The 109068-nt window shown below is 43.6% G+C and overlaps 1 protein-coding gene and 2 pseudogenes across 3 annotated transcripts; all 3 read left to right on the top strand.

The window, feature by feature from the left end:
* The first annotated feature begins 16052 nt into the window (after nucleotides 1-16052).
* RAB7A (RAB7A, member RAS oncogene family) lies at nucleotides 16053-91053 on the top strand. Of its 3 annotated transcripts, XM_073901731.1 has the most exons (7): nucleotides 16053-16276; nucleotides 31678-31798; nucleotides 73454-73514; nucleotides 75268-75394; nucleotides 84952-85170; nucleotides 86926-87054; nucleotides 90923-91053. In XM_073901731.1, the coding sequence occupies exons 3-7, from the start codon at nucleotides 73462-73464 to the stop codon at nucleotides 91016-91018; spliced, it is 624 nt and encodes a 207-aa protein (XP_073757832.1). In that variant the 5' UTR covers nucleotides 16053-16276; nucleotides 31678-31798; nucleotides 73454-73461; the 3' UTR covers nucleotides 91019-91053. The 3 variants fall into 3 exon arrangements, with proteins under 3 accessions (XP_073757832.1, XP_025741522.1, XP_073757833.1); XM_025885737.2 differs by lacking the exon at nucleotides 31678-31798; XM_073901732.1 differs by lacking the exons at nucleotides 16053-16276; nucleotides 31678-31798 and adding an exon at nucleotides 57529-57592.
* On the top strand, nucleotides 39741-42846 carry LOC141374255 (large ribosomal subunit protein uL24-like; annotated as a pseudogene).
* Nucleotides 79212-80319, top strand: LOC112834266 (ATP synthase subunit s, mitochondrial pseudogene; annotated as a pseudogene).
* Nucleotides 91054-109068: the final 18015 nt, after the last annotated feature.

The raw sequence follows: 109068 nt of genomic DNA, 5'->3' as shown, positions 1-109068 counted from the left end.
AAGCAGGGGGAGTGGGAGAGGGCGAAGCAGGCTTCCCGCTGAGCAGGAAGCCCAATGCAGGGCTCGATCCCAGGACCCTGGGATCATGACCTGAGCCGAAGGCAGTCGCTTAATGACTGAGCCACCCAGGTGCCCCAACAACCCCCAGTGATTCTCATCTGGAATTGACGCCCTTGTATAATCCCTTCCCTTTTGTGTAGGCCAGATTTAGTGACTCACCGGTAACAAACAACATAGCTGAAATGGTGGAATGTCACTTTTCATATTACATTATAAAAAGATTGTGTCTTCCATACCAGAGACTCTCCAGCTCTCTTCCTCTCACTTCATTCCTCACTCTGGAGAAGCCAGCTGCCATATCATGAACAGCGCTATGGAGATCCCATGTAGTGAGGAACTAATGACTGCAGACAGAAGCCAATGCAAATCCAGGGCCTGCCAACAGCCAGAAAGTCAGCTTCAAAGAGGACACCCCCACCCAAGTCAAGCCTTGAGATGACTACAGTTTCAGCCATCCCATCAACTGCAGCCTTTTGAGAGCATCTGAGCCAGATGTACCCAACTAGATTATTCCTGGATTTCTGACCCACAGAAACTGTGAAATAATAAATTCTTGTTTTAGCTGCTGAGTTTTGAGGTAATTTTGATATTTTCTAAAGTTAACTAATACAGTATGTTATATCAAACATAGACAAAAAACCATAAATGATATATACCATATATTATATTGCTGGTTATCTCTAGGTAGTGTGATTTTTGATGCCTTATTTTCCTATTCACAGATTCCTAGTTTTTTTTTAAATATTCAGTAATGAACATATTGTTTACATAATGAGGGGAGAAAAGAAAAGTGATAGCTACTTTAAGTATGCCTAGGGACTATTTGATAACATATGAAATGCATTTAAGACAATATTAGGTAAAATAAATAATATAAAAATTATATGTATACTATATTACTATTATTACATAAAAATTCCTTTTGTATTTGGATAAGGACCAGAAAGGAAAACTCAAAACAGTTAATCCTAGGGGTGCCTGGCTGGCTCAGTTGGTAAAGCATGCAACTTGATCTTGGGGTCATGAGTTTGAGCCCCACACAATCTTCCAGCAAAATAGAATTAAGCAACAGTTAATTCTTTGGAATCTCCCTTTGAATATCAAATTAATTGTTATTATTATGTTTCATTATTGAGTTCCACTTGGCTGGAACATTGAAAATGAAGAAAAATGACCTTGGCAGACCTTGGAGAAGCAGAGTAGAGGCTAGGCCCTGGGAGGAGAGTGGAATGGTGGTTCTGTATGGGATGCAGAGGTCACAGGTTAGAGTAGAAGGAAGGATGAACCCAAGAGAAGAATAGGAGGCCAGATGGGTAGACCCTGGTGCCTGGTTAACAGGAGGCAGAGACATGGCCAAAATAATTGTCCCACACTAGACATAGTTTCCAAAGACCCCTGAGAAGGGAAATTGATCTACTCTCTCACAGTGCCAGTGTTATTAATATCAGGTTATTTGAAAGCTCTACATAATTGTTTGTGTTCTATTTGCCTCATTTCCCCCAAGAGTGGATTAGAGACCTGGCCCTTTCAGGATATTCACCAATGCACACAGTGGGAGAAGAATATATAAATAGTGTGATAGTGGTCATTAGTATTCAAATTCTCCTCCTTTCAGGGACATAGTGAGATCACGCTTCCTGGTCTCATTGAAGTTAGGGCATGGCCATGTGACAGACTTTGTCTAAGAAAACACGAATGGAAGCAAAATATTTCACATCTGGGTGGGGGGCAGAGCATAGTTTCCATAGTTTCCATATCATGACATAGCAACACGTGATATGCCAGGAGGTAGAGGCTGGCTCCATCAGCCCAGGTTCCTAAATGAGGACAAGTTGGGGCAAGACATACCATTAAAAAACACACAGAGTCTGTAGTGGTGGATACACAAACCTAGACAGGGGATCAAATTGTATGGAACTTGGTACACACACATACATACACCCAAATGAATACAAGTAAAACCGAGGAACTTTGGATAAGATCGACGTCTGCATCCTCAAAGTAATTTACTACAGCTTTGCAAAATGTCACCATTGAGGAAAATTGAGCAAAGTATACAAGTCATCTCTCTGTATTATTCCTTATAACTGCATGTGAATCTACAATTCACAGCAAAATAAGTGATAAAATTATTCTTTTTCAGTTACTTTCCAATCTTTCTGATTACCTAAAGTAGAAATTATAAATATGATAGCAATGTGTCATTTACACTTCTCTGACACTTGCAAATATCCCTTTTGAACAAAGAGCAGCCTTCATTCTCAAAGTCTTCGGCAGACAATACCTAGTTATAACTCAACAACGTTTAATTATGCTTATTTTGAGAGTTATCTTTACATGTTGAGAGAGACTCATTTTCACCTTATAATGGTGATAGAAAGTTTTCCTTTAAAAAATAAGTTTAAAAAAATTTTTTTAAAGATTTTATTTATTTATTTGAGAGAGAGAGAATGAGAGATAGCACGAGAGGGAAGAGGGTCAGAGGGAGAAGCAGACTCACCGCCGAGCAGGGAGCCCGATGTGGGACTCGATCCCGGGACTCCAGGATCATGACCTGAGCCGAAGGCAGTCGCTTAACCAACTGAGCCACCCAGGCGCCCAGTTTAAAAATTTTTTAAATCAGCTCCCTTTCTGTAAAGAGCAGTATTGATAGTGCGGACTGTCAAAAATAATGAAGGTGGTATGCAGACAATGGAATTTGAGCACCACCCCCCCATCAAGCTCCCAGCTCAGCAGGGTGTCTATTTCTCTTTCTCCCTCTGCCCCCTGCTCTTGCTCTCTTCCTTTCTCTCTAACTGAAATAAATAAGTAAAACCTTAAAAAAAAAAAAGAAATTCTCTTCAAAGGGATCTACTAATGCCATGCAATTCCAGTCAATATTTTAGCAGAATTTTTTATAGAAATTGACAAGTTGATTCTAAAATTTATGTGGAGATCCAAAGGGCCAGCAATAGCCAAGACAATTCAGGAGAGGAAGAAGAAAGTTGGAGGACTTATGCTACCAGATATCAGAACTTATAATGTAAGTATAGTAATTAATACAATGTAGTATTGGCATAAAGATAGGCAAACAGATCAGTGGAACAGGATAGAGTCTAGAAATAAACCCATAAATATACAGTCATCTGATTTATGAGAAAGGTGGGGAAATATGAGAGCAGTGGGGAAATATGGTTTCTTTTTTTTTAAAGATTTTATTTATTTATTTGAGAGAGAGAATGAGAGATAGAGAGCACGAGAGGGAATAGGGTCAGAGGGAGAAGCAGACTCCCCACCGAGCAGGGAGCCCAATGCGGGACTCGATCCTGGGACTCCAGGATCATGACCTGAGCCGAAGGCAGTCGCTTAACACACTGAGCCACCCAGGCGCCCTGGTCTTTTTTTTTTAATAAAGATTTATTTATTTATTTTAGAGAGAGAGCGGCGGGGGAGGGGCAGAGGGAGAGAAAGAGAGAATCCTGAAGCGGACTCCTCGCTGAGCGAAGAGCCCAACATGGGGCTCAATCCCCTCAGGACCGTAAGATCACGACCTGAGCCGAAACCAAGAGTCAGCCGCCCAACTAACTGAGCCACCCAGGCATCCCAAGAAGGTCTTTTTAATAGGGTCATGGCTGCTTTTGTGGCTATGCTCACTGACTCCGGACATCATCTGTGGGGCCTGCATTTCCATACAGGGCACATGTGAGTTATGTGCAGAACCCCGTGGGGCCTTCCCATAGCTCAAAACCATAAGGGAGATCTGACTCAGGCTTGAACTATTTCTATCCCTCAGCTCTGCTGAGGAAATACCCCCAATCCTCTTAAGGATCCCCCCTTCCTTCACTAACTTTCCTGGGTGAGGAGCCAAAAAAGGGGTGTGGTCTCCAGTCTCAACACTGGGCCCAATAATCTTTACCTCCTGGTGTTCATTTCCTTCTGTAGTTTCCTCTCACACTGAATCAAAGCTGAACTGTATGGCTAGTAGAATTCTGTAGAGGTGATGGTGTATGACTTCTGAAGCTTGGACATATCACACATTACAGCTTCTACCTTGGTCCTTTGGGTTGTTTTCTCAGGAAGGGGTCAGCTGCCATGTCATAAGGACAATCAAACAGCCCTATGGAATGGCCCATGTGGAACGAAACCCAATTTGTCAAGTACCAGTTTACCATGTGAGTGAACCACGTTAGAAGCGGATTCTCTAGCCCCATGCAAGACTTCAGTTGATTCTAGCATCTAGCTTTGTGTCTTTAAGCTGAGGTCCAAGACATCATGGAGTAGAGATAAATCATGCACGCTGTGCTCCATTTGAATTCCTCGTCCCTGGAAATCATGAGATGATAAATCACTATTGGTTCATGGCACTAAGTTTTGCAGCAATAGGTAGCTAACACAGTGGCTCAAGCCTGAAGCCCTTCTGGATCAAACCCTTGACTCTGGGAAACTCCTGCACATTAGCCCGACCCACGAGGATTCCTTGGCAGCTCTCCTGCAACCTCCACTTGTTCTTAGGTCCCTCTCCTTTCCCTGTCCAGGGAGACAGAGGGGAGGATCAGTATATCTGCTATCTAATGAGGGGTTCCACTGGGAAATGAGATGCTCATCAATCTTGCTTTTAGCCCCCCACCCCAGCTTTAAGAGTAAGTATCATAGAACCCCCTCGCCTTGGCAATGGTGGGGAAGGGGGAAAGCCCAGATCTCCCCAGTGGACCCTGGGCCAATGAGGATTCCCTGTCTCACCTCTTCCCACACTTTTGTTCATTGGGGGTGGGGGAGGAGGGTGAGTGACTGTGGTCAGGCCAGTCCTGCCACTTCTCTGTATACTTCTGGGGCAGTGCCTGTTCTTGCCCCAGTCTTAGGAGACAACCTTAATCATCCTTAAATGTGAGATCCTCAACTCTGTCCTCAATCTTGTATCTCGACTGTCAATACCAGGAAAACAGGAAAAGGCCCCCTCAACATCTAGATCAAAGGCATTCACACCTATCATGACCCGCTCCTTCTTCTTAGGTTCCCTTCCTGCTCCTGCTTCCTTCCCTCTAACTCTGTTCTCTAGGAACACTGAACCATCAGCAGTTTCTGGAATGAGTTATGACATGCTCTCTCTTTTCTCCATACCTCCGCACATAGTCGTCCCTCTGTTGGCAGTAACCTCCTTCTACCTTTGCCCCGCAGATTCTTTCTTACCCTTCATGAGTCACCTCAGCACTGCCTCCTGTGGGACCCATGACCACTCTCTCTCCCAGGCTACATCAGGTGTCTTCTCTCCTGGGCCATCTTCATGCCCTTGCTTCCTTTATGTAGTGTTTATCGTGCTGTATTTGTGGCAGGGGCAGAAAGCTGTCCACTGCAGTTTATTCTTCCACTTCTATAGCAAACAGCTGTTGCTGGAAGGCAACTGCCTAACCCGGGTCCCTCATTTCTTTTTTCTTTTTTTAAAGATTTTATTTATTTATTTGACACAGAGAGAGAGAGAGATAGTGAGAGAGGGAACACGAGCAGGGGGAGTGGGAGAGGGAGAAGCAGGCTTCCCATGGAGCAGGGAGCCCGATGTGGGGCTCAATCCCAGGACCCCAGGATCACGACCTGAGCCGAAGGCAGACACTTAACCACTGAGCCACCCAGGCGCCTCTCGGGTCCCTCGTTTCTCACTCCTCTTGCATCTAGAGATGATATGGAGGAAATGTTACAAGGTCACAAGGTTAGAAGATAAAGAATAACTGGGAAATAACATTTGACACGGTGATCCAAGAGGGCCTGAGTTGAGACTCATGGCAGGAAGGATCCAGCTGTGTCAAGATCGTCAGAATGGGGGAGAGGGGGAGCTCTTGAGACATCTCTTTGTTTTCCTCTGCTTTTATTTTTTGTTTATTTTTTAAGTAGGCTCTACACCCAACTAAGAAGGGCAATGGTGGAGCAAGTCTGATGTATTTGAGAACAGCAAGAAGGCCAGTGTGGCAGGAGTGGACTGACTGATCAGGCGAAAAAGGGAGACTGGCTGGGGGCAGGGTCTTTTGCCACCCTGCTTCCTTGCTTTGTTTTTCTCCATCACACTTACTCCATCTAATACACTACATATTTCACTTATTTATATGATTTATTTTCTGGGGCTGCCATTAGAACATAAGTTCCACGAGGGCAGGGGTTTTGTCTAATTTGTTCACTGCTCTCTCTCCAGGGCTCAGAACAGTGCCTGCCACACAGTAAGCTCTCAAACCTAGGCTTGTTGCATGAATAAATCCAAGAAAAAGAGACAAAGACCAAATGATGTAGGGCCACGAAGACCACGGTAGTAGGGCCATTCCAGGCAAAGGGGACCAGAGGCACCCATAGGGATGGACATGTGTTGGTAAAGACAGGACAAAGCACTCACAGCACTGTCAGGATGGAGTTGGAGGAGGGCGTCAATCCACACTGTAGAAAGATTGATTGACTGGGTGGAAGCAGGGCTCCCTGGTCCCTGTGGGGCTAGTTCATCTGAAGTGCAAAGCCTGAAACAGTCAGGGGCAGGTGGTCCAGTGAAGTGGAGCCAGGGGAGACATCACCCACATGAAAGAACACAGATGGAGCCAGCAACCATGAGGAGATAGCAGCCCTGTCTCCCAGTGCCCTTAACTCAGTGAGGCAGGGGCCAACCCTGGGACTCAACCTCCTGTCTTCTGGGGTGACTGTGGTGACCCACTGGCTCTGGCATTACCACTTTGCCCTTTGTAAGGTCTTTTGACCTTCTCGTCCATCCTAGGCTGTCAGTGGGGTGGGAACTCTTACCTCATTCCACAGAAGAGGAAACAGGCTGAGTTTTCCTCAGGACTCTTGGATGTAAGTGACAGAAATCTAACTTAAACTGCCTTATCTTGGCTTGGCTCTTAGAAAGCGGTGCCTGAGACCAAGCCTAACATGCTGTCACTTTATTATGGAGTTCAGTACCCAGGCAGCAAGAGTGAAAAAGAGAGGTGAGGAAAAGACAGGGGGAAGAGAAAAGAAACATGAGGTTGTCACACTATTATCACACTGGTCACAGTCTCAGCAGACACAGCTTGTTGCTGGGTCTCACCAGGGCTGCTAGACCCATATAGGACACCCAGGTAAATTTGAATTCCAGATGAACACAAACAATGTTTTAGGCCAAGTGTTTTTATTTGCTAATTCTGACAACTTTAGTCCCATGAGATATCTCCAGAAAGGGATTTGGAACCGTCCACTGGGGAAAGGTAAAAGCAGAGACTTGACTTCTCAGCTCCTCCTCAAATTCTGAGTCTCATTGGGGATGTTCACTCCCCCACATCTCTGGGCTGTATTCCCAGACTTTTCTGAGCAGTCACTAGAAGAGTCACCAAAGCCTCTGTGAGTCCATTTAACAGGACTTGGGACCAGAAGCTGCCGCAGCTCCTGCTGAGACCAGCCCCTGGTGCAGCTGTGACTTTCCCTTAAGCAAGTGGTGAAGGCTGGAGGGTGGAGTGGGGATGGGGTTAGGGAAATGGGGGAGGGACAGGGGCAGGTGGATTCAAGCATCACTGGATACAAGTGCCCAGATTTTAACCCTAAGTTGTGTCCCTCACCATCTCTTTGTTTTCCTCTGCTTTTATTTTTTGTTTATTTTTTAAGTAGGCTCTACACCCAACATGGGGCTCAAACTCACAACCCCGAGATCAAGAGTTCCATGCTCTACTGACTGAGCCAGCCAGGAGCCCCTGTTTTCCTCTGTTTTTTATTTAGCTTTACTCTTGGGTAGGCTTTGCCCTCAAGGTGACAAGAAGTCCCCCAGCAATTCTAGACACGTCTTATTCTTTCTCCACAGAGAAAAGGTCTTCTTTCTCCCAATATAACTGCCTTCCTCCACCCTAAAAAAGAACCAGACTTGAGAGTTACTGGCCTTGATTGCCCTGGAACTGGTTGAGTGCCTGTCCCTGAAAGGGTTACTGTGGGCAGAGAGCTGCAGTATAGCCTTGTGAGTAGGAAGGCTCTGGAATGTAGCCCATGGCTAGTTATGGGAAGAGGAAGAGGACTCAGTATGATGTGAGTTGTCTTTTTGTGGGTGCACCCCTGCCTACATATAGACACACACAACTGGGACCTCATGGAGCACAGGAACTGTGGCTGGTTCATCTCTGTGTCCTAGGGTTGTCCTGGAAACTGAGGACTGATTTGTTTGGGATGAATCAATGAATGAATGAATGGATCTTTGTTTTCTTCACCATATCTAGCAGAAAAATGCCTGAAGCTACCACCCCAGATTTATATCACCCAGCAACTGATATGTACCTTCAGTCTTTCTCCTGCATATGATAGAGCACTTGATAAATCACTTTCACATCTGATTCTCACGATATCTCAGAGTTGGGGTTATTAACACCATTTTAGAATGAAGAAATTGAGGCCTAGATTGCTCAAGTGAGTTGCTCAAAGGTGCAGGAGCTTAGACTGGGGGAGTACCAAGAAGGGAAGACTAGAGTGGGCATGGAGGGACAGCCAGCCAGTGACTCCTGGATTAGTAAAAACTGCCAAGGAAGGAACCCCTGAGCAAAACTGGCCATGTTTAAATAGCAAACCCCAGAGTACTTCAAAAATCATGCAAAGCTGTATTAGAGAGAATAATGCAACAGTTCACTCTGTTTTGAATGTTTCAGTTGTGTGGTGAGGTTTGGCAATGCCTATTGGGGTGCTGGGGACAATTAGGCAGATCAGAACAAGTGCTGGCCCTTGAGGAGCCCCCCAGTCTAGATGAGGAGCAGAGGGAGAAGCAGACCTCAAGTAAGCAGTGTCGTGGGGCTGTGACAGGGGCCTACCAGGGCCATGGCTTTCCTGTGGGAACAGAAGAAAAGAGAGTGATGGCCAGAAAAGGCCCTGCAGTGCAAGTGACCTGTGAAGGGAGACACATCTCACACATAGACACACACATGCACACACTTTCTGCCTAAACTTCCATGGGCTTCATCACACATAGTATATATTTCAAAGGTCTTACCATGAACCATGAAACCCCATATGACTTGCTCTGCCCATTTCTCCCACCTCACTTCTTTGCACGTTCTCCCTTCCTTACTCTGCTCCAACCACACTGGCCTCTTTTCTGTTCCTTGAGCAGGATACCTTGTTTCTTCACAAAGCTTTCTCCCTTTCCGTTCCATCTGCCTATGACATTTTCTGCTCAGGTAATGTCAAGAGGCGGGCTCCCCCCTTGTCAACAGGAGTCTGCCCAAATGTCACCTCCTCAGGGAGTCTTTCTTACCACCTGTGTCTAATACCACCTTTCCTCCAACTTCCATCTCTGTTCCATATACCATCTTATCATCTGCATCCCATTCATCACTTTATGGATTTCTTTTTTTTAATTTAAATATCTGATAGATAATATAATCTCATGCTTAAAACTTAAAGATAGGGCGCCTGGGTGGCTCAGTTGGTTAAGCGACTGCCTTCGGCTCAGGTCATGATCCTGGAGTCCTGGGATCGAGTCCCACATCGGGCTCCCTGCTAGGCAGGGAGTCTGCTTCTCCCTCTGACCCTCTTCCCTCTCGTGCTCTCTATCTCTCATTCTCTCTCTCTCAAATAAATAACTAAAATCTTAAAAAAAAAAAACTTAAAGATAATATAAAGGACATGCACTGAAAATCTAGTTCTCACCTTTATCCCATTCATGAGGTATGGTGGCTTTGTAGTACAACTAAGCTGGAACTACATTTCCCAGAATCTTCTTCTCTATATGGATCTGTATTCACATTGGTCAGAAGAGACATTTGCATGAGATTTGGAAGGCAAAAATGAAAGAGCAGTTATACTGTTTATACTCTGAAAATCATGCAGGGCACCTGCCACTGGGGCAGCTCCTGGTGTCACCGGTCTGCTGGTCTTGTTGGCTTGAGGCAACTCCCAGACCCACACCTCCTCCAGCCCCCATCAAATCTCCCCCTTCAGTTTTTTTGAATCCTGGGCCAGGTATGTGTGCAGCTTTGTGGTGAAAGACACCAGGTTCTGCTGCAGGTCACCCACACATGGCACTGAAGTTAGATGTGAGAAAAGACAAACATGGCTTCCATTTGGTTTGTGTATTCTAGTTATCTTTATGGGGTCCAGTGTGCCATTGTCCTCCTCCACATCTAGCTTTTCTTCCTGATTGCTGGTCTACCTGACCTATGGTGACCAATGTTGGGTCCAACACTGAACTCAGAAACAATAGCCTGTGTAAACTTTTTTAACAACTCCAACAAATTGTGTAGGTCTAATCCCTACCATTAACTTCTTATTCTAACTGCTCTGATTAAATCTTAATTGATATACCAGTTAATCACATTTTTTATTTGCTGAAGTATGTTATTTTTCTACCTTCACTCTTCCCCCCTCTCCAAAAAAGGAACATATGGTATATACAATTCTGTATCTTGCTTTGTCACTTAATAATATCTCTTCGAGATATTTCCGTATCAATATATGGAGAATTCTCTCATTCTTTTTTATAGTTGCATAGTATTCCTTTGACTGGATGTATTGTAGCTTATTTAACCAGTTCCCCTTTGATGGAAATTTAAGTGAAATTTTGTGTGTGTTTGTTTGTGGGGGGATGCTACTTATGTGTTGTTTACCACACAAAGTAGTAAAGATCTTGAGAGGCCTTGCTTTTCTCATGTTCTTAGCATGTAACAATGCTTAGCACATAAGAGAGTCTCAGTAAATAGCTTATTGAAAGAATGAAACACTCCTAGACTTTTTTCATGGGTTATCTTGTTCATACCCATCACTACTCTCCAATCTTTATTGTCAGCCCAGGCTACGTTGAGGGAACCAGATTGCTAACTGCCCCCTCTCTGCCTCAACCTCCTCCACATCTCCAATTACGTGTCCCACAGAGGTCCTCTGAGTCAGTATTTCTGGAACTGAACTCCTCACTCCTAACCTCACTTTAACCTCCTTTGAACCTTCCAGGCTCCAATCTTCTCTCTCTCCCTCTGACCTCACGAGCTCAATCAGATAGTATCAGGTCCCATCCATGTCCCACTGATGTGACAAACTTCCTCAAGTGAGTTTTCTGCACAGATCAGTAAGTCACAATTCCAGACATTCCCTGCCCACCCAGCCTCACATGCAGTCCCAGCTTGGACTTTCTCCTCTCTTGTTTGCAGCAGGACACCAATTTAGTGGGAGACTCTTAAAACAGCTGTCATCATGTCATTCCCTTAACCAACAACTCTGAAATCTGTCTTCCCCAACCCAAACCTGTTGTACCAAAGGTTTTTTGTATAACTGTTCCCTTCCCCTTCATTTTCTATAGGCCCTATTCTGGTTATCTATTGCTATATAACAAAGCAGCCCAAAACATAGCAGCTTAAAACAAGAATTTATTAGCATCTCTTGGTTCTGTAGGTTGGCTGGGCTCAACTGGGCAGGTCTCACTTGGAGTCTCTTGTATGACTACAGTAAACTTTTAGTTGGGGCTACAGTCATTTGAAATTTAACATGGCTGGACATCCCAAATGGTGCAGTTACATGGCTGGCAATTAATGCTGACTGCTTACTGGGGGCTCAGGTGGGGCGGTTGATAAGAACACCTGTAATGGTTTGGGCTTCTCAAAGTGTGGAGCCTGCTGTCTGAGGAGAAGCTTCTACTGCCTGAGCATTTCAAGACTTCTGGGTGAAAACTGTAAAGCTTCTTATGATCACTTCTGCTACATCCTACTGGCTAAATAAGTCAGGAAGTTCAACCCAAATTCAAAAGGAAGGGAAGTAGATTCCACATCTCAAAGGAGGAGTAAAGAATTTACCACCATCTTTAATCTACTGTAGTCCACCTTCTGGACACAAATTATTTACATTCCTTCCATGTGCAAAATATATTCACCTCCTCCCAAGGACCCTTAAAGTCTCATCCCAAAACATCACTGGCTCATAATGGATCTTATCATATAAATCGGGTCCAGGTACAGAGTAGGCATGATTCCTCAAGAAGAGCTTCTTGAGTACTATTCTTCTTTATCTGAAGACCTGTAAGCTATAGACAGGTTTTCTGCTCTCCAGAAACCAACAGAGTTGACAGGCTTGAGATAACCAAAGCAGACACCTTTTTTTTTTTCCTTTTTAAACTTATTTATTTATTTGAAGTTGGGGAAGAGCAGAGGGAGACAGGGAGAGAGAGTCCCAAGCCAACTGCCTGCTGAGGGGCCCGATCTCACAACCCTGAGAGCACAACCTGAGCTGAAACCAAGAGTCAGATGCTTAACCAACTGCACCACCCAGGTGCCCCCAGAGCAGACACTTCTGTTCAAAAAAGGGAAAAACAGGAGTCACATAGCTACCACTGGGCCATAGCAATTCTGAAATCCAGTTAGGCACACATTGCCAGCTCTTTGATTAGGGTACAATCCTGCTCCCTGGGAATGATTCTCTGTAGCTCTTGATTCTACCCTCTTGGCTCATTGGTTTCTTCTAAGTCATCCTTTCTTTTCCATAAGAAACAGCCCATGTTGGGGCACCTGGGTGGCTCCGTTGGTTGTCTATCTTCAGGTCAGGTCATGATCCCAAGCTCCTGGGATTGAGCCCTGAGTCAGGCTCCCTGCTCAGCGGGGAGTCTGCTTCTCCCTCTGCCCCTCCCCCCTGCTTGAGCTCTCTCTCTCTCTCTTTCTCTCTCTCTCTCTCAAATAAATAAAATACTTAAAAAAAATAAATGGCCCATGTTTACATCTGAATAGCCTTCTCAGTCAACTTCTTAGAAGGCAGGGGCTTTGCCTTTTCAGGTGTTCTCTAATTGCTTCTTTATCTTCAAACCTAGCATTTTGTATGGCTGCAGAATGGGGTGGAATTTCCATAATTAATCACCTTTGAGACTATTTCCAATTTCCATTCCCCTGAATACTCTGCACATGGTACTCACTGAGCACCTATTGTGCCCCAGCACTGTTCTAGGGATCAGGGATACAGCAATGAGTGAAATAGACAAAAATGCCTGTCCTTATGGAACTGCCATTCTAGTGGGAGAGACAGGCAATAAAAGTAAACAATATAAAGAAACAAAAAAAAAAATGCCTGAGTGGCTCAGTCAGTTAAGCTTCTGACTCCTGGTTTCAGCTCAGGTCATGATCTCGTGGTTATAGGATCGAGCCTGGCATCCGGCTTCACGCTCAGTGGGGAGTCTGCTTGAAGATTCTCTCCCTCTGCCCTTCCCCTCACTCTCTTTCTCTCTCTCTCTCTCAAATAAATAAATCTTAAAAAAAAAAAAGCAGTAAGGAAAATAGCAAGTGGTGTTTTGTGACTAAGTGTTGATAGGAAAAGGAACTTTCATTTTAAATAAGAAAGGCCATTCTCACTGAGAAGATGACATTTAAGTCAAAACCTGAGAAAGTGAGGGAGTGGTCATACAGGTATCTGGGGAAAGAACTTTCCAGACAGAAAGAAATGCAACTGTAAAGGCCTGAGTTAAATTTGTGCCTTCTCTTTTCATAAACTGGTATAGTTTGAGCAGACTGATCTGAGGGGATATTAGAATGAGATGAGGTCAGAGAGGTATTTGGGAGTCAAAGCTTTTAGTTTTAGTCTGATTTATGGGAAGAGTCTGAGCAGGAGAATGACGGTTTGACATTTTGATAGAATTACTCTGGCTGCTGTGCTAAGAAATGATAAGGAGAGACGTGGGAGCAGGAAACCAAGATTTTTTTGCACTACTCCAGGGGAGAAATGATGGAGGTTCAGACCAGGTGGTAATGGCAGAGATAGTAAGAGGTAGTCACATTCTGAATATCTTTTGAAGGCTATGGATGAGGGGCACAAGAGAGAGGGGAGTTAAATTCATTTTCCAGGACTGCTGTAACACATCACCACAGGCTTAAAACAACAGAAATGTAGTCTCTCGTACAACTCAAATAGAAAATTCAAAATCAACCCCCCCCCCTTTTTTAGTCTTTTTAAGCTTCTGGTGTCTGTCAGCATTCTTTGGTTTGTGGCTACTCACTCAAATCTCTGACTCCATCTTCACAGGGACTTCCTTTCTCTGTGTGTTTGTACTCTGTGACTCTGTGTGTATCTTCTAAAGACACTTGTCATTGGATGTAGGACCCACCTGGATAATCCAGGATGCTCTCATCTCAAGATCCTTAATTACATTTGCAAATACCCTTTTTCCAAATCAGGTCACATCCACAGGGTCCAGGATGTAGGCTTATCTTTTTGCCAGTCACTATTCAACCCGCTACAGGAGACAAGAATGATTCCAAAGTTTTTTGAAGTGAGCAACTGAAAGAGTGAAGTTTTCATGAACCAAGACAGGAAAAGACTATGAGAAGAGCATGTTGTTGAAGATGGAGATAAAGTTCCAAGTTGATCTTAATGTGTTTAGATGGGGCGGGTCTTTGATAGGGTGTCCCACCCTCTTAAGAGCTTTACAGTGTGCCACTTTATTGCCTCACCTTTGACAGTAAGCTCAGGGAGTCTTGAGCTGTTGTCACCAGCTGGACTCCAAAGCCTGACCTTTATCCCTACCTGCTTGTTGTACTCATTGACCTTCGTCCCACAATTTTCCTTAGGCTCTTCTTTCTAGCTTATCTTTTAACTCAGGCAAAAGACCTGAGGGGCATAACATTCCCTGATGGAAACCAAAATACCCCTCAATCGGGGCACCTGGGTGGCTCAGTTAGTTAAGCGTCTGCGTTCGGCCCAGGTCATGATCTCCGGGTCCTGGGATAGAGCTGCATCAGGCTGTCTGCTCAGCTGGGAGCCCTGCTTATCCCTCTCCCTCTGCCTGCCACTCTGCCAACTTGTGTGCACTCTCTCTCTGTCAAATAAATACAATCTCTAAAAAACAAACAAACAAACAATACTCCTCAAGCAATAACAACTGCCCAGACCACCCAGACCAGTTTGAACTTAACCCCCTACTCACACCTATGCAGATGGACCATGGAGTGGCCCACAGAGTGACCAAGACTTACCTCTACCTCATTGTAACTGTAAAATCTCCACCCAAGGAAGAGCACAAGCCTCATATACATAACATAGAGTGTATGTATAGGCATGTTTCCTTAAGGCACATGCACCTCCCTTTGCTCACCTCTACATAAGATGACAAGGCTCCCTTATCTAAATATTCATCCTAACCCTAAATAAAAGGAATCCATTTGCCTTTGCTCCGTAAGCCACGGATTTGGAAGTTATTCCCAGCGATCTCCTTATTTGCTGGCAAATAAAGTTTACTTTGTGAGACAACTCCACCTGGTGCACCTGTGACTCACTAAGGAGCAACCTCATGTTAGTTGGGTTACACTGGTTTTCCATTTTCTTGGACCAGAAGAAATGTCCTGGTAATGTCTATCACTCCGTTACACAATTGGTACATCTATTTTCAGTCGACTAAATCATGCACATTGACGTCCAACCTCCCTTGGTTCACATCTCACTCTACTACTTACTGTGTGAGCTAGGTCAAACTCACCTGTAGCAGGTCTCTGTTCCCTGTTCCCAAAATGGTGAAAATAATCTTTCCTTAAGTGATTAAAGTAAGGACAAATGGAGATGATCCAAAGGTGTAGTACAAGGGCATGGTACGCGCTCAATAAATATGGGTACCCTTCCTCAACACAATGTAAGTCTGTCAAATAACCACTCTTTTAGCTCCCACTACTCAGAGACCTCTCCCTGAGAAAGCCTGTTTCTAGAGCATGCATGCTTTGTTGATCCTGAAGAGCTCAGAGCACACAGTAGGGCTACTTAGTTGACTGATCAGTGCCTTCTGCAGAGGGACACTACTGGAAGAGCCAGTTTACTCTCGTCCTCTCTTCCCTGTCATTCCTCATTCCGGGGGGAACGCGGGAGCGGGGGAAGTGGGGGTGATGGCTGAGACAGCGGTTTGCGGATTCAACATGGCGCCGTCCTTCTCATTGTACGAGCCTCAAAGATGGCAACGACCAATTGGGGGCAGACATGTTTGTACCACGTGATCTAGGCTCAGCCCAGAAGCGGCCGGAACGTGTCGCAAGATTGAGGCGGGGCTCCTCCCCCGCACTCTTGGCGTCGAGAGTCTCGTGACAGGTACTTCCGCTCGGGGCGGCGGCGGTGGCGGAAGTGGGAGCGGAGCCGGAGTCTTGGCCATAAAGCCCGAGGCGGCGGCAGCGGCGGCGTTGAAGGCTTGGGGAGTGCCGAGGAGTCAGCTGGAGCCGTAACTTGAACTTCTCCTCAGCCCCTGTCCTCCCTTGTACTTCCTTCTCGGTGGGAGCCCTAGCGACGCGTCCGGCCCGGAGCCTCCAGCGGAGCGGCCGCGGTAAGCAGCGGGCCCAGCCTGGCCGGTGGCCTGGCCCCATCCCCCTCCTCAGCTCCTCGTTCGCCTGGGCCTCGCGTCGTCCGTACCTTGGGCAGGCTCTGGGCCCAGCGCAAGCCTCGCGGGAAAACCCAGCGTCGCTCAGGGCCCAAGAGCAGGCCCGGACCGCACCCGGCCGGGAGATTGGGGGGAGGTCAGAGGTCGCCGGGTGTGAGCTCTGGCCGGGTTGCCGACCTCGGGCGGGCGATCCCAGACGCCGTGCTTCCTGGTAGCATCGAGACCCGGAGTGTCTCCTGATTTGGGTGGTCTCTGGACACTGGGGGCCTGCGCCGCGACGGGACGCGCTATTGGGCTGAGTGCCTTGGAGCAGCGAGCCGGAGTGTGTCGGAGCCGACCGCGCCCGCTGCCTTGTCTGAGGACGCTGTCCCGGGCGCCGCCGACCGCGCGGGCCTTGCTAACAGGCTCCCACGGCTGAGCCACGTTCCCATCTGTGTCTTCAGTTGAACAGCCTGACCCTGTTAAGTGAGAGAGGTTTCCTGACGGCAACTGAGTCAAGGCAGTGAGTCAGGTCACGTGCATTGGGCTCGCCCCAAGCACTTGTATACACTTGAGACGCTTCTGGCTCTGGGAGACGGGGAGCTTTTTGTCCTAAGTATGTTGTGGTAAATCCCGAAGGAAGTTTTCAAACTTGTTGGGGGAAAGTTGGTGGTTGGCTGTAGAGCTGTGTTTGGACTCCACCGCGTCGGGGACCTCTTACGACCTTAAATCAAAGCTTGATGCCTAGTGGTTCGTAAAAGTGGAAAATTGAGAATAATAATAGCAAACATTTGAGCGCTGGTTGTGTTCTGGGCAGCGCGGCAAAAACTTTTGCACAGATTTTTATGTTTAATGCTCAGAACAGCCCTCATGTACCATTATTGTCAAAGAACGGAGAGGTTAAGTTGTTGGTCCAGGGTCACACAGCTAGTAAGTTAAGGAGCGAAGATTCAAGCCCAGGCAATCAGACTCCAGAGTACTGTACTCAGTCTCTGGGTTTTACTGCTTTCCGATGCTCCTGAAGTTTGTGATCTATCTTTTGCCACCTGCTATCTCCCTCTCTCTGCCTCCTTTGTTTCTAGTGATGCCATTTGAAAGCCTCTTCTGGTTCTACCTTACAGCTACCTTAGTTCTACCCTAAAATCGTAAGATACTCCATTTGCGGTTGTGACTTTTAACACAGGTTTTTGTAGTGTAGTGCCAGTATTAGAAGCTCTACAGTTTTAGCAAAGTGCTTAAATGGGGTCTGAAAAATTTTGTTATGTAAATGTTTTGTCAAACGAATTAATTCTGGCAATCCTGCCATGTGAACCTTAAAACCTTAGTACATGGGTATCTAGCCAGTTGGTTCTTTCCTGTTGAAAATACTCTGTCTTCTCTTTGGATTCCAAAAGAACAGGCTCTTGTCTCTTCCTTGTGACTTAAGCAGCTGATTAGCCGCATGACTTCTCATCCATGGATTAATAGAGTCTATTAGTGTGTTTCTCTTCAGACTTTGGAGAGTTTGCTCAGATTTGAGTCTTAAGAACTGGAAGGTGAATTGTGAGTACTTCTGAAGATACTGTCCAAGCCAAAGCTTAGTCCTCCCAACCCTGTTGTATTCTATTTTTTTTAACTCTGCTACCTAAAAATATGATGTATTTAAGTGAGTAATAAGTATGGTAGTCTTAAATTAAATAATGTTTAAATTTAGAGAGTAATGATGAGCACCTTTTCATTCATTGAGATGTTTTGAGTATTAGGCATTACTGGTTATTGACTCAGGGAGATCGGTGTGGTTATTGCCCTACCTAAAGGAATTTAAAAATGATGTGTGATCATGGCCAGGAATTCTGTTGTGGAAATGGCTTGGTGGTAGAACCTGAGGCTTTTGGAAAGAGGAGTTGTTTGTCATCTCTGCAAGTGAATCCATAGTAGGCAGTCTGGTATTCTGGCCAACTTGAAGCCTTTGTTAATCATAACAGCATTTGTATGGTTTGCTCTTGAGAGTATAGAAGATAATGTTACAGTTTCAAATTGATCATGTCTTTGGAAGAGAAGCCTTCAACACTAAACTTGTTTTTCCTTTTGCTCTAGTGGCATTTTGTTGTTCACTTGAGGGAGTTCATGTCATTGCTATTTGATACTGCAAATGTTTGCTGTTGCACTGCTCTTTGAGCAAAGGCACATTTGGCATGCTGGATTTTTTTTTTCTTTAGCTGATGAAGAAAGTTTAATATAGTGCCCACCAGTTACAGTTTACTAAATAAAGCCCTATGCCACCCCATCTCCTGCAACCGCCCTGGCTCCCCTTCTTTAAAAGGAAATGTGAGGGGCGCCTGGGTGGCTCAGTTGGTTAAGCGACTGCCTTCGGGTCAGGTCATGATCCTGCAGTCCCCGGATCGAGTCCCACATCGGGCTCCCTGCTCAGCAGGGAGTCTGCTTCTCTGACCCTCTTCCCTCTCGTGCTCTCTATCTCATTCTCTCTCTCTCAAATAAATAAAATCTTTAAAAAAAAAAAAAGGAAATGTGAGTTTTGTGTTTGTGGTAGAACTGCATGAGTAAACAAACAGAAGGGTGGAATGTAGGAGAAAGCACTCTAAAAATAGTTTTGTTAGTATATATCTCCAGGTAATTGTTAGTGATCACTTGGGCATTTGATTGTTTTATTATGTTTTGTTTGTGCCTACCAGGCCTAAGCCCCCAAATCCCATAAAAAGAGCATTGCTTTATAATAATGTATGGCTTTGAATCTGATTCCTGACCCTACCGCCAAGTGAAGCAAAAAGGTTTTGGTTGTTTGATTAGCTTCTAATAAATCTCCAAAGAGAATTGCGCTAATATCATTTCTACCCTTATATTGGTATTAGCCTTTCTGTGCAAAGGTGTAGCAAACCCAGACCACACTCTTGTGATAGTCTTCTATGCACTGCTCCTTTCTGAGATTTGACATAAATATGTACTATTATTCCTATGGTAAAATTGTTTAACTCTGCATCTGTGCAATTCAACAAATAAGGCCAAGGATTTGACTAGATACTAGACTAGGAGTTACCACAGGCAAGGTTTCCTGGGGAAGTAAGGAGGAGGAGTCCTCCTGAGTAAGGCTAAACGGTGGTTTCCCTTGGTACTGCTGTCATCCTCCGAAGGAGACTGAAGCCCTAGAAATGAGCACCACCCTCCCCAAACGCCTGCGGCTGCTGGCTTTCTGCTGACTCTTATCTCCCATGTAAGGTTGCCATTGTATTCTCTGTCATCCATTCCTGTGTCACCAAACATTTATCTGTTAATGCCATCTAATAGATCTCTGTGCTTCTATGTCTGCAGTTTGCTGCAGACACATTTTACAACGTGTTGATCTCTTCAGTTATTTGTTCTAATGTGTTGATTTCTTCAGTTATTCTCACATCTTCCTTCTATTTCTGCCTTTTCCTAAACACAGAAAAATAGTTTGCATTAATGTTTTAAAACTTCTTAATGGTGATCGTGGTCAGTGTGATTTGTGAATCAAAGGTAAAAGTGATGTGTGGTGGATGAAATCAGAACAGGCTTTTTAGCAGTGCCTCTGACTAGTTTCAATTTTAGTACTCAGGCTGTGATTTCAAAAACAAATTTAAGAATAGCTACTTGCAAAATGTCTCTGTGGGGGAGGAAGAAAGCTTGGGAGTTAGTTCCAGTGGTGACATACAGTGTTGGCCTTGCTCATTTGCCTGAGGATGCAGTACTTAATGCAGGGGACCTCAAGCCTCTCCTGGGCAGTCTGTTTTGGTGACGTCATCACTGCCGTGGAGATAAGTTTTTGTTGTCCATTTCCTGGTCGACTTGGACTGCTTGCGTTGGGGCAGAGCAAATCTGAGGAAGCAATTAAGGGAGGCCTGGGGACCTGGTCAGTGTTAGGAATTCTGTAACTTCACTTGGCTCTCAAATGAACTTGCTTGTGTGACTGCTGTCAGACACGGTGAAGGAGCTTCTCTGTTCTCTCTGACCCTTCAAGATGGCTTGTGCTAGTTGCTTACTGGCTTTCCTGGAGTTACCTAGCTCAGTTCAGTAATCCTTTAAAAATTACATTGTGATCTAAATAGTTACATCGTTGGTTTCTAATTTTTGCATGCAGTTTTAACTAAAAGTTTATTTCCATTTGATGGACTTTTAATTTGGGTAATTGAGAATGCGTGATAAAGCCAATACGAATTAACTTTTTTATTTTTATTTTATTTATTTTATTTATCTATTTGACACAGAGAGAGCAAGAGAGGGGGCACAAGAAGGGGGAGAGGGAGAAGCAGGCTTCCCCCCGAGCAGGGAGCCCGATGTGGGGCTCGATCCCAGGACCCTGGGATCATGACCTGAGCCGAAGGCAGACGCTTAACAACTGAGGCACCCAGGCGCCCCCGAATTAACCTTTTTAAAAACCCAGTTGTAATAGCACAGACTTTATAAAAAGTAGTGCCCCTTACCTATAGTATTTAGTCAGTCTACCAACAGTGCTCTATGTACTTACAGATCTGAGGACCCCGGAAATAACTCTAGGTCATCCGGACTGCCCACAGGTTCACAGCCACTCTTAAATCCTGTGACCTCTGCCATTCAGTTGACGGTTGCTAAAGAGTATTAACATTTTGTAGAAACCTTCTTACATGATATTTGTCTTTAAATACTTTTTAGTGTTTGTATAGTGCTTACCATTTACATAGGATTTCATTTGGTCTTCCCAACATCTCTGTATGCTGAGAGGGTAGCCTTTTCTGTTTTTCTGCATGAGATAGTTCTGGGTCCTCAGGTGGTCCAGCTGCCAGAATATTAATCTATGTCTGCTGAAACACATAGGTGTTTTGTTTTGTTTCTTTTTTAAGATTTTATTTATTTATTTAAAAGAGAGACATAGCGAGAGAGGGAACACAAGCAGGGGGAGTGGGAGAGGGAGAAGCAGGCTTCCTGCGGAGCAGGGAGCCTGATGCGGGGCTTGATCCCAGGACCCTGGGATCATGACCTGAGCCGAAGGCAGACGCTTAATGACTGAGCCACCCAGGCGCCCCAACACATAGCTATTTCTGATGCACCACCCTTTCTGATTGTACATGATGCCTTAAAGATCTCAGCGTTTGACTCCTTGTAAAAAATGTATTTTTCTTCCACTACCGTTTATTTATTTTAAAGTTTTGTTTTTTGTTTTATCTCTACGCGGAACATGGGGCTCAACCTCACAACCCCAAGATCAAGAGTCACATGCTCTTCCAACTGAGCCAGCCAGACCCCCCCCCTTTTTATTTAAAATGACATTTCTCGGAGCACCTGGGTCGCTCAGTCGGTTAAGCGGCCGATTCTTGATTTCCGGCTCAGGTCATGATTTTGGGGTCCTGGGATAGAGCCCCATTTCGGGCTCCTCGCTTAGGGAGTCTGCTCTAGGATTTTCTTCCTCTCCACTCCTCCTGCTTGCCCCACATGCATGCACTCGCTTCCTCTCTCTCAAATAAAAAATCTTAAAAAAAATAAAATGACATTTATCTTTTGCTGGTTATTAAACGTCAGTTCTTTTTTTTTTTAAGCTATGTTTTTTTTTTGTTTTTTTTTAAAGATTTTATTTATTTATTTGAGAGAGAGAATGAGAGCACAAGAGGGAGGAGGGTCAGAGGGAGAAGCAGACTCCCCGCTGAGCCGGGAGCCCGATGTGGGACTCGATCCCGGGACTCCGGGATCATAACCTGAGCCGAAGGCAGTCGCTTAACCAACTGAGCCACCCAGGCGCCCACGTCAGTTCTTTTTAAGGGAAAAAAAAAAAAAAACTAGGGAAATACAGAAGTAAAAAGAAAAAAAAATCCCAGAGGAAGACCGCAGTGTTATTTTCTTCCTGTGAATGTATACTTTAATATCTTTCTTTTAGGAAATTGAATAAAATATAGTGTGGGAATTTAACTATGGGGGGGGTGTGAACACCTTTGGATCTTTGACCTGTGGGGTCTCTCCTGAAAAACACTCAGAGATGGGAAGCTGGGGATCATGAGACTAGCTGTGTCTTTCAGATATTTAATGATAACAGGTGCAGAACCTGATGCATTCAGTTCAAGAATAAAGTTATTTGGCATGGTGACACTGGATAAGTAAAGTGTTGCCCTTATTTTTATTTTTTAAAATTTTTTTAAAGATTTTATTTATTTATTTATTTATTTATTTATTTATTTGACAAAGACACAGTGAGAGAGGGAACACAAGCAAGGGAAGTAGGAGAGGGAGAAGCAGTCTTCCCCACGGAGCAGGGAACCCGATTCGGGGCTCGATCCCAGGACCCTGGGATTATGACCTGAGCAGAAGGCAGACGCTTAACGACTGAGCCACCCAGGTGCCCCAAGTGTTGCCCTTATTTTTAAATACTTTTTCATTTCTATAAGTAAACTTTGAAGGAGAACATACAGAAATGCACACAAATAAGTGAACTTGGAGAATTTTTATAAACTTAGAAGCCCCCTTGTGCCTCCTTCAAGTCATTATCCTCCCCTCCTCCTAGGGTAAAGAGTGCTGATTTTTTAACACTGTAGTGTGATTTTGCTGGATTTGGACTTTGTATAAATGGAGTTACACGCTGTGTACTCTTCTGTGTCTGGTTTCTTTGATCCATTATTGTTTATGAGATTTTGTGTTGAGTGCAGTTGTAAACTATTTTCATTGCTGAGAAGTATTCCATTATGTGGTATACCATCATGTATTTATTGATGTTTATTTCGGTAGCTTATAATTTATGGCTCTTACAAATAATGCTGTATGAACGTTCTTGTGTCTGCCTCTGACTAATATATGTACACATTTCTATTATGTTAATACCGAGGAGTGGAAAGTTTGAGTTTTAGGGTATGTATTTGTATTCTTTTGCTAGGGCTGCTGTAACAAATACCACAGACTGAGTGGCTTAACCAAAATAAATTTATTTTCCTGTAATTCTGGAAGCTAGAAGCTCAAGATCAAGGTGTTGGTAGGGTTGATTTTTTTAGAGACTTTTTTTTTTTTTTTAAGATTTTATTTATTTGACAGAGAGTACAGCAGGGGGAGCGGCAGGGAGAGGGAGAAGCAGGCTCCCTGACGAGCAGAGAGCCTGATGTGGGGCTCGATCCCAGGACCCTGGGACCACGACCTGAGCCGAAGGCAGATGCTTAACTGACTAAGCCACCCAGGCGCCCCTTGTTTAGAGACTTCTTAGCTTGTAGATGGGTGTCTTCCGGTGTCTTCACATGGTCTTTCCTCTATACCTGTCTGGGTCCTAATCTCTCCTTATAAGGACATCAGTCATATTGATTAAAGCTCACCCTCATGACCTCATTTAACCTCAGTCACATCTTTGAAGACCCTGTTTCCAAAGATAGTCACATTTTGAGGTGTTGGGGGTTAGGACTTGAATATATGAATTTCGTGGGGATACACTTCATCCCATACCAGTATCTGTTACACTTTGGTAGATACTGTCAGTTATCCAGTTGTTGTACCAGCTAACACTCTCACCAGCAGTATTTGAGGGTTCCAGATATTCCACATCTTGCTAACACTTGTCTTCTTTTTCATTTTTTTGCCCCTCTGGTAGGAACCTGTTTTTTTATGGCCCCATTCAGTACCAGTGTAGGTAGTCCTTGAGGGAGTAGAGAAGTTGTTTCTGGAGCTGAGTGTGTTATAGTTTGAGACATCTTGTAAATGTTTTGTAAATCCATTAGGGTTAGAAAAGCAGAATGGTTTCAGTCTAGTGAGTGGGTAGTCCTCCATAGTTGCCCTTGTGGATTAGTTTTTGCATTTATAATCTGGATCCATTCCTGGTGGTGGAATTGGCCTAAAAGTATCATCTGTGGGATATAAATCTAGCCATAATAAACAGTGCTTTCATTCAAACTTTTCTTTGATCTGCACTTGAGTTCTTAAAATATTGGATTCCTTCATACACATGTTAGAAATAGGCCTGTTTGCATGGTCTGACTGTCCATTTAGATACTGGTGTTTGACCCAACAGCTTTCTGGCTGAGTAATCTTGAGCTTTTTTGTACATCTGCTCTAGACCTTAGTTTGGTTGGAATAATATTACATGATTTTACCCCTCCCCCACTCTAAACTCCTGGAGGGCAGGGATGAATCCTTCTAGGATGGATCTTGAGATATTACTCAGTAAACTTAAAATTTTTTTTTCCAGTTCTAACTTTGCACAGTAAGTTACTATTTGTAGCATGTAAGTTATGCTTCTGGGCCAGTGATTAATATGTAGAGCTTTCCTGAATGCTAAACTGTTCGGTGTTCAGTTGACAGATTTTTATTGTCTGGTATAAGAAAATACTGCTGGCAGCTGTGGGGAGCATAAAATAAAGATCACTGGAGGTTTAGGAATAATTGTTGTTTTTTTTTTTAAGATTTTATTTATTTGACAGAGAGAGCACAAGCAGAGGAGAGAGAGGGAGAAGCAGGCTCCCTGCTGAGCAAGGAGCCTGATGTGGGACTGGGATCATGACCCAGGCCGAAGGCAGCCGCTTAACCGACTGAGCCACCCAGGCGTCCCAGGTTTAGGTATAATTGTGAAAACAAGGTGGATGAGAGTCATAAAAACAGCTTAAAGAAGATGCTAGAGGTGTTCAAATGGCTGGGTTAAGTCCGTGTGGAAGTGGAGTTTTGGTGTGGAGGCAAGACTTGGGAAACCCATTATAATTGGAGGGAATGGCATAAGCAAATGAATGGAGGTAGGGAAATGCTAAGGCAAATGGAGTAGCTGCAGTATCTCCAAATTGGGAATGATCATATATGTATGGGGGCCAGATGGAGTGGGGGAGGGGAGGCACTCCAGTGCCTTCTTGAAGGGTTTATGTTTAACAAAGTGATACTTCACTAGATAAAGCTAAGATAGGACATAATCCTCTCACTTGAACCTCACGACCCTATTGAGTAAGGCAGGTGGTACCCCAGTTATGAATAAGGAATGACTTTGATGTTATAATTTACCTAGAGAAACAGATATTGAGAGATTAGTGGGGCTAGGACTCAAATACAGATGTGTTTAAGCCTTCAAAGAGGTCCTTCCTCAGAAGTGTCTTTAACATGGATTAAAAGGAGTTGGCTTGGGAGGGATGGGATGGAGAAAGAACAGTTTATGGTTTTACTCTTTAGCTAGCCAGCCCATTGTGGGCTCCTCTTATCACTTTATGGACAATCTATTTTACTGGGTAAATGCCTGAGATAACTTAGGGTTGCTAGCAAAAGCTTTGAGCTATTGAGAATAGTTCTGTGTAACTGTTACACTAGCTATCTGCTTTCCAGTCTGTTTTACCAAAAAAGAAAAAAAAAAGTCACCATCATCCAGGTCCCTAGCTAAAGACTCAGCTCTTGGTTTGGTACCTGCCTTTAGAAAGCTTGAGAGCAGTGGGGTGCATCATAGTCAAGAGTCTATTGGGTTGGGGCACCTGGGTGGCTCAGTCGCTAAGCGTCTGCCTTCGGCTTAGGTCGTGATCCCGGGGTCCTGGGATCGAGCCCTGCATCGGGCTCCCTGCTCGGCGGGAAGCCTGCCTCTCCCTCTCCTACTCCCCCTGCTTGTGTTCCCTCTCTTGCTATGTCTCTGTCAAATAAATAAAATCTTAAAAAAAAAAAAAAAAGAATCTATTGGGTTGGACTGCAAAGTCCTCAACAGGAATTGCTTTCCCAGGAACTTGCTTCTTTGTAAAAGTTGCTTTAGTTCCCCCCACCATGACTGATACATGGAACAAAGTGTATATATAATCAGTCTCTTGTGGAGATCAGCTGTTACCTTGTTTAAGCTTCACTTCAGAGTTCAATCCAAGCAGCAGATGAGTTGTGACTGTCTCTTTCCAGACAAGGAAATGACCAAAAGGAAGTGCTCAGTATCATGGAAGCCAGTAGTGGGATTGGAACTGGCGCTCCATATTCCAAGTTATCAGATGTTTCTTTAACCCTAATAGTGGTGAGAAAAATTAACATCTTATCTGGAAGATCAGCCTATGTAAATTTTTTTTTAAAGATTTTATTTATTTATTTGACAGAGAGCGAGAGAGGGAACACAGCAGGGGGAGTGGGAGAGGGAGAAGCAGGCTTCCCGCCAAGCAGGGAGCCCGATGTGGGACTCAGTCCCAGGACCCCGGGATCGCCACCCAGGTGCCCCAAGCCTATGTAAATTTTATTGTTCAGTTTTACCTAAAGAGTTTTTTTTTAAAGAAGGCTGCTTTGGGGCGCTTGGGTGGCTCAGTTGGTTAAGCATCTGCCATCGGCTCAGGTCATGATCCCGGGGTCCTGGGATCGAGCCCCACATGGGGCTTCTTGCTCAGTGGGAGCCTGCTTCCCTCTTCCACCCCCGCCCCTGCTTGTGCTCTCACTTGCTATCTCTCTCAAACAAATAAATAAAATCTTTAAAATAAAAATTAAAAAATGAAAGATGTTTTGATTATTCTGTTTCTTTTGAAATAATGAGTTTTCAGGTAGTCAGTTTTCCAGCAATATGAGACTGAATAGGCTAGGTTACCCTGCAGCAACAAATAACCTCAAAATGGTTGAAAGCAACATAGGTTTATTTTCTGCTCATGCAGCATGTGCAGCGTGAGTTTTCCAGGGGCTCTGCATCATTCCTACTTCAGTTGAAGGAGCAGTCACGATATGGAATATTGCTGGGTGTCTTGGCACAGTGAAAAAGAACTATTGGAGGGTCTTGCTCCTGCAGTTAAATGTTCCAGCCCGGGATGACACGTCACTTTGGCTTATAGCTCACACTGGCCAGAATGAGTCACACCATACAAGAAACTAAGGATGTGATTCTGCCGTGGACCTGGAAAGCACAGAGTTGGAAATATTTGGGAAATAGTACCAGTTTTACAGTGGCTTGCTGCAGTAATAGCTGTTGGGGAACGAATGGCTCACTTGTAGATTGTTGTTCCCATCAACTGGCAGTTTAAATGCCGAAAAGGATACCAAATTGCCTTACTCACAAGATCACCTTTCTATCCTAAGAAATCTTTCTTTCTTTTTTGTAGAAATCTGTTTATTTTAAACAATGTGTGATAATGTCAATTTAAGTGCCTCCAAGTACCCTTTGCAGAAGTAGGTGTGAAAGAAACAATTTGAGTCTGAGTGAGCGTTCCTTTGCCTTCTGTGTTTTCAGTGTTGGAAACCTATAGACTTACTAGATGTCTTTTAACTGATTTCTCACCCTCCCACCTCCTGTCCCCCTTGTAAGGTGCAATCAGATAGTCTTAAAAATACTCCTTAGGTCCTCTTCCTCCCCTGCCTGCAGAACCCTTGGTTTTCCATTGCCCTTGGTTATGTCCCTCCACACACCGCCTCTGGCTTGTCTTCCTGGTTTTGTCCTTTCTCTGATGCACACCCTGTATTGTTTTACTTAACCCTAAGTGGTTTTACTTACCCGTTCTATACCACACTTTGTTCCCTGTTTCCTTAAGCTTGGTTCCTGCCACTTCCCTTCATTTCTGGGTTCTGTCTTTTGGTATCCTCCCTGGCTCAGGTACTACCAGCTCCATTTTTAAAGTTGTTTGTGGCCACTTCAGCCCATACTATTGTCAGTTTTCACTGAATGCCTATGACTGGTATTTCATATATGTGTCTTACACACACTTTATATATGTGCCTTGCCTACTCTAGGAGAGGGGCTTCAGGGTAGATACTAAACTAATTTATCTGTTTTCCCTAATCATTTGGAAGGAAGAACTGAAAATATATTCTCCAGGTGGTTTTTGGTGTATGTATGTGTATGTTCTCATCTGTTGTGTTTTCTGGCTGAAAAAAAGAAATACCTGTAAATTCTTCACATTGTTTGAAATCAGTAGGCCAGAAGCTGTAGGATTTGGGAGAGTTCCTTAAGCAGGGTCACAGTATGACTTTTAAGTAAGTTACCTAAGCTTCCGTTTCCACTTCTGAAAGATGAGAGTAGCGGATTGGCTATCCTCAAGGTCCTTTCATGTTTTGGCTTTCTTTGGCTCTTGATCATACTGCAGTGGCTTTTGCAATATCCCAACTGTCAAGATGACACCATCAGAAACTTTGAAGACCCTTTAAGCCATTTCAAAAGCTATCACCCACAAGGAGCCCTGCTCATTCACTTCTTTATGAGGGGCAAAAGTAACCTCACCATAGGTGGTTAGATTTTTCTTTTTTTTTTTAAGGTATTTTTTAAAATTTATTTGTCAACGTGAGCACAAGCACAAGTAGGGAGATGACAGGCAGAGGGAGAAGCAGGCTTCCTGCTGAGCCAAGGAGCCCAATGCCGGACTCGATCCCAGGACCCTGGGATCATGACCTGAGCCGAAGGCAGACGCTTAATGACTGAGCCACCCAGGCGCCGCTACATGTTTATTTTTATTTTTTTTTAAAGATTTTATTTATTTATTTGACAGAGAGAATGAGAGATAGAGAGCATGAGAGGGAAGAGGGTCAGAGGGAGAAGCAGACTCCCTGCTGAGCAGGGAGCCCAATGTGGGACTCGATCCCGGGACTCCAGGATCATGACCTGAGCCGAAGGCAGTCGCTTAACCAACTGAGCCACCCAGGCGCCCCCTACATGTTTATTTTTAATGGGATGATACAGTACACACTCTTCTGTAACTTGCTTTTTAAAATTTTTCTGTATGGGGGCGCCTGAGTGGCTCAGTCGGTTAAGCGGCTGCCTTCGGCTCAGGTCATGATCCCAGGATCCTGGGATCAAGCCCCGCATCGGGCTCCCTGCTCGGTGGAGAACCTGCTTCTCCCTATCCCTCTGTCTGCCGCTCTGCCTACTTGTGTTCTCTCTCTCTCTCTCTCTCTCTCTCTCTCTCTCTCTCTCTGTTAAATAAATAAATAAAAATCTTTAAAAACAAATTAAAAAAATAAAATTTTTCTGTATGTACTGCACACCTTTCCTTGTCAGTACATACTTTTTTTTTTTAAAGATTTATTTATATGAGAGAGAGAGATCATGTGCGGGCGTGTGCAACTGTGTGTAGGGGGGTGGGCAGAGGGAGAGGGAGAGAGAATCTCAAGCGGACTCTGCACTGAGCACAGAGCCCAATGCAAGGCTTGATCTGATGACCCTAAGATCATGACCTGAGCCAAAACCAAGAGTCAGATGCTTAACCAACTGCGCCACCCAGGCGCCCCCAGTACATACTCTTTTTAATAGCTGTATAATATTGCATTTACCAAGTTTAACCATCTTCTAAATGAGTGTTTCAGTTACTTCCAGCTTTTCTCTTTAAGAAAATTATTTAAGGGGCTCCTGGCTGGCTCAGTCAGTGGAGCATGTGACTCTTGATCTCGGGGTTGTGAGTTAGAGCCCCACATTGGGTCTAGAGATTACTTAAAAATAAATTTTTTAAAGATATTTATTTAATAGTTATCTTCATCCACTTGTTTGATCACTTCCTTAAAGTATAGTTGTTATTCATACTTAAAATTTGGTATTCATTACCTTACTGCCTCCAAAAAGTTTGTCTACTTAACATTTGTAGCTTGAGAATTCTATTTATATAGTTGCCGATTGTCAGTTTTCTTAATGGTTGCCAGTTTAACTAGTTGGAAAAATTTAAATGATACCTTGATACCTCATTTCCATTTTATTGATGAGTAGATTAAGTTTTTTAAAAAAAATATTAGCCATTTATTTTTCTTCTGTGAATTGATTGTTTTCTCTAATGCCCAAGTGAGGCAGGTTGGTTGTTTTAACCTGAACTTTTTATATAGCAAGAATATTGACCCTTTTTCATGTTGTAAACATTCCAGGCTTGTTTCTCATGGCTTGGTTTGGTTAATGGTGTGTTTTTGTAGTAAAGAAACTTTCCTGTGCATCAAAAACTAATGATGTAATATAGGATGATTAACATAACAATAAAAATTTTAAAAAATTTTAAAAAAAGAAACTTTCCTGTGGTCAGCATCGTCGATTTGCTTTGGTTTTGGGGTTTCATGTTATCATATTAGGCCTTCCCTATCCTAAGGGTAATAAAAACAGTGTTTTTCCCTAGTACTTAGCACATTGGAATTCTTATGTATGATGCAATATGACATCAGAATCTTTCCAGATATATGGTTATGCCAGTATTTTGTTATATTGTCGTCCTTTTCTCACTGACTAGAAATCTTTTTATCACACACTAATTACCCACCTACATGTATCTTTTTTAATTCTTCTGATCCAGTCTTTGTCTCTGGGACAGTACCACTGTCTTACTTGCTTCTGCTTCATAATATATTTTGATAAGTTTATCAGTTTTCCATCTTTCATAGAACTCTGTCAGAGTTAGGCTCAAAATACGTTTGCTTCTGATTAAATTGGTTTTCTTTCTACTCCCTTGTCCTGGTCCTTTAATCAGTTTGGCAGTTTCATCCATCAAGAAATTTCTAAGAAGCTTTTTCTAAGGTGCCCTGGCAGAGAGAGGCAGCTAAATTCTCTCCCCTATGTCTGGGACAAATACTGTGCAATATCTCATATAGTCAGTAGGTTTTATTGAGCACCATCACATCCCAAGCCTTGTGCAAGGTAGTAGCTCTACAAAAGAAAACCTGGTTTCTGACCCCCAAGGAGCCTTGGGTTTGGTAGGGCAGTGGTACATATCTTTCAGTCCTTGTAACCCAGCTGCCTTAGGTGATGGATTGAAAAAAGACTTTGGAAAGCAAGTATTAGGTTTTAAATTATGTTCATGAAGTTCTTATGCATTTCATGTTTTGTCTTCTATGGTCATTTCTTGCAGTATTTGAACACACACAGTTCATAATCCACACTCTAGATGGATTTTTTTTTTTAACCAACTTTTCTTGTTTAACTTTGACAAATTAGATTTCTTTGTCACTCCTATTGGAGGGTTGTAATAGCAGATTCCACACGAGTGTCCCAGACTTGGCATCAGCTAAAAATGTGTTTTTTTTTCTTTTTACTAATTAATTGTAACAAATAAGAAGGGAGTTGGGGCGCCTGGGTGGCTCAGTCATTAAGCGTCTGCCTTCGGCTCAGGTCCTGATCCCTGGGATCGAGCCCCGCATCGGCCTCCCTGCTCAGCGGGGAGTATGCTTCTCCCTCTCCCACTCCCCCTGCTTGTGTTCCCTCTCTTGCTGTATCTCTCTCTGTCAAATAAATAAATTCTTTTTTTAAAAAAGGGGAGGGGAGTTAATTAATTTTTACAGATAGAGTACACCATCGGGCCAGTCTTTATTTCCAGGGCTGTTGAAAAAATGTTAGCAGTTTGAATTGGGAGAAACGATTGTGTTTTAGACAGGAAAAAAGTACACTTGGTCAGCGGGTTCTTACTTTTTTTCCCCTTGCTTATCATCTTCTAAAGTTGTAGCTAATCATTTCTGCATGACAACAACATGAAATCCTGTCTACATGTGACTGGATTTCACCTGCCACCTGCCCCTGCCAAATTGCTGTCTTCTGTGGCTTGCAGGTCTGTGTGCCCATAAAGTAATCTGGAGATAAAGAGCATCCGTGATCTACTTGGGGGAGAGAAAGGCCTGCTGTTTCTGTGAAGGGTGGAACCTTGTGGCCAGACTTAGCCCACTGGAGAGGTGAGGCAGTAGCAAGATTCCCCTTGTGAGTTTGGGAGGGGGGGTGGGAGGGGAATGAGGAGGAGCTCATGTTGGTCAGCCTTGTAATGTACCTCCTCCCTAGACAGATGGTGTATACAGTTAGTGAATAACTTCACCTCTGGTTGTTCGTGGGCCAAAATCAAACAGTGCATGTCAGAATCTGAGGAGTTGGTTTTTCTGCTTCCCACTGCTGTGGTAGAGAACAGGTTCCACCTTTGGTGACAGGGAAAGTGGAATGTAGTCGTTCAGACATGCAAGCATCCAAAGGATGCTTTGTCCCGGGTGCTATGCTAGGGAAATGCCAAAGGAGTAAGATAGTTCCTGTCCTGGAGGAATTTTTCTTTTTGACTATGTGACACAAGAGGAGCCACCCACAAAAGGGGATAATGAAGTGTGAAAAACATTTGATAGTAGGCTCCTGGACAGGTGTTCAGTTTTTGGATGTGAAGAGGTAATGATAAACTTCATACATCTAATTGTACAGAAGGAAACCTTGAAAACAAATATTTTCCTACCTTAATCCCTCCTACTTTAGACAGTGAACCCTGTAAAGTTGCTTGGTTTTGACCTACAGAAATGATATTTTCATAGGTTTCAACCTAATAAACAGAAATGGGAGCATATCTTGTTCTGTACCCTACCTTAAAAACTAACTACATTTTAGAATGTTCACTCATAATACATGTAAGTCTGCCTGTGTGCGTTTATGTGTTTTGAATATACATTGTGAAGCAGGGGCAGAATTCTTTTCACCATTTGGGTTTTCTTGGCTGCAAGAGATGCATCAAGGAAAGGAGAGAAGTGGACCCATGACCTTCCCAGTATGTTAATGTGGCCGAACCTGGAAGTAGGGCGTCTAGATTCTTGGCAGCAATTGATTTGAGTTGATAGATTTGAGAGGATGGTAGGCCTCGAAAATGAGGAGGAAAGATTGGGACTGAATACAGTAAGGAAGCTGGCGTGGTATACACTACTACTCCGTGTGGCAGGCTTTGTGTTTTCCGGGTATGTTACTATTCAAGAGCCCAGGTAGGAAGTACTATGATGTGGCTACAGACAAACAGATTTGTGGTACTCTCATTTTCATATTAACCACATTTCATAATCTGCCCATATTTACATATTTGAAAAGAAAATGACGAAATATGTGGGACATTATTTTAGTTGCAAGGATTTACAACTAAAATAGCGTGGGTAGAGGCACCTGGGTGGCTCAGTCGTTAAGTGCCTGCCTTCAGCTCAGGTCATAATCTCAGGGTCCTGGGTTTGAGCCCCGCATCGGGCTCCCTGCTCGGCAGGAAGCCTGCTTCTCCCTCTCCCCCTCCCCTTGCTTCTGTTCCCTCTCTCACTGTCTCTCTGTCAAATAAATAAATAACATCTTAAAAAAATAATAAAATAAAATAGCATGGGTAGGATATGCGCAAGCCTGGTCTAAGATGGTGACTGTGGCTCTAAAAGCAGGGACACCTATTTGACAGGTTTTGCACAGATAGGGTAGGCATGGGCAAGCACAGCAGCGATGGTGAAAAAGGAAATAGAGCTAACTGCTCCTGAAAAAATGGGATTAACCATTAACCAAAGATGCATGGGCAGTGCTGGCATGGTGTGGTACCGATTTGTATCCGTTTCTGGTGATACTGAATATAAGTTCCCAACTTCCCCTATTGCTCCTAACCAATGATTATATTCATAGTGAACTCATTTCATATTCACAGCTATCGACAGGTTAATTGTGAGGTAGTTTGGCTGTTTTTGGAGGGAGAATTTGGTGGGAATTACTGACTGTTAGACATTAATTTCCCAGACATTATAACTCCTTATCCTACTGATACAAATTTATTGCTTCAAAAAGGCATTTTTTTAAAAAATTTTTATTTATTGGAGAGAGAGCAGGGAGAAGAGCGGTGTGAGAGGAACAAGCAGACTCTGTGCTGAGCGTGGAGCCCAACATGGGGCCCGAGATCATGACCTGGGCTGAAATCAAGAGTCAGACGCCCGGGGCGCCTGGGTGGCTCAGTTGGTTAAGTGTCTGCCTTCGGCTCAGGGGTTCAGGTCATGATCCCAGGACCCTGGGATGTAGCCCTGCATCTGGCTCCAGCCCCACATCCCATCTGGCTCCCTGCTGAGCAGGGAGCCTGCTTCTCCCTCTCCCTCTGCCTGCCACTCCCCTTGCTTGTCCCCTCCCCCTCTCTCTCAAATGTATAAATAAAATCTTAAAAAAAAAAGAGTCGGATGCCCAGCTGACTGAGCTACCCAGGCACCCCCCCCCAAAAGGCATATTTTAGGGAGAGAAGGCTTCTGGAGTGAGAGCTAAGTACTTTAGCTGTATGGAACATTCTTTGTATCGTTTCTTACATATGCTTCCAGAAAGATGCTTCTATTAAGACAAAGGAAGCTAAATATTTTAGCAAATATTCAAGTCCCTAATGTGTTCTGAGCACAGAGTTAGAAGTATTAACTCCAGCTGTACCTTCAGAGCACTGGACAGTTGTACCTAGAATAAAGACTTTTGAAGTAAATTCTATGTCGTGCTCCCATCAGCCACCTCATAATACTACATATCACTTCTGGTATTTTGAACAGTACTTAAACCCAGGAGCCACTAGTTTGATATTTTAAGTCTGTGCTATTAGATTATCTTTGTCTCCTGCCACATATCGGTTCCTTTCCTGTGATGGTCCTCTGTGGTCACAAGAGATATAAGAAAGATGTTACATTTAAGGAAGGAATGACTCATCCTGATCCTTTACCAAATCTAGAAAACAAATCATACTTATGTCAAAAAAATATGCATGTACCTGGCATTTTCTGCTGAGAGAATTAGCAGTGATTCAAGAGCTTGAATGAGTTTGGTCAAGGTCTGAAAATTGGACTGGTTCACTGATAATTTAAATTAAAAGACTATAGACTGCAGTGATGTCACACAAAATGATTGAGTGGGAAGCTTTAGAGGTCAGTCCCTCTACCAAGTCAGCCATTGACCTCGAAAGAGTATTTGTAGTCAACTATCTTGGAACTCTGGAACCTGATTGGGTGGAGGTGTGCTTCATGAAGGGATAGACTGCTGATCTTTCATAAGTGATTGCTGTGCTCACAAATGGACAATTCCTGCTCTCAGCAAACAACAATCTGCAATCCTTGAGGTACAGGAGAGTGAGATTTCCAGGATACCACATTATAATACTCAGAATGTTCATTTCTCACACAAGAAAAAAATATGAAACATATAAAGAAACAGGAAAGTGTGGCCCATTCACAGGAAAAAAAGGAATTGGACAGAAACCATCTCAGACGAAGCTTAGCCATTGGAATTATAAGTTAAAGACATTAAATCAGGGCACCTGGGTGGCTGAGCATCCAACTCTTGATTTCGGCCCAGGTCATTATCCTGGGTTGTGGGATCGAGACCTATTTTGGGCTCTGTACTCGGCAAGGAGTCTGCTTCTCTCTCTCCCTTATCCTCTCCCTGCTTGCCCGTGCTTTCTCTCTCTCTCATTTATAAAATAAATAAACCTTGTTTAAAAAAAAAAAAAAGACATTAAGTCAACTGTGTTAAATATATTCAGTGAGCTAAAGGACATCATGGACAAGGAAATAAAGGTAATTGAGAATACAATGTCTGCACAAAATGAGACCATCAAGAAAGAAATTATAAAAAGGGAACAAATTCTGGAGCAGAAAAAAAAGTACAGTAACTGAAATGAAAAATTTTTTTTAAGATTTATTTATTTATTTTAGAGAGGGAGAGAGAATCTCAAGCAGACTCCCTGACACAGGGCTCCATCTCACAACCCTGAGATCATGACCTGAGCCAAAATCAAGAGTCAGACACACAACCGACTGAGCCACCCAGGCACCCCTGAAATGAAATTTATTAGAAGGGTTTAGCAGCAGATGTGAGCAGACAGAAGAAAAGATCAGCAAGCTGAAGGTAAGACCATCAAAATTATTCAGCCTGAGGAACATAAAGAGAAAATTATGAAAAATGAACACAGCCTGAGGGACCTGCAGGACATCATCAAGCATGCCAAATACACTTCATAGGAGCTCCAGAAGGAGAATATAGAGAGAGGAAAAAAACATTTGTGAAAATCTGATGTCCAGAAACTTCCAGAATTTAATGAATTTACACATCTAAGAAGCTTAATGATCTCTAAGGAGGATAAACTCAAGAAATCTACGCCAAGACACATTACAGTCAAGTTGTAGCTTGAATTTGCAAAGCAACAAGAACTTGAAAGCAAGATAATCAACTTGTCATATATAAGGGATTCTAAATAAGATTTTAACAGTTGATTTCTCATTAGAAATCATGGATGCCAGGGGCACCTAGGTGGCTCAGTCATGTGGTGTCTCCCTTTGGTTCAGGTCATGATCCTGGGGTCCTGGGATCGAGGCCCATGTCGGGCTCCCTGTTCAGTGGGGAGTCTGCTTCTCCCTCTCCCTCTGCCCCTCCACCCCACTCAGGCTGTCTCTCTCTCTCAAATAAATAAAATCTTTTTTAAAAAAAGAAAGAAATCATGGATGCCAGAAGACAGTAAAAATGATGTTTTTTAAAGTCCTGAAAGGGGAAAAAAAAAACCTTACCAGTTAAGAATTCTATATCTGGCAGAACTATCCTTCAAGAATGAAGGAGAAATTAAGATATTTCCAGATGAACAAAAGTTGAGGGCAATCATTACCGGTACTCCTGCCCCACGGGAAATGCTAAAGGGAGTTCTTCAGTCTGAAGTAAAAAGCCACTAGACACTAACTCAAAGCCGTAAGAAGAATACTGGTGTAGGTAACTATAAAAGCCAGTATTCTCTTTTGTTTTATCCTTTTTTTGAAATATATGATTTAAAAGACAGAAACATGTGGGCCCCTTGGTGGCTCAGTTGGTTAAGTGTCTCCCTACTGGCTCAGGTCATGATCTCAGAGTCCTGGGATCGAGCCCTGTACCGGGGCTCCCTGCTCAGTGAGGAATCTGCTTCTTCCTCTACATCTGCCCCTCCCCACCATTTGTGCCTCCCCCCGCTTAAATAAATAAGTAAAATCTTTTTAAAATAAATGACAGAAACATGAAAGTTGTCATAACAGGCACACAATGTATATAGATGTAATCTATGATAATAACAATGTAAAGGAGAAAGGACAGATTAGAACAGAGTGTAAACTATTGAAACAATTGATATTATTTAAATTAGGTTATTATAAATTTAAGATGTTAATTGTAATCCCCAAGGTAACCACTAAGAAAACAATAAATATACAGAAGAGGAAAGAAGAGGGAACCAAAATGATACATAAAAATTACATTAGGGGCCCCTGGGTGGCTCAGACAATGAAGCATCTGCTGTTGGCTCAGGTCATGATCTCAGGGTCCTGGGATCGAGTCCTATGTCCAGCTCCTTGCTTAGCAGGGAGTCTGCTTCTCCCTCTCCTTCTGCTCCTCTGCCCGCTTGCACACTTTTTCTCAGATAAAATCTTTTTTAAAAAATTACATTAAAAATTCAACTAAATATAGGGGCGCCTGGGTGGCTCAGATGGTTGATCATCTGCCTTCAGCTCGGGTCATGATTCCAGGGTCCTGGGATCAAGCCCCATGTCTGGCTCCTGGCTCAGAAGGGTGCCTGCTTCTCCCTCTCCCTCTGCCTCTTCCCCTGCTCATGCTCTCTCTCTGGATCTGTGTCTCAAATGAATAAATAAAATCTTAAAAAAAAATTCAACTAAATACAAAAAATATCGGTAAATGAAGAACTGAACAATGGAAAAATAAATATACAGAAAACGAATGGTACATGGCGGAAGTAAATCTTTCCTTATCAATAATAACCAAGTCCTCTTCCCCAAGTATCTTGCAGACACAGCATGTACTTCTTACGTTGCTCCCATCTGCAGCTGTTTATGCCTAGTCTCTAGCTGACCTCTCCTGTGTTGTCAGGCTTGCTGGAGCTCAGCATCTTCTTTCTCTTCATTTAAAATTCAGGAAGTACACCTCGACCTCCCCCACGGTCTTTGATTTGATTTCTGCCTTGGCCATTCACCATGAGAGATTAAATTGGCTTCACTCTATTTTGTTTGCCTTTCTGATTCTTGCTGGGCAGCCTAAAACAGAACTGTCTTAGAATAAAGTTGAGGAACCTGCCAGCTGTCACCATTGGCCCTGGCTGTGACCTGAAGGAGGGGTTTGGGTTGTACCATCAGGCTGCCTGGTTTGCAGAGGGTTTTCTTTTAAAGACACACATTGAGGACAGTTGGTTCCCTCTGGTGTTGTGCTACTGCTGCTGGTGCTGGGGTTGGAGGAGGCCCCAGGGCCACTGCTAGGGGGCTGAGCTGGGGCTGGTGGTCCTTGACTCCACACGGGGTGTGGGGGACTGGCAGGCACTGTGGCCTTCTGCTCTGAGTTCTGGTGCTCCCAGGTGGGAATAGCAGGCTTGCTGCAAGTATTTTTTACTGCATTGTCAAGACACCTGCTGAACCTTCTAGGTTGGGGAAAGAATGCAACTGTTAGGGTTAGCAGAAGGGGAGGAGGGGCTTATTGTGATGGGAGTGGCCCTTTACCTTGGGTTTCTTGAGCTTGGGATCACTTAGGTGGCCATCGCACTCTCATACCTCTGTGCTGTTCCTGAGTCCTGGATCTGGTCCCACCCATAGCCCATGTTCATCATCACTTTTGTCACCCCGGGGGTCCTTGTTGTCATGAGGCACTCTGTAAGATCTGAGTTTCTCTTCCTGGCCCATATTTATCCTTGGATCCCTCATAATATTTTCTAACGTTCCTCTATCACTGCAGTTGAGGGTCATCAGTTTTCTCGAGGTTTTTCACATTCAAGAGATAAAGAACATTGGAATGTGGTATTGCCCCCTCAGGATCTGCTTCCATAGCTCCCTGAAGTCCTCTCCCACAAAAGGCAGGGACACCAGTAACCATGGTGACAGAATGATTACCATGCTTCACACATCCACCATAGTGGATTTGGGGGGGTGGGGGCAGTGGGAGAGAGAAAGAGAATCTTAAGCAGGCTCCATGCTGGGCGATGTGGGGCTCAAGCCCTGAGATCATGACCTGAGCCAAAATCAAGAGTTGGGCACTTAACCAACTGAGCTGCCCAAGTGACCTTGGATCATTGTACTTTTGTCACAGGAAGGGTTCTGGGGTAGTATAAGGGAGGCTGTTACAGTTGGTGTTCTGCTTGTGGCCAGTGGTGAACTCACTGCTGAGGCCAAAGTCTGCAATTTTTACATTCAGCTGAGTGTCACAAAGAAGGTTCTCTGGCTTCAGGTCCCTGTGAATTATACCATTCTGGTAGCAGTACTGCACAGTGGATACTAGCTGCTGGAATTTGCCTCTGGCCTCTTTCTTTGTCATGTGGCTGTGGTCCATTGTAAATAAACATGTCTCCTCCACTAACGTACTCCAAGACAAGGAATAGTGCTTCCTCAGTGTCAGTCACCTCAACTTTACAATATTGGTGTGATTCAAGGCCTTTGTGCTGTGTGCGTCTTAGAAAAGTTCCTGGAAACTGGGGGTGCTCTGCTGACTGTTCTTTTTTAAATTTTTTTATTGTTATGTTAATCACCATACATTACATCATTAGTTTTTGATGTAGTGTTCCATGATTCATTGTTTGTGCATAACACCCAGTGCTCCACGCAGAATGTGCCCTCTTTAATACCCATCACCAGGCTAACCCATCCCCCCACCCCCCTCCCCTCTAGAACCCTCAATTTGTTTTTCAGAGTCCATCGTCTCTCATGGTTCGTCTCCCCCTCTGACTTACTCCCCTTCATTCTTCCCCTCCTGCTATCTTCTTCTTTTTTTCCCTTAACATATATTGCATTATTTGTTTCAGAAGTACAGATCTGTGATTCAACAGTCTTGCACAATTCACAGCGCTCACCATAGCACATACCCTCCCCAGTGTCTATCACCCAGCCATCCCCTCCCTCCCACCCCGCACCACTCCAGCAACCCTCAGTTTGTTTCCTGAGATTAAGAATTCCTCATATCAGTGAAGTCATATGGTACATGTCTTTCTCTGACTGACTTATTTCACTCTCTGCTGACTGTTCTTAATGACCTTCACAGCCTCTGTCCCAGTCAAGATGTGCTGGGCCAACCTCACCATTGGCAGTTACCCTGGCCAATGATCTCGAGGAGCTCATAATTATAGATATGGATAATTTGTTAGCAGAGATGGCTGTAAGGCCGTGCTGCATGGTGATCTGCTAACTGTACTAACTGGTGATACTAATTGTGCTAACAACCACTAATACTAATGATATAAAATAATAATTACACTTAGACTATGCTAACAAAAGAATAGAAATGAGAAAAGACAATGAAAAATAAGAAAGTAGAACAAAGAAAAATAAGATGGAAAGAAAAAAGGGAGTAAACAACCTGTCAGGTTACTAAAGTCCATCAGGTCACCAGAAATCAGCTTTCTGACCTATAAGGACCAAAAACCTAGGCCTAGACAGGGGCCCAAATGGGTCTTTGTAATTCCATCACAGTGGTGCAGGGCAAGAAATGGGCTGATAATGGCTGGGGATAATCTACAATGGTTTTCTTTCTTTTTGGTCTTGACCTTTTTGCCTTTTTTTTTTTTTTTTAAGATTTATTTATTTGAGAGAGAGGGAGAGAAGAGAATCTGAAGCAGACTCCCTGCTGAGCAGGGCTCAGTCTCACAGCCCTGAGATCATGACCTGAGCTGAAATCAAGAGTCAGATGCTTAACTGACAGAGCCACCCAGTCAGGGGTTTTTTTTCCCCTTAAAGGATTCCAAAGAGCTTTTTGTTTAGGTGGATCATTATTAGAGAGTAATGTTTACTTTATTGAAAATTAAAATGTGTGGTGCTTCAGTGGGCTTTTTCTTTCTTGTTTGGAAATCTGTAATAATTTCTGGCTTTAAAGACCTCAGTGTTTACACTGAAAATACTCGTTTCATTTTGCTTAAACTCTGGTCCCAAAATGATGATACAACTCTGTTAGCATCACAGTACTATAGGAAAGGGTTTTGTTGCATACGACACAATAAGGTACGTTATTAATATCTGTAAAACTGAGGGGTAATGACAAGGAAAATAGCTATAGAATACACACAAAAGGAAATGAGAAGGGAGTTAACATGTTTTACTACAAAAAAAAAATCAGCTGAACACAAAAAAAGATAGTCATGCAGAATAATCAAAAAGCTATAAGGCCTATAGAACACAAACACCAAAGTGACAGAAATAAGTCCTTTCTTATCAGTAATTTCTTTAAATATAAATGCATTAAACTCTGAAAAGACAGATTGGCAGATTGGATAGAAAAACCTGATCCAACTATTTATTTACAAGAGACTCAGTTTAGATCCAAAGACACACAAAATTTGAATATGAAAGAGTGGGAAAAGATAATTCACATAAATAGTAACCAAAAGAGAGCTGGGGTGGCTGTACTGAAATGAGTCAAGATAAATTTTTAAAGATTTTATTTATTTGTCAGAAAGAGAGCACAAGCAAGGGGAACAGAGGGAGAGGGAGAAGCAGACTCCCCGCTGAGCAGGGAGTCTGATGCGGGGCTGGATCCCAGGACCCCAAGATCATGACCTGAGCCGAAGGCAGACAGATGCTTAACTGACTGAGCCCACCCAGGTGCCCCTCAAGATAGATTTTAAATAAAAAAAATTTACGAGAGACAAAGAAGAACATATGTTAATAAAAGGTTCAGTACAGCAAGAAGATAAAATAATGGTAAACATTTATTACATCTAATGATAGGTCATCAAATTATATGACACAGCCCTTCCCTTTTGTGGCCATCACTGAAGCGCCAGTGGCCAAAATGAAGTTCAATCCCTTTATGACTTCTGACTGGAGCAAGAACCATAAACGGCATTTCAGTGCACCTTCCCAAAAAATTTGCAGGAGGAGCATGTCTTCCCCTCTTTCCAAAGAGCTGGGACAGAAGTAAAACGTTCAGTCCGTGCCCGTCCGAAAGGATGATGAAGTGCAGGTTGTGCGAAGACACTACAAAGGTCAGCAAATTGGTAAAGTAGCCCAGGTTTACAGGAAGAAGTATGTTATTTACATTGAATGAGTACAGCGAGAGAAGGCAAATGGCACAACTGTCCATGTGGACATTCACTTTAGCAAGGTGGTTATCACTAGACTAAAACTGGACAAAGACTGCCAAAAGATCCTTGAACATGAAGCCGAATCTTGCCAAGTAGGAAAAGAAAAGGGCATATATAAGGAAGAAAGAATTGAGAAGATGACAGGAGTAATCTTATATGCAACTTTAAATAAAAACTGTTACAGGGGCGCCTGGGTGGCTGAGTCGGTTAAGCGTCTGCCTCTGGCTTGGGTCATGATTCCAGGGTCCTGGGAGCCTGCTTCTCCCTCTCTTTCTGCTGCTCCCCCTGCTTATGCTCTCTGTCTGTCCATCAAGTAAATAAAATCTTTTTAAAAAAATAAAAACTGTTAAAATGAAAAAAAATTATATGAAGCAAAAATTGACAGAACTGAAGGGAGAAATAGGTAATTTCACAATGATATTCAAGAGTGGGTAGAACCAGAGAACAGAGAAGTGAGGAAATAGAGAACTTGAACAACAGTAACCCAGCCAGATCTAACAGACACACATAGGACCCCACTCAGCAACAGCGCATGCATTCTTCTCAGGTGCACATGGGACCTTCTCTAGGACACACCTGGTGTTAGGCCACAATTTAAAGGTTGGTGGCAAGATAGATACCATAAAAATTTTTCTGACCACAATGAGATGAAGTTGGAAATCAGTAACAGGAGGAAAACTGGAAAATTCACAAATCTGTGGATGTAAAACAGCACACTCTTAAAGAACCAGTGGGCCAAAGATGAAATCACAAGGGAAATTTTTAAATACTTAAGAGATGAATAAAACGAAAACACAATATACTAAAACTTACGCGACACAGCAAAGCAGTGCTAAGGGGGAAATTCCTAGTGATATATGCTAACATTAAAAAAAGAAAAAAGGAAACCTCTCTTTTAAGATTTTAGTTATGTATTTGAGAAGGAGCACACACAGGCGCGGGGGAGGAGTGGGAGAGAATCGCCAGCAGACCCCGGACTGAGCACAGAGCCCCATTCAGGGCTCAGTCTCACAACCCTGAGAATTATGAGCTGAGCCGAAACCAAGAGTCAGATGCTTAACCAACTGAGCCACCCAAGAAGAAGCATCCTCTAATCAGCAACCTAACTTTACTTCCTGTGGAATTAGAAAAAGAACAAACCCAAAGCTAGTAGAAGGAAAGGAAATAATAAAGATTAGAGCAGACAGATTTCCGGCTGGATTGACTGAGGAAAAAAAAAACCCTCCTATTTCTAAAATCAGAAATTAACTCTGTGGGGATGTTACTACCAGTTCTACAGGGGAAAAAAAAGATTATAAGAGAGTCCTATGAACACTTGTACACCAACAGATTTAATAACCTGGATGAAATTAATAAGGTCCTGGAAACACAAACTACCAAAACCAACTCAATAAAAATCATACTTGTTGTCAAGTAAAGAGATCAAATCAGGGGGCGCCTGGGTGGCTCAGTTGGTTGGGCGACTGACTACCTTCAGCTCAGGTCATGATCCTGGAGTCCCTGGATCGAGTCCCCGCATCGGGCTCCCTGCTCGGCAGGGAGTCTGCTTTGCCCTCTGACCCTCCCCCCTCTCATGTGCTCTCTCTCTCTCAAATAAATAAAATCTCTAAATAGAAAAAAAAAAGATCAAATCAGTTACCCAAAACCTACCAACAAAGAAAAGCCCTGGACTTGATGTCTTCACTGGTGAATGCTAACATTTAAAGAACTAACACCAATCCTCACATTCTTCCCAGAAATCAAAGAGGGAGGAACACTTACTAAATCATTCTGTGAGCCAACATTGCTCTGATACCAGGACCAGGCAAAGGCTACAAAAAAAGTTAAACTACAGGTCAGTAGCCCTTATAAACAATGACTCAAAGATCTTGAGTAAAATACCAGCAAACTAAATATTAAGCCGCCTGTTAAAAGGATTTATACACCATGAGCAAGTGGGATTTGTTCCTGGAATGCTAGGATGATTGCACATTGAAAAAGTGATCAGTATAGTACACCACATTAACAAAGTGAAAGGAGCAAGAAAAACACATGATCATCTCAATTGATGCAGAAAAAGCCTTTGACAAAATTCAGCCTTCCGTGACTCAAAACACTAGGAATAGAAGATGATCACTTCAGTATAATAAAAGCCATATATGAAAAGCACCCAGTGAACATCATAGTAGTAAAAGACTGATAGCTCTTTCCTCTGATTTAGTTCAGGGAAAAGGCAAGGATGCCCACTGCCTCCACTTCTATTCATAATAGTACTAGAGGTTCTAACCAGAGCAGTTTGGCAAGAAAAGGAAATAAAAGACATCCAAATGGGAAAGGAAGGAGTAAAATTATCTCTGTTGCAGGTGACATGATCTTATATTTGTAGAATATCTGAAGATTTCATACTAAAAAATAAAAACCTGTTAGAGCTAATAAACTAATTAATCAAAGTTGCAGGATAGAAAGTGAGAACACAAAAACCAGTTGCATTTTTTTTTCAGTTGCATTTCTATATACTAACAATGAACTATCCAAAGAGGAAACCAGGAAAACAGTTCCACTTAAAATAGCATCAAAAAAAGTAAAATTAGCTTGGTAGGAAAGACGGATACCATCTGATTTCATTCATATATGGCATCTAGGAAATAAAACAAATGAGCAAAGGCTAAAACAAAGAGAGACAAACCAAGAAACAGACTGTTAACTTAGAGAACACACTGATGATTACCAGGGGGGGGGGGGGGGGGGGGTGGGTGAAATTGGTGATGGGGATTAAGGGGTGCACTTGTGATAAGCACTGGATGATGTATGGAAGTGATGAGTCACTATATTGTACACCTGAAACTAATACAACACTGCATGTTAACTATACTGGAATTAAAAATTTTTGAAAACTGAATTTTAAAAATTAACTTGGTGTGTGAAAGACCTATAAACTGAAAACTGTAAAACTGCTGGAAAAAATTAAACAAGATATAAAAAGACATGTCACGTTTTTGGGTTAGAAAACTTAATTTTAGGGGCGCCTGGGTGGCTCAGTCGTTGAGCGTCTGCCTTCGGCTCAGGTCGTGATCCCAGGGTCCTGGGGTCGAGCCCCACATCGGGCTCCCTGCTCCGCGGGAAGCCTGCTTCTCCCTCTCCCGCTCCCCCTGCTTGTGTTCCCTCTCTCGCTGTGTCTCTGTCAAGTAAATAAATAAAACCTTTAAAAAAAAAAAAACAACTATAAAACAAAAAAAAAAAAAAGAAAACTTAATTTTATTAGGATGACAGTACTCCCAAAGCCTTCTACAAATTCAGTTCAATCTTTATTAAAATTTCAGTGACTTGTTTTTCACGGAAATAGAAAAATGCATCCTAAAATTCATAAAGAAAATCATGGGACCCTGAATAGTGAAAACAATCTTAAAAGCTCAAAACAAAGTTGAAGTCTTCCCACTTCATGACTTCAAAACTTTCTACAAAGCTATAATAAAACATTGTGGTACTGGCATAAGGATACATGTGTAGATCAGTGGAATATAGAGCCCAGAAATTGACTTTCACGTACAGGATCAGTTGAACTTCCACAAAGGTACGAAAAGTCCCATTTAGTGGTAAAAGGACAGTGTCTTCAACAAATGGTAATGGTACTGGGGAAACATCTACCTGCAAAAGAAGAGCTTAACCCTTACCTATCACCATGTGCAAAAATTAGATCAAAACCAAAGAGTTAAAAGTATAAAATTCTTGGGGCGCCTGGGTGGCTCAGTTGGTTAAGCGACTGCCTTCGGCTCAGGTCATGATCCTGGAGTCCCAGGATCGAGTCCCGCATCGGGCTCCCTGCTCAGCAGGGAGTCTGCTTCTCCCTCTGACCCTCTTCCCTCTCGTGCTCTCTCTATCTCATTCTCTCTCTCAAATAAATAAATAAAATCTTTTAAAAAAAAAGTATAAAATTCTTAGAAGAAAACTTAGGGGAAAAAATTATGACTTTGGATTTGACAGTGATTTTGTGGCTATGACACTGAAAGCACAGGCAACAACAGGAAAAACAGGTAAATTGGACTTTATCAGAATTAAAAACTGTGCTTCAAAGGACACTATCAAGAGTAAAAAGACAATCCTCAGAATGAGAAAATATCTGTAAATCATATATCTGATAAGGAGTTCATATTCAGAATATTTAAGAACTCCAACTCAATAACAAAACACGATTCAAAAGGGGCACAAGACCTGGATAGACATTTCTTCAAAGAAGATATGCAAATGGGTAATTCACACCACAAAAATGCATATCACTAGTCATTAGGGAAATACAAATTAAACCTACAATGAGATACCACTTCACACTGGCTATGATGGCATTTATTTTTTTTTTATTTTTTAATTAACATATGTATTTTTGTTTCAGGGGTACAGGTCTGTGATTCATTAATCTTACACAATTCACAGCACTCACCACAACACATACCCTCCCCAGTGTCCATCACCCAGCCACCCCATCCCTCCTGCCCCCCTCCACTCCAGCAACCCTCAGTTTGTTTCCTGAGATTAAGAGTTTCCTATGGTTTGTCTCCCTCTCTGGTTTCTTCTTGTTTCATTTTTTCCTCTCTTCCCCTATGATCCTCTGCTTTCTCAAATTCCACATATCAGTGAGATCATTTGATAATTGTCTTTCTCTGATTGACTTATTTCGCTTAGCATAATACCCTCTAGTTCCATCCATGTCATTGCAAATGGCAAGATTTCAATTTTTTGATGCCTGCATAATATCCCATTGTATATATATATGCCACATCTTCTTTATCCATTCATCTGTAGATGGACATCTGGGTTCTTTCCATAGTTTGGCTTTTGTGTACATTGCTGCTATAAACATTGGGGTGCCCGTGCCCCTTTGGATTACTACATTTGTATCTTTGGGGTTAAATACCCAGTAGTGCAATTGCTGGGTCGTAGGGTAGCTCTATTTTCAACTTTTTGAGGAACTTCCATATTCTTTTCCAGAGTGGCTGCACCAGCTTGCATTCCCACCAACAGTGTAGGAGGGTTCCCCTTTCTCCGCATCCTCGCCAACATGTGTCGTTTCCTGACTTGTTAATTTTAGCCATTCTGACTGGTGTGAGCTGGTATCTCGTTGTGGTTTTGATTTGTATGTCTTTGATGCTAAATGATGTTGAGCACTTTTTCATGTGCCTGTTGGTGATGGCTGTTATTTAAGGTGGGGGAGGCACCTGGGTGGCTCAGTCGGTTAAGCATTAGCATCTGTGTCTGCTTCTGGCTCAAATCATGATCCCAGGGTTCTGGGATTGAGCCCCGCATTGGCTCGGGCTCCTTGCTCACTGGGGAGTCTGCTTCTTCCTCTGCCACTCCCCCTGCTTGTGCTTTCTCATGCTCTTTCTCTCTCTCTCAAATAAATAAAATACATAAATAAAACACGTGTTGGTGAGGATCTGGAGAAATTGGAACTTTTGTCTATTGCTGCTAAGAAGTTGAAACGGTGCTGGCGCTATGGAAAGCTGTTTGGTTGTTCCTTAAAAGTTTAAACAGAGTTACTGTATGTCTTGGCAAACCCACTTTTAGGTATATACCCAAAAGATTTGAAAACAGGATCTCAAAACAGATACTGATATACTGTTGTTCATAGCAGAATTATTCAAGAGAGTCAGAAAGTAGAAACAACCCGCATCATCAACAGATAAAAGAATAAATAAAACACATTTTATGTTAACTAACTTGAATTTAAATAAAATAAATAAAAAAGGATAAGCAAGATGTATTTACTTGCAATGGCGTATTATTCACCATATAAAAGAATGAAGTTCTGATGCATGCTACAGTGTAGATGAAATTGAAAACATCATGCTGAGATACGCCATACATGAGGACAGATACCCACTTCCATGAGCTATTTAAAAAAGGAAAATTCATAGACAGAAAGTAGAATAGAGATTATTAAGGGCTAGGGGAGCAGGACCTGCATAATCATTGCTTAATCTGTATGGAGTTTCTGTTTGCCGTGATGAAAAAAGTTCTGGAAATAGATAGTGATGTTGCACCACAGTGTGATGTTCTTACAAATGAGGAAATTAAGATCAGTACCTTCTCTTCATACAGACTCTTCCTCTCAAATAAAGCCAGACTGCATCTTAACTGACGGATCTTTGACCTTGAAATGTGATTTCATAAATTATGTATTACCACCTCACAGTGTGCTCAGCTGTGCAGTGTGATGTGGTGGAAAAGCATGTGTAGTTATGGAATATGGAATGTTCATCCCTTTTCCTTTTTGTCATGGTAGTTTTGTGTTTCCACCTTGAATTAGTATTTAGCAATGATGTTTCTAAAATGTGGTCCGAAACAAGCTGTGCATTGGTGATCCAGTTTGGCAGGCAGTCTTTATTTTGCCAAAATCTTAACTAGCATAGTTTCAGTCCTTTTAAACCTTCTCTTCAATAACTTTAGAAATAGAAGGAAAGTGTTTTGAAACTTTTGACATTTCTGTTCTGTAGCATTTCCTTTTCAGCCTAAAGAGTTGGGCCTGTGCTTGAGCATTACGGTTCCCCATTTTTTTACCTGAAGCCTCAAATGGGTGAGCTTCTGTTAGCTTTTCATATCTAACCCTGGCCGACTGGTTAATTTTATGTGGCAGCTTGACTGGGGCAGGGATGCCCAGTTATTTGGTTAAAGCATTACTCTGGATCTATCTGTGAGGGTCTTTCTGGAAGAGATTAATATTTGAATCTGTAGACTGTGCAAAGCAGATTGCCCTCATCCCAATTGTTAGAGTCCTGAATAGAACAAAAAGCGTGAACAAGAGAAAGTTCACTCTATTTGAAGGTTTTCTTGTGCCTTCAGACTCAGACTGGATCTTTTTTTTTTTTTAAAGATTTTATTTATTTATTTGAGAGAGAGAGAATGAGAGATAGCACGAGAGGGAAGAGGGTCAGAGGGAGAAGCAGACTCCCTGCTAAGCAGGGAGCCCGATGTGGGACTCGATCCCAGGACTCCAGGATCATGACCTGAGCCGAAGGCAGTCGCTTAACCAACTGAGCCACCCAGGCGCCCCCAGACTGGATCTTATACCATTGGCTCTCCTGGTTGTCAGGCCCTCAGATTGCAGATCTCGGGACTCCTTGGCCTCCATAATTGTGTGAGCTACTTACTTGTAATAAATGTCACTTATATAAACTTTATATATGTATATATATAATCCTGTATATATTTATGTGATCTTATACATTGTTACATATGTAAATCATATACATGAAGTTTATTTTTTTAAAAGATTTTATTTATTTATTTGACGGAGACACAGTGAGAGAGGGAACACAAGCAGGGACAGAGGGAGAGGGAGAAGCAGGCCCCCAGCCGAGCAGGGAGCCCTATGCAGGGACTCGATCCCAGGACCCTGGGATCATGACCCGAGCCGAAGGCAGACGCTTAACCTGAGCCACCCAGGCGCCCTGGTATATGAAGTTTATTTTTAACAATATATTTTAAATCTCACTTGAAGGTAATTGGCAAAATATGACCTTATATATATGTTGCCAGCAGAGCCATTAGGTTCTCTTTCTCCATCTTGGTGGTTCTGTTGGTTCTGTTTCTTTACTTGACATTAATAATAGAGTCACTCTTTTAAGAACAGGTCCCAGAGCATCCTTATACTGATCCTTTACATACCTCTGTTTCTCAGATACTTTTTTTTAAATTTATTTATTTGACAGAGAGACACAGCGAGAGAGGGAACACAAGCAGGGGGAGTGGGAGAGGGAGAAGCAGGCTTCCCGCGGAGCAGGGAGCCCGATGCGGGGCTTGATCCCAGGACCCTGGGACCATGATCTGAGCCAAAGGCAGTTGCTAAACAACTGAGCCACTCAGGCGCCCTGTCAGATACTTTTTTTTTTTTTTTTTAAGATTTTACTTACTTGTCAGAGAAAGAACGCACAAGCAGGGAGAGTGGAAGGCAGAGGGAGAAGCAGACTCCCCACTGAGCAGGGAGCCCAGTACCTGAGCTGAAGGCAGACACTTAACTGACTGAGCCACCCAGGTGTCCCATGTTTCTCAGATACTTGTTACAATTCAGAGAACTAGTGTCTGGTTTGTGAACAGCCGGATATACTCTGGCAGAAAGTCAGTTGAGTCACCTAACCAGCAGGCTTTTGATGGTTAAGCCTTTGAGTAAAAGTGAGGAAGTTCATCCACCAACCATAACAGAAGTGAGATGTAGAAATGAAAGGATGGGTCGCTTTTGGGTGAGTGAGAGCTACAGGAAAACCCTTAGTCTCTAGGTTAATGGATTAAAAAACATTTTAGACTAATGGTAATTGAAATCTTTTTAAATCTAATCCTCTTTGTGGGGGTGCGGGGGAGCAAGGCAAAATCATGTCATTCCCTATGTCAGTCCCATACTGACTTCAGGTAACTTGTGTATCTATGTAAAGTGTTTTATTGTTTACAAAGCTGCTTCACCTGTATTTGCACATGGAATCCTCCCTACAACCCTAAGAGGTGGTCAGGAAGGCTCTCTTACAAGTGAGGAAGAAAATTGAGTTGTAGATGTGAGAATTTGTTTATAAAGCTAAGGAGGTTAAAATGGTAAATTTTATGTTATGCATATTTTACCACAGTAAATCATAATATAAGTTATAATGCAGTAAGAATGCTTTCTATAGCTTTATGCTAGAAAATTTGAAAACCTCTTGGGGTGAGGTTACTTCTGGCAATATTGAGCTAAAAAGGACAGGTCAGTTTGTTCTAGGCTACAGGTAGGTTTTGTTGTGTGAAGATTAAAGATGAAAAACGGTAAGGGTGAAGGATAAGGGAAGGGGAGAAGATGGAAACTTAAGGGTTTTGCTCACCCTTCCCCAAGAATTAGAATGTTTACCAGTATTCATTCCCTTTCAGGCCCTTCTTCCCCAACATAATAAACTAAACCATGTTATGTATTCTTTATTACAAACCTCTCACCCACTTCTTAACTTTCTAAAGTGTTATTACAGCTGCAGCCATCTAAAACACACAAACAAAAACAGGCAGGAATAATAGAATGATGTGAAGGATTACTTAAATCTGAATTAGTAGTCAGGGCCTTCTTGCCTGGAGAGGGGGACTGACAACTGGTTAAGCACACCTTGGCTTGGTTTGAGGCATTTCTGCATGTTGACATTCCCTGGCAGGTCTAACCAGCCCCTGTGAAGTTGGGGGATCCTGGGGATTACTCTTTAACCGGATTGTGATCTGATCAGAGATCATGCTCCAACAGCACTGCTTCAGGAAGCTACCCTTCCTCTAATGTGGAGTAGCCGTCTCTTTTTAAAATACACGAACACACACACTCCTACCTAATTTCAGCAGTTGACCCTTGAACAATGCAGGGCTTAAGGGTACCAACCCTGCATGTGGGTCAAATTCTAGTATAACTTCTGACTCTCCAAAAACTTAAGTAGTAATAGACTACAGTTGACCAGAAGCCTCACCGATAAAGAGTCGATTAACACTTGTATGTTACATATATATATTTAAAATATATTTTTATATATATTATATACGTGAGTGTTTTTACAATAAAGTAAGCTAGGGAAAAGAAAATACATTTACAGTACTGTACTGTAAAAAGTCAACATATAAGTGGACCCACACAGTTCAGACCTGTGTTGTTCAGAGTCAACTGTATTTGGTTGAACTAATACAAAGTAAATTAGAGGGGTGCCTGGGTGGCTCAGTCAGTTAAGCATCTGCCTTCCGCCCACATTGGGCTCCTTGCTTAGCGGGGAGTCTGCCTCCATCTACCCCTCACCCCTGCTCATCCGCACATGTGCGCTCGCTCTCTCAAATAAAATCTTTAAAAAAAAAAACAAAATAAATTAGATATTATCATGACACTTCACCCCTAAATGCTTAAGTCTTTTCATCTAGAATGTGATCCCTTCCCTCTCCCTCCTTTTATGTCATTACCTTTAGCTTTGAAAAGATCAAGCCAGTTGTCTTAACAGAATGTTCCACATTCTGGGTTTGGCTGGTTGTATCATTTGATATTTAATGTGTTCCTCTAGCCCTGATATGTAGATCTAAGCTTGGGTAAATTTAGGTTATATGTTTTTGATGAGAATATTTCATAATGTCTGATTGTCTCACTATTAGTGAAGATAAGTTTAATCACTATATTAAGATGGTCACAGCTATATACAGCTCTTCCTTCCCAACCTCTGTGATTAGGAAGTGATCTGTGAGGTGCTGTTTTGGTGACATGTAGATCTTTAGTTCCCTAAACCCACCTTTCACCTATGGCATTAGCAATCATTGATGATCTTGATCTGAACCTTTCATTTTCATTAAGGTTGCAAAATGATTTTTTTCTGTTTCAGTCATTCCTTCTATATTCCTTTTTTTTAAGTCTCCATGCCCAACATGGGGCTCAAACTCATGACCCTGAGATCATGACCTGAGCCAGAATCAGGAGTCAGACACTCAACTGACCGAGCCACCCAGGAGCCCCTCAAAACTTTCTTGTTAAACAGCTGGTTCAGGTTCTGTCCTCCGGAGTAATGCAATTTGGCAAACATTTATTTATTCTTTACTGAGGCTGCTGTTTTTGAGTGTCTGATTCAGTGGAGCACATCAGTGTTAACGTTAATTTTTTGCTTGTGTAGGTAGAGAGGCCAACTGAAGACAGTGATTTGTTCAGTTTAGGAGGCATTATTTAATTGTGTTTTCCGAGTTGGGTTAGGGAGGAGGGTAGGTGGGAGAAGGGGCAAGAAGTCCATTCCAGTTAAAAACAGTGTCACCGGCAGATTCAGATGTAGAAAAGTCTAGGGCACTGGAAAGGGACTGAGTTTGGCAAAGTGAGAAAGTTGTGGCTAAGAGCGCTGTTTCTTTCCGGGGATGGGAACAGTGTGTGCAGTCCAGGCTGTCTCTGCACTACTCATCACTCACGTGGACTGGCTGGGAAGAATTACCAGAAGGATACTGGAGAGAATCTTAGGGAATTCGTTTCCAGCCCAGCTTAATGGGAGGGGGAAGGTTGTCATCTCTGTGGAACACTGCATGGGTTCTCATCTCTCCCTTTTTGATTTCTTTAGGTTCCCTAAGGGTCCAAATGATTCTGCTTTCTCAGAGCTTGTTCTCTGTTCAGCACCAAATGTTGGTACACAGTTAGGTGGTTTCCTCATTTTTGGCTGTTATGAATAATGATGCTGTGAACATTTGTGTGCAGGTTTTTGTGTGGATGTATCATTTCATTTCTCTTGGGTTCGTCTCTAGGAATGGAATTGCTGGGTCATAGGCTGACTCTATGTTTAACTTTCTGAGGGATTGCCAGACCTTTGCAGAGCGGCTGCACCAGTACACCTTTGCCCCAGCAGTGTGTGGGGTTCCAGTTTCTCCACATGCTCATCAGCACTTGTTACTGTCTGTCCTTCTGATTATAGTCATCCTAGTGGGTATGAAGTGGGTTCTTTTCTTTCGACTTTCACCTGGGTTTTACTTGCCTGACACCATCTGTTGCTGCAGTTTTTGTGCCTAGTGCTTGGCACTGCTTGACCATGCTGCATGTTGGCATTCAGATTCCATTGTGAGTCTGAATGGTTCAGCCCCTACGATGGATTGACTTTCTTTTCAGTCAGTTGTTTACCTCTAGTCTAATCAGGAGTTGCTGGGTTTGGGTCATAGTACAACAGAGATGCTCTTTATAGGAGCTGGGACTAGGAAAGTATGGAGAGGCAGGTTACAATAGAAGGGGAAGTTGGTTGTGCTAAGCAAATAGAAAGGGAGCTAGGGCCAAGCCTGGGAGGGCTGGAAGAGTTAGCCCGAGGAACTCTTGACTGTGGTAGCTAACACTATGTATTTGTAGCAAAACAGGCTAAATACAGCAGGGCAACTCTGAAGCTGAGGAAATACAAGAGGCAGGAAGTAATGAGGATTCAAACTGGGGTTGTACAAATGAATAAAAGAGGTTTGGGGAAGATTAGTTATGTGTAGGACTAGAGCAGATGTAATGGTTAGGGTAGAGGAACATAGGAAATAGTTTTGAGTCTGAGAACAGGAGAGAATGTTCCCCTTGGGCAGATTTGGGTGGGTGGAAGGTTTCTGTATGTAATGTGACTCTAGGTGCTAACAGAACAACAAACGTGTATGCAGCAGAAAATTAAGAAAAGCCTAAACTGGAACCCAGATTTGACATCCTGAATGAAGTGGGAAGTGAAGTGTTGCAAGGTCACTGCTTCTTCCATGTCATCCCCTCAGATATCTGCAGATAGCCCCTGATTATCTTCTCTTTTTTGTAGAATAGCTTAATTGAGGTATAACTGCCATATAGTAAACTGTATGTATTTACACTATACAGGTTGAGTTTTGACGTATGCATGTGTCTGTGAAGCTGCACCACAGTCAAGATGATGAACAAATCCATTACGCCAGAAGTCTCCTAATGCTCTTTTATAAATCCTCCCTCCTGCCTACTTCCCCTTCCTTACCCATCCCCAGGCAACCACTGACTTGCTTTCTAGTTTGCATTTTCTGGTATTTCATTTAAGTGGAATCTGTGTATGTACTTTATGTATATGCACATACTGTGGATGTACTTTTGGGGGAGAAGTGTCTGACTTGTTTCACTCAACAGCATTATTCTGAGATTCTTCCATGTTAAATGTATCAATAGTTCATTCCTTTTTATAGCTGAATGGTATTCCATTATATAGATGGGTCACAATTCTCCATTCTTCAATTGTAATGGACATTTGCTTCCAGTTTTTGGCTATTACAGGTAAACCTGTTATGAACATGTGTGTGTACAAGTCTTTGTCTAAACATAAGCTTTCATTTCTCTTGGGTAGATACTTAGGAGGGGAATCGTTAAGTCATCCTTTCAAGGTTCGTTTTAATTTTTTTTAATTTTTAATTTTTTTTTTTTAAGATTTGATTTATTTGTCGGAGAGAGGGATAGAGTGAGAGCACAAGCAGGGGGAGCAGCAGGCGGGGAGAAGCAGACTCCCCGCCCAGCAAGGAGCCCGATGTGGGACTTAATCCCAGGATCCCCGGATCATGACCTGAGTCAAAGGCAGATGTTTAACTGACTGAGCCACGCAGGCATCCCATGTTTTAGTGCTTTTTAGTATATTCACAAGATTGTGCAACCAACACATTTCATTCCAGAACATATTTTCATCACCCCAAAATGTATGTTTAATTTTTTTATATTTAATTTTATTTTTCTATATATATAAGTTTTTATTTCTTTACAATTTTGGGATGCAGTTTCTTTTTTTTTTTTTAAAGATTTTATTTGTTTATTAGAGAGAGAGAAAGCACATGGGGGGGGGTCAGAGGGAGAAGCAGACTCCCTGCCGAGCAGGGAGCCCGATGCGGGACTCGATCCAGGGACTCCAGGATCATGAACTGAGCCTAAGGCAGTCGATTAACCAACTGAGCCACCCAGGTGCCCATATGTTTAATTTTTAAAATGGTTTTTCTGTCTTACATTCCCACCAGCAATACTGCTCCACATCCTCCAGTTGTTCCATATCTTTACCAACACCTGGTGTGGTCATTAAAATTTTTTTTAGCCATTCAAGCAGGTTGGTAGTTTTTATCTCATGGTTTTTGCATTTCCATAATTAGTAATAACGTTGCTCATCTTTTCACATGCTTATTCATCTTCCGGTGAAGTATCTGGTTAATCTTTTGCTTATTTATTTTATTGAGTTGTTTGTTTTCTTACTGAGTTTTAGAGTTCTAAGTCTGTTGTCAGCTATGTGGATTGCATATATTTTCTCCATATTTGTCTTCTCATTGTATTAACAGTGTCTTTTGAAGAGCAGAATTTGTTTATCCTGATGAAGTTCAGTTTGTCAGTCCTTCTACACATTGTGCTTTTGGTGTGATACCTAGGAAATCTGCCTAGCCCACATTTCTGACAATCTTGAAATAGGACTAGATTTTAAACTAAGCGAAGGGTCTCAGTTAGGTGCCCAGGGGGCATTTACATTTATCATCTGTGTCCCTCACCAGATACGCTGGGGAGTCAGAAATTGTAGGAGTAATAAATAAGCCAGTTATCAAAGTAGTCAGTTGCTCAGTCACCCATCCATTATGTGAGCATGCCTGTACTTAGCCAGCTCTAAAATGATACAGGGTTCCTCATCCGCATCTGTCTCCCCCGTTTTCTAACCTAGCTCTTTCTGCTGTCAAATGAATGCCTAAAGAAAAAGAATCAACGTTAACTGAAGAAAAGTAAAATTTTGAAGGCAAATCCCCTTTCTCTTCCTAAAAAATCCAAGTACACAAATGACTCTATTTTTTTACATAAATAAAGCAAATATTACACTACTCCTCTTTTCCATGAAATATTTAAGAACTTTGTGGTTTTGAAGAGTTTCCTGAGCCTGGGCTTTTCTCCCTGTGGAGTTTTCCATCTTTGGGTGTGGCTGGACTCCCTTTGTAAAAGGTGTAGTTGCAGAGCCCATTTAGAACCCTGAAGGTATAAGGATTGCTCTCTATTCCCTCTGGTCCATGCCTTGCTTTGCTAGAGAAGGAATCCTATTTTGCTTGAGATGAGGAAGCTTTTGACCAATTGCTCCTACATACGCTTTTTTTTAAGCCTCTCGTGTTCCTGCTCCTGTCACGTAGATGTTCCCAGTTTTCAGGTCTTTTTGCCTGAGTTTTTCTTCCTTCCCTTTTTAACCATGTTTCCTTTCTTACTTCCTAAATTCCTAAGGAGACCTAAATTTGGTTGAACACTTATTCTATTCTTATTGGCCATTAGTTTGTTTAGGCTCCATTGTTGTAGATTGTACTTTGGCATAGGTGTCCTGGCTGAGGCGTATCGTTATCCCTAAGGGCTGTGTTTGCTTATTGTAGATGCGCCTTTCTTGATTGGACTCTTGCTGCTGTTTTTCTTATCCTTAAATGTTAAGAAAGGATATATTTTTGTTAAGATTTATTTATTTATTTGAGGGCGCCCGGGTGGCGCAGTCTTAAGCGTCTGCCTTCGGCTCAGGTCATGATCCCAGGGTCCTGGGATCGAGCCCCACATAGGGCTCCCTACTCAGCGGGAAGCCTGCTTCTCCCTCTCTCACTCCCCCTGCTTGTGTTCCTGCTCTCGTTTTCTCCCTCTTTCAAATAAATAAACATAAAATTTTAAAAAAAGATTTATTTATTTACTTGAGAGAGAGAGAGCATGTGTGCTGGAGGGGGGAGGGGCGGAGGGAGAGGGAATCTCAAGCAGACTCCCTGCTGAGCCTGGAGCCCGGAGCCCGGATGTTGGATGTTGGACTCAATTCCATGGCCCTGAGACCCATGACCTGAGCCAAAATCACAAGTTGGAGGTTCAACCAACTGAGCCACCCAGGCGCCCCAAGAAGGGATATGTTTTAATTTTAAGTTCTGTATTTGGAAAATTTCCTCAGTCATGGGGCTCATCTCAACAATAAGAGTTAAGACTAAAATATGTTCTGTAATTGCACTGGTTGAAGGACTGAATTGGAGAATGTTGTTTTACCAGGAGCCAGTAGTAGCTCCAGAAATTCCAGAGCGGGGGAGATACTGAGCTTAACACCACTTAATGGTAATGTATCAGGCATCGGTGTCTCTGGTTCCTTTACATCTTCATTCTTATTCTTCACAGAAGCACAGAAAGATAAAACTATCCACAGATGTTATAGAATTCACTATAAAAGGCCCAAGGAGGACAGATTATTTACCTCAACTTGCCCAAGTAAGTTTCAAAGCCCTGTTTTGAACCAGAGCTCTCGGGTCCCAAAGCCCTTGGTTGGTCTATTATCCCAGAGTTTGTGTTGCATCTGAATAAGGAGCAGATCTGAGCTGCTTTTGGGGAAGAGTATTGAGCACACTCCTGAAGCCATAGCATTCCGACCAACCTTTGTATGACCTGCTTTGGATTATTAGGAATCTCATCACTCCTCGTATTCTCTCCTTCTGAAGATAAACCAAACATACTTAAAACTTTGTTAGAAATGTTAGCTGTTAAATCTGTGATCCTTTTCAAGAAAAGGTAAGATCATGACTGTCATCTGAATATGAAATGAACACGTCAAAGGTTTTGTTTAATTAATTGAAGAAAACGGGGAAAATGTTACAACCAAAGAATACAAAGAACAGATGTTAAATGTAGGTCAGTAAAGTTGAAAGGAACATGCACATGAACACAAAACTGGCTCTTCCACAGGGGAAGAGAATTCTCCAGCAGAATTCATTTGTGTATCCACAGGGGTTCTTCTCTACAACTTACAGTTGGGTCACAGGCAGTGGAAGGCTAGAGTCGACACAAAAGGAAGTGCTCTTCCTTTTGTCTAAATAATGTATAGTATTATGTAAATAATGTAAAGTCTAAATAATGTATAGTTTCCCACTGGAGACATCCCATGCTGCTTTTAATTTCAAGTTTGCCTACAGAATATGAGAATCTATAATACTCTTCTCTACTTTCTTTTCTTTCATATTCAAGTTTTTAAATACTTGTTTAAAAATGGTTTAGGCAGTGAGACTTTCTAAGTCCCAGTGATTACGTATCAGGGTTAATGTAATCTGTTCATGTGTTTTGGAGACATGATATGAAGTACGATGTTTTTTAATTTTTTAAATATTTTATTTATTTATTAGAGCTCGAGGGAGGGGCAGAGGCAGAGGCAGAAGCCGACTCCCTACTTAGCAGGGAGTCCAATGACCTACTTAGCAGGGAGTCCATGACCTTGGAGTCATGAGCTGAGCCCGAGGCAGACGCTTAACCAACTGAGCCACCCGGGTGCACCTTAAGGCTGATGTACTTAAAAACCATTTTCTATTTTGAGTATCTGTTCTGAGGATGGTAGCCACTGAGCTTCAGCCCTTCAGACAAGTTGTGAGACTTGGAGTACTCCTGCATTCTTAGTATCTGACTTGAAGAAAGAATCAAGGGTTTAGAAGTCTGTAAAACCGTAAATGTTGGGTAAGAGTATGTTGCTCTAACTTGTATTTCCCCTAGAGGTATCTTCCCCTCCCTCCTCCTAATATCAGAGAGAGAGAGAAATGCTATATAGCCACAGTTTTTTATTCCTTTGATCTGTTAAAAAGAAAATTCAACTGAATAAATTTTAAAGATCTTATTGGCTTTGTTTAAGTAGTCATGAATAAGGCAACATCCCATCTAGCAGAGAAGGGAACTCCAAGGAGCTGTACAAAATGAAAAGACTTTTATAGGTAGACGAGAGTGGGACAGGGAAGTTATACTAGTTATAAGTAGATTGGTTATGAGAAGATCACTTTCCTGTGGGGTTTGGCAGGGGTCTGTCAGGCAGATTACCTCACCAGTGTTGAGCAGGTAATTCCTGACTGACTGGTTTAAGATTCCATTTCTGGGAGAGGCCAGAACTGTAATTAAGTTTCAATTTGGTGGTGCTGGGCTTAGCATAAGCGACTTCATTTTGTGCCTGTTGTTTTTTTTGTTTTGTTTTGTTTTAACAGATCTTATTCTTTGGAGAGGTGGGATTGGTGTGTGGTGATGCAAAAGTTGAAATTGAAGTTTACCCTTTCAGAGAAACTGAAACACCTTTGGAACTAAAGGGCTTTTGGGTATCCTGAAGACCCAGCAGCCATTGAGAGTCCTTATACCCTTCAGTTAAATGTGTGAGGAGTGGGCTGCCATGCAGGGAGAGCCCTGATTGGGGTGTGTCCATTGGAGAAAAGCAGGAAATGCTAGAGAGAAGGTACTAATGCAGCCTTGACATGTGTAGTGTGCCATGATTTCTGGCCACAGCTTGTGTTAAGATGGGGACTGGTAGACTGCCTGGCTTTAGTGAGGCTCCTCACCTCGCCCTCATTTGAACAGTGTTTGTCTTGGTCAGTTCTGGTGGAATCTGTCTGCCATTAGTCTCCACCCTTCCTCTACTAGGAGGGAAAAGGACACATTTGCTTTCCATCTGATGTGACTCACCCTGCCTCTCTGACTTCTTTCCTTCTTTCTTAGTGGCAGTACCGTACAATGTTGCCTAGGCTTCCCTATTTGGGACCTCCGGGTTGTATGTCCTGTGAATGGTGGGAGTTAACTTTTGGGCATCTAACCTAAACAGGTATGATATTACATTTACATTATTTGTTATACTTATTTTAGAGCTTTAAAAAATTACAATGTGGGGGCATCTGGGTGGCGCAGTTGGTTAAGCATCCGATTCTTGGTTTCAGCTCAGTTTGTGAGTTCAGGGTCATGAGATCGAGCCCTGAGTCAGGCTCTGCACTGAGCACAGAGTCTGCCTGGGATTCTCTCTCTCCCTCTACCCCTCCCATTCATGTTCTCTCTCTCTCTCTGAAATAATAAATTAATTTTTTAAAAGTTCCAGTGTAGAGACAGTTTATCATTTATCAGACTAGATTTCTTTTACTTTGACATCTTGTTTCAGGAAGGGGCTAGGAAGAAATTGGTTTGGAATATAAATCTAGCCATATGAAACACCTCAGTTCACCATGGTTTCTATAAAAGTATTTGAGTAAAATACGTGTGACTGCCTCACAAAATTGTATACGAGGGTTCCTAATAGGACCTTCTCCGATCTGATGAAACTATCTAAACCGTCACTGACAGGGGCACCTGGGTGGCTCAGTCAGTTAAGTGTCTGTCTTTGGCTCAGGTCATGATCCCAGGGTCCTGGAATCGAGCCCTACATCGGGCTCCCTGCTTGGCCAGAAAGCCTGCTTCTCCCTCTCCCACTCCCCCTGCTTGTGTTCCCTCTCTTCCTGTCTCTCTCTCTCTCTCTCTCTCTCTCTCTCTCTCTCTCTCCGTCAAATAAATAAATAAAATCCTTAAAAACTAAAAATAAAAAAATAAACTGTCACTGGCAAAGTTTACCACCTTCTCAGAGAAGGATTTTAAGATTTGATTGATGTTTCATAATTTCACCTTATTCAGGCAAGGAATCTATAAGAGCTGTTTCAGTTGATCAGTGCCATCAGTTTCTGGTCTTTTTAGTGTTCTTTATGTTATTGACAGTATCACATGCTTTGATTTGAACATTCCTTTGCTCCTGTACTCATTTCTTTTCCTGTAAGCCAGTGAATGTGAAACCATTAACTGAACTTCCACCTTAATGGGTTGCAGAGAACCTAGTATAGTATTTGCGCACCCCTGGTCTGCTAGGACAAATGGCTACAGATACTTTGAAGTGGTTATGATGCAGCATTATCCTCCTGTCGTATTCCAATGAAAAATTCAGACATTAAGTAGTATCTAAAGTTTGGTGTTGAAGAACCAGTATTTTTATTGTGTTGTCAAGAATGAGAGAAGACAGGGGTGCCTGGGTGGCTTAGTCGGTTAAGTGTCTGCCTTCATCTCAGGTCGTGATCTCAGGGTCCTGGGATCGCGTCCCACATTGGGCTCCCTGCTCTGTGGGAAGCCTGCTTCTCCCTCTCCCACTCCCCCTGCTTGTGTTCCTGCTCTCACTCTCTCTGTCAAATAAGTAAATAAAATCTTTTAAAAAAGGGGGTGGGTGCCTGGGTGGCTCAGTTGTTGAGCATCTGCCTTCAGCTCAGGTGAGCCCCGCATTAGTCTCCCTGCTCAGCAGGAGGCCTGCTTCTCCCTCTGCTTGTGTTCCCTCTCTCGCTGTGTCTTTCTCTGTCAAATAAATAAAATCTTCAAAAAAAAAAAAAAAGATAAGCTGGGGATGAAACAAGGAGTGGCCATAAATTGAGATTTGAGATGTTTGAGGACTGTGTATTACTCCTAGTGAAATGCTCCAGAATTGTTTAGACCAGCACCATACAATAAAACTTTCTGTAATAATGGAAATGTTCTATATCCGCACTCTCCAGTATGATAGGTGCCAGCCACAGGTGGCTGTCAAGCACTTAAAATGTGGCTAGTGTGGCTGAGGAACTGTATTTGACCTCATTTAGTTTTGATTTAAATAGCCACCTGTGCTTAGTAGCTACTATCCAGAATATGTGCTTTGTCCAAGCAGGAGTTGTATACCAAGCCCTCCTTTGGGGCACACACTGTTGGAATCGGGGATTCAGGGATGAAGGAGAGACTGCCTTCGAGGAGAACTTTCCTCTTCCTCTGTCCCCATTTGGGTGGCAGGCAAATATGCAGGAAGTCACGATTCAGTAGGATGAAAGGGGGCCCTGGGACCCAGATGCTGTGGAGTTTGGGGAGTGGTGTGCAGGAAGACAGGCTCTCCAGACTGCTTAGACGTAGCCTGCTCCCAGATAAGCAGGCTTCTGGTACATGAAGGGGGTGGGACCCTGGGGGAGGAGTGGCAAGCACACTCGAGGTACTGGGCATATGGGAGTAGAAGTGATGCATGTTCTGGAGAAATACAAGGCTAGACTAGATAGCTGCCTCGAATGGTCTAGGGTACCCATGGCAGGCTGGGCTTTAGCTTTTGTGTGCCATCTCTAGCCTTGGTGGATTCATGCTCTCGTGCCCTGTGGACATCCCAGCTGTCTTGGCCCCAGACAACTTTTTTTGATCCCTCTGGTGGTCCAACTGCTCCTCAGACGTGTCCCTTCAAAGTCTTGCTCTTTCTCATTTCAGGCCTTTAACATTTCCCACTGGGCTTCCTGAGAACTTCTCTGAAGCTTGTAAGAGATGGAAAACAAGTAAAACACCCTGACCAATTAGTTTTGACACATTGGATGCTCCTTCTTAGGCATTGCGTGTACAGCTCTTCAGTCTTGCTTTTGAAAATGTTCCAGTATTTCTGCTGATAGCGTTCTCTCCCTTAAAGTACTGTTATTTATACTGCCCTGTGGAATGATTATGTCTTCTTGCCTACCAGACAGCAAACCTCTAGAAGGCAAGGCCAGCCATCTATTATTATTCTTTGTACTGCCCTATGTGTCCGGTAAATGCTGACATTCTCATTTTAGCACAGGCATCTAGACTGAAATCATAAAATCCTAGCACAAACAAGCATTCCTCAGCAGTGAAATTTGAGATATGGCTAAATACAGTGTATCTTTAAAAAATAAGGGCGCCTGGCTGGCTCAGTCGGTAGAGCACGTGACTCTTGATCTTGGGGTTGTGAATTCAAGCCCCACGTTGGTAGATTTTACTTAAATTTTTTATTTTAAAGATTTTATTTATTTGTCAGAGAGAGCACAAGCAGGGAGAGTGGCAGGCAGAGGGAGAAGCAGGCTCCCTGCCCAGCAAGGGGCCCGATGTACTTGATCCCAGGACCCCAGGATCATGACCCTGGCCAGAGGCAGATGCTTAACCGACTGAGCCACCCAGGCGTCCCTTTACTTAAAAACTTTAAAAAAAGATTTGACTGCAAGATTACTCCACGCCCTCTATTTAGGAGGAAAGAGGAATATAAAATTCAACTGAGCTTGTATTATTCCTAGACTTGAAAATACATGTTCCTGACCAGATCCTTGACTCTGTTAAACCAGTGGCTCTTGAACTTTCCAGAGTACAAACTGCTTCAACACGGGAAGAAATTCCACAGGCCCTGCCCACTGTGCCCAGCCATCTGTGTCCCAGGTGTGGGCTTCCTCTTTGGGCAGATTCCACTCTGGGTTGGTCACAGCTTAGTCCTACCCACAGTATCTCTTCTTTTACTGGGTGGATGTAATGGAAACTGGTGGAAGGAAGGCTGAAGTCTGTCTTGGGCCCTGGGGAGGCTAGAGGAGGCTTCCTGCTGAAGGCAGCATTTGACCTGAAAGGGAAAGAAAAAACTCACTACAACTCTGGTGCCCTAGAAGTAGAGAACCTAGATTTAAGGTTTTAGGATTATTCTGAAATATATTTGTGTTGAGTGAAGGGTATTAGAACTTAGCCAATTGAAGGGCAGGGAAGGTGCTCCAGACCAGGCAAGTGACTTTATTCAATAAAAACAAGAAAGGCTAGTTAAAAGTAAAAAGGTGGCTTACTTGCCTAAATGCCTGTTGTGCATTTGGAGATAGTGATTGTCCATACTGACCGGTTGCCAAAGTCTTCTTTCCAACCTGATCCTGTTGTCTGAGTTTCTAGAACACCAGCACTATCCTGAGCTTCCCCAAAGTGACTTCATGATTCCACAGAAAGGGCTTTGGTCAGAGGCCCCCACTCATCCCTTTCCCTCTTCCTTCCCAGACTTGCAGTCTTCCCACTCCTACCCCCTGCCCAGGAGGAGCCTCCTCCTCTCTGGAGCCTTGCATCCCCTCCGGGAAGTGTGTGGCCGTGGCCTACATTCTTCTCCCGTTCAATTTCCTGTACCTGCACCTTGTTCGGGCACCGTCTGATCATGGGGTTTTCCAAACAACTCCAGTTTCCATCTTTCTCATTTCCTTATTGGAGGGACATTTTTGCTACCATTTGAAATTATGGCTTGTTTTAGTTTGGGAGCTTTCGAAAACATCATTCGAGATATTATTTCTTGCCTTTCTTCTGGGCCTAGAATTTTGAAGCCATTTTTATTTTTAACTCAGGCAATCTGTTTGCCCCTGTCCTTTTTCCTCTTTTTTTTTTAAAAGTAGAGTATTTCCTGGATTTGCTAATAACCCTGGGATTGTTACAGTAGTCACACTTCAACTCCCATCCCCAGAGGACACACTCAACACCCTTAAACTGTCCCATAAGTAACACTAAGTTATCTTAATCTTTATACTTGTCCAAATGAGATGATACAGATAAGATGCTTAGCCTGAAGACAAGCACATAGTGAGTTTTCGAGAGATGCACTTGCTAACATTTGATCTTAAGCCTTTGTGTAGCTAGTCTTCCTTCACTTGTTATCTGTGGTTCCTGTGCCCATCAAGCAAACCACCTTCTGCAATCAGCAGAACTTCCTTCCACTTCCTGACTTAGAGGTGCTGTTAAGGATTGTTTTTATATTTACATTTATTGACCTTTTATGGCTACTCTAGAACCCTTGTGTAGTGCCTTTTAGCCATTGGGATTGGAATTGGCTGGGTGATACTGTTTGTTGAAAATTTTGCCCTTGGGGTGCCTGGCTGGCTCAGACAGCAGAGCATGGGAGTCTTGATCTTGGGATTGTGAGTTCCAGGGTAGAGTTTACTTAAAAAAAGAAAAAATTCTTTTGTTCAAACTTTTCTCTATCCATCTTAAACAGCTTTGTTGTGGGAATCCAAATTTATACTATTCCCCTCCCTTTCTCTCTCTCTCAAACTGATCTTAAAAGAAGTTACTTTTGGGGTGCCTGGCTGGCTCAGTCGGTTAAGTGGCTGCCTTCACCTCAGGTCATGATTTCAGGGTCCTGGGAGCTAGCGCCTCGAGAAGCTCCCTGCTCAACAGGGAGTCTTCTTCTCCCTCTGTCCTTTCCCCTGTTCATTCTCTCTCCCTCTCTCAAATAAATAAATAAAATCTTTAAAAAAAAAGTATCAAAGTCATAACATAGTTTTTTATTTAGGCTTCCTTTTTAAAAGAAGGTATGTGCCAGATATTTCTTTTCTTTTTATTAACATATAATGTATTACTTGTTTCAGGGGTACAGGTCTGTGAGTCATCAGTCTTACACAATTCACAGCGCTCACCATGGCACATACCCTCCCCAATGTCCATCACCAGCAACCCCATCCCTCCAACCCCCCACCACTCCAGCAACACTCAGTTTGTTTCCTGAGATTAAGAGTCTCATGGTTTGTGTCCCTCTCTGGTTTCGTCTTGTTTCATTTTTCCCTCCCTTCCCCTATGATCCTCTGCCTTGTTTCTCTCTCTCTCTCTTTTTTTTAAAGACACCTCTGTGGGTGGGTCGCTGCTCCATTGTTTTTAAGAAGGGAAGGTTATATATATATATATTTTTTTTTTTTAAAAGATTTTATTTATTTATTTGACAGAGACAGAGACAGCGAGAGCAGGAACACAAGCAGCGGGAGTGGGAGAGGGAGAAGCAGGCTTCCCACCAAGCAGGGAGCCCGATGTGGGACTTGATCCCAGGACTCTGAGATCATGACCTGAGCCGACAGACGCTTAACAACTGAGCCACCCAGGCGCCCCTGCCTTGTTTCTCAAATTCCACATATCAGTGAGATCATATGATAATTGTCTTTCTCTGATTGACTTATTTCGCTTAGCATAATACCCTCTGGTTCCATCCACGTCGTTGCCAATGTGCCAGATGTTTCTAACCTAAGATTTCTATTGTGGCAAGACTAACAGTATGCTTGCCCTCAAACCAGAGGCTGATTATCACAGATAACCAGAGATGATTATCAAGCCTGAATCTGGGACACATTTGTCATAAAAGTTTGTCACAGTATTTTTATTAGTGAAAATAAATTTATTACATTCTTGATTTTTCCTAATTTGTTAAAAGTGTGCATTGCATTTATAATTTTATATTATGGAAAATCTCAAATAATGCAAAAGTAGTGCAAACAGGGTGACTGGGTGGTTCAGTCGTTAAGCACCTGCCTTTAGCTCAGGTCATGATCTCAGAGTCCTGGGATCTAGTCCCATGTGCTCAGTGGGGAGTCTGCTTTCTCCTTCTCTCTCTCCGCCCCCCGCCACTCTCTCTCATTCTTTCTGTCAGATAAATAAAATCTTAAAAAAAAAAGTGTGAACAGTGCTGTGCACCCCCCTGCACCCATCACTCAGCCTGTTACCAGCCCGTCTTGTTTTGGCTGTGCACTCCATCTCACCCTGTGGATTATTTTGAAGCATGACAAGCCTTTTTGATCTTGTTGATCAACCCAATATGAAGCGCTTTGTAATTGGTCCTGGGCTCCCATCTCACATCTGAATATTTTTACAAATTCAGTGACCACCTACAAACTTCTGTTGCCTTGTCTGTTAAATGAGAATTTGACCTTATGGGCTCATTGTGAGGATTAAATGCATGACCTGTAGGGGTGCCTGGGTGGCTCAGTCGTTAAGCATCTGCCTTCCACTCAGGTCATGATCCCAGGGTCCTGGGATCGAGCCCCACATCGGGCTTCCTGCTCAGCGGGAAGCCTGTTTATCCCTCTCTCACTCCCCCTGCTTGTGTTCCCTCTCTCACTGTGTCTTTCTCTGTCAAATAAATAAAATCTTTAAAAAAAAAAATGCATGACCTGTAGTGTAGAGCCTGGCACAGAGCGTGCTCAGGAAGTGGTCTTTATTTCTTGCTCTTTCATAGGCTCTGCTCTTTCACTCGTTAGGTCCTAATCAGATTCCTCAGTTTGGAAAGTTCAAAAGAATCTACCTACAGTGGACGTTACTGTTCAGCTTGGTGACCAGCACAGTGGTAGTATATGCCTTCCCGGTGCCTCCCCTGTGACCTTCTCCAGAACCTTATCAGCACATGTTGCTTGCCTACCTCACTCTGAGCTTTGAATTCATTGGTTTTGAGGACAAAATGACTGCTGGGTCATCATCGTCATCATCTTCTTCTTTTGAGATTTAATTTGAGAGAGAGCGCTTGTGCGTGCAAGCTAGGGGAGGGGCAGAGGGAGAGGGGAGAAGCAGGCCTCTCCGCTCAACAGGGAGCCAGACGCGGGGGACGTGGGGGCTCAATCCCAGGACACTGGGATCATGACCTGAGTAGAACGCAGATGCTTAACCAACTGAGCCACCCAGGTGCGCCTGCTGGGTCTTCTTTAGTGGTCAGGTACAGAGTCTTGGAAGAAAATGGGATGGAGAAATTTCAAGCTGGTTGTAGTTTAGAATGGTACTTTCAAATCTACTCAGAAGCCTAAACTTCTGTCCCCATGATACTTCCTTCTCAATACTTTATTTAGACTATGTATGCAGTAAATCACATTATAGTAGGTAAAATAGGCAGAGACCATCAGACAACTTCTGAGAGATACCTGGTTGAAATGTTTTGACCTCTGCTGACCTAAGAGATGCAGATGGAACCAGTTGACCCTCTTTTCTAGCTATATGATTAACAATGATTTGTGCTAATGATGGCAGGGGTATGGCGAAATGGAAATACGAGTTCACTGATGGTGTGGGTGTTAATAAAACTGTTCTGGAAAATGATTTTGTCAGTATATTTCAAGGGCCTTTAAAATATTCATACTATTTTAATGAGTGATAACCCATTTGTGTGTCTGATCAGATTACATACATAATTTAAAATAGGGGCGCTTGGGTGGCTCAGTCGTTAAGCGTCTGCCTTCAGCTCAGGTCGTGATCCCAGGGTCCTGGGATCAAGCCCTGCATCAGGCTCCCTGCTCCGCGGGAAGCCTGCTTCTCCCTCTCCCACTCCCCCTGCTTGTGTTCCCTCTCTTACTGTGTCTCTCTCTGTCAAATAAGTAAATAAAATCTTAAAAATAAATAAATAATAAAATAATCACGGGGCACCTGGGTGGCTCAGTCATTAAGCGTCTGCCTTCGGCTCAGGTTGTGATCCCAGAGTCCTGGGATCGAGCCCCGCATCGGGCTTCCTGCTCAGCGGGAAGCCTGCTTCTCCCTCTCCCATACCCCTGCCTGTGTTCCCTTTCTCACTGTCTCTATCAAAAAAATAAATAAAATCTTTTAAATAAATAAAAATAATTGCATGCTTAATAATAGTGGGATTATCCATATGCTGCAGTATCATGCAACCTTAATGTCATAACAAAACAGGATGCAACAGTATAATCTCAGCCATTTGAAGGAAGACTAGAAAGACCTAAACCCTGGTGCTAATAGTGATTGTTTCTAAGAGTTGGAATTGTGGGTGCCTTTCTGTCTTTGCTTCATTCTTGTGCGTACCTTTCTAAATTTTCTATAATTCAGTACTTTAATTGGAGGGTGGGGGAGAGACAGCAGAAAAGTCACTTGTTTGATTAGGATCTAGCTGTTAGAGAGTAGGCAACTTGGCAACACCAAGCAAATAAAAGTGTTAATGGACTCTAGAAAACCAGTTGGTTTAACTGCCCTTGCCTTGCACCTCTAACATTCGTGCCATCACTGTATCAGACACACATGTAAGTCAGAACAGTTATGGACCTCAAGTCAGTATTTTCCAAACCTGGTGTGTGTGCCTCAGTTGCCAGAGGGAACTTTTCAGAATGCCTAATTGAGGACTGATCCCCAGCCCTGGTGAACCAGTATCCTCTTTACGGTGAGAGCTGATATTACAGAGTGGCACGATGGTCGAGTATTGGGGCCTGGGCTGACACTTCTGACAATTCCAGCTCTGCCACTCAATTGCTGTGTGATCTTGGACATGATACAACACCTGGTTCACCTTCATTCCCTGTGTTTTATAGTTGTCTTGATGGCTTTGCAAACGCTTTGCTTTCAACTCCTTGATACTGCAACTCCCTAGTCTCGCCTCTACTTGAGCACAGTCATCTTGAGTTTGCGATCACCACACAAAGTTGCTTGGCCAGACTTTGCAATGGCCCGCTGACCACCAACTTCTACCCCTTCCCTGCTCCTCTAGTTTTTCCCATACCAGTTCTCTGTTCTCACTGCCCTCCCCCTGACTATTCTCTATTGGGCCCTTTCTGACCTCATTGGCCGTGCCCAGCCCAGACCCTTGGATATTATTTTCCTGACCTTTTTACCTACATGGGGTTTCTTTGTTGTGTCTGCCTTTATGGCCAGTTTGTTTCTCTGCTTCAGAGATGAAGAAGATGATAACTCCAGGCTAAGAGGAAAATTCTAGCTTTTGATTTGTTACGTGAGAAAAAATTATACTTGAGGGAAAGAATTGATTCAGCATATGGAATAGTTAGTATTGCTTGTTCTTCCTAGGAAATCGTTCCAGAGCACACAAATGAGGTTTGGTTTGAAAGCAGAAGGAAGGAAATGTGTTCTGAATACACCTTATTCTAAAAAGGTTTTAGAAGATATATGTAAATGGATTAATAGATGTTATCCAAAATATTCATTTCCAAGGAACACAGTGGCTAGGGACCTTGTACAACTCTTTTCTTCCTCTTTGCTTGCTTCAGTTTCTCCTGTAAAAGGAGTGGTCTCTGCATTAGAAACTGTTCTCCAGTTAGAAGTTTCTAGTTTGCAAGATATTTATTTATCTATCTATCTATCTATCTATCTATCTATTTTTTTTTTTTTTAAGTAAACTTTACACCCAGCCTGGGGCTAGAACTCACAACCCTGAGATTGAGTTGCTTGCACTACCACCTGAGCCAGCCAGGCATCCCCTTAGTTTGTAGGATTTCAAAAAGTAATTTCAGTCTTCAGAAATCCAGAAATTCAGTAATTTCAGTCTTCGGGTGATGATGGAAATCAGTAACAGAAGAAACTGCGAGTGGAGATTTTAAAGACATTGCAGCTTGGTCGGCTTCTTGTAGCAAAAGTTGTGCTCAAGTTTTGTTTTGTTTTGTTTTTTTCTTAGCTCTTTTCTAGAAACAAGTGTCCCCCGTTCTTGATCCTGGAGAACAGTAAGTACAAAAACAGGGCTCTAAACTTTGCCAGCTTAAAGCCGTCAACATCCCAGTGAAACCACTTGTTGGGTTTCTTCAGATCCACTGTTGAGTATCATTTGCAACAACCCTTGAGTGTTCGACAGGCCCTAAGTGAGGATGAAAATCCTCATTCATGTGTAGTTCATCTTTCATGATGAATAAGGACTATTTTTGTAATGAGAAAACTTATTTGAAAAATTAGCAGATTAACGTTTTTCTCCAAAATGGAAATAGCTTTTTCAGTTTAAGGTAATATGTTCCTCCAAAGGTCACAATAAGATAGTATAAAGAAAACAAAACTATTTGTAATTCTGCAATCCAGGAAAAACCTAATATTGTATTCTTTCAACTTCATTTTTACATTTAAATCTTTACTCCTTTGGGAATCTGTTTTGGAGCATGGAGTGTAAGGATCTTAATTCTCAGAATTTTTCTGGCTGCCTTCACTTAGTGAATTTTTTTTTTCATCCTTTTGTTACTGAATTTTATAATGGCATATTTGTCCAAATTATTCATTTCTGGGTTATTTTCCTGTTTAGTCCTATTCCTGCCCCATACTTTTAATACTGTATTTTTATAACATACTTTCCAAGACTGTTAAGGCAAGTCCTCTGTCCTCTTGTCATTACTCTTTTGGGGAAGAATGGGAGGGACTCTTGTGAATTTATTTTGATGAATAAAATTAGAATTATTTCAAGTTCCAAAAAAAATCCTTGGGATTGTTTCAGTAGAGGAGAATTTACATCTCTGCATTAAGTCTTCCTATTGGAGATATCTCTTCATTTATTCAGATTTCCTTTGTTTCAGTAAGATTGTCATTTTCTTACTTAAGTCCTATACTGCTGCTAACCACTGCAACAATGGTTGCAGTATAAATTTGGAAAATCCTTCAAAAAAGTGAATTAGTGAATGTCATGAAAATGTTTATACTTTTGATTCAGTAACCCCATTCCTAAACAATATCTGTAAGTTAACAGAAGAACCCTTTTGCCTGTGTGAGAATTTGACCTTTGGTTAACTTTGTTTCTGGGGAACCTCATAAAGGCAGATTGTCACCTTCTGTTGCTGGGCACTGTAGCTCATGGTAAAATGTCTCCTGCTTGGTCATTGCATCTGGACAGGGAGAGGCTGTGAAGTACCCCCATGGAGCCCCATGCTTGGGCTTCACAGAGTACAGTGGCTCTTGTGCTGGATGTGTTCCTCACAAGAAGCCAACAGAGCTATTAAAAGAGATGACTGGATCCCCTCAACAATAAGGGTTTTAAGTCAGGGATTGAACCCGCACTGTCTCCCTATACCAGAGCCATCTGCTGTGTGGATTGTTGAAAGAACAGCCAGCGAGCTGTGTTCTTGTGCCCCCAGTCCTCCTCAGTAGGCAGGTGCCAGGTATGGCCTGTGATAGTCCTGTGAGTCTGAATCTAAGAAGATCATGCCCACCCCACTTAACCCCCACCACCCCATGGCTGTTGCTGGGTCCCAAAGAAATGATCCCACAAACTGAAGTTCAAAAATGTTCTTTACAGCATTACTTTCTCCAGATTTTTGATATATTAAGTAAAAGGCAGGAATGGCTATTTAAACACTTAATTCACTCAAAGGAATATTAGATGTTAAGACTGTAACAGAAGCAAGCACTAAAGGATAAAGTCACAGTCACTGTAGCCAGCCTCAGCCTTCTAGAAGCTACGTGGTTAAAAATGAAACTAAGGGGGGGCGCCTGGGTGGCTCGGTTGGGCGACTGCCTTCGGCTCAGGTCATGATCCCGGAGTCCCGGGATTGAGTCCCACGTTGGGCTCCTTGCTCAGCGGGGAGTCTGCTTCTCCCTCAGACCCTCTTCCCTCTTGTGCTCTCTGTCTCTCATTCTCTCTCCCTCAAATAAATAAATAAAATCTTTAAAAAAATTTTTAAAAAAATGAAACTAAGGGACACCTGGGTGGCTCGGTTGGTTAAGCGTCTGCCTTTGGCTCAGGTCATGGTCCAGGGTCCTGGAATCGAGCCCTGCATTGGGTTCCCTGCTCAGCGGGAAGCCTGCTTCTCCCTCTGCCTGCCACTCCCCCTGCTTGTGCACTCCCCCCCCCCGACACATAAATGAATAAAAATCTTTAAAAAAAATAAAAATGAAACTAAAAAATAGCTTTTCTGAGACCTAGTTTTGACTGCCTTGTTCTCCCAAACTGTAGAAGAATAAGAACAGGCTTTACGGAACCCGCTTCCATACCTGCCTTTTTTATATGTAAACACTTATTTCCCCCAGCTCCACTGAAGGCAGGAGGTAGATGTTGACCCTTGCCTTGTTACTTGTAGTCTCCTGCCCTTGCTGTTTCACAGTCTCCTGAGGATAATGGACCAGAGCTAAGGGCTCTCAGGTGTAGGTGTCATTTTCGAGGGTTCTCACATTCAGTCTTGAATTCCTGGTTCTGGAGAACACAGGCCTCATGCTGGGGATTCCAGCTGCCTGAGGAGTGATCGTCTAGCAGTTTTAGATAAGTTGCTAACTTTGGGGTCCAGAGTTTAAGACTCCTGCTTTTCTGAAAGTCACTGAGTCAGGTTCAGGAGACTAAGGGATAATAAAAACGGGAACCCTGTCTTGAAAAGTAAATAGGAGCAAGTTCTGGAATAGAGATGAGCAAAGATTAGGCATCTTACATATTGTCTGGTCAGGGGTAGGGAAGACTGCCTGAAAGGCTTTCTAGAAAAGGGTGATTCCAAGAGCTGTAGGTCAAGTATTCTCACACTACCCCAGTATTTGATACTAATTCTCTACTTGGCACTAGAGATGTAGTGGGGAATAAAACTGTCTTGGTGGAGGTTAAGAGAAGAAAAGGGAAAAGACTGACAAATGTAATAGATTCAGATGCCAAGTAGTGGTTAAGTGCTCTGAAGAAAACTAAGGCAGTGTAAAGGGATAGAGCAGATGGAGAGAGGGTGTGCTACTTTAGATAAAATGATCACCTCTCTGAGGAAGTGCAATGTGAGCAGAGACTTGAATGAAGCAGGACTGAGCTGTTGAGGAAGCTGGAGCATTAATCGACACTGATCCAACATCCAAGAGGGAGAATCCGTTCTTTTAGACTACTCTGAGGGGCAGGATGAGCCTGACTCACTATTTTGCCCAGCTTGGGTCCAGAGTTCTAATGACTGATACTGCTCTCTGTCCAGTCCCCCTGGATGGCAGGGAAATAGCCAACAGGAAGGCCCAAGACTCAGTGCTCCTGGGGCTGTTTCGATGTTTACACTGGGGGATGTGCTTAGCCTTGGTATTTCTGTCACACTCACAGTGCTTTCTTCTTTTTCCTTTTAGTTTGAAGGATGACCTCTAGGAAGAAAGTGTTGCTGAAGGTTATCATTCTGGGAGATTCTGGGTAAGTGGTTCTCACCATTTGAACTAACATGTTGGCTTGGATTAAACGTGACCTCCTTGAAGCCTGTGCCCTCCATGCTGACATTTGGCAGTTCCTTCTCTAATAGTAGTGGCAGTAGGGCCCTAGGTCTCCTGCTCTTTCGGGCACAGCAGAAATTTGAATGATCTGTTGTTCTGTAACCCTTCGTTCCCTGATCTTTGGCATGATTTGGGGGAAGGGGCAGCTATTTAAACTCAATAATAGTTTCATGGAATCCCTTTTTTCCCATCTGGTTAGACAAGGGAGCTCTATTTATGTAGATTTGTTGCCACTGACCTCATGCCTACCAATTGTGGGTTTGGGGTGTGCTGTGTGGTATCCTCCCACCACTGTGCCAGATTCAGGTCTATATTCAAAAGAACCTGGGACTGGAGACCTGGATTCTGATCCTAGATCTGCCACTAAGTAAGTGACCAGCTCTTTAGTAGCTGTTATGATTCTGTGGGAGGCTTTTCAGACTCAGCATCTGAAGTGACCTGTGAAACCTTAGACCAGCTGGAAGCTATGTATATTTTTTTTTAAAGATTTTTATTTATTTGAAAGAGATAGCGAGAACAGGAACGACAAGCAAGGGGAGTGGGAAAGGGAGAAGCAGGCTTCCTGCGGAGCAGGGAGCCTGATGCGGGGCTCCATCCCAGGACACTGGGATCATGATCTGAGCCAAAGGCAGACGCCTAACGACTGAGCCACCCGGGCGCCCCCTGAGGAGCCTTTTAAAAGTTAGCATTTTTCCATACCAGCGGGTTGGGCCTAGTTAGCAGTACTTAAATACACACATCTCTCTGTCTCTCTGTCTCTGTCCCTCCCTTTCCCTCCCTTATTCCTAGTGACTCTAGTGTAGTGTCAGGATTGAAAGGTATTGTTTTAGGCCCAAACTTGCCTGGAAAGAATCACCAAGTCTTTATTTGATTACAGTATCTCCTGGCCTCTCCTCTGAAAAACCCAGGTGGCCTGGGTTGGAGAACACTGCCTTAAGCCATAACTGTACTAACAGGTCCTCTGCATATGAAAATGAGTGTGTTTCTCAGTGGGAAAGGAAGGCATTCCCGTTGACTTTGAAGAAGCCTTTTGTATTATTATCAGCCTGCCCCAGCTAATCTCATCACCAAAAAATTTCCACACATTGTCTCTTGCTGAGTTTTCTTATTGGAAAACATCTCTGGAGGAGCTTACTCTGAGGTAGATTCTGATTTGGTGGAATATTGATGCTTTCTCCACTTCAGATTTTAAACTTTGAAGCAGCAGGTGGCTGACTGGTGTGTATGTCTGCTCGCAGCCATTGACTTCCTCCTGTGCCATTACTTTCTTAGACTGAATAGCAACCCCTAAATGGAGAGACACCCAAGACAGCAGAGATATTTTTGGAATGGTGGAGTGATCTTATTGCTGTAGCTCCTTTTAGAAGGAGAGTATTTGCTTACATCTTTCTGGAAGGAAAAAGATAATACTAGGTTCTACCATCTGACTTGCTTGTACAAACTTAAAAGCAGCTTTTCAACATCTGTCCCATATCTGTACCCCGTATTTTTATCCCAGGAGAAAATACAACCTCAAATGAGTAACATTGGGCAGTTGGCTGTCACGGCTCTCTGTTGTGATTACAGTTCCTTGTTCTCCTTTAAGATAGGCAGGTATCTTCAGAGCTGCAAGGATCAGAATCTGTTTTCCATCCCTTCCTAGTTGACCTATACTTGTGGTTTTTCTCCAATTTCAGAGTTGGTAAGACATCACTCATGAACCAGTATGTGAACAAGAAATTCAGTAATCAGTACAAAGCTACAATAGGAGCAGACTTTCTGACAAAGGAGGTGATGGTGGATGACAGACTAGTTACAATGCAGGTAAGCACGTGTCTCCGCTTTGCCAGTCAAGCGGGCTGAACCCTTTTGTTCATGCCTAGGCATTTTCCCTCCCTGTTCTTCATTTCCCACTACAATATTCAGGGATAATTGGCCACAGGTAGGAGGATTGCCAGATAAAATACAGGACATCAAGTATGACCCAGATATTGCATGAGACATACTAGAAATTTTTCATTGTTTTTCCAAAGCTCAATTTTTTTTTTTAAAGATTTTATTTATTTATTTGAGAGAAAGAATGAGAGAGAGAGAGCACATGAGAGGGGAGAGGGTCAGAGGGAGAAGCAGACTCCCTGCCGAGCAGGGAGCCCGATGCGGGACTCGATCCCGGGACTCCAGGATCATGACCTGAGCCAAAGGCAGTGGCTTAACCAACTGAGCCACCCAGGCGCCCCCAAAGCTCAAATTTAATTGGAGTTCCTTTTTTTTGTTGTTGGTTTGGTTTGGGGTGTTTTTTTTGTTACTGTTTTTGTTGAATTTGACAACATACAGGCCTCTCTGTTTTGCTGTGTGTCCAAAATATCTAACTCATTCCTTTCTTAATATCCCTGCATAATATTTTAGGCCAAAACGTCTTTGGGTTTCTCCTTGATTCTTACAGTAGCTTTTCATGTAGTTTCCCTATTTTTCTGGCTTCTTTTAATCTGTCTTATCTATAGCCACCAAAGTTGTGTTTCTGTTAAGCTAGCCTAGCTTTTTTGTGTATCACCTTAATCTTTTAAGATTTTCCCTTGCAACAATTAGGCTAAAATACACATTCCTTCATAGGACCTTTTGAAAGCCTTTGCTTTCTGGCTACAAACTATTCTTCACTTTTTTGTCTTTTGCCAGTCCTTCTGAACCATGTGCTGCTCTTCCAGACCTGTCCTTGCACCTCTCTGTTTCCATCCCAGCCCCTTTGTCCTATCTTTGTCTTCATCCCCAAGCCTCCAACTTTTAGCCCAGATGTTGTCTTCTGAAACTCCTACCCCCACAGTAGTTGTTCCTTCCTGTATTAAATGAGGTCCAGGTCCCTGGCAGACTAGGCCTCTAGAGACAAATAAAATTCTTATCCCACTGTAGTCCTAGCAAACACCAGGCTCACCGAAATGTTTGAATGATCCAGGTATTACAGGTAGAAGTTTTTACACGCATGGACCTCAAGCTGTGACATGCTCCCATAGGATAAGGACTCCTGACACTTCCTTGACTCACACATCCAGGATGGAGTTAGTATGGATTTCGCCTCCCACCTCCCCCAAGCATACACATAGAGATGTTCAAAATATGACTACAGTTTTAATAAACCAAGCTTGAGAGAAAAAGGAATTTCCAGGTTACAGGAAAGAAGAGGGAACCAAAAGCTAGTGATAAGCTCGGGGGCTTCTGCCATGGTGCTTTGCAGGTTTATAACCAGGACTAGAGTTTCATCACTCGCCAGGGGCAGGAGATGTGACTACAAAAGATCGGGGAACTAGAATTGAGAATCCCCTTGGGAAAACAAACACACACACACACACACACACACACACACACACTCACACTCACTCACTCACTCACTCACTCACTCAGTCTCACACTCACCCAGGACCTTGGAAAGATGTGAAAACAGGACCAAATACTCTCAGCCCAAGGAAGTGGCAAAGCTCATGTATGAAGTAGGCTTGAGGCTTTGCCTCTTTGCTTTCTTGTTGGAGACTCTCAATCCCACTATGCTCATGTCTGCGTTCTGAGCTTATACTCGACATGGGACAGGAATGTTGACGTAAACCCATAAATCCCTGTCGTTCCCGACACAAGCAGAGATAAGACCATTCTATAGGAAGACTTGCAACCTCAGGACAGAAGATGAGCTCATAGCCACATGAGGAAATAATGTACCACAAAAAATGTTCACAATGACTGGAGATTTTTTAAAAAGGAATCGAAACCATAATGAGAAAGGATACTATAAAAAAATGAGGATATGGAGAACTTAGAGCTTGAAGAAGTGAAAACGTGGTCATTGTAATAAACCAGATGAACAGTTAACCTGCAGATTAAACACAGCTAAAGGAAACAGTAAGCTTTGAAAACTGAGCAAATTACCCAGAAGACTCAAAATTGCAGAAGACCAAAAGCAAAATTATAAGAGCAACTAGAGAGAAAAGAAAGATTACTTACAAAGGTTAACAGAGGAGTTCTCGGGGACAACAGGAGGCAGAAGGGAATGGAATGCCTTCAGGCTGCTGGCGTAAAGTACTACCTGCAGATTTTACATGGGCACCAGCCAGACTGAAAGCTGCTTCCTGTACCAGGAGAAACAGCTATAGAGCCAGGCTATGGCTTTCACAGCAGTGCGGGCTGATTCCAAAGTCAGAACCCAGCTCCTTCTGGGTGTGGGACTATTATCGTAGAGCCCCATGTACCCTACTAAGCTGGGACCCTGCAGGGCTGCACTGCTGGAGTGCACACCAGCTGGAGAACCTCAGGTCACTGGAGTCTGGAAACAGCAGGGCAGAGAACGTGTTCTGAAAGGTTGAAACAAAAGGCTGGCCCTCATGCTATTGCAGCCAGCTTGAAAGACTAGAAGTAAATGAAAACCATGATCTCTGGACAGAGGCATTATCATCCTAGATCTTGAGAAATCCTCAGATTTTTCACGGGCTTTTAGCAGCGTGCAATAAGATAATCCAAATAAGAAAACAAGGCAGGAACCAATGGAAAGCTCCCTGATCATTCAGAGTGGTTTTTATATTTAAAGAAATAAGGCACTCTTATGTATCTGGAGAGAAGGAACTAAACAGGTGGTTAGGTTAATAGAATTTCTAAAAATGAAATATAATAACTAAAAGGTGGAAATCCAAGAATGTTTTTAGCAGCAGATAGGACATGCCAGAAGAGGACTGAAAGGAAGAATGATAGGAAAGAGAGGTACAAACAGGATTCAGTAGATCGGTCAGACTTCAAAGATGGTATTTGTCGAGAATTTTCCAGGATTGATGTGGCACTAGTCTACAGATTCAGGAAGCCCAAATTCCAAGATGGATAAATAAAAAAGAAATCTCGACATACCATATTGAAATTGCAAAAACAAAAGACAAACTCGAAAGCATCTGGAGGAAAAAGATGACCTTAAAAAGGAACAGGAGTGATACTGACAGTTGACTCTCAACAGTAACAGTGGAAATCAACAGGCGGTGGAATATATTCTGAAAGAAACCTTCAGCACTGTGTTCTGTCCCTGCTAAAAATATCCTGGAAGAATGAAAGCGTACATCCTTAGGTTCCATGGTGAAAATTCTAAAAGATGTACTTCAGGCAGAAGGAAAGTGATTCCACTTAGAAAGGTCTGAGATAAGAAGATAAACTGAGATAAACTTTAATTGTATGCATATATTTATTGTTAGAATTATGACCCTAATAGTAAGAGTATGTAACTTCCAAACTATCACAGAAAACCAGGATTAGACCTATGTAATTTAATCTGTTAGGGAAGATTAGTGGTTGCTGTGGATACCTTATATTGCTCAGGAAGAAGCTAGAAATCCGTCAGTATTAAACATTAGTTGGAATCAAGTATGCGAGAAAAATTTAAAGGTAGCTTACTATGAAGCCATGATAATTTAAACAGTGTGATATTGTCAGAGACATGCGGATCAAGGGAACAGAGGGCACTCAAGCAGGGCACACCTAGCTGGACACTGAGTAGAGAGGCAGCTTCCAAAAGAGTAGGGAAAGGGGGAGTTACGCAGTAAATGGAGTGGGCCCATGGTTTTCTATTTTGGGTGGGGAATAACCAGAGGGTTCAAGACCTGAATGAAAAAAGTACAAAACGAAAGCTTTACAGATTAAAATAAATTGTTTTACCTTAGGTGTTTAAAATAGAGAAAGCACAAATCATAAAAGATTAAAGAGCAATAGTAGACCACATTAAATTAAACATTTGAATAACAAGATTCCCAAATAAAAACCACGGACCAGAAAAAATGTTGATAATGCATAATAGTGTGCAGTCAACAACCCCGTGGATAACTGGGCAAAAGACATCAACAGGCAACTATCAGAAGAAACCTTTAATGTCCAGTGGCTTGATTTCAGGGAATTACAAATTCAAAAAGGTGACGGGGCAGGGTGACACTGCTGTAGACACAGGGATTACTCCCTCCCTCCCTCTCAATGCTATCAAAAGATGCTCTTTGGAAAAATTTCCCAGCAGTTGGGTGGCTTAAGGAAACTCCCATAGTCATGTGACTCCAGATACTTCTGGGGCTGGTTGAATAAAGTGGATGTCAGCCCTGACTGGCGGCATCCAAGTGACTGTGCTGTGGGGCTGTGGTGTGCTGTCGGGGCCAGGAGAGTTGGCAGGACTATAATAACCTCTCATCAGGCCCTCTAGACAAACAGAATTCAGGCAGTGGATACCACTGCTCTTAAATCATGAGCATTGGATTTGGTCACATGGAGGGCTAACAGCATGCTGGAAAAACAAGGTCATGCAAGTGTCATTATATTGAGCCTGACTGTTTGGAGAGACTTTGTAAACTTAAAAATTTACATAAAAGCATGTTGGAAATAATTTCATGTGGGTGTATCACAGACAGAGGCATCATTGCTCTGCATCACTTAAGAAAACTGAAGTGTTTGCTGTTAAGTGATCTTCCTGGACTAAGAGAAAAAGTAAACCTTGTCCAAGCCTTTGAGATAGAACCACCTTCTCTAGAACTAAAATTAGACTTGAAGTAAAATAGTAACATTCAGTAAGTGTCTTAATTCAAATGGAAGCATCTACAGGTGAACGGATAAAGATCTGGTACTCACCATAAAAAAGAGTGAGATCTTGCTGTTTGCAACAACATGGATGGGCCTAGAGAGTATTATGCCCAGTGAAATCATTCAGACAGAGACAAGTACCATATGGTTTCTCTTATATGTGGAATCTAAAAAAACAAATGAACAAACAACAACACAAAAACAGACTCATCGGTACAGAGAACAAACTGGTCGTGGCCAGAGGGGTGGGGGTGGGAAACGGGAGAAATAGGTGAAGGGGATTAGGAGGAACAAACTTCTGGTTATAAAGTAAGTAAATCATGGATATGGGGGGGGGGGAAGTGTCCTATTTCAATATAAAGTATCATTTGAAATTTTTTTTTTTTTAAGATTTTATTTATTTGTTTGACAGAGAGAGACACAGCGAGAGAGGGAACACAAGCAGGGGGAGTGGGAGAGGGAGAAGCAGGCTTCCTGCTGAGCAGGGAGCCCGATGCGGGGCTCGATCCCAGGACCCTGGGGTCATGACCTGAGCCGAAGGCAGCCGTTTAACGACTGAGCCACCCAGGCGCCCCTCATTTGAAATTATTTAGATATATTTATCATCAATAGAACTAAAAGGTGGTCATATCACAACATTTTAAAAGCAAAGAGTCCCTCATGTAGAAAGTAAATATTCAGACATGACATCCTAAAATTGAGTTGGAAGTGAGAATTATGTACATTTTAAGAAAAATGCAAACCCAGATAACCTTTTAATTCTAATATATTCCTCATTTTATGTAGATATCTCTTGATGTAGATAGGGTTCTTTAAAGTGATTTAAATGTATAACACATATATGTATAACACAGATAATCTTTTTTTAAAGATTTTAGTTGAGAGAGAGAACACAAGCGGGGGTGGGGTCGCAGAGAGGAGGAGAGGGAGAAGCAGACTCCCCACTGAGCAGGGAGCCTGGCTCTGGGTTCAATCCCAGAATCCCGGAGTCATGACCTGAGCTGAAGGCAGACATTTAACCAACTGAGCCACCAGGCGCCCTACATTTTACTTTAAAGTTAATAAAGCATGTTGCTATAAATGTACAGATTTGGGGGGAAAAAAGGCTGACAAAAATCAAGCTTTGGCTGGAATATAGGGAGTAGAATATTGGCAAGTTGATGGTGGGAGTGTATCAGTGCAGCCCTTTTCAGTAGAGAGTACCATTTTGCTCTCCATTGTTGAGCATGCACAATTCTCTGTCTAGGAAGAGAGCCTAGAGAAACTTAGCTCTGGGCATAGGAAGAGAAGTGTAGGAAGAATGCTCCTTGCTGCTGAGATGACCAGGGAATAGAGTGTGTATATTAAGGTAGTGGAATGCTATATAGCCGTTAACCTTTGGAAAAGAAAAAAAGCAAGTTGCAAAAAGATGTACAGGATCATACTATTTATGTAGACCGTTAACTCTTCAGGACCCATTTACATCTGAGGAGGAAGGAAAGGGAATGCTGTGAGGAAGAGTTAACTCTGTTTCTTTAAAAAAAAAAAAAACTGACATTACTGTGGCAGTGTTAATATTTGTCACATTAGAGTATGGGTAAATAGATATATGGGTGTGCTATAAAATATTAAAAATTTTAAAAGATCACAGTCGTAGGACTTTACGTTTCTAGGTGTGAAGATAAATTAATTTTTTTAAAGTTGCAAAGAACAGCTGCACAGTTTTTCAACTTCGCTTCTTAATGCCTTACTTTGCCTTCTGTGTATCTGACTTCCAAGTACCCGTTTGGTTCCATCAGGAGTCATAGAGTTTAGGGGCGCCTGGGTGGCTCAGCTGTTAAGCATCTGCCTTTGGCTCAGGTCATGATCCCAGAGTCCTGGGATCGAGCCCCGCATCGAGCTCCCTGCTCAGCAGGAAGCCTGCTTCTCCCTCTCCCACTTCCCCTGCTTGTGTTCCCTCTCTCGCTGTGTCTCTCTCTGTCAAATAAATAAAATCTTTTAAAAAAAAAAAAAGAGTCGTAGAGTTCTTACATAATTCTCCTCTTGGGATTCTGTCCTAAACAAGCAATCGGAAATACAGAAGAGGCTCTGTAAGGTAACATTCATTCCTGAGGTCCTTAAAATTGTGGAAATTTGACAGCAGTATGTTTTTAAAAAACAAGAGTGAAATTGTTCACTGAGTTTGTTGGGCAGCAGTAAAGGTGGGAGCTCCTGTCAGAGAGTGCTGTGATGTGTCACTTGGGCAGAGAGGAGTGATGGGGAGGGTGCGGCGTGATGCGTGGTGTGAGATTTCAGCTACGTAAAACCCCACAGCCTGGATGCCTAGAATAAAAAATGAGCTAATGAAGATGCTCTCCATGTGGGAGGGTGCCAAGTGTTCCAGGGGGTTTTTTAGCTTTGGCTTTACTTACCCAAATGTTTACATAGTAACAGTGTTACTTCTCTAATGGAAAAAAAAAATTTTTTTTTTTAATTTGTCCAAGCCTAGATTTAAGTTCTGGTTTTTTCCTACTTTCTCTTTATAGAAATAATTGTCTGTTTCTACTTTCCTTATTGTATGACCAGGCTCTTGCGTCCCCCTCCATCGATCAGTCTCCCTGTTACGAGAAAGGGTTCATTTTTTTACTCAGAGACACATATTCACTGTAGGGCATTGGGAAACCAGAAAAGCACAAGAGCAGACGTCACCAGCAGTCCTTCTACTGGTTATCCACTGACACCGGAGATCGAATTTTGTCTGCATGTGTGTGCTTTGTTTGTTGTAGTGGGGGTTGCATTTAATTCCCCATCCTGATGAGAGGCAAGGAGAATAATTGCCTTTGAGTGTGTCTTCACCCTTATATCGAAGTCATCGTCACTTCCTTCTGGTTCTGTTTGAGTGGCTGCTTCTTTTACCAGTGGCCTGAGCACTCCTGTGCCACACACAGACATTCATGACAGCCTCCTGCCTCTACTCTACAGTCAGGCTCACCTCCCATGGCTGCTAGGGCATGTCCTATTTTAGAAAGATTCTTCCCAGAGTGAAGTGCGTGTAGATAGTGTATGTAGTGGTTGGGGTTTCCTGGGGATGGAGTGGGCTGCCAAGGTTGGGCTCTCTGCTCTCACAGTCGTGGCCAGGAGTCCTGTCAGCCATGTTTTCATGTACTGGTTATGGAGGGTCATGCGCATTGGAAGAAAAGGCTGAGGCGGGTTTCTCAGAACTGTCTTCCTCGTAGGAGTAACACTTAGGCTCTTGGGGACTGTTCATTGACAGAAAGCTGAAGTGCGCACTTTTGCTCAGCCCTGACATTGGTAACCACAGTAGCCCCCTTCCAGCATGCTGTTGGCCTGTGCTATTCTTGGCCAATCTGTGGGCCAGAGTTTAGAGTTGTGTAGTCATACTGCTTTATTGGACCTTCTTTAGGGGGTCCTACTGCCGCTGTGTCCAGCCCTCCAGTCAATATTAAGTTCTGGCTCTGCTCCTGTTTGCTGCAGTGTCATTTGAGCCAGTCCCCAAGAATAAATCAACTGTCTGGATTTGCACAGTAGGTTTTAGGACTCCTTTCAGAGAATATTTTGGGAGGTGTTAGGGGATTTAATAGAACGTCATGAGCTTTGATTACGTTGGTAGTGTTAAAGAAATGTGAATCCCATATTACTGCCCTGTCCTGTGTTATTTCTCTTGTGCCTGTTTATTCTAATCAAACATCATAACCTCATCTTATAGGGTGCTCTTCCTACCTTAATTGGGAGCTCAATCTGTGTATAGCCTAGGGACACTTGACGGGTTCCCCAAGTGTTCTGGATCACTTGGAGGGAGGCAGGACTGACCGCCTGAGAAGGCCTTCACAAAGGAGCTCAACCATCCTTCTGCAAAATTTGGTTCTGGAGATAAAACTATAGTGACCCAACCCACACTCGCATTTTGGTTCAAACCGTGGGCCTTTGGGGTAGTTGGCTGGTGATTTGGACATAAAGTTGCCATTTATTTGGGTTATAAAGGTTGGTCCAAGTTCTTATGTTGTTCTGAAGTTAAGTGGGTTCCCTGCAAACAGTGAATCCAACAGTTAAAGGCCCATGTCAGCTAGAAGTAATGGTATGCTGCTTCTGACCCCCACTGTCTTAAACCAGATGACTTGCCGGGGGGTGTGGAACCATTCCTCAGAACACTCACCATCTCTCAGGCTGACCAGAGTGGCCTTGTTAGGGATCTAGGGCAGTAAGGAAATCCACCCCTGCTCTCAACCTAGCATGGCAATGAACGACAGGAAGTTCTTTGAGCTAGTCAGTAGTACCTGGTGTTCTTTTGATTAAAAGCTGGCTTTCCCCTCTATTCTAAAGTATGTCCTTGTTGTCTTTCCCTTCATATCTCTCTCTCTCAGGGGTTTTTGTTTGCTTTTTCTTTTTTAATTGAGTCGTAATATAAATAAAACATTCTGATTTTTTTAGGTAAACTTTATATACAACACAATATGTAGATTTAAGTGTACAATTCAGTGTGTAATTAACGTCCCTGTATTTCCATCACCCCCAGAAAGTTCCCAGGGTACATAAATCTTAAGTTTATATCATGAATTTTACATAAATATCTATTCATGGAACCACCGCCCAGATCAAGATGAAAATATTTTCTAGCAGATTTCAGACTCGGTGTCTGCCCTCCGCATAACATGCAATCACATATACTCTCTGTCAGGGCTGTGTGGGATACTCTGGTGCTGCACTGCTTCCTGAATTCTGAAATCTGAAGTTGCTTCTCTCTCAGTGGCTCCATAGTGCAGCTCGTTTCCTCTGGCGTCCCCCACTCCTAGTGCTGTGCCCCCTAAGGAATAATGTTTTGTCTCTCGCAGATCTGGGACACAGCAGGCCAGGAACGGTTCCAGTCACTTGGTGTGGCCTTCTACAGAGGTGCAGACTGCTGCGTTCTGGTATTTGACGTTACTGCCCCCAACACATTCAAAACCCTTGATAGCTGGAGAGATGAGTTTCTCATCCAGGCCAGTCCCCGGGATCCTGAAAACTTCCCCTTCGTTGTGTTGGGAAACAAGATTGACCTCGAAAACAGACAAGTAAGTGCTAAAGATAGTGGGAATCCTAAATGTGGAGGCTTATGAATCTGCCCTCATTTAGGTCATGGCTCCTGGGCCTTTTAAAAGTGGCAGCTAAATTTCAGATGACAGGTACTGGTTTTAGTGGGTGTTTTTTAAGATTTTATTTATTTGACAGAGAGAGAGACAGTGAGAGAGGGAACACAAGCAGGGGGAATGGGAGAGGGAGAAGCAGGCTCTCCGCCAAGCAGGGATCCCGATGCAGGCAGGGCTGGATCCCAGGACCCTGGGATCATGACCTGAGCCCAAGGCAGGCGCTCAACGACTGAGCCACCCAGGTGCCCCTGTTTTTGGTTTTGATTGGTAAAAAGCCATGTGCCTTAAGGACCAGTCCCCAGTAGATCTCTGTGTATGTGCGCCCCCACAGTGGGGTAAAGGGGAGGCATAACTAACTAGTTAGCTGCCCAGTCCTTGGAATCGGGCCTTGCTTCCTAATCCAGTAAAGGCATACCATTTTTGCTTCCCCTGTGGCAAAACAGGGACAGTGAAAGTCTGCAGTGGTATTACCTTTGAAATTATGCCAAGAGAATAGCAAGTCCATTTTGTGGAGTTACCTATACTGGCCATCATTTTGGTCCCTATGAAATAATTTGACTTGAGGCCCGTTGCAGTCTGCATTTTGGTCTTTTGGATTTAAAGGCAGACTAGTGTTTAAAGCCTGGCTCATGCACTTTTAATTTGGGAGTATTTCTTGGAGTATGAATCTTGACTTATATAACAAGAATACTCTGGGATCAGATGACAGTGTACCCAAAAGCCCTGGCACCCAGGAGAAGCTTGGGAAATGGTGGCTTTCTACTTGGCCCGTTACTGTTTTCCTCTCCTATGAGAGACACTGGCTTCTAAGGTGACTTGTGGTTTGGTGGGTTCTATGCAAAGCCCAGAATGGCTCCAGAAAGGTACCTGTGGGAACGTGAACTACCTTCCGGTTAGCACCCTTTGAGGACCAGGGCCCACGAGACCTGGTTTAAATCCCCATGCTGTCTCCAGCCGGCTCTCACTTTGGGCCATTGTCTTTGCCCTCTGAGCCTCAGTTCTCCTTCTGTACTCGAGAGGAGAGAATTAGATTTTGTCATTCTCGAGTGCTCCTGTACCTCAGGGGCCTGCCTGGATCTCCATGCGTGCAGAAGATTGCACTTTGGGCTTTTGAATAAAATTGCTCTGGTTTACTTTGAAATAGCATTTCTCTTGGGAGCATAGACTCTTAATTATAGCTTGGTTTATTTCTGGCCATTGATCTCTTTTTCTCCCTTTCTTAGGTGACAGTCCTCTCATGCCTGGAAGTGGGCTAGGGGTGGGGAAGGAATTAGGGTAGGAGAGGCAGGGGTGTCGGTGAGAGCTGCAGAATTCGGTGGTACAGGTGATGTAACACTAGCAGTAATAGGGCTGGGACTGCAAACCTTTAGACGGAGCTGCCAGGCATTTCCTGGGCTGGGACCTCTGAGGTCCCAAGAGAAACAATTCCGTACTTCCCGGGCTAGCTGCTTACTCTTTCATTGTCTGCCTGTAAGTGTAGCTAAGGGTCAGAAACTATGGATTGTAGAATGCGCTTGGGTTTGAGGCCTAGCTGTATTACACAGAGCTGGCAGCGTGACCTCGGACAGGTGTGCAGCCCCCTTCCTCAAACCCGTGCACACCCTCACCCTCTGGTCTGCTCCCTCACCTGTGCTAGCTGCCTCTGTTAGGAGCACACGTACACCCTTCTTCCTCTTCCAGGTGGCCACAAAGCGGGCACAGGCCTGGTGCTACAGCAAAAACAACATTCCCTACTTCGAGACCAGTGCCAAGGAGGCCATCAATGTGGAGCAGGCGTTCCAGACAATTGCACGGAATGCACTTAAACAGGTGGGTCTCTTGCAGCTGTCTGGCTCCCTCTGGTGGCTGACCGTCGACCTAGCCCGTGCCTGGCTTTCTTGTCCTTAATCTTTCTTAGCTCTTTTTTCTGTGTAGCCAGAACCCATGTGTTTATCTGGGAAGGCCATGAGGCATCCTGCTAAAGCTTCCAGAAATTCCACTTGTTTGTGAATAACCTATACAATGCAAGGGCAGTGAAGACAGGCTGAGGCCACCCTTACTTGGGTATGTTCTTACTCTCTCTGCACGCTGTTAGGAGATGAGACCACTAAGAGGCCCTTGGTCAGATGGCTCCTTCTACTGAAGGAGGGGATAAACTTGAATTCAAATCCCAGGTCTGCTACCCATCATTAGACCTAGTTTTTTTTTGTTGTTGTTTGTTTGTTTTTAAATCATTTCTGAGCTTCCATACCCTCCTCTGTCAAATAATACTTGATTTGGAGGGTGGTTGTGAGGATGGAATGAGATGGGCTCACTCTTGGCGTTCTCATAACTGGTTATATTTGATCACCAGATCACCAGAAGGAAAGCTTAACCAGAAGTTCTGGGAATTGTATTCCTTGAGTGAGGTGTTCTTTCTGATTTATGTTGTTAACTCAACTGTTCCCAGAAAAAGAGACCGTTACTTCTTCTTGGCATGAGGGAGTTGAAGGCTCTTTTGATTCAGCAGCTCTTTGGGGGCCAGTGAGTTAGGACAGATCGTGAAGCACCATCAGTCACCTGTGATGGTCAGACTTGGGGAGCAGGTAAGTGTCAGGTGAGGTGCACACCAGAATATGTGGAGAACATTTTGAGGAAGCACGTGGTGGCTGTAAAGGGCAAGCAGGTTCTGCCAGCTCCAGGAAACTGGGTTTATAGAAGGTACCAGTTCTCAGCAGGACAGGGCATCTGGACCTGTGGGTAGGGCAGTGACTGGAATGGGTTGTTCCAAGGGCTGGAGGCTGCACTGAGTGTTCCGTGATGAAAGAAATCAATCCACCCAAAATGCTAGGAGAGCCCCCACTGAGCAACACTGATAAACAGGCTGCAGGCCCCAGGCCTTTGCCTTCCCTGGTCCCCCTTCCTTTAACCCACCTTCACACCTAGGTCAGTAACCGAAGATGCTTTTCCTCGTGTTCCTACACTTGCATGCAAATCTAAACAGGTCTGGGGAGTTGTTTCCACCAGCTCCCTGCTAACTGGCATCACCAACAATTTTTCTCTCTGAATATTGCTGTCCCTGTAGCCTTATTAGAATGTTTTTTTGTTCCTACACGCTAGCCACTCAGGAGTAAGATAGTTAGATTGGAAGGTACCTGTGCTTTCAAAAGATGGTGCCAGATCACTTTCCTCAAAGGCAGTCGTACTTCAGTCCTTTTCTTCCTGCTCAGCAGCAAATGGCTAGCACCGCATGGGGCCCTGCTGCCGTGCCGCCAGTCGTCAGGCCCCCCCTGCTGCACACCGCCAGCACGCGGCACTGGCCTGGGCGCCCACCACTTCCCATGAGCCTTCTGTGAACCGGAATTAACTTGACCAGTATGGCAAGCGACTTTTCCAACGCTGCTATCTTTCTGGGGCATCAAAAAAAGTAATTTTTGTTAGGTGTGTCATTTTAAATGTCTAGGTTTCCTGTGTCTGGATTATTTGTTGTCTAATTCAATTGAAATTTATTTTGGCTTATGGCAGGAAAAAGGGACTCACCTTTTTTCTTTTAGAGGGATAGCCAGTTGTTTCAATTATTAGCAGCAAATTGTTAAATAAACCACTTTCCCCAGTGGACTGAAGCATTACCTTTGTGTATTTAATGTTCATGTATATTGGGATCTATTTTTGGTCTTCCAAAATTGGGTCTTCCCAGTCTATTTGGCAGCGTGCATGTTACTTGCCTGGACCATCTTGATTTGACTGCCTTTATATTGTAGTCTGACCTCTGCTGACAAGTGACTAGTGACTGACAAAAAGACTTTTTTGTGGGTTTTGGGGGGGGTTGGGTTTTTTTTATTTGTTTGTTTTGTTTTGTTTTTTGCTGTTTGGTGCATTTTCCATTTAGACTGAGAATTTTATTCCAGTTCCACCTTTTGACTTCCTCACCCTTCCCAAATACAAAACCTTATTGAGATTCTAATTGGGATTGCGTGTTAGAGCTCTCACTAGTGTGCTTTGGGTACCATTACAAAATATTGCAGACTGGGTGACAAAATAGCAGGCTTTTATCATCTCTTGGTCGTGGAGGCCAGAGGTTTATAATCAAGGCACCAGCACACCTCCCCCATCGGCAGAGTGCTAACTGCCGTCTTTCTCCTGTCCTCGGGTGCATGGCTTTTCCTCTGTACTCACAGCAAGCGCACGCAAGTGGGAACCCCCACTGTCTGGTGTCTTTTCTTACAAGGACACACTGATCCTATCCGATCAGGGCCCCACCTTTTATGACCTCATTTCACCTTCATTACTTTCTTCATCCTAATACTAGCACATTGGGGATTAGGATTTCGATGTAGAAATTTTGGAGAGACACAGACATTCAGTCCATAACAGCTATTATTTTAGGTTTTGTGTGCTATCCTTCAGTGACACTGTATCACTTTTCACATCCTTTGCCTTCCATATTAAATATATTCCTCGGTGCTGGTGGGAATGTAAAATGGTGCACCCACTTTGGAAAGCAGTCTGGCAGTTACTCAGAAAGTTAAACATGAAGCGTCACTATATGACCCAGCAATTCCACTCTTAGGTGTTAGCCAGGAGAAACAAAAACCTGTCCACAAAAATCTTGTACATGAATATTCATAATAGCATTACTCATAATGGCCAAAAAGCAGAAATAAAAACAAATGTCCCATCAAATGAAATATCCAAAATAGGCAAATCTGTAAAGACAGAAAGTAGATGTCAGTGGTTGCCAAGGCTTGGGGGTGGTGTCTGGTGGGGCTGGGGAATGACTGCTAATGGGTGCAGGGTTTCTATGGGGTGAAGAAAATTTGTGGAATTAGTGGTGATGGTTGCCCAACTTTGTGAATACACTAAAAACCACTGAATTGTACATTCTGTGGTATATCTCAGTAAAGCTTTTTTTTTTAATGTGTATTCCTAGAGGTTTTTATTTTTATAGAACACTGCCTGTCACATAGGTGCCCAGTGTTGAAGTGACAAACTGTTTTCCTGTACCAGGAAATGGAAAGCTGCTCCTCACTAGACACATGTTACTTCAGCAAAAAGTCACACTGAACGGACCATGGTCCATCTCCTATGACCTCTCACCACAGTTGGTGATAAAATTCATCCATAGCTGGTTTCTAAGTATGCAGCATTTAGAGGCAAAACCCTCCTAAATCTTTGGAGAAAAAAAAAAAACGGACCATCAGTCCAGAAAAATGAATGGCAAATAGGGAACTAGAGTAATGTTCTGGGACTGAGAGGGCAGGGAGCACTCATGCTCCAGCCCACACTTGCCTTGTGGAAGTGGTGCTAAGAGCTGCCAAAATCCAGCCCATGTTGAAGTCTGACTTCCAAAGTATTGGCGATGAGATGATACGGAGCACGCAGAAAGCATTTGTGAGCTGGCTGTGGTCCCCGAGCCACCAGATCTCCATCATGATGATGGAGAGCATGAGTCAGCTGTGTCCTGACTGCTCAGTATCGATTGCAGCTCTTCCTGCTTGGTTTCTCTCTTCACATTGTCCCAGGGTTGTCACAAAACCTGTCGGCCCCTTGCTCAGCCCTTGAGAGTTGAGCACCTTCTGCCAGAGCCCTCCCTTCCCTGCCGCGTCTGTACCCCAGCCTCCTGCCCACCGAGAGCCGTGGCGGAGCACCGCTGAGGCTACTGCTGAGCTCGGAAGTTCCCCATACCCTGAGTAACAGACCTTTCTCTCTCCCTGCCCAGGAAACAGAGGTGGAGCTGTACAATGAATTCCCCGAACCCATCAAACTGGACAAGAACGACCGGGCCAAGGCCTCGGCGGAAAGCTGCAGTTGCTGAAGGGGCAGTGAGAGCAGAGCACAGAGTCCTTCACAAACAAAGAACACACTTAGGCCTTCCAACACAAGCCCCTCTCCTCTTCCAAACAAAACATAAAGTCATCTCTCGAATCCAGCTGCCAAAAGAAACCCCCATCAACACACTCACCCTAAAACACACACACACCCCTGATACAAGCAGACTCCAGACACACACACACACACACACACACACACACACACACACACACACACACCCCGATACAAGCAGACAGACTCCAGACACACACACACACACACACACACACACACACACACACCCCTGATACAAGCAGACAGACTCCAGACACACACACACACACACACACACCCCTGATACAAGCAGACTCCAGACACACACACACACCCACACACCCACCCACCCACCCACCCCTGATACAAGCAGACAGACTCCAGCCCATCATCAGCCTGTGATGACTGCATCGGGGTCTACCCACCCACCACATCAGCCCTTGTACGACAGCACGACAGGCAAGCTGTAGAAATCGTTCTGGTGTGGAGTCAGCATCAGAAGCTTATTCTTTTTGTCCACTGGGGAGAGAGAACTGTTTACAGTTTATCTGTGTCTAATTAGTTACCTGATTTTTTTAACGGTCTTGTGGTCTTTTTACCCCCTACCCCCACCCCTCCCTCCTGTGAAGGCTACCACTTGGGAAGGCTGGTGCCCCATGCTTCGTTACAGGCTCACACCCAGTCTGATCAGGCTGAGTTTTGTATGTATCTGTTAATGCTTGTTACTTTTAACTAATCAGATCTTTTTACAGTATCCATTTATTATGTAATGCTTCTTAGAAAAGAATCTTATAGTACATGTTAATATATGCAACCAATTAAAAATGTATAAATTAGTGTAAGAAATTCTTGGATTATGTGTTTAAGTCCTGTAATGCAGGCGTGTAAGATGGAGGGTTGAACCCTGTCTGGATTGCAGAGTGTTAGCAACTCAGAATTCAGAAATCCAGCTAGAGGCAGTATTCTGTACAGTAGACACAAGAATTATGTACGCCTTTTATCAAAGACTTAAGAGCCAAAAAGCTTTTCATCTCTCCAGGGGGAAAACTGTCTAGTTCCCTTCTGTGTCTAAATTTTCCAAAAGGTTGATTTGCATAATACAGTGGCGTGTGCAATGGATAAATGGCCGTTGTTTCAGAAATTAAAATTCTCATTCCCCCCCTGCCCCGCTCCACACTTCAAAACTCCCCTATTAGGTCAGCATCCTACTGATAAGAGGAAAAGGAAAATCCTAACAGATCTGTCCTAGTGATTTTACCTTTGTTCTAGAAGGCACTCCTTTCAGGGTTGTGGTATCCTTAGGTTAGCAAACCTTTTTCTCCTTTTCCCCACCAACTCCCAGTATTGCCCACTATTCATTAACCTGTTTCTTTGGTATGGAACCCTGGCAGTTCTGCCCCCTCCCTAGGATCTGCCCCTGCATTGTAGCTTGCTTAACGGAGCACTTCCTCTTTTTCCAAAGGTCTACATTCTAGGGTGTGGGCCAAGTTCTTCTGTAAAGAGATGAACGTGATGCCAATAAAATGTAACAAGAACAAAGATCATCTGCCTTTGCCCTGTCTTTTTTCCTTCTTCTAGACCCTTGGCTCAGTAGAGACCATGTTAGCTAATCATATCCGATGCTTTATCAAGCCAAAGAGCCCTTCATAACTGGGCACATGTGGTGCCTTTGAGGCAGAAAAGCCTTGTCACGTCCAGCCCTACAGTGCCTGTCCCTAGTTTTTGGTTTTGGTTTTTTTAATCAGTGATGGGGTGTGGGGCCTCTGAATGGAGAAAACATTGTCCCTGTAGAGGAGCAACTACAGACTGTTTGTGCCTGTAGACCAGGCATAGCCTATCGGGTATGAGCTAATTAGCCTTTGTGCTCTTTTGTTCTGTTTTGTAGTTGGCGTAGTTGCTAATACTTAGATATCATATTTCTGGATTTCTGATTTTTCACAGGAGAAGAAGATGTGGCAGCAGGGGGCCCTTTTTCCAATATTATAGGTCACCAGCTGGAACTGAATATATGCCACCTAGAACCAAATTTATAGAACAGTAGTGTTTCAATCAGAGGGTTGGTGTAGGTTTTGCTTCTAGAAATGCCCCCATTGACTAAGCTCTTGGATTCTACTTCGCTGCACTTTTCTACATTTCCACTTCTCAGGTTCCTCAATTGGTTCCTTTCCCTGCGCCTGCTCTTGGCTCAGTTTGTTTGTTACAAATAGCATTTTCAGAAGCTCACAACTGGGGCACCTGGGGGCTCAGTGGGTTAAATGTCCAGCTTTTGGTTTTGGCTCAGGTCACAGTCTCATGGGTCCGTGAGATCGAGCCCCGCATCAGGCTGTACGCTCAGCAGGAGTCAGCTTGGATATTCCCTCCCTCTGCCCCTTCCCCCACTCGCTCTCTCAAATAAATAAATAAATCTTCAAAAAAAAAAAAAATAGAAGCTCACAATTACAGTTCCACTATGGCTAGTGCCTCATGGCCTAGATCTTCTCTAGTGTACGGATCTGTGTGATGCTCACTTCTACAAACCAGCCTCCTCTTCCTCAATCATATTCTCTGGTCCTAACCTTAAATGTGACATGGAAGTGGACCTTGACCTCTGATCACAACCATCAGTCTAAAACTGATAACCATCCTGACGTTGACCTCTTTCATTTTGAGATGACCACTTACAGTAAGAGGTAATGGCTGAGAGGCGCCTGGGTGGTGCAGTCGGTTGAGTGTCCAACTCTTGGTTTTGGCTCAGGTCATGATCTCTGGTTCCTGGGACTGAGCCCTGCTTTGGGCTCTGTGCTCAATAGGAGGCCTGCTTCTCCCTCTCCCTCTGCTGCTCCCCCCGCCCCCCGCTTGTGCGCTCTTACTCTTGCTCTCTTCCAAATAAATAAATCTTTAAAAAAAAGTGAATTGAGACCAACGTGTGTTGCTGTGTTTCCATTCATCGCAGTTTGCTCAAACAAGAATTTTGAGAAGAATGGAAATGGATTTGTTGCACTAATATAAATTTGTTTAAATAGTATGCCTTAGGGAAGCCTGAGTGGCTCAGTCAGTTAAGCAACTGCCTTCAGCTCAGGTCATGATCCCGGGGTCCTGGGATCAAGTCCCACATCGGGCTCCCTGCTTGGTGGGGAGCCTGCTTCTCCCTCTGCCTGCCGCTCCCCCTGCTTGTGCTCTTTCTGACAAATAAAATCTTTTAAATAAATAAATAGTATGCCTTAGTTTGATCCAAATTCACTATCTCACAGTATGAATGTGTATTGCAGTGCCTACTTGCAGTTTACTCCAACAATCTATAAGGAGTCTGGGACTGTTTGTTGCATTAATAGGAATTCTTTTTTCATTTGAGAGAAAGAACACAAGCAGGGGGAGAAGCAGAGGGAGAGGAAGAAGCAGACTCCCTGCTGAGCTGAGAGCTGGACGTGGGGCTCTATCACAGGGCTCTGAGATCATGACCTAAGCTAAAGGCAAACACTTAACCGACTGAGCCACCCAGGCAGGTGCCCCTGATTTTATTTTTTATTTATTTGACAGAGCATGTGAGCACACAAGCGGGGGAGTGGCAGGCAGAGGGAGAGGGAGAAGCGGGCTCCCCACAGAGCAGGGAGCCTGATGAAGGGCTCGATCCCGAGACCTGGAGATCATGACCTGAGCCACCCTGGTGCCTTACACTAACAGGAATTCTTATCCAAACTCCTAATCATATCGATCCTAATTCCTCCCATTTGTTAAGAATATGCCTTTGAGATGAATGTATATGTTGCATTGCTTATGTTCACGTTAGTTAATTCTAGCCAGCAATTAAGGTTTTGCTTTAGGAAGAATGTCTGAGACTGAGCTCGTTTGAACTAAATGATGCTTTTCAATAGCACTAATTAGATTCATGCTAATGCACTCTGCCTCAGAGAAATAATGTCCCAGAGAGATGAACGTATGGAGTACACTTCTTGTCCATCTTGGTTTATGCTAACATGCAGTTAGGAGTTTTGTAAATCAAATAATTGAGACTGAGCATGCTTACATTAATTAGACTCCTCTTAATTTACTCAAACTCTCAGAGCTGGCTGTTGAGGTGAATGTATTTTGCTGAGTTTTGTTCATCTTGTTTCACTAATCCTGACCCAAGCCTTGATGCTAAGCCAGACACACTCCAAAGACCTGTGATTTTTGCTCCCAGCCTGACCTTGCACATGAACATGACCTTGATATTGAACCTCTTAACCTTCATTGTGACCTTAACAGTCTTCCTGTACCTCACATTGACCTTGACCCTTCCTTGCTTTGAAAAGACCTTGAAACTCATTCTGACCATGTCTCATCCTAATTGTAATTTGACCTTGTACTTTTCCTCAAACTGGATCCTTATTTTATTTTAAAAGATTTTATTTGAGGGGCGCCTGGGTGGCTCAGTCGGTTAAGTGTCTGCCTTTGGCTCAGGTCATGATCCCAGGGTCCTGGGATTGAGCCCTGCATCGGGCTCCGTGCTCAGCAGGAAGCCTGCTTCTCCCTCTCCCACTCACCTGGCTTGTGTTCTCTTTCGCTGTGTCTGTCTCTCTCAAATAAAATCTAAAAAAATATATATTTTTTTTTAAAGATTTTATTTATTTATTCGACAGATAAATAGCACAAGCAGGCAGAGTGGCAGGCCTGAGAGAGAGAGCACAAGCAGGGGGAGCGGCAGAGGGAAAGGGGGAAGCAGGCTTCCCACTGAGAAGGGAGCTGAACGCGGGACCCTGAGATCATGAGCTGAGCCAAAGGCAGACACTTACCCAACTGAGGCAACCCAGGTGCTCCTAAACTGGATCTTCTCCATGAACCCAGCCTTGACCGACCCACCCTGCCTATGAAATAATCTTGGACTTGGGGCGCCTGAGTGGCTCAGTCGTTAAGCGTCTGCCTTCAGCTCAGGTCATGATCCCAGGGTCCTGGGATCGAGCCCCGCATCGGGCTCCCTGCTCAGCGGGAAGCCTGGTTCTCCCTCTCCCACTCCCCGTGCTTGTGTTCTCTCTCTCGCCATCTCTCTCTCTGTCAAATAAATAAAATCTTTAAAAAAAGAAAGAAAAAAAATAATCTTGGACTTGACTTTATCCTTGAAACTGCCCTTGATCCTAACCCTGATCCAGTCTCTCACCCTTTGGATATCATGTTCCTCTTGCCCTCATTTTGAGCTTGACCTGAACTTGACCCTAAATATCATATTAATATTCATCACAACCTTGGAATGAACTTGAACTTCAAAATCTTAACTAGCCAAGATCAATGCTGAACTTACCCTTAAATTTGATCTTTTTTTTTTTTAAAGATTTTATTTATTTATTTGACAGAGACACAGCGAGAGAGGGAACACAAGCAGGGGGAGTGGGAGAGGGAGAAGCAGGCTTCCCGCCAAGCAGGGAGCCCGATGTGGGGCTCGGTCCCAGGACCCCCCGGGATCATGACCTGAGCCGAAGGCAGACGCTTAACCGACTGAGCCACCTAGGCGCCCCTAAATTTGATCATCTTGAAGTGACCTTGAAATTTACCTTTGGGGCGCCAGGGTGGCTCAGTTAAGCACCTGCCTTCATCTCAGGTCATGATCCCAGGGTCCTGGAATAGAGTTCTGCATTGGGCTCCTTGCTTAGCGGGGAGCATGCTTCTCCCTCTCCCTCTGCCGCTCCCCCTGCTTGAGCTCACTCGCTCTCAAATAAAATCTTAAAAAAAAAAGAAAAATTAACCCTTATCCTGACCCTGATCACCCTGCCATCTTACACTGATCACCCTGCCGTCTTACACTGAGTCACTGATTTTAACCTAGAACTTCTTGACCTCAATCTTGTCCATACACTAATGATCCTGACAATGATCCCCTTGAAATGACCTGGATTAACTTTGAAGTTGACCTGGAACCTGACCTTGATCTGATGTTCTGACTACAGCTCACTCAGCTTGATCTTGAACTTGACCTTCAACGTTGTACACTAACAATCATCCTGATATTAACCCTCCTTGAACTTGGAATGACTATGAATTTGACTTCAAATTTGAAAGTGATCCTGAACCAGGCCCTAATTCTAACCCTTGTTTTCACCCTGACCATCATCCTTACCATATTTTGTTCTCAGTTTTGTCCTTGAAACTGACCTTGCCCGTGGTACTGAACCAAATACACTGATGCTTTTCATGACCTTGAGCCTAAATCTAAAACACCCTGATCATTGTCCTGGCCATGTCATGTCCTAAATTTATACTTGACCTTGAATCCATCATCATGTCACTGATGATAGTCCTGATTTTGAGCTGCCCTGAACTTAAAATGACTTTGATCATGGCCCTTCAGAATATTCAGACCTTTGACCTGACCCTTATTCTGATAGAAACCAGTACTCTGATTGTATCTTATCCTAAATTTGTACTGGATCTTGAACCTGACCTTAAATTCTTAAGACTTTTTTTTTTTTTAACAGGTAAGCTCTACAGCCAACGTGAGGCTCAAACACATGACCCCAAGATTAAGAGTCGCATGCTCTTCTGACTGAGCCAGCCAGGTGCCCCTTTAGAACTCTTTCTGACACCAACAACCATCCTTTACCTTGAGACACCATGACCTTGAAGTGAATTTGAATTTGAATTTTTCCTTGAATCTGACTCTGGTTCTGACCCTGATCATCATCATGACTGTATCTTGCTTTTTGAACCTGACCTTGACCCTGCCCTAGATTCTCACTTTGACATTGACATTCATTTTAACCTTTCTCAACTTGACCTTGAGATGACATTGCCTTCATACTGATCCTGCCACTGTACTGACAGACCCACTTTAACCCACCCGACCCTGAATTGATAATTATCCTTAAAGTTGACCTTAACACTAACGGTGATCCTTATCCTCCTACCTTCATCCTGACAGATCATGATCTGACCTGCTGCTCCTTGAACTTGATCATGAAGCCAGCTCTGAACCTGACCATGTGCCCCTAGTCCTAGAGGCCTTTTCCTGTGTCCCAAATTACTGTCATCTCACAGATCCCATTTTCTTTTTCTTTGGCTTTTCTCTTGGGTATGTCCTGTGTGATTAGTTTACTAGGACCACTATTACAAATACCACAGACTGGGTGACTTAACAATTTCATTTTCTCACCATTTTGGAGGATAAAAGTTCGAGTTCAAGGTGTCAGCAGAATTGGCTCCATCTGGGGGCCCCTCTCATTGGCCTGTAGGTGGGCATCTTTTCCCTTTTTCTTCACATGGTCTTCCTTCTGAGTGTGTCTGTGTCCTAATCTCTTTTTAGGAGGATACCAGTCATAATGGGTTAGGGCCCATGCATATGACCTCATTTTAATTCAGCTACCTCTTTAAAGAACTTGTCTTCACATTCTGAGGTACTGGGACCCATATGAATTGGGGAGAAGACAATTCAGCTGGTAACATATCCTGTCTCCATATTAGCTCCTATGTGTGTCATTAACTTTTCATTTATCTTTATTTCTTAAAGCTGGCTTCATGCCAGGTTTCTCCTTCCTGGCTTAAAACTTTCCCCTTCCCTTTCCTTAAAAACCTTGTAAGGGAGGTGCCTGGGTGGCTCAGTTGAGCGTCTGCCTTCGGCTCAGGTCATGATCTCAGAGTCCTGGGATCAAGCCCCACATTGGGCTCTCCTCTCAGCGGTGAGTCTGCTTCTCCCTCTCCCTCTGTGATCTCTCTCGCTTTCTCTCTTTCAAAGAAATAAGTAAAATCTTAAAAAGGCAAAAACAAAACAAAAAACCTTGTAAGGTGTGAACTACCTTCTGTAAAGAGGAAAAACAGTTAAGAGAAAACAACTTGTCTAAAGTTGGCTGAGAGGGACGCCTGGGGGGCTCAGTCGGTTAAGCGGCTGCCTTCGGCTCAGGTCATGGTCTCAGGGTCCTGGGATCGAGCCCTGCATCGGGCTCTGCGCTCAGCGAGAAGTCTGTCTGCTTCAAGATTCTCTCCCTCTGTCATTCGCCTCACTTGTGTGTGCTCTCTCTTTTGCTTTGGCTCAGTCAAGCGTCTGCCTTCGGCTCAGGTCATGATCCCAGGGTCCTGGGATCGAGCCCCGCATCAGGCTCCCTGCTCGGCAAGAAGCCTGCTTCTCCCTCTCCCTCTGCTTGTGTTCCCTCTCTTGCTGTCTCTGTCAAATAAATAAAATCTTTAAAAAAAAAAAAAAAGTCAGCTGGAGGCCTGGATCCCACCTGATTTATTAAACTTGACAGTGCTGGGGTATCCCAGGTAGCCTTTTTTTTTTCTTTTTTTCCCAGAGTTCATGTAATCTCTACACCCAACGTGGGGCCCAAACTCACAACCTGGATGGAGATTGAGTCATGTGCTCCACCAACTGAGCCAGGCAGGTGCCCCCAAGGTAGCCTTTTTTTTTTTTTTTAATATTTATTTATATGAGAGAGCGAGCACAGAGGGAGAGGGAGAAGCAGACTCCCTGCTGAGGAGAGAGCCCAATGTGGGGGCTCAATCCCAGGACCCTGGGATCATGACCTGAGCCAAAGGCAGACACTTAACCAGCTGAGCCACCCAGGTACCCCCAAGGTAGTTTTTTAAAACCTCTCCAGGTGATTTTTCTTTTTTCAAGATCTTATTTATTTGAGAAAGACCGCACAAGCTGGGGGGAGGGGCAGCGGGTGAGGGAGAAGCAGACTCCCCGCTGAGCAGGGAGCTTGATATGGGGGCTCTATCCCAGGACCCTGGGTTTATGACCTGAGCCAAAGGCAGACACTTAGCCAACTGAGCCACCCAGGTGCCCTTTTCAGGTGATTCTAATGTGCAGCCGGAGTTGAAGTGGTGAAAAATACTACCCCAAGTATTTTATGAGTTACAATTACATGTAAGGCCCGTCGCTGGTTCCTAAGAGACAGAAGAGGATTTAGGCTTAAAAAAGAGATCTCAAATGTGTGTTCTAGCTGTACCCCCCCCACACACACACTAAGTTGCAGTCCTGCCCATTAATTTTTGACCCCACTTTCCGTACACACATCCAACCGATATTTTTAAACTGGAAGATACCACACAATATCCAGTTTTCTAGCTGTTCTTAAAAACTTGGAAAGAGGGGCGCCTGGGTGGCTCAGTGGTTAAGTGTCTGCCTTCGGCTCAGGTCATGATCCCAGGGTCCTGGGATCGAGCCCCACATCGGGCTCCCTGCTCAGCGGGAAGCCTGGTTCTCCCTCTCCCACGCCCCCTGCTCGTGTTCCCTCTCTCACTGTGTCTCTGTCAAAAAATAAAATCTTAAAAAAAAAACTTGGAAAGGGGCACCTGGCTAGCTCAATTGGTAGAGCATCTAACTCTTGATCTTGGGGTCGTGTCGTGAGTTCAGACCCCACGTTGGGTGTGTATAGATTACTTAAAAAAAAGAATTTGTTGAGGGCACCTGCAAAGCCAGCACACTAAAATTAACACACTAAAAATAAATTTTAAAAACTATTGGAAGAAAATGCAACGCTGTGATCTCATCCCTGAATACCTCATAATGATCATTAATTGAGGACCCACCTCACTTAAAACTTGCCTACCTTGCTCATAGGTCATAAAGTGCCTTGTGCAAGTGCTGGCCGAGAATTGAGTGGACAACACCTGCTTCAGGAGATCAGGGTTTATGGCTGTGGTGAGGCCCTGGCCAGACTGCTCTGCCCATCCCTCTCTGACTGCCAGTCCTCCATATCCTTCGCATCCTGGCCAGTTGGGAGATGCCGGATGTCTGGAAGAGAACCTGAGTGCTGGCTTGGTGCACCCTGTGCCTCCCTCTTTCCTTTGAGTAGAGGAGCACTGTGCTTCCACTTTCCCTTTCCTGGCTCCTCTTCAGCTGGCAGAAGTCCCGCCTCCATTCAGCCTGCGAGGCTGAAGATGCCCTCTTTTGCAGGGGTACATGGAATTTTGCTGGAATTACATGAAGGGAGCGAGTGCTGGAATTTTGTTAGCACTTGGGCTTTAGTCTAGTTCATGGGTGAATTATTACTCCCTTCTTTAGGCTAGGGAGGGGAAGGGGTAAAGGCATAATACATTTCGAGCTTTAAGGAAGGAAAAAGCCACCTGGGAGGACCTACTGAACTGAAGTGGTGAATTCGATAGTTGGGTTTGCATCTGTATCTGTTAATTCTAGCGTGGCTGTCAGTTCGGAAAAAGTACCCTGGCTCTCTCTGGTCTTCCGGTACCCCGCTCCCTCCACCAGAAAGGACTGTTTGGGGATTGTTTTGTCTAGGAGTTGTGGAAGGACCAGGAAACTTGCTGTCTTTTCAATTCCTTGCCATGGGATAGGATCCTCCAACTCTGACTTTAATTCAGGTTATCCTGAAGAGTACCAAAATGCTATTAGGTCATTGATTCTCTGCTAGGAAAATGCTGTAGCCTATTAAAAGGATTATACACCATGGCCAAGTGGGGTTTATTCCTAGAATGCAAGGATGCTTCAACATGAAAATCTTTCAATATAATCCATATTTATAGAATGGAGGGAAAATGGAGGCGCCTGGGTGGCTTAGTCGGTTAAGTGTCTGCCTTCAGCTCAGGTCATGATCCTAGGATCCTGGGATCAAGTCCCACATTGGGCTCCTTGCTCAGCAGGGAGCCTGCTTCTCCCTCTGCCTGCTGCTCCCCCTGCTTGTGCTCACTCACTCACTCTGATAAATAAAAATCTTAGAATCAAGGGAAAAAAACATGATCCCATCAATTGATGTAGAAGAAGCATTTGAAAAATATTCAAGAATTTAAATATGGAGAAAATATTTACACATCATCTATCTGATAATGGGTTAATCCCACTTCTGGGTATTTATCCAAAGGAAATGAAAATACAAGGTCAAAAGACATATGTACCCCAGCGTTCACTGCAGCATTATTTATGATAGGATAGTCAGGACATGGAAGCAACCTACATGTCTGTCGATGGATGGATAGGATGTGGTGTGTGTGTGTGTGTGTGTGTGTGTGTGTGTGTGTGTACACAGCCATAAAAGGGAAATTTTGCCATTCGTGACAACATAGCTAGACCTTGAAGGCATTGTGCTAAGTATAAGTCAGACAAAGACATAATACCATATGATCTCACCTATATGTGGAATCTAAAAAACAAAAAAACAAACTCATATACAGAGAACAGATTGGTGGTTGCCAGAGGCAGGGGGTGGGGGTTGGGTGAAATGAGTGAAGGTGGTCAGAAGGTACATACTTCCAGTTATAAAGAAGCCCATGATGTAATAACTGATGTGCAGCATGATGACTATAGTTAATAATACTGTATTACATATTTGAAAGTTGCAAAAGAGGGCTCCTGGGTGGCTCAGTCGGCTAAGCATCCGCCTTCGGCTCAGGTCATGATCCCAGGGTCCTGAGATCGAGTCCCACGTCGGGCTCCTTGCTCAGCGGAGAGCCTGCTTCTCCCTCTTCCCCTCCCCTCTGTTCATTCTCGCTTCGAATAAAATCTTTAAAAAAAGTAAAAATAGGGTGCCTGGGTGGCTTAGTTGGTTAGGTGACTGCCTTTGGCTCAGGTCATGATCCTGGAGTCCCAGGATCAAGTCCCACATTGGGCTCCCTGCTCAGCAGGGAGTCTGCTGCTCCCTCTGACCCCCCCCATGTTCTCTCTTACTCTCTCATTCTCTCAAATAAATAAATAAAATTAAAAAAAAAAAGAAATAAACTTAACCTGGTAGGTGTAAGACTTACACACTGAAAAGTACAGAACGTTGCTGATAGAACTTGAAGACCTAAATAAGTGGAAAGACATCCCATCTTCATGGATTGGAAGGCTTAATATTAAGGTAACAGTGCTACCCAAAACTATACGGAGTCAATGCAGTCTTTTTTTTTTTTTTTTTTTAAGATTTTATTTGACAGAGAGTGAAAGACCACAAGCAGGGGTAGGGACAGCAGGAGAGGGAGAAGCAGGCCTCCCGTGGAGCAGGGAGCCCGACACGGGGCTCGATCCCAGGACCCTGGGATCATGACCTGAGCTGAAGGCAGACGCTTAACTGAGCCACCCAGGCGCCCTTCAATGCAGTCTTTATCAAAATCTTGGGATGGTCGCTCTCTCTGTGAAATAAAATCTTTTAAAAAAAAAAATCTCATGTTTTCTGCAGCAATAGAAAAACCCATCAGGGCACCTGGGTGGCACAGTTGGTTAAGCGTCTGACTTTTGATTTTGGCTCAGGTCATGATCTCAGGATGGTAAGATCCAGCCCCATGTTGGACTCCACTCTGGGCACGGAGCCTGCTTAAAATTCTCTCTCTCCTCCCTCTGGCCCTCCCCCCACCTCCCTAAAAAAAAGGTGGAAACACTAGTGTAGGCAGTCTCTCCTTTGCTGTCCTACCTGCTGCTCCTTTGCAGAATAGTCAATAAATTTGTCTCCTTAAAAAAAAAAACTAATCAAAACGTGTAGTACTAGCACAGGAACAGACATATAGGCCAGTGGAAGAGAATAGAGAGTCCAGAAATGAACCCTTATTCGGGTTGGTTGGTGGCTGTCAGTAAAGCACACAACTCTTTATTTCAGGGTTGTGAGTTCAAGCCCCACGTTGGGTGTTGAAAAAAAAGAGAACTCTTACATATACGGTTAATTTTCAACAATGGTGCCAAGACCATTGAATGGGGAAAGGACAGTCTTTTCAACAAATCATGCTGGGAAAACTGGATGGCCACATGCAAAAGAAAGAAGTTGGGCCCTTACCTAACACTATAGACACAATTCAAAATGGAGCAAAGAATGATGGCTAAAACCGTATAACTCTTAGAGAAAAACATAGAGGGGCGCCTGGGTGGTTCCATCAATTGGGCATCTGCCTTCAGCTCAGGTCATGATCTTGTGGTCCTGAGACTGAGCCCCGAGTCAGGCTCCCCACTCAGGAAGGGAGTCTGCTTCTCCCTCTGCCCTGCTTATGCACTCTCTCTCCCTCTGTCAAATGAATACATAAAATTTAAAAAAAGAAAACATAGGGGGACACTTCAAGGCAGTGACTTTGGCAATGATTTCTTGGATAGGACCACTAAGGCACAGACAACAACAAAATAGATAAGCTGGACTTCATTAAAAACTTTAGTAAATCATATATCTGATAAGGGATTAATAGCAGAGTATATAAAAAAAATCCTACAACTTAATATCAAAACAATGCAATTCAAAAATGTTCAAAGGACTTGAATAGACATTTCTCCAAAGATAAACAGGTGGCCAATAAGCACATGAAAGAGATGTTCAATGTCATTAGTCACTGAGGAAATGCAAATCCAAAGCACCCAACATCCATTAGTGTGGCTATTACACAAAATAAAAAATAAGTGTTCACAATGATGTGGAGAAGCTGGAAACCTTGTGCATGCTGGAGGGAATGTAAAATGGTGCAGCCGCTATGGAAAATATTTAGCCGTTCTAAAAAGGGTTGACGTAGGGGCGCCTGGGTGGCTCAGTCATTAAGCGTCTGGCTTCGGCTCAGGTCATGATCGGGGTCCTGGGATCGAGTCCCTCATCAGGCTCTCTGCTCAGTGGGGAGCCTGCTTCTCCCTCTCCCACTCCCCCTGCTTGTGTTCCCTCTCTGGCTGTGTCTCTCTCTGTCAAATAAAATCTTTAAAAATATATATAAAAATAAATTAAAAAAAAAAGTTAACATAGCTAAAAGTTAAATGTAGAATTACCATGTGACCCAGCAATTCCACTCCTGGTACAGACCCCAAATAATTGAAAGCTAGGACTCTGAGAGATACACATACATCATATTCCTAGCAACATTATTCACAAGAGCCAAAGGCTGGTAACATTCCAAGTGCCCACCAGCAGATGAATGGATAAACAAAAGGTGATCATTTACTCCTTTTTATGGCTGAACAGTATTCCATGGAATATATAATGGAATACTACTCAGCCATAAAAAGGAATAAAATTCTGAATCATGCTATGACATGGTTGCACCTTGAAGACATTATGCTAAATAAAATAAGCCTGACATAGAGGGTATGTAATGTGGGATTCCACTTATATCAAGTGCCTAGAATAGGAAAAAATCTAAGAAACTGAAAGAAGTTGGGGGCAGGTGAGCTTCAGCTGTCAAAGAGTTCTACCCAGAGCCCAAGCCCGTAGTGTTTGTTTCAGACCACAATTCTTGTTTAATTAGTGGAAACCCCCAGCCCTTGATTATGTCCCAAGGTCCATATGGGAACAGTTCGGGACAGTTTATAGTTCTTAACTTATATGGGGAGCCCACAGTCTTAAGTCCCCATTTGTTGAGGTCTGCTGGTTCAGTCCTTTCTCCAATGCAAGTTTCCATGGTGGGAACAGGTGGTGGTACACACAGGGGCCTTCTCTTGGCCTGGAAGCCATATCTCTTGGTTACTATTGAAATATTAATGTGCATGTTTGTCTTGTTTCATGTAGATAAAGACTGTTGCTAAGGGGAATCTCAGAAGCAGCCACAAAATTGGTGGGCACAGGTTGAGCATTTAAAAGTTGTTGGAATGCTCACCACCTAACCCAAGGATTCCCATGTTAGGATAAAGTGGTCATGGAATGGAATAGATGGACACTGGGTCTCCTGCCAACCTCAAGAAAATTTCTGTGCAACAAGGTACACTATAAAACACCACACAATCTCCAACCCCATGGCACATCTCTCAGGCTCTAAGGGACTCAAAAAGGCTTAGCTAAAACAAAGGAATCTTTTAAATTTAAACAGGTAAGTGTGACATCTTCCAGTACCAGAATCTATAGCTATTTCCAAACATGATGAAATCTTACTAAAAGCAACCTAGAATTACAATGGTGTCTATGAGACACATTCCTATTAGTCAAGATTATTTAAAAGCAAGGGCTCCTGGGGCGCCTGGGTGGCTCAGTTGGTTAAGTGTCTGACCCTTGATTTCGGCTGGAGTCATGATCACGGGGTCATGAGATGGAGCCCCACATCAGGCTCCACACTGTGCCCCCAACCCGCATCCCCGCTTGCATGCTCAAGCTGTCGAAAGAAAGAAAGAATGAGAGAGGGAGAGAGGAAGAAACAAAGAAGGGGCGCCTCGGCGGCTCAGTCGGTTAAACGTCTGCCTTCGGCTCAGGTCATGATCCCAGGGTCCTGGGATCGAGTGCCGCATCGGGCTCCCTGCTGAGCAGGGGGTCTGCTTCTCCCTCTACCCCTCCCCCCTGCTCATGATCTCTCTCTCACGCTCTCTCTATAAATAAATAAAATCTTTAAAAAAAGAAAGAAGGAAAGAAAGAGGTTGGGAGCAGGGGGAATGGAGAGTTAATATTTAGTTGGTACAGTTTCTATTTGGGATGATGGAAATACTCTGGAAATAGTGATGATGGTTGCACAACATTGCGAATATACTTAATGCACTGAACTGTCCACTAAAAATTATTAAAATGGTAAATTTTATGTTACGTACATTTTATTTTAAAAAGGACACCCTTAATGTAAAAAGGTCAAAGGCAGTTAGTACCTAAATTTAGTCCACGAACCTGAAAATAGGGCTTAGCCTCACAGAGACCCTAGGTCTCCCCGCAACGGCCCCACCTCTTTGGTATCAGCCCTCCCTCCCAGCTATAGCGGAGGCTGGCTGTGAGTACTCAAAATCACACAGCACGCAGGACAAAGGGTTATAAACTCAGCTCTCAGGCCAGGTTGAGAGCTACTGAGTTCTGAGTTCTGTAGCCTTCTGCTTGCAGCTCCCTTATATGAACGGACGGTGAGCATTTTGCAGTGTTGGGGAGGAGTAAGGAGTGATTTCTTTGGCTAAAACGCTGTAAGAGAGGGGCGCCTGGGTGGCTCAGTCAGTTAGGTGTCTGCCTTCGGCTCAGGTCATGATCCCGGGGTCCTGGGATCGAGCCCGCATCAGCCTCCCTGCTCAGCGGGAGGCCTGCTTCTCCCTCTCCCACTCTCCCTGCTTGTGTTCCTGCTATTGCGCACTCTCTCTCTCTGTCAAATAAATAAATAAAATCTTAAAAAAAAATTTTTTTAAATAAAATAAAATGCTGTAAGAGAGCCTGTGGACCCCCCTGCCAGCTTTGCTACTGGAAGGAGGTATGAGCCTGAGGGAAAAGAGAATGCATTTTGGGCACACTTCCCTCCCCTGTGAAATGGTCCAGGGAAGTGTGATATGCCCCCTCCCAGGCTTCTCTTTTATGCCAGCTTCAGATTGCTCTCCACTGTTGGGAGTGGCTCCCACTCACCACAGCCATTCCAGAAGCTGGGATGCCGAGAAGCTTGCCCCTTTGACCACTGGGAGCCCCTGGAGCTCATCTCCTTAGGTTGGGCTGCAGAGCTTGAGCTGCTAAGACAGTATTTACACATGACCCAAAACAGTCATTCTCCCCCTCAGTGATAGCTTAGACTTGTCCGGAGAGCTAGAACTTTAAAACATCCTCATGCCAGGGCCCTACCTTCAGCGCTTTGGATTCAATTGGTCTGAGAGAAGGCACTGGTATTTTTTTAAAAAGCGTACCAGGAGATCCACACTTCCAGGTGGTGATTAATCAGCAGAGGCTTTTGGCTTAAGGCCCCATACAGAACTAGGAAAGGAGCTGGGAGTCACTATATTCTAGCATCCCTGGTCCTGTAAGATGACAAGTTGGCAAGAGACTAGTATTAGTGGGCACGGAGGTTTATTTCTATTCCTGCTTTGTGCATTTCTGTGCAGGAAAAGGGGTGAAAACCCCTTTTCCTTTCTTAATTAAGGCCTGAAGCCCGCAGAACTGCTCTTCACATGCCCTTATTATATGCACATTTATATGGTCACAGAGGAAACTGTGAATATCCCAGCCCTTTGGGATGCCTCACCTGGATAGGAAGGAAGCATAGACTCCCCAGAACAATGTGGTCCCTGATTACTGGTGTGCCTGAGTAGGGTACTGGGTTACCGACAAAGGCAAGTTGTTGATTAGCACATAAGCCAGCCAGAAAGGGGCCCAAGAATTGGTTGCAGCTTTTTTGAGCTTCGTTTGGGCACCTCAAGCCTGGGTGTGAGCCAGGTACCGAGCCGTGCAGAGTGTGGTGTTCTACATGTGATTATGTCTCCAGTGGTTTTATGATCAGGCAAGTCTGGGAAGCACTGGTCCCCGGTGTTCATTGTAACCACTGGGGCTGCCGGCGTGGGTTCTAAACATGGAGAGGCCAGCAGGTGCTTGTTGCACAGGCCTTGAAGGCAGCATCAGGAACGGTGCCTTCATCCTGTGGTCAGTGGAGATCAGTTAAAAGGTCATTCTGGGGGCGCCTGGGTGGCTCAGTCGTTAAGCGTCTGACTTCGGCTCAGGTCATAATCCCAGGGTTCTGGGATCGAGCCCCGCATCGGGCTCCCTGCTCTGCAGGAAGCCTGCTTCTCCCTCTCCCACTTCCCCTGTTTGTGTTCCCTCTCTCGCTGTGTCTCTCTCGTCAAATAAATAAATAAAACCTTTAAAAAAAAAAAAGGTCATTCTGGAGGCTAGCTCTGCTAGCTGGCACTACATGAAGTCAGGTGTGCACCAGCTTTCAGTTCACCATGTCACCCTAGAAGTCACCTTTCAGGTCAGCCCGCCCCTGTATGTATATTCTTAACCCATGGGGTCCTCTGCGGGGACTCTAGGTAGCTAAAAATCTGTTCTGGGGTGTTCCAAGACCAGCAGTTGGTCTCTTGGGCAGGCTTAGATGTGGCCTAGCCTGAATGGGAGAGACCACAACTGGGTGCTGGAATATTCTTTCAGCCTCCCAGTTCAAGATCCAAGACAGTTGTCAGCTTTGCAGAGCTTCTGTGATAGTCTAAGATTTGTTGTGGATTGGCAGTCCCCAAAGCAATGTCTTTCCCGGGGCTTTCTTGAGGGGAGCGGAGGGGAGATAGGCCCTTTACACAACACTCTCTCAGAACCTCCTTCCCTGCAGCCCCGTGAGGGGCAAGTTATCCGGGGTGATCTGTGCCCAGGGCACAAACCCCTGGAGTCTGGCTTCGGCTCCACCCCAGGGAAACATTAGCAACGTTTCAGGAGAACCGTGCTGCAGCAAAGTTCTAATGCAGGTCCTGGATTACTACTAGTAATTGTTACTAGTAGTAACTAGTTACTAGTATTGTTACTA

Source organism: Callorhinus ursinus, unplaced genomic scaffold (genome assembly GCF_003265705.2).
Source record: "Callorhinus ursinus isolate GAN/ISIS: 27379988/994484 unplaced genomic scaffold, GSC_fseal_2.0 scaffold15, whole genome shotgun sequence".
NCBI classification, from domain to species: domain Eukaryota; kingdom Metazoa; phylum Chordata; class Mammalia; order Carnivora; family Otariidae; genus Callorhinus; species Callorhinus ursinus.
Note: the sequence above shows the minus strand (reverse complement) of the source record. Positions and strands in the feature narration are given on the sequence as shown.

Bases quoted from the DNA above. Each gene is read 5' to 3' on its own strand.
- RAB7A (XM_025885737.2), top strand. From the start codon at position 73,462: ATGACCTCTAGGAAGAAAGTGTTGCTGAAGGTTATCATTCTGGGAGAT. The intron at 73,515-75,267 runs GTAAGTGGTTCT...CTCCAATTTCAG, and splicing joins ATCATTCTGGGAGATTCTGG to AGTTGGTAAGACATCACTCA. The intron at 87,055-90,922 runs GTGGGTCTCTTG...CTCCCTGCCCAG, and splicing joins CACGGAATGCACTTAAACAG to GAAACAGAGGTGGAGCTGTA.